The following is a 121371-nucleotide window of genomic DNA, read 5'->3' as shown; positions in this document are numbered from 1 at the left end:
TAAAAACACTGAAACGTGGGACCTAGATTAAACAATCAATTGCTCATTTGACCAAAATTGGACGGCTAGATAAAGAAAAATATAGAAACCTTTCCCCATATAAAATAATGTATATGGTTTTTTTTCTCTCTTTTTTTTGGGCATGCTAGTTGGCAATGGCTACTCCGAAGTATAGAGGTTACTTATTACAAGGTAAAAAAGGCAATAAATAAAGAAAAATATTTATATAAAGTTGATACTTTAAATTATAGAATTAACTTCAAAACTCTATTGAAAAAGGTTATTTTGATATCATCTCATTGATCATCTCGACATTGAGATCTATGGAATAAAAAGTATCTTATGTCCCAAAATTAGTAGAACTTGCAACACATTATATGGACCGTTTATTTTCAAGATTTTTATGCATTTATATATCTATTTGATTTGAACTATTTTTTAAGTTTTAAATTTTATAATTAGAAATAAAAATAGATTTACTACGTATCCTAAAAATTTGGATGCCAAATTTGATCTTATGACAAAGTTTGGTGGTGCATCTCACTTTGATTGTTTGAAGTTGCAACCTTACGCAAACCTCACCCATAAATAAATATAATTAGTCCCAAAAATATCACTTAAAATTTTACTTCAAAAAAATGTTAAAGTGGTCAAATAAATTAAGTTTACCTCCTTAAACTTTTTATTTTCCATTGTTGTACATCTTGATGTTGAGATGATCAATAAAAAGGTTTTTCAACATTAAAACTATCTTTTCTAATGGAATTTTGAGGTGCACCGTAGAGGTGAGGTTGCAACCCTATATAAACTTTTTCCTATTACCATACGTACTCACCAAGAGTTTCCTGCAGCAAGCGTTGGAGGAAACCAAGATCTCCACACACAGAGAGAGAGAGGGAGAGAGAGGTGCCCAAATGCCTAATATGGATGCATAAAGACTAAGCAGAATAAAATTTTAATAGTTCTGCAAATGTTAACCAGAACATTCAACTAAGGAAGAGACTTGTCCTAAACAGGTACAAAATGCTGATTGCCATTACTCTCAGGCCCAAACCAAATCCGGAATAAGGGGCCAAGTGAATCACCTTCAACGCCAACCCCAACCCAAAGCCCATGTTACTGATGAGCCTTTAACTGGGTCCAGGAAACTGGAGTTGTGGAAGTGCTTTTTCCGCTGCACCACTAATATACAACTTTGAGATTCTTAGATAAGAGCTTATTACACCAGCTTTCATGATACATGTACACATTCGAAATTCCAGCAACCTAATCAAATATGACAATAATTTGGCAGGGGTTGCTCCTTCTCTCTACCTCAGAGAGAGAGAGAGAGTGAGTGTGTGTGTGTTAAGAGCTTGGTAGAAGTCTTCCATTGTACATCTTATCCAATAACTTGCGAGCATCAGGCCTCCGGAGAAGCCCCTTGTTGTTGGGCAGTCCAGTCCCAAGACAGACTGGACAAACAAGTTTGCCACGTCCTGGTAACCAACCAAAAAAACAGGAATTAGATGGAAGGAAACTGCCTAAAAGGTGCCATGCTTTATGACATACTTCCCACAGCTCCTTAATCTCATCAATAAAAGCATCAGCCATTTCACATAAATTATATAGAAACTCACATTCATTTGGCATTTATATATCAAATGGGGCATTCAGTGAAACTAGTTATGGGGAAATCAACTGGATTGCAGGTATCCTTCCCTCCTAATTGAGATCCAGGAAATAATAGATACAATAGTATCACTATGTGGTTGAAAAGAGAGAAGGAAAAAACTAGTGGGTTCTAGTAGAAATCAGTTTTGAACCCAACAAGTCAATGCAATATGGAATAGAAGAAAAGGTCCAAATATCCCTCTTCTTACGAATATTCCTCCTTTGTAAGTTTCCTGATTTCTCTTAGTAGCTTTAATTCAAGAGAAGTGTTCATGTACTGCTAACAAATAACCATTATGTGCCATATGATGCCATCCAAACCTCCCATAGAGTTGGCTATAATAGCTATGTAATTCATAGCCCATTCAAATTGGAAAGCCAAGGCCCACTTTAGATGTAGCCAAATATGACATGTTTTGGATAGCAATCAAATAAAAGTTTCTCACAGTTTGAAGGATGATCATGCCAAAACACTTGATATCTATACTGTAGGAGCTTGTCAATGGACCCAGCAGAAAAATTATTTAGATTCTAGTGAGCACGAGTCAGAATTCAATTGGACTATAAGAACTCATCAAGCAAGGCTTACAACAGAACCTATAATAATGCACCTCGGATGGGCCTAGATTTCCCAGGAGATCCTTTGTACCTAAGGGCTCAATTATGAACAAAAACAAAGGTGAGTATGCTAAGCCTAGAACACACACATTACAAAAATAGTGTGAAATGCTATGAAATCCACCAATATAAAACTCTAGAGATGGTCTAATGAGAACTGTGTGCTCATCACCTAGGTGGTTATCTAACTGAGCTTTTCAACCATTATACCAAAACATATTTATGTTTACAACTTTAAAAGAAGTTAAAAGGATTTTGGTCCCCAGATATGGGAATGTTGGGTTAGGGTTAGTTGACATGGCCCTAGGAAGTCTCTCGAAGGCCAGTCCCATGACAATTCCGTACTTGAAGAAAGAATATACATGTAAAAGCAAGAACGAACAAGTAGATGTGCAATTAGTAGAAAACTATGCAAAATGAACTAAACTAATGAGAGTGAAAAAATGCAGGCAAAAGCCTTACCGATTGGGAGAGCTTAGAATGCAACAGCAAATCATAAACTCGTGAACTAATATATATATATATATACATATATATATATATATATATATATATATATATATATATATATGTAGCAACCTTGTATGCAAATAAGGTTTATGCATAAAGTGAATCCAAACTAGAATCTAAATGGATCTATTGTGGAGCCTAAATAGAGCTGAATTGGGTTAGAAGCAGGTTTAGATTGTCTTAAGCTGGACCTAAAATTTGGGGTTTGTATGGGCCTCAAATGGGCCTAATATAGGCTCTAAAAGCACCTAAAGTTTGGTGACTTTGGTCTTATCTCGACCTAAGGATTTTGAGATGCATGGTGAGTATACTGCTGGAAGTCAGGGATAGTCTAAGACTATGATTGTGGAATTAGAGAATAATTCTAAAAAACGATAAAGAGCTTGTGTATTAGTTGAAATCCTAAACGGCTTTGTATGGCTTTTGAGCAGACAGATTGTGTATAGCTTATGCTGCTTAAGGAATCTAAGAGACGGGTTGTGTATGCTGAAAGATTCAAGAGGGGTGGGTAGATAAAGGATTTAGTTAGCATGAGTTGATCACTTTCTCATCCATGTAGTCGCCAAAATAATGGCACACAATCATCCAAAACCATCTCATAATTGTTAATTTCCCAATCTCTATCCTAGAAAATCCTACCTCTCATCCCGCATCCTCCCATTCAAATCCATGTTCATTGAAATCTCACTTAAAGTTCATCCAGTATCTACATCCTGATCTTCAAAAGTCACAAAAATCCTAGATGTAAAGGTAATAATTAAGAAGTAAGGGAAATGGGAGTAAAGAACCTTGAATTAGAAGGCTAATTCACAAATAGCGGTGGTCAGGGGCCGGTTTGGGCTGGGCTGAGCCTAGCAGGGACCATAAAGACCCGGCCTGGACCAAATGGGCCTAGGCCCATCCCCGGCTCACCTCTTGGCTAGGTGGCTAGGCTTGGATTCATTAATAGTTTGGGTTGGAGACATTAATGACATTTTCAAAAAATAAAGCTGGGCCATATCATAAACCCTGGAATAGGTCTGCCTGCCCTGCCAGGATATCAGCCATAAATTTCAGGTCAGGGCCCATTGCCACCCTAATAAAAAAGAGAGAACATACAAGGTTATGAACTAGAGCATAAGACACTACTATTGCCTAAGGTCCAGCCTCTCTCTCTCTCTCTCTCTCTCTCTCTCTCTCTCTCTCTCTCTCTCTCTCTCTGTGCACCCAACACAATTTTTCTCTCACCAGGTTACTTGCATCCAAAAAATAGTCTATGTTACCTGCACCCAGCAATGAGTCTCTCTCTCTAGGTTGCTTGCACACAAACATGGTAACATGCTCTCACTAGGCAACTAGGCAGGACTGGCCCATTAGTTGTTGATTCTCTCACCAGGTACAACAAACAAAACCTATGCAGCTCTTATTATCACATAAAGGAAATATGATAATGTTGCACTTTACACAGAATAATAATGTAAAAAGCAGGAAAAAAAATATAAATAATGAACACTGATGAGAAAATGCAAACATAGAGTACATGAGAATCCAATTTCTGTGAAATAAGTCCTAAAGATTCAGTGGGAAACTAGAAGGAATTGATGCTAGCACATCACAGATACTCAAACAAAGCAGTATGACATCATATTTACCATAACAATTTGGGCATTCAGTGAACTCGTACACATCCTTTGCGCGTTTCCTATTTAGTGCCTTCCACTTCCCTGTCCCACCGCACATATCACCTACACAAAGCAAAGACATCCAACTTTAAGTATAACGCAAATGCTGGACTAAAGAAATGAAAACACTTAAATCAAATGAATCTAAAGTGAGAATGCAATTTGCCAAAACAAAACCTAGCATTAAAAACAACACCATGTCTCATGCATAAGATATAGATGATACACCTCTCGTGTTCTTCATAGCATTTGTCATATATGAAAAATACAGGTGACAGGAAAAGTAAATTGTATCACAGGAAGTTACTAATGGTGACAGGAAAAGTAAATTGTATCACAGGAAGTTACTAATGGTGACAGGAAAAGTAAATTGTATCACAGGAAGTTACTAACTGCATAGTAGCAATTTTATAGAGACTTGCATCATTCTCCCAAAAACATAATGAATTGGGGCCCCCAATGAACTCAAATAACCATGTAGTTGTTTTGGAATGATATGAAAAAAGTGTGTACTTGTACAATAAATTAAAAAGCAAATCTAAAAATTGGACTACAAAATTACATCCATATCTGGGACATGAATGACAAATGGATTTAAAAATATGTTTGATACTTACAAAGGACAACACCACTACCCATGCAATTCCGGCACACAGGTTTTGCAGTTTCGGTGGGACCTCCCATTACTTCCAAAGGCTTCTCTTCAGCTGAACTGGAACTGGTACCAAAACTGTATAAAGCTATAGTTGTACAAGTAGATGTCACAAACAACCGTCGTGGGAGTGATGATGGAGCTCCCTGGAATTTAAAGGTTCCAAATCACTATGCAAATCTAATACAATTTCCTCAAGAAGAATCAATAAGGTTACAGCACATTTAACCATATAAGGAGTAAACCAAAGGCATACACAGTAATATCAAGAATAAATCAACCCGACATGTACAGAAGAATGTGCGCACTATCTAATTCTTTTTTTTAAAAGAGAAGGTTAAGGTACCATCTAATTTTTTTAAACTGCAAGGATCATTGACATGAGCTGTTATTCAGTACTTTTCAATGCATACATTGGCCTTTGTTTTAGACATGCTTTCCTATGGGAGATTCTAGAAAAAGTGAGTATTACTCCCCTGCATTTCCTTGTAGCTCTGGAAAATGTCTTTATTACCATTGTCTAATTTTGCAAATTTTGTAAGTGGGAAACACTTGTACTGTCTTGATATGCATATTAAGGTTTAGGCAAACTCTTCATCCCCTTCTAGAAGAAATAAAGATGATATCACAAGTTGCTCATTGCCATATAAGTTTGACAACAAAAGGTGAGCCAAATGGTTACAAATATTGAAATAAATATTTTGTCGACTAACTCAACGAAATCTATAGGGAAAAGAAAAGTAGGAGTATTCAACCACACAAAACAACCAAACAAAAATTTGATAGGAACTTTGAAACAAGAGATAACTAGGTTAAGAATGAGTGCATCAAGGAAGCACCTCATTCCACTTTCTTTCCTCAAGAAAAGTTGCCGTCTTACAGAGCAACAACACTTCACTATTATAATGAATGGGAATTATTTCGCATTTTCCGTAGTATTAATTTATGAGAACTCAATTATTAAATACTTGGACATGAAAATGCAATGAAATTTAAGTGCTTATTAAGAAATAAAATATACCCATAGAATTATTATTGCTAAGATGAGGATGTTGAGATGAATGAGTGGCAAGATATGAAGGGATAGAATTTAGAATGAATACATTCGCGGGGTTTTAGGTGTGGCACCAATAGGCGATAAGATGAGAAAAAGTAGACTTAGGTAGGGCTCGTCATGTACAGCACAGTCCCAATATAACACTTGTTAAGAGGTACGAGTTCGTTCAGGTGGAAGACTGAAAAAGAGCAAGGGGTAGGCCCAAAAGGACGTAGTTGGAAGTAGTGAAAAAAGATATGGGGACGTGTAGCCTCTAAAATATATGGGGTTAGAGCATTCACATAAATTATGAGAGAGATTGGACAAATTCTTTCAACTTCCACGACTAAAATTATGGATGACGCAATACATAAGAAACTGTTGAAGAGAGAAAACAAAGTTTGAAGAAAGAAAAGCCTTGGATTAAATCAGAGAATACAGTGCATGAACGAATAAAATACATCATAATTTAATATTACAGAAGCCCAAAGTGCAAGATACAAGCAAGAGACCTCGAGACTTTTTATTTCTTACAACCAGGGTTTAAAAACTTGTCGAGTCGAGTTGGACTCGCCCGGTTCGACTAGGGAATCGTCTGCAACAGAGCCGATTCCATAAAAAAATGGGGAATTGCCCGTGTCCAGAGAGAACCGGGCGATTCCCAATAGTGAATCGCGAGTCTTACACGTGGCCGCCTCACGGGAGCAACACGTGACACCTAAAAAACCTCCACACGTGGTGACTCACCTCACATGTCGGCCCCATCGCTTTTCTACACGCACAATGCATCATCTATTACACATGAATATATAGAGAACAAAGCAACGCTCATCCTTCGATGTGGGATAATTCCCACAAAAAATCATTAAAGCAAGACTATTGAATATATATTATTATAGAGGCTAATATATTCACATTAGGCGACGTGGTGGTGTTGGTTGACATCTCCGATTTTTAGGGGGAGGTCTAGAGTTCGAACCCCATAGCGCACGTCCTCTTAAATATTTTTGTTGTCCTCTTTAATATTTTTGTTGTTTTGTTGTCAAAAAAATAAACAAAAACAGAAAATACTGTTGTAAAAAAATAGAAAAAATAAAAAATAAAAGGCTTTTCAAGATAAAGCTAAAAAAGATAATACAACAATTTTTTATTTTTCTTGTAAAAAAAATACAAAGTAATATAACAAGTATTTCTTGCAAAAAAATAAAACAAAAGGCATTAAAAAATAAAATGTACTTTGGCAGCATCATTTTTTTATTTTTCTCGTAAAAAAAAAGTAATACAACAAGCAAAAAAAAATGTAGTACAACATCTTCTTCTTTTGTTAAACAAAAAAAAAAAAAAGATAATCAACAAGTATCATATTTTTCTTGAAAAAAAAAAAAAAAGAAAACATAATAAGTATTTCTTGTCAAAAAAATAAAAAGTATTTCTTAATACAACCTAGGAATAAATGGTCTGATTATGTTTCTTATTTTTATAACATGATGGTCTTTAACATAAATTTAGTAATGTTAATTTAAAGATAGGATTCATACAATGAGGCCATTTGAAATCTCTCTCTTTCTACTAAGTAGTACTAACAATCTTTTCCACTAATTTATTCTAGAAACCCAAAAAATTTAAAGAAAATTGATACGCATTCTAATAATTTCTACATTGATAACCTATTTTGTTTATTAATTTTTGTATTATAAATCATGTAGTGTACTATTTTTATTACGGTTGTCAATAATACATTTTAAATTAGATGATATTATAAAATATTCTGGATTTGTTATCATTTATATAATAAAATAATTATAAAATATTGTTGGTATATAATATTATAGTTAGTTAGGTTGTAATAATTTAGGTTTTTTTAGCAGATTAGGGTTTTCCGCCAATTCGAGATTTTAGTGGCCAATTTTTCATCTATTTAGTCAACTCTTTATTGTAGTCCATATATGATTATATATTTAATCCATGATAATTCTATGATTTCTTTTGTGTAATGTAAATTTAATGGTCAACATAAGTTCATACAGGGAAATAACATCTCAATATTCATAATTGATGAAAACAATGAAAGTTAATAATAATGTAGTATCCCTATTTTTTATTGGATTCCTAAAAAACAACATTTATAATGAATTTTAATAATTTTTTGAATTTTTTTAAGGCTTAATCCGAGTGATTCGACCCGATTCCCGATCCGGATCGCTGATTCACCGATCCGAATCGGTTTTTAGGATGTCCGATCCGAGTCATCGATCCGTTTTTTAAACCACTGCTTACAACGATAAAAATTTACAACTCAACTCCACTGCAGGATAGCTAGAAAAGAACTGGCTTATTGAAAGCACAAGTTCTTATCCTTCAAAGGCAATGGAATTCGTATTATATCCATGAAAATTACCTTTTAGAAGAAACAAATTCATCAATGAAGAGTGAATACTGCACTATTTCTATAATACCTAATTTTGAAACAATTTCAGGCGCCATTACATAAGAGAGAATCATCTACCTTTCCAGTTTGAGCCGGAATGACAGAGGAAGCTATTGTAGCCACCCACGTTTTGGTAACACACCTAATGCATCTTATTCTGCCACCCAAAACATGGGTGCCAAGATTAGTCATCTGGTAATCGGGCCACCAACTATTTCCGACTGAAACAAACGAATCAAACAGAAGCGTGGCAAACTAGCCCCAAAATAACGTACCTGCATACATACCATTGAAATGCGAGCTTCAACCGAGTCATTGCTTGAATCTGCAGTACCATTGGCTTTCGATTCAGATACGGCTTCACAAAAGACACCAGCCCTTCTTTGAAGACTCAGTGATCTCGAGCCTCTAAAGCCATAAATCCATGGATTCCTCATATCAAATGGGTTACGACAAAGATATAAGACTCTTGTACCACTGACACTGTGATTACAATCCCAATTGCCAAAAGAAATGGCGAGCTTGAATGGAGAGATGGCCATCGTATAATGAGAGCTTCTGGTCAAAGATTGTGCCCTGAAAGACTCTAAGACAGAGAATTAGGGTTTAATCAGAAGCATTTTCTGCAATGTTAGAGAAAGGAAGAGAGAGGAGTTTCTTTATCTTCAACTAGAAGCGCCTGTGTGGCCAAAAAACAAACTCGGCAGCTGCGCGCGTTTCCTCGCTGTATTTATACCTTCGCTTCAAACTTTGGGTTGGATCGATGGCCATACACTGCCTATGTATATTGCATTGATAACCATCCTCTTTGGGATTGTATAATTTACCAATGGTTATGGTTTGGACAAGGACGTCTTAAACAATGTAATTAAGGGGCACCTTTAAATTTTATCATAGATATAAATTTGATATAATTTTTTTTTTAAGATGGTTTGAGAATCTATTTTCGTCTCTAACTAAAAAATTTTAAACTTCAAAAATAGTTCTAATCAAGTAGATATATAAGCGCATGAAAAGTTTGAAAATGGATGTCTAGATAATGTGTTACAAGATACACTATTTTACGGATTCGAAATCTTTTTTTCTTTCCTATTCATGCATCTCAATATCGAGATAATCAATTAGAGGGTTTTCCAACATCTAAGCAACCTCTTATGATGGATTTTTTAGGTGCACCTCCAATTCTACATTTTAAGGTTACAACATAATATGAACTTTTTCTTTTACTTATTGTATAAGGAGTTCTCAATGTTGCAACATAATATGAACTTTGTCCTTTACTTATTATATAAAGAGTTCTCAATTACCTATAATCATGTAAAATTTAATAGAATAAGTGCTATCACCCAATTTCACATCTAATAGTTAAGATTGATTATGAAATCCTTGCACAAAAGGTAAGTGGTCTCATTATATACATTTCCATCATTTTTTCTCTCCTATTTTTAAAATGAAAAAGTAATGAGTGTGCACCGAATTTCCTATAGTGTTTTGACATCATATTATATGTCCAATGTCAAGAGTGGATGGCTGAGGTTACTTTAATGGGAGGGATTGCATCCACTCAGCTCCTTAGGATGTACAATGACCATTTTGCAAAGGAAAAATATATAATGAGATTATTTATCTTTAGTATATGGTACTCGCAATTAATCTTGACCATTGGATGTGAAATTAGATTACTAGATTCATTTCATTGACTAAACTCACATACCCAAGCTATCAGATTTCACATCAAATAGTTTTAAGGAATTGTAATCTCTTTGTATCAAAAGTAAATGGTCTTATTGTATATAATTCTTTTTTCTAAATAGGTGAGACTTATATAAAGTGCATGTCTTATACTATACAAATAAGACATACATTTAAATTTTGCCAAAAGATAGAATTTCAGTGTCAGAAGCCTTACAATGGCTTGAAAATTCTAATCTAATGATGAATTCAATATTCTAAACAGTGCAGATCGACCAAATCTACAAATACTAAAAAAACTTGAAAAATGACCACCCATATAACTTGTTACAAGATACACTATTTTTCTGACTTCAAAATAATTTATTTATTTATATATGGTTGAGATTAAAAAGCTTTTAAACTTAAAAATACTATTTTCTACTAGATTATTTAGGTCCTTACTTCTATTGGATATGATTATAACCTTATATAACCGCAATGGTCATTAAGCGATATTTTGTGGTGTTGTGGTGCGGTCAATTTCGGCCGTAACTTTTTGAGAAGAGCGGGTGGATGAATTGGTGGCGCACAATACACAAGATATGTATGATGTATTTTCCCACAAGATCTAACATAAAGAAGCCAAAATTATCAATATACACTCAACCTATCCATTATTGGAAGTTGAATAAAAAATAAAACAAATCTTAAACTATCTTACAATGTCGTAAATATATTGATAGTTGGGTTTTTCTAAAGGGTGCAGTTTGTATAGAGCTGAGGCTCTAAACAATCAAAGTAGAGCCCACATCCAAAAATATGGTTTCAGTATTGGAAATCTTTGCGATAGCCTTAAAATATATTTTCATCTCTAATTATAAAATTTAAAGCTCTAACAATAGTGTAGATCGAGCAGATATATGAACACTTGAAAATTTTGAAAATTGACCGTCAAAAAATGCATTACAAGATGCACTATTTTCAAAACTTGAAATCCATTTTTTTCTCATGTCTATACATTTTGATGTCAAGATGATTAATCTGAAGATATTTAGGCATCGAAACAACCTCTTCTAGTGAAATTTTTGAGATAGACTCTAATTTGATTGTTTAGAGCTTAGGTTATTCTATATAGGCTTTTTCCTTTTCTCAAACTACTTTAAAAGTGTCAATTCGTTTTGCAAAATTATTAAGATGGTGAAATGATCTCATTTAACTCTATGTTTCACTTATACGCTTCCTCAACAAAAAGTATAACAATTCCCTTGTTCAATATTGGTAACTCAAGGAACTTTTTGGTTACTTTCTTTTTAAACTTGAGGAACGTTTTAGTTGCTTGCTCCCACTTACGATGAATTAAGGGTTTAAAGCCAAAAAAATAAGAATATGAAGGAAAAGTCATATAGGACATGAACAACCGTGAGATCGAATGTGTTTTATGAGACGAAATGTTGGGCGGTCAATAAAAAATATACCCATTAAGCAAAATGACACATTATGTTTTGTGTAGCAAACTCTAAATAGTTGAAAAAAAAGTTATAATGATGATTGTACTTTATGAGGCGAAATGTTGGGCGGTTAATAATCAATATACCCATAAAGCAAAATGACACATTATTATTTGTGTAGCCAACTCCAAATAATTAAAAAAAACTTTAATGATGATTGTACTTTATGAGACAAAATGTTAAGCGGTCAATAAATAATATACCCATAAAGCAAAATGACACATTATGATTTATGTAGCAAATTTCAAATAGTTGAAAGAAAGCTTGATGATAACAATATACCCATAAAGCAAAATGACACATTATGATTTATGTAGCAAATTTTAAGTAGTTGAAAAAAAGCTTGATGATTGATGATGATGAGTGAAAAAAATGAATTGCTACTGTCGAACAACTAAGGCTTATCATTTATTATGGACACTTGCTCAATCCTAAACACTAATTATGCAGACCACTTAGGTGAAGCTAAATTACTGAAACACCTTTTATTTATCCAAGTTATTCAAAGTTCAACAAATGCAATTTAGGAAGTTTTAATAGAATGTTTGGAGGTGCCCTTGAAAAATAAATAATTCTCAAAAGTAATTTGATAATTTAAGTGATATTTTCCTTCTTGCTTTTTTTTTTTTTTTTTTGGCGTTTTTCGATTCTCAAAAGTAATTCGATAATTTAAGTGATATTTTCTTTCTTCCATTTTTTGGCGGGAACTAACAGCAACAGTGATCATGACCGTTACATGCGTACTGGCGTCCTCCCGCTTTCATGTGAGGACTGGGTGACATTTGCGGGACACACTCTCTCTAACACGTCTCTCGTATGACGTGGCATAATGAGAATCCATTAATGCACTATGATTCTTCCAGTGGTCCATGTTTCCCATTCCCTTTTCATTTTTTCTCGTAATTTTTCAGACTCCAACGCTACTCGTCGAAAGCTATCACACGCTTCATCATGCAACAAGAACCAATCGCTGCCATTTGAAAATGGCTCACTGAATGCCAGTTTTGAGCACAACCCACATTCAGGAACTGAAAAATGGCTGCCATGGCAGCAAATTTAGGCTTAGGAAGCCTGCTCCCTCTCTCTGTTCCTCGCTACTTTAACCCTATGACCAGGGAAATATCGATTGCGACCGGAAGGCGTATATGCCCTCGTCTCTTCACTGGTAAGCCCCTCAATTATGCCTTCTCTCTCTCATAATCTCTTAAACTTCCCTCTTCCTGTCTCATTGTTACTGATAGTTGTTGATGAGGTAGGCAATGCACAGAATTGTTTAATCTCTTGTTCATATTCAGAATTTTTAATCTCTTTATGGATATTGGATTCAAGGTTGCACATAGTTGATGCTATTCTACCTCTTTTGAATGCTCGCTTTATGTTGAGAGTAACAGATAGGGCTGCGAATGGGTTAAGTTCTGTTGTGATTTGTGACACTTAACATTTATTGTGTTTGGTATCAAATTAGGTTTAGGTTTGGGATCAATTACTGTTGCTGGATTTGGTGGTTTGCATTTGTGTTTTAATTAGGATCGTGGTGACACTCATCAATATGGGGATATTATCTGTGGGGAGTTTTATAGGGATTATATTTGTCGATTTATTTAGAAATTTATCAGATAATTACCGGGACTTTAATTTATTGAATTAATATATTTTTTATATAGACTATTTGTTTTTAGATTAGTAAATATGAGTTCAAATTATACACAATAAAAATCATAAAATATGTCAACATTTTATGGTAGCAAAGTTTTCCATGTAATGTATATCAAAATTAAAATATAAATGGTCATTATCCTACTTAATTGCTTTAACTTTTGAATCCATTAACAACTTCTTTCAAATTACTCCTCATTTGCCTTATTCGACTTATATAGCTTTGTTTAGGTAAATGGGGCATTTTTTAAAAGTCAAATTGCCAATTTCCTTTCAGATTCATTTTTGAAAAATATTTTATCATGACAAATAATTAGAAGACTTAGAATTTCGTCATAAATTCATCAATATATTATTAGCTCAATTATTGGAAATGCAATATTCATGACAAAATAAAGATAATTCAATTTATCGTAGTTGATTGTCACCAAGATTAGGATATTGTTTGTATTTTGGTGATTTGTAGCACAGTGGATTGCCAAATTAATTGTGATTTCACGCAATTCTAGGAGATTTTGCCTCCAAAAAGAGGAGGCAAACTCAGTTTCACCGAGAAATTGCCTCATAATAATGATAGAGAAAAGATTTTGGGTTTTTAGATGGAGTTTTTAGGGTATACAGAAAGAACCTCCATAATCCACAGAGTTTAGATTATCTTTTAGTAATTCAACATGAGGTTCCATCGTCAAATCTGAGAGTTACTAAAAAGAATCATTGGTAAATGCAATAGGAAAATATCAATCTTTTCAAAACTCTCTCTCTCTCTATCTCTCTTTCTTTGTAGTGAAATTTTGCTATGAAAATTATTTGATGGCTATGTAGTTTTATTTTAATATTTTAGATGTCAAAGTTTCTTAAATTCTTCATAGACTTCAAGGAACCAACGTGGATTTTTCATGGAAACGTGTAGAATCGCATGGAGTGATTAGCCAATAATTGACTTGCCAACTAGACAATCTCCCGAGGAGCAGCGGAGGAAGTGTACAGCTACTGTGATCTGTAGTGTTCAAAGCAAGGACTAAGGATGACGATAGAGTCATGAAGGCTTGATGAAGATTATTGGTTTATTGTAAGGGATTGTCCCCCTTGAGTTGGTCGCTCTCGCATTTAGTTATTCAATTTAAAGGACAATTTCCCCTGCTTACAATTATTTGTTGCGGCAATAACAATCATATGCAGTTTGGTTTCTCAGAGCTGTTCTTAGGGACATATCCTGCTTTTCTTTCTGAATTCCAACTGAGGTGACCAAGTTTTATGACTGGTTATCATTGCATTAGGTTATGTTATAGGCAGCTTGTGTTTCCCATGATGGTACGAGTTCCTTTAGATTGCAAAAAGCGTCACCTAGAACTGCGTTTCCTTATAAGGTAGGTTGTTATCTAGATTCCATTTTGGAATGTCTTTGAAATGCAAAGTTGATCTATTGGTGCTCTATGCATGTTTAGATGTCAATTCACAACTTCATGAATCAAAACAACAGGGTATGCCTGGTTTCATTCCCATTTTATTTGTTTTTTGCCCTGCAAAATTCTTTTGTAGCAATTATAAAAACACTATCCTGTATACCATCTGAAGGAACATCATGACTTTGCATAGATGTTTGAGCTGCTCACATCCATTTGCTATATCTTGTTGTAAATCGTCTTGATCACAATTATATTATTCAGAAACCACAATTATATTATTCAGAAACCTACTTGGTTGTAATTTCTGTTTCCAAAACAGAACAATATACAAGTACACATATCTTGTTAGTAATAATGATCTTAAATTGGGAAAGCAATTTCTTACTAATGTTCATTCTGGATCTCCATGGTTTCCATGTATGCCACATAAAATTTTCCATTCCTTCTCACTATCTTTAATTGTCATCTTATTTTGCCATATTTTTCTTTTGAGGGGAAATTGGTGTGCGCATGACACGAATCCTATTTTTATGCCAGTGCACCAATGATAGTGATTAAATACCACGTCATCAGATAGAAACTCTAAGCTGGACTCTATCTTCTTTACCTTTCTCAGGCGTATAGACAATGGACTTGTTTTATTAGTCTGTGACATGTTGGCATGAGCTTAGCATGTATTTCATGCATGGAAACTCTAGGTTAGGGAATTATTGATAGGAAACATTTTGTGTTAAGTTTTGAGATTGACTAGTTATGCCATATGTAAGCCTATGATGGGCAATTAATATTTTCGTATATCTTTATCTCACGTAATGTTAATGAGGATACCCACATTGTACTTCACAGTTTTCAAGTGTCAAGTTGCTGGGATAGATAAGGAAGCTGCAGTAGACAAGGAAAGTCAATCTGCAGAATTTCCTCAGCCATCAAAAAATTGGAAGATTAAGATGCTTTACGATGGGGAATGCCCACTTTGCATGCGTGAGGTCTGCTCTCTATATCAATGTATATCATAGTGCTAGTAGCTATCTTTGCATAACAGTTTAGTAGCGTTGAAACTTGTTAAAATGCTGTACTTTTTACATATTGTATGTGATTACCATTTTGTTATGCTTAAGGAACTGAATGATGGCAAGTTCCTGTGTATACGTTCAGCTGTAACTATCATACTTAGGGCTTTGGACAGACGACTTTGGGTATTTCCATCCCTCTGCCACTCTCACTTGAAGCTGTAAAAGGGGGAGTTTGGTCTATAGTTACCGGGATCACTATATTTGGGAGCGAATCGTTCCGGAAACTCGATCCTAAGATCTCAGAAAGGGATCTATTGATCTCATTTTCTAAAATTTTGGATTTTGATCCCTATAACACATGGATCGAGTTCCTTGGACTTAATATTATATAGACATCAATAGTAAATAAACATAGAGCTGGAGCGGCAACGAGTATCGCAACGTTCCTTCACTTGGGCAGGGCTGCTCAGCCTCTTTCTTTCTCTAAGGGGCGGCGGGCACCTACGAGCCTACCCACGAGAGAGGGGAAAGGCACGAACTACGAGCCTACCCACGAGAGAGGGGAAAGGCACGAACTACAATCTGGATGGGTCCTACACGTCCGGATCAGCTTCTGTTCGCAATTGCGACGGGTCTCTACCCGTACTCGAGCATCCAGGTACAAACCGACATAAGTGGCAGGGAGTCTGGCGGCCACCAGGGGCGGGGAGGCTCATGCTTGATATTCGAAGGTTGGAGCTGACTGGTTCTGCTGCAGCCAGTGTATCTGGAGTTGGAGCGAGTGCCTATAAAGGCGACGCTTGCAACACCCACCCACACTAACCCCAGCCTCACCATGAGTGCAATTGCTAGAGAACTATGCAAGTGGAGTAATAAGAACCCACATAAGGAGCTTGTAGTGACTAGGCTGTGGTGCTATTCCTATCTAAGTGGGGAGCTCGATCCTACCTAATAGGGGAGCTTGACTTCTAGAACACAGGTATCCTGGGTTTAATATTGTATGGATATCTATCTCTATCATATGGAGTTTCAATCCATCGATCCATCCCCCGATCCTGGAACCCTTCCCGATCCTGCTCCTAACAACTCTTGTTTGGTCTTCTCCAGCTTAAAAAGGAATAAATCTCATTTCTCTGTCCTGCACACTAGATATGGGCCGTTACCTCTGCTCTGCTTAAGACGAAAGTAAAATTGGCAGAGTAACTGAGGTGTCTGAATTAAGTGGTTCTTCCAAACTTGCCCAGAATGAGTGAAGAAATCCATTTTGTTTATTCTCCATGAATCACCCAAAAGAGTTCTTGATGATAAATCAAACTCTTCGTACCCTGTGAATTTGTTATCTCCATTATGAGATCCTAATTTGTTGATGAATCAGTGAAGAAAACTACGGTAGTTAATTGTTTATATGGCTTTTTACGTGATGCTTTTGGTGGAAGGCATAGGTCACTGATTTGCAACCTAGCTAGTCTGTCTTTTTGTCTGTCCTTAGCAGCCATCACTTCCCAATTTCCCAATCCAATCTGGGGTGGAAAGTGGCTCCAATTCCTTTGGTGGTTATACCTTTCGAGCTGCTAAATCTCTTTTCTGCTATAGCATTCCCAAATAGGGTTTTCCCTTCTTGGTCTGATCCAAATATAATAAGAAGAGAGCAGTGATTTCATATTTTGGCTTTTCTCTTCCTCGTAGCTGGTGCTGGATTGTTGGATAAAGTGTTGGTTTTAGTGAACCAATATCAAACAAAATTGAATAATATTAATTGCGGTGTTAATTTGAAATATGGTTTCTATTCGTGCCCTAAATTATATATCCTTTTGTTGATTTTTTTCTCATAGTGGTATATACAAAGTGGGCTGTGGCATGTTAAAACATATAATGATGCCTGGTGCAATGGTTTCACTAAACAATACAATTCTTATGGAACAAATCACTGGTTTATATCTTGACAAGGCCAGATTATGATGATATCTTGGCAAGGTGAAAACTTCCCTTGGATCATATTGTTCTTCATAAATTGTTTACATAGTTTTTTCTGTGGTTGAATTGTGTGCTTTTTAAGTCTTTTTTCTCTGTATTAGTTCTGTTTTAAAAAATATAAATCATTTTTTAATTAATTTCACTGAAAACTTAAGCTGACTCAGTTACCACAATGCCTGTGCTGATACTTAGATGCCATTGTTAATAGATTTTCGATGCCTTCAATTTGTTTTTTCAGGTCAACATGCTCAAGGAGAGGAATAAGCTGTATGGAACAATCAAGTTTGTTGATATAAGCTCCAAGGAGTACAGTGCAGAGGAGAATGAAGGCCTTGATTGCAAAACTGTATGTGATTGCCTTGAGTTGGTTGGAAGCGATTAGTTTGTTACAGGTTTTGGCGTATCAAATTTATTAGTCCTGCACCGCTGCTCTAGATGGTCTGGTTTGCTGCTTCATTATCATCAATACTGAGAGTATATTTAGGATAGATGTAATTTATATTGGTGCTTGAATCAGTTTGCCCCCCCAACTAATAGTAATACTATTCCTTGCTAAGCAATAGCTCAGATATAGAAAGACATAACATATTTCATAAACTACAAATTATGTCAATGCAGCTTAGGTTGAAAAATAGTAAAATAATAGTAACGAATGATATGCACCAAATAAATTGCTATGTAAATAACATAGAGGACATATATAACACCATCTCTTAAGCTTAAGATTAGATTTTGATAAAGGGGGGATTTTGCTAAAGGGAGTTGTTGAGCGTATCGTCGATGTAAATAGGTCTTTGGCCTTTTCTTCTTTGCAAATGTATGAAAGGCTGGTATTACTAAAAATTTTTCCTAATAAATTGACAATCCATATATATATATATCATTTGCATTGTGGGATATATGATTGCAACTCTTTGACTAGTGATGCTATCCTGGCATATGAGTTGGAGAAATATACTACCTCTGTGGTAAGTTTGAAGTTTTCAATGCACTAAGAGAATAAATTGCTATGGAGTTGGGCTATAATTCTTGATCGCAAACGAAAATGAAGTTGGGTGGGCAAAGTGGATATGTGCAACCAGAATTTATATGATCGCCGCATACCAATGAAACTGAATGACAAGTTCTATGGGACAACTGTGAGACCAACTTTGCTTTATGGGGTAGAATGTTGGGCCGTTAGAAAACAATAGGCCTATATAATAAGTGTAGTGGACATGAGGATGCTGAAATGGATAAGCGGCAAGACAAGAAGGGATAGAATTTAAAATGAATCCATTTCAAAAAATTTAAGTGTGGTACCAATAGGTGATAAGATGAGAGAGAGTAGACTAAGGTGGGCTGGCCATGTATGACGCAGACCTAGTACAACACTTGTTAGGAAGTTCGAGTTAGTTCAAGTGGAAAGCTCAAAAAGGGCATAGGATAGGCCCAAAAGGACACGGTTGAAAGTAGTTAGAAAAGATATGGGGATTTATGATCTCATTGAGGGTACGACCCTTAATAGAGCAGAATGGTGGACTAGGATTCATGTAGCCGACCCCAATTAATTGGGAAAAGGCTATGATGATGATGATAATGATGAAATGAAAATGGTTTGAAGAGCAATTTCCTTATTCTATCATTTCACCAATTTTAAGTACTTGGTGCAGAAGTGAGTGACCCTAGGTGGCAGAGAGTAGGCCATCAATGATCTCCTTATGTGGTAACAAGTTTTGTTGTTGAAGAGATGTATACTTTATCAAGATCTTAGTTTTTTTTTGCCCCCTTTTATCTCTTGTCATTTTTTTCCTTTCTTGCGTTCCATATCTACATTTTCAGTTATGTATATGGAAATCATGCGTCTTATTCTACTTGAAGGTTACTTCTAGTCATTAGTTTTTCTTTTACTTCTAATCATTATTTTTTCTTTCTATCCATATAGTTTATTTCATTATTCAAATTATTATTATTTGGATTCATTTCACTGGACTTCCACGTACAAAATTCCATTTAGACTTCATATACCTCTCTCCCCTGTCTTAAGAATCAGTGAGTTGATGAGGATTCTATTTCATATAATTGGGAACTCTTTAAGAGTATTAGAGGAGCCCTATTAGGCGTCAACCAACTGAAGAAACTCTTTACATGCTGGCTTCATTATCACTATTAACACTTCATTTCAACATGCAAAGTTAAGGATCCCTACACCTGGCAACGAAGAGCTAAGATGAAAATCCAATTGAATAAATTTTGGGAAATAAATTTAAAATTGTATTTGTCGATGTTATGGTGCAGTGTCCAAATGTCAATGTCTGGAAAAAGTACCTTATGTTTTGCTTTCTCTCTTTGATGTTTTGGTTTTCTCTCATTAGGCTATTCGCTTTGGGGTTTAAGTTTTATTTCTTTGGGTTTCCTGATTTACTAATTTGTAGGAAGTAATGCACTTATACTAAGCACAAAAAGAATTCAGGGAAAAAAAGAAGAAAAATAATTTAGACATCCATCTCATTATAGGTAAAATGAAAATGAGCAATGAAAAGCCATCTGTAAATACCAAGGGCCAATTCCCATATAACACTGAAGGAATGAAGAACTTGGGCTGAAAGACCTTTCTCAGAGCACAATTTCAAAATTTTTAATATTTTAAATTTAGTTAGGGGCATCCCACTTTGTGTGGCATGTGTGACCTTTGTGCGCCCCACTTCCCACCCTATGCGGCCTACCCACATGTGGGCCCTTGGCCCCCCACGTGGATCCCACATAAAAATTAAAGTCCCTACTAAATTGTAAAATGTCAATTTTGTCCTTTCCAGGTTTTTCACAGTAGAATAATGAACCTTTGAAAAGTTTCTGAAAAAAATGTAATCATAATTAAAGTTGAAAAATAGCATTTTTGAGGTTCTTAATTTTTTTTTTTTAAAACGCACAGAAATACTCAAGAAGTTGATTGGTACTAATAGGTCGTAACTAAGTGACTTTCAGGGCACTTCACCCATGCTAGGATCCATGATCGACAATTGTCTTCTCAAACCAACCCGACGGAACCCATAACCCAAAGTCATGTGCAGGGGCTCATGATTGGCCCCTCAAAATTAGTTAATAAATGAAAGAATCATAGTCCCAGTCAAGGTTGGAAATTTGCTCGCCTGAGCTCTCAGGCGGGCTGCCTAAGTAGCTAGAGGCCTTGGGTGCATTGCCCAGGCGTAATCGGGATGAATGCAGGCCATTCACAATGTGGGTGCTTAGACACCCAGGTGCCCGCATAAGTGGCCCTAAAAAATTTAGAGGGGCGAAAGTGCTTCTCAGATAGGGGGATTTTTGGTATTTTTGCACCTCAAACCTTTGTATTAAGACTGTTGGGGGGAGGGGGGTTTGTGGTTTCATTTTAACATCCAAAACCCTTAGAGAACCAATTTCAAGTCGAAATACATGCTCAAAAATCCAAGATCGAACAAAAATCCAAAATTTTCGATCATTTGGGCCTAATCTTTTTAGGGCTTGAAGTGGTTGCAAAAAAAGTTTTACTTGGCAGCCAAAGCTCACCCTTTCGAATCTTGAAGGATTCCATTTTAGAAATTTTCAAGTTTTGCATTAGGGTTTTATGAGCAATTATATATTTCTCATAAGATATTTCAATTTTTTTTTTTTTTTGCTGTAGTTGTGATGTATTTCATCATTAGAATGTGGATTCAAATAGTTTTGATGTGTTCTGACTTGTTTTATGAAATTGGATGAGGATTTGAAACCCAAAATTCATTAAACCCTAACCAATTATACCAAGTGCTCTCACTAAATTTTTCGTTCATTATATTTGTGTTACTTGTGATTTTTTTCGACTTTAGTATATGGATTTGTATATATGAGTTGTGGTGATTTAAATATTGAATTTTCTTTTGTGTTTGACTCTTTGATATAATTTATGATTTACGAATGTATGTGTTTATTGTTCGGTTTCTTCTTTTTTGAAATTAGGTATTTTAACACATACTCAGGGAGGTTTGGTATTTAACCAAACCATTAAATTTTTTTTTGACATTTGGCGCCTGACTAGAAAGCTACCTAGCTGCCTAGGCCTCCTAGGTCCCTTATCGCCTAGGCACTGCTTAGTAAGTTTTCCAACCTTGGTCCTAGTATGTGGATTACATGTTCCCCCCAAGAGCAAGTCAAATGCACATAGCACTATAGTACAAGGGAGGTTGTCTTTATGCACATGTACATGTAACCCTTTATAGGGTTGCTTCCCAAAAAAATGCGGCAGTCATAGGTACATGCCGTCCGGACGTTTTGTTGAGAATTTAACCCTCGCTCTCACAAGCCTACATCCGCACCATGAGACCATGAAGCTCTTCTAGCTTGCATACAACATCCTTGGGCATCTCTTCGACCCAACAAGGGATGACCCTCTTATAAACCGTCAACATAAGTACCTATGCTGAAGGAAAAGGGTTTTGGATGTGACACGGGCCATAAACTGCCTAACCCTAGGATAGTTAACCATATTACACTCCCATTGAAGTGCACAAACAACTATAATTTATTATATTTACATGCTCCCATGGCCTTTAAAGGTCGCAAACCCCAACAAGATTTATTACTATATGAACTAGCTTTTGGTAGATTAAATGAGTTTTGAGATATTTGGATTGTTGGACCTGACATGTTCGGCGTTTTGATGCTTCATATTGTCATTTTTTAATTTTTCCTTTGCACTCATTCAGTAGGAATTGTTATGCAATTGCAACTGTAATGTTTCTGACTTTTGATAGACTATAACTTAAGTCCCTTCCCCAGTTCAATGCTTTAAGGGGTGCCTTAAGTGTTTATTCACCTGATCTGCCACCGCTGCAGCTTTGAAAAAAAGTGAGCTCTATTTGGCGATTCTCCTAGACCCTTCTTGCTATAGAAAACTTTTCAATGTTCTCTATCTTTAGGCCAGATAGTAGTATGATGATAAGATGAGTGCCTTAAGTGTTTATTCACCTGATCTACCACCGCTGCAGCTTCGAGAAAAAGGAAGCTCTGTTTGGGAGATTCTCCTAGACCCTTTTTACTATAGGAAACTTTTCAATGTTCTCTATCATTAGGCCAGATAGTAGTATGATGATAAAACGATTTTTTTATTTATATTATTGGGAAGGTTGGATTTCAAGGTAGAGAATATGAGATTCAAGGTTCTACCATTTAGATTAGGGTTTAAAAATCACTAATTCGGATCGAAACGTGCCAATCTAAATCAGCAATCGATCGGGTCGATTTGGATCCCTTAAAATATTGGCCATTGCCCCCCATGAACCGGCTCTTGCTTTTTCTTTTTCTTTTTTTCTTTTTAATCACTGAACTGGCTGGTTCAGTCTGGTTTTGACCGGTTCTCTGATAGAACTCCCCACTTTTTTTCTTTTTTTTGAATTTTTTTAATTTCTGGTTTGGTAGACCAGATCGCTGATCTGCCGAATCGGATCAGAAATCCGAATGGGGCAATTTGGGTCACTGATCCATTTTTTAAAACCTTAATTTAGACAATAACCTTGATCTACTCTACCTGGCTCTTGGATATGGGCAGTAGGCTTGGAGGTCTTAATCATCGGACTCTACTAGCACAGAATAATGTCAGTTTGGAAGGGCACCACTCTTGAGACTTCAATGACCCTTGATGTAAGACAATTTATGTTCTTTCTCTAATGCAATTCTTCTTCTTCCAGACCTTGGGTTAATTCCTAAGAGATTGGTGAAAAGTTTTAGTCTAGCTACGTTACTGCCATCCTAGAGTGTGGCTTACCACAACATCCTCAAATTCTCCATCAAAAGTAAGATACCCTTATAAAGGACTCATTAGAGAGAGTCCTTTGTTTTAGAAACAAGTTCGAGCAGTTTGAAGAAACAACAAAAGATAATGAGAAACCAACGTGAAAAACAAAACACTCTGGGTTCTTTTCCAAAAAAGAATTGAAGTTATTGAAAAATAAATTGGTTTTTGTCGTCTGGAAAACGAGTGATAGAACACCAGAAGAGGTTTTACTGCCTGTTTTAGACCTTTACATTTGGAACTCTGTTAAATTAGGTGATTTTGGTCAAGTGTTCATTATGTAGTGATTCCCTATTAATCCAGGGAGTAGTTTGGTCAATGTATTATGATTTCCTGTTGATTTAGGGGGATTTTAGTCATTTTCTGGCAGTTCGAAATGTTTTGATGGTTCAAAGGCACAAGCTGCTATAGTGGTTCTTGAAATCTGCTTGTAGCTGCTCTCATAGAAATGAGAGTGGCTGGTGGTAGCTCATGAGAGCTGCTGGTGGCTGCTCTGATCCACAATTTGTGGCACTCACATTTCTAGTGCTGTGGCCACAAGACAAAATTCCTTCTTGTTTATGAATCCTCAAGCCTTCTCGAGAATTATGCCCCAAATTTAGTGTGGAACTGTTGGTGTGGTTGTGGAGCCTGCCCCTTCTCCTTTTCTTCTTATACAAATTACTTTTTAAATTTTCTAGGCCCTTTAGTGAGCCTATTTGATTGTCATAGGTCGCTTTCTTTCGCTTGGATAAGTAAAGCCTCCCCCTTCTCTTTTGTTTTGATTGTTGTGCTTATTCTTGATATGAGCTGGTTTTGCCCATGCAAAATTTCATTACTTGAGCTTCAACACAATTTCGTGCAAGAACTGTTACTCTTGTCCCGCTCTTGGTACTGTGCCATCTAGCTTTCTAGAGCTGTCGGGAGCAGGATATGGCACTCAAAAGCCTCCAACAACTTAAACTCCTGCCCAACTTCTTAATTCCTTTTCCTTTTAAGCTAGGATTGCCCTCTTGATATTTGCAAATTGCTTTACCTGCTCATTTGTCATGTTGCTCTATGGCAATGGATGGTTAAATTCGTTTTGCCCATTATACAGTTTAACTTCCAACAAATTAAATAAATAGAGAAAAACTTGGGAAGTAAAACCAAAACTTTGAAGGAAAAAGCCTAACAAGAGAAAAAAACCTACAGAGAGAAAAAAATAAAAAAGAATTGAGAGAAAAGTGGAGAAGTAAGAAAGAAATTAAATTGAGGTTAAGAAAAAATAGAGCCAAAACCTAGAAGAGAAAAAAATGAACTAGATAAAACGAGAAACACTAGAGAGAAAAAAGCAATAATAGAAAGAAAAGCTAAAACATTAATTCAATAGAGGTTTAGGGGATTCACAACGTTATTTTCTTTGGTCACTTCAATTGATTATTGTTTTGAACCCTTTCAACTCTTTTGGCTTCACTTAATATGCAGAGCAACATATGGTGACAAAGATAGAGAATTGATATTATGAACATAATCAATGCCCTTTCCAAACTTAAATTAGATGTTCACTACAATATGATAAAATGCCCTTTTTCGACTCGGTACTTTCATATGGTGGTTGGTTGTATGTATCTTGACTTCTAACAACTATCAAATGACAGGGAAGTTAATGCTACTAAATAATCCTGTATTGAATACTGTTCATGATATTAGCAATAGAAAAATATACTGTACTTCTGAACATGCTCGATACACTAGGGTGTATTAGGCTATTATAGAATCAGTATAGCTATCCTTCCTTCAACAAGGCAATGCAGTTTCAATCTAAATGGAAATGTATCACCTTTGAAAATTGATACTAACTAGGGACTACCAGTGATATTGGTTGTCACAGGTTTTACTGTATATGCTATTATAGAATCAGTATAGCTATCATTCCTTCAACACGGCAATGCAGTTCAATCTAAATGGAAAATGTATCACCTTTGAAAATTGATACTAACTAGAGACTATCCATGATATTGGTTGTCACAGGTTTTACTGTATATAATTGTAAAACTACATAATTTATTATGAATTTACTTGATTTACATGGGAGCTCATCCCATTCTGCTAAAAGGTTGCATGTAGTGCGAACTTTGTAGGAGTTTTTCTTGTTCATGATTCAGTTATTCTAGCCCTTGTGGCTGTTTCTGTTCAATCCATCGGCAATTGTTTTAAATTGTTTTCTCAAACCAATATTTATACTTGGACTCTTGTGAAGTTGGTTGATGACATAATAGTGGCACCAGTTGGGTTCTACAATGAAAAGTAACTTTGTTTTTTTCATGTTAGGCATGAATAAACTTTTCATGTAATTATATGGAAATTTTTTATGTTGTAATAGTTAATTACAAACTAGAGCCATTCGTAACTAGATTAGTGATGCTCATAGGTGGGGTTCAAACTAGGATTTTCAATTGTGTTTTAATTTCAATTGTGATTTTGCTTGGTAAGGTGGACTACAACAGAAAACATTGCAGATTTATATACATTTGTGTTTCATTGAAATGTCTTCTAGTGACGGAGGTTTGATATGTGTCATTATTTTGGTGTCTTGCTATATATGCTCATTTTAAAATTAAAAGATAATATATATTTATATATTGTTTTCAGGCAATGGGGAGAATCCATGCAATCCTTGATGATGGAACTGTGCTCAGAGATATTGCTGTATGCCCATTTCCCATCTTTAATTTCCACATCTGGCACTAGGACATTTGACTGACGGATATGAGGGTTCCACATGCTGCCTTTTCTAAATGAATGAGAAGTTTCAAATTTTTCACTAGTTTTTTCTACAGCAATGGGACTCTATGCTCTTAATAGAGGAATATACTTTTGTATCCATTTACTTGCTGAGTGATGTCTTTATGTTTTAATAATCTATTTCAATTTCTCAGGATCCATTTTATCATTTAGGCCCAAAAGGTATTCTGGTCATTTTGACAATCTATGCATACTTACAATGATGTTTACTAATCAATTATTCTCATATTCTTAATCAAATCTGTTCTATTGCTGCGCTCTCAGGTTGCCAAGTGATAAAACTTAGTTTTGGCATTTCTCTCACTTTTAAAAATCTGGGCTACTTCTCTAACTCGCCTGGATCCCAAGCCTGAGTCAAAGACAGACTCGACCGATTCTCAGTTATGCAGACTTTTATGTTTCAGGTTAGACTCACCAGCTTTTTAGGGTTAGTCATCTGCAAGCGGCACCCAGCTGGGTCTGAGTGACAGAACCAAGTTGAAGCCCAAGTGGGCAATTTTAACAATTGATTTCTAGTGCCTTTTAGGGATAAATCTTCATACGGATTCACTTATTTGTGTATCTTTTTTTCCGTTAAGCTCTGATCTAGGTATCATAATGTGTACAAAGTCTTTTATACTATGTTATTCATATTTGTGATGTGTCTGAACCTTTTCTCCTCAGAAGCCTCTGTTATGAATGCAACTGAATTCCATCCAACCCGAGAGAAGTTCATTCAATCTCTGCAATCATAAGCATTTTTTAAAATGATCTTTGCCACAAGAGCTTTGTATCTTGAGTGAATTCATTCATGAGCTATAAGTTCTCTTCCAAGATATGTATCGCCATGGCCAAAGCACCTGGGATATCAACTATATCCTATCAGCCCTATAGATTCTAGTACTATCAATGATAGTCCTGAAATTTTTGTGTTCATTGCCCCCCCCCCAATCTTGGGAATGAGAGGGATAAAAGTTGGCATTGAAGAGCTGAATGCAGTTCAGCTTTTTGCAGTCTCACAAAAGTGATTAAAGAATATTTCTTTTAATCTTTGTCTTAGAGTATCCTAATGAAGTAGTAAGAATACTAAAATATTATCATGCTCTGGTATTTCTCTTATTTCAGCATATCCATTCTTGAAGTTCTGGTGGCTAACTTTATTTTCTGTTGAGGTGATTCTTGACTACTTGTCCATAAGGACATGTCTTTATGAGCATGAATATTTTTGTAGGCATTTAGAGGGTTGTATGAAGAAGTTGGTCTGGGGTGGGTGTATGCCATGACAAAATATGAGCCGGTTAGTCTTCCTCTTGAAGTATTTCATTTTAGAGTGATTATTGATGATTGGTTTAATTTCACATAGTTACGCTGTATATTATCACTAATATTTTCATGCATTGCCAGAAACTAATCATCTAATTGTAGATCAAATGACATTATAGATTTGTGCAAGGAAGCATGTCAATTGAGGCAGTGTGAAGTACTTGTTGATTGTTGCCGGTGATTAGACTTTTTGTGCCCTCTGGACCATGAAGTTTCATTTCTCTAAATTCCCTTAACATAGTTAAATTGAACATCACTCAAATCATGAATACAGGATTATGCCCCAATAGATGATGACTGTATCATTGAATGGAGCGCTAGATGTTCTAGGAATTGAAGTGGTACAGGAGTCCTATACCCTGACCTCTACAAGCAGTTCAACAGGGAGGGTGTCAATAACATCAGTTGAATGAGAGACCAGAAAAGCCAACTTGGTTCTTTTCTATTACATTACCAAGCACATTATCAAGGCTAGGGTGTACAGTTATTTAGATAGGAGCTTGGATGTGCTTTTTACTTGGATCTCATAAGCATTTGAACTGACCTAGACTTTGACCAATGTTCCTGAATTAGCTTAGCATATGTAGTATAAGAAGGATCACATATATACAGGGAAATTTACACCAACACTCTCCCATGAATCAAATCATCACAAAAGCACTTCACCTCTACAACATGTACATGAGGCACTAAAACCTTCCCGCTAATTGTACATCCAACTCCCTCCCTACATTTTCAACCAAAATTAACATTTTCTCATAAACTGGCCTTTTTTTTTTATCCTAATTCACTTGATACCCAAATCTACTCTCTCTCTTTCTCTATAACCTCCCCCTCTCCCTTCATCCCTGCTACTCCCTCTCCATCTCTGCCTCTCTCTCTCTCTCTGCTTTCTTTTTCTTCATCTCTCGTCAGAAATTTCAGTTGGACTATCACTGGAGATTGGGGTGAGCTAATATTTGATTAGAATTTTATCGGGTTTTGAATGATTAACCGATGAAAAGAAATCATTTTATTGACTCGCCCCAATCAGAAAATCTATTTTCAGTTGAAATTCCAGCTAAAATTGGCAACTGCTAGCGATACTGGAACTCCATGGAAATAATTGCAAAGCTTATGTTAAATGGGAATTATATCTCTAGTTAAATACTAAAATCAAATAGGATATTGCACAAATTTAGCTAGACATGAGCAGCAATCAGTTCTCTTGTTCAATCCCTTCTGAAATTGGTAATTTACAAGGCCTTGTCACCTCTCTGAATATGAGTAGGAAATATCTCTCTGGTTTGATACCAGCAATCTACTCTATCTAGACTTGTTATCTTAGACCTCTTTCAAAATGCTTTATTGGGGAACTTGACTTTGTTGGGTAGGATTAAAGACCTGTTTTCCTCAGTGTTTATTATAAAAACTTCTCCAGTTATCTCCTTCAGCAGGTTCTTTTCTTCTTGAAGAACTTGGGCTGCAAACGCAACAATGGAAAACATCTCCTTCTCTAGAACCCACTTGGGTTTCATTATAATTGCCACTGTTTGAAGCCATTGAATGGCCATTAATATCTTCACAATCTTAACAACTCAGTTTTTCAGGAGGGGGCTTGAACGTTGTATTCCTGAAGCTGTACCGCCTGAATCTGGGCAATTAGAGCTCTTTCTACCTATTTCGTTTCTCAAGATGTCGGCTTAGAAAATTCTTCACTCTTCCGAATTCTTCGAATGGTTTTTCCTCTGGGGGTCGTGAATTCAAATGCCTAGAATTTTCTCTCCTCTAGATTATTCGCCTCAATAAGCGATTTAGAGATGAAGAATAAAGAGTTTCTCTCACTTTATTCACAAGAACTACAAAAATAGGCATACCAGTTCTCTCTAGCCATTAAACTCACGAATTCAATAGAGAAATGAACAAAAACCTATATTTCACAAAGATTTTAGGAATATAGGTATTTGGGGTGCAAAAGTAGAGAGATGGAGAGCATGAAACCACCAAAAAATGGTACCTTATTTGCCTGAAAGGAATATCTAAGAAAATAGAAATAGAAAGTCCTGGACTTTAACGGATGATGACCATGGAGACAACCCACTCAAATGCCTCTAGAGGAGAAAGGTGGGGCTTGTATCCGAGAGAGAGAGAGAGAGAGAGAGAGAGAGAGAGAGAGAGAAGACGTCAGACTTGACGGTAATTAGGCATAAAAAGTAGGCTAGTTTATGACAAAAAAAATTCATTGCTGTTGAAAGGGTATGAAGAGGGTTCAATTTATATGGGAGGTTTTAGACCCACATGTGAGTGTTGAAGAGGTAAGGTGTTTTTTTGACAACTTGGTTGTGGGGAGGGGTACAACGTAAATTTTCTTTATATCTTTCCTATCCCATAATTGTTGCAGTGCTATGTCCTGTTCAATATCATGTTTAGTGATGGACCACATATCTTGTTCTAGTTGTACCAATTATAGTTCTTGAAAATGCCTATGATTCCGAATCATTTTAGGAATCGAATCAGACTGCTAAGACTAGATCCCCATGAGCGAATGAGCAAACTTTGGCAGACTTGTCAAAGGCTCTCTGCATTCTCCCCTGATTGAGCTCAAGGTTTTATTGAGCTTCTAGCCTCTTTTCATCAAGGGCATCTAACTCCTAGTAACGTAGTTTAACCCTCTCATCTTTACTCAGTCCTTGATGTATAGCGACGTGAAGCGAGGTTAGTTGAACCTCGAGGGACAAAACTGCCTCACCTCCTATACCAGGGAATAAGGAGTAGAGTCTGTAGAATTCCGGGTGGTGGTGCGATGGGCCCATAGAGCTTCAGGTAGCTTCTCATGCTAGTTCTTCTTTGACTTTGAAACTGACTTCCGGAGCACCGCGCACAGGGTTTTATTCAACGGGCCTCAGCTAAACCATCGGCTCGAGGGTGGTACATGGTTGAGTACTTCCACTCAAAACCGAACTGGCTAATTAGGTGATCAATGTGATGGCTTCTGAACTGAGGGCCATTATCAGAGATTATTCAGTCCGTAACCCCGAACCGATATATGATGTGGTGACGCATGAATTCGGCCACAGTGGCCCCTGGAACCTGCTTAAGAGGGACCGCTTCAGCCCATTTGGAAAGTAATCTATCGCTGCTAGGATGAAGGCATGACCCATAGCAGAAGGAGGGTCGATGGGTCCTACAATGTTCATACCCCATTGGGAAAGGGCCATGATGCCACTGTGGGATGGAGAGGCTCTGGGGGTTGATGAATGAAGCTCTAGTGCATTTGGCACACCTGGCATCTTTTAGCATAGTTTTGGGTATCAGCCAACATTGAGGGCCAATAATACCTGAGTCTGGGAAGGAAATTTAATTCAATTTCTGATATTTAAAGATTAATTTAACCTAAAACACCATTGGGTATCTTAGTATCTTTCATATATCAAACAAATATTATATTAGTACCCACAACATTTACAAAAATTATTAAATTTGAAGTATTTTTTTTTTAATAATATTTATGCTTGGTAAGAGTTGTTAAAAAGTACTATGGAATTCAAGTACAAAGATAGAAATTAGAAGAGAAAATAAAATAAAAAAGTCAAATATTTCCAAATTTAAAACTTGATTCGATGTTGATCGAAACATTGTTCAGTGCATTTGTGAATCATGCTTTTTAATAAAGTGGAATTTGCTTCCAAACAACATGGATTTGCAATTCTTAAATAATTGGAATCAATGTCTCGTACACGTAGAATCGTATTGTTGTGTAGCTAAGAATCATGAACTCTACGATATGGAGTCTGGATTCCAGGCTTCCAGGAATTGAGATTCATATACTAAATTGAATTGCATTTTTAGAAACTTGGAAACGTGATTCCTTTCTTCTAAAATCGAGTTTCGTCCTCGGAAACGTGGAATCGAGATTCCGAACCGGAATCATGACCTCAGTGGGCGATTTGGGTAACTATAGTACCAATCCTGCATCACTTGTTTAATGACGTACTGCTTCAATATATTTTAACATGTTTCTTGTTGTTTCAATGCAAGTTAGATTGGCATGGATGTTCTATTCAGTTATATATTTTTTGAGTTACTTCCAGATCATTCTTGTCCTTAAATAAATTATGGAGTTACTTTTTTTAGATTGCATGGTGCCATTGTAGATTCCTTCTGCATATTAGACCAAGTCTATTTTAACTATGTATCTATAAATTTCCCTAGCTGCAAGTTTCATGCGTTCAAAATAGACGTATGAGACTCAGGTTTATGAATCCTTGTTTTTTGTGCAATACATCTATCAAGTTTCACAATCCCACACCTTGGTGTCATGGTTCTCAAGTCGAGTCATTGTCAAAGGCCTAGGGAATTTAGGGATTTTATGTTACGTGTGTGACTCTACTGAGGCATGTGTATTTGTATGATCTCTACCAACCAGACTCCAATTGATAGTCATAGATTGCTATTTCAACATAAAAATCAACTAACAACTGTCACAAATACACACTAAACTCATATAATTATGTTTCACCATCAGGGTTATGAATATTTCTTTGATACCATATTCAAATGAATCAGGATATATTCTTAAAATGAGGGATTGGTTCTTAAAAATAATGTGAGCATGTATTTTATAAGAGTGCCCTTTTTTGGTTGTATACGAATGTAGTTTAGAGATGCATTCAGACAACTACAGTTTTATCTCTGAGGTTTTTAAGACTCTTTGCCTCCATGACAGATTCATTACTTGGCCGTGTAAGTGGTGAAGGGATGGAATATTTTTTGCAATATTTTACATTGTAATTACTAATAGTAATCTTTATTTTTTAATCATTTGTGTTGTTGTCAACGAATATATCATGCATTTGCTTTTTGGGTACGTATATTGGGATGCAAGTGTAAGAGGTTATGTCCATTACACCCTGATCATTAAGCCAAAAAGCTAGATCTAAAGCTGTACAGCTTTATTAGTACCATATGTTTCAAAAATACAATCTATGGGTACCACTACATCAATTTTAGGTGATTTTAACCTATGTTCTGAAAGTTCTGGTTATGGATATGTTATATGTTTCCAAGTATCCATGCATCACTGACTTTGTATGGCTTGTTTGCTGATTTTTAATGTTATTGATGCACCATTCGCTAACATATCATGAGCCTAAGTGTATTAAAATTGGAGTATAAATTGTTATCCATTGAAAAAGGGAATTAAATTCATTTCTTCCCTTTTCTTGCCAAATCTGAGGTAGTTTTATATCAATACAATATGAAGATCAAGAGTATATGGTCTCTACAGGTCTTGTGTTGAACAAACTTTCTTGATTTTACAGTCAAAGAAATCAACCTCTGGAGCTCAATGTTGTTATTGTATTTACGGTTTCAATATTATCTATCACATTTGTCTTAACCTACAAGTTTGAATGTGTTGTCTTTCTGTTTTATTAGTTACAAGTTCTTTACATCCACCGTCACATCCAATGATAATTCCATTGAATTACGCCTTTGTTATATATTTACATGTGGAAAAGTCACTTTGCATCTGTAGCAATTAGTAAATAGTAAGTACTGAAACCTTGAAGTTTATTATGGTAATACATGTACCTGATTAAGCGAAGTTTCCTCCAGGTTGCGACTATTGCTGGTGCCATATATGATGTTTGGGCTAAATACCGCTTGCAAGTTGCCGGTGAGACTGCATATTTTCATACACAATGAGAGTTACTAACTTTATTTTGAGCAAAATTTGTTCTTGATCTTTAATTTTTTGGAAAATTTTATATGCTCGGCATTGACTAAGATTCTAACTTTCCATGAAATTCTCTATTGCCAGTGATTGATCCAAGTGCTGACGCATTTCCATAGCATTTGTCGTAATACTATGTCATAGCTTAGTTCGTAATTATTTAACAAACATTCCAATAAGAATTTTATCTCAGAGGATTGTATCGCTCAATTGATTTAATTCATGGCCATTTTGATGTTCTCTTTAAAATAACTAGGGAACCTTATTTATGTAACTAATTCATAATTAACAATATTTGAAAAGAATTTTGTGGTTCATTACTTGATTATGTTTCTCGTTAATTTTATTCTCCCACATCTCATGTAGAACTAGGAGTTTCATGGAAAGTCGAGCTCGTTCGCCTAGAACTCTCATAAGAGTAATTAATATGCCACTTGCTTGTTATGTAGTTGAATCCTATTCTTTGCAATCTGTGGATAGCCTGATGCACCTTTTGCCTACTTGAGATACCTCTGATGTTAGGTGGGATACATTGTACCAGTAATGTTTGTCTTTGACAACATGTTTATACTAAAGGTATTTGAGTTTTTGATTGAGGTCGTCATTGTCAATTATATTTGGGATGTGACATTGATTATTATATCTTGAAACTAAACTACACTTTTGGAGATGTTGATATTTAGCATATATCTTCATGTTGCAACAATACATGTTATGCTATTTTCTTAAATGAGTATAATGTTTTCATATTTGTCATTGATGCATATCTCATTTTCACATTGTTTCTAGGGATAAATTTAAATGTTTCTTTTTTTCCTTGGAACCTTATATTTCAAATAGGCTATTTAGCGTGTTTCGTTATATGTGTTAAATCTCTGCACTAATCAAGGTTTATGAATATTTCTCTTTTGATTTTAGGGCGGCCTTCACTGGAAACAATATTGGAAGCGAGAAAGGAGAACATGGTAATAACTTCAATTCCCATAATTCTTTTTATTGAAAATATTCGTAGCTAATTACATCAATTAAATCAACTCTTACCAATTTCATACTTAAACGCCGATTAGATTAACTCTTACCAATTTCATACTTAAAACAAAATGCCTTTGGCAATGCATCTATGGAGGGAAGTACTTGACTTTTGCTGGCCTAATTTCTCATTGGAAGCTTACATGCACAATTTATTGGCAATGTTGTGTGGACACTGAGACAGGTGATGGCATTGGACAAGAATGTAGGTTTCTTCCATTACCTAAATATCTTGACTTGTCAATACAAAATTTAGAATATTCAAACAAATCATCTCAATACTTCCCCAAAAGTTTCCAACACTTCTAAGGAAGTGTTGTTCCGCTTGCCAATAGTTCTTACAAAGTGCAACACTTCTAGAGATATCTTTTTTTAATCAATTTTGGAGAATTTTCAGTGGCATCGTCAACACTTCTCATGGGGTGCATCTTTTAACTAAATGTTGGTAGCACCTTTAAATTTTTGTCTCGTGTAACACTTCAAAATTTGAATTGGACACTTAACTTAGCAAGTATTAGCATTTAACGCAATTGTTTTAATTTTCTCTCCATAGGTAATGAGCTATGAATATCATCATAATGAATGACATTATTTTGAACCATTGTGTCCTTGTGTAATATCAAGGTCGTTTGGAGATGGGGGGCTTACATAAATATAAGAGAAAAAAAATGTGATATGGTAAGGAATCGGGCTTGGGTCAAGGCGGTAGAGGCTTGATTTTCGTAGCCGAACGTCTCAAGTTCCATTCCTATGTGACCTTGTCGAAAAAAAAAAAAAACTAATATGGTATCCAATTCTTTGCAACAACTCATATGAATGGTATTACCAAATGTGTGCCTATCAACCCATGAAGCATCAACACTTAGATACTTATTGTTGTCCGCACATGATTCATATTTGGTGTTGTTTAGTGTCAAGGACTCATGTCAAACAAATTATTGTTGGTTTTATCAAATCTCGAGTGGCAGGAATCAAGGCAACTGCGTTAATCCCTCAATCCTTCTGAGTTAAAAAAAGAACATGTTATCTAAAGAAAGCGTGGTCGTAGTGCTTGGAACCGGGGTGTTATTATCAATCACTTAAAGCGGGAAAAGCAGAAGAAAATTGTATATATTAATTAAAAAGCAGGTAGTTTTAAAGGAACATAATGTTTTATTGTAATCACCTTGAGAGGTTGAAGTTAATGCATACTAAATAGATATATTGCTTGTTCAAAGTTCCAAACACAATACATGTTGTTTTGCTAGAGAATATATTGTAGGGATAGCGACGAGTTGGGTCGGGTTTGGGTCCGAGCCTGGACTCTAACTCACCGGACCTGGACCAAAAAATATAGTGTGGGATGTGGACTCAACCCGAATGGACTTGACCCAAAAATTAAAATATCTATGTATTTAATTAGATTTAAATATATTTCATATATTGGGACCCGAACCCAACCCACTGGGTCCAATTTTTGGAACCATACCCAGACCAAATCGGGTCTACCCCTCGGGTCCCAGGTTGGGTATGGGTCCATTGTCACCCCTAATATATTAACTTGTCGAGGCAGTAGACAATGCTACCCATGCTTTTTCTAACTTCCAAACATAAAGTGGGTTATTTTAAGGAAAACATCTTATTATGTGTTTTGCACTCAGAACAATGCAGTATTAGTGCTAAGAGCCTGAAGTGGCAGAATTTAGTTCAAGTTACATGGATACCTAGGAGTAGCTGGGTGATACGATTTCACCCAACCATTTCAAGAATAACCTTAACAGTGTCGGAAAAGCTATTTTTCTTTATAAGATCCGCTATTGGTGGTCATGGTGGATATATGTCTACCCTTTCTTTTTCTAACTTCCAAACATAAAGTGGGTTATTTTTAAGGAAAATATATTATTTTGTGTTTTGCACTCAGGACAATGCAGTATTATTGCTAAGAGCCTGAAGTGGCAGAATTTAGTTCAAGTTACATGGATACCTAGGAGTAGCTGGGTGATGCGATTTCATTTCAAGAATAACCTTAACAGTGTCGGAAAAGCTATTTTTCTTTATAAGATTCGCTATTGAAGGTCATTGTGGATATATGTCTAACAATTCTATGCCTTTATAGCAATCAATGTCTAGATTCACTCACCATAGAAAAAAGGAAGAAGAACGAAAAATGATGCATTTTTTCAAAGAATATATTTTCATTTACTCTTTAAGCTAAAGATAATTTTGAAAGGAGGAATGGCTATTTCATAAAAGTTATATTATTCCAATCCAAAATGTGTTTCCAATGTTACGTTAAAATTTTGCTTTCTGTTGCATAACATCTATAAGCTGCATTCACAAGATCGGTATGGAATCTCTATTTTTGACTCATATCAAAGTGAGAAATGACTACAATTTGCTCGTTTCTTTTGTTCATTCTTTAAGCCATGGACTTTAAAACTTTCATGAATGTATGATCCTACAACTAGAAGGTTGAGAACATCTTGGTGTATAATTTTCTATGAAGTTCCATCTTTATTAAATTAACTACTTTTGTTGATAATTTTCCTGTTTATCCCCATTATTCTTGCAAATTCTTTCATTTTTACTAAATTGACTCTATTGATGAATCTCCCATTTAATTGCAATTCTTAGGAATTCTCACAAATCTTTGTTCGTGAATCTCTTATGTAGATACACAAATCAGTTTAAGTACGGTATTAGTGCTCAGGCTTCTTTGGTATTTGTAGTAGAAGGTAACGGAATACTCTCTGTCATCCTAGGATAGAATGTTGGTGATTTTGTATCCACTTAGTCTTGTGAAATTCTTTAAGTTTCTGCATCACAACATTCGGTTTCTTCCATGGATGTTGGAATCGGGATAGGCTAGATGCCCCATTTGGTCGGGATCACTATCCGTACGCCTTGAGTTTTAGGGATCTCAATCCCAACATGGTAGGGAGCTGGATCCCAACTTTTTGGGATCGCATAATAAATTCTAAAGGTCTGAGATCTATCTAGTAACATCTCTTTTCTCTTTGAAGTTATAGAATTCACGACATCATTACTTTCTTCATTGAATTGATATACATTTGAGTCTTGTTTCCTTATAAAAGATTAATGTAACATGAGTGTGATGTATATCTACTGATCCCTAGGGGATTGGGATCATTTTCCCCCAATATACGGTGAGATCCACCCAAGGTTATTTGGGAAGCCACCAAGTTGGAAGATCCCGCTAATTATGGTTTCTCCTTTAGCTTCTCTTCTTTCTCAGTTGAACTAGTCAGTTGTCTGTAAATAGGCTACCCGCCTTTCAGGGTCTCGGTATGAGTCCAATTTCTGAACCTGGCAGGTTGGGTTTTGATCTAGAAGTGGGAACCTGACAGTCAAGTCGGTTCGGGTTGGGTTCGGATCTGATCGACTTGGATCCGGCCTTGGTCTAGGTCAACCTTGAGCTCTTGTCTAATCAGGGGTCTACATGGAGCCCAGCCTGACCCATTTACACCCTTATTTATAAATTTTGATTGTCCTTGATTTGGATCTATTACATCTTTCAGTTGTCGCTTGGCTTTTGCTTCATAGTTCTATTCAAGAGCAGACTACCTGGTTCCTGGATGAAATGTACCAAAGAAGAATTTAGAGCTGCAAAACAAAACTGTATTTGGAATCCCATGTCTTCTAGATTCCATTTAGGGGCTAGGTTGGAAAGAGAACGCGCAAGTGCACATAATCAATGGCTTTTTGGCCCTTTCTGATTCCCTAAATGATTGAATATCCTGTTAGTTTTTCCAAATTAATAACTGATGGGTGACTTACCTAATGGTACAATAGAAAGTTATGTATCAGCTTAAACTTGACTTGGACAATGCAGCTAAACTTCCTATAATAGAGGTTAATTGATCTCAAGAAATTGCTCTAATTCAAAGAGAATATATTCTTGACATCTAATATTTATTTGATTTACTTCTCACAGGTTCCTTGGGAGAGTCATATCTTGCGTTCAAGATGACTGATGTTTTTTGGCATTGGCAGGTTAAATTATGCAATGAAGACAAGAATTGTGCAAGGTGAATATCTGCTTATTTGCAGATGCCTGTTCATACGCACATCTTAAGAGTGTTGATTATTGTAAAATAGGCATGTTGGTGCATTACGTCATAAGACCATGTAAAGGAAGAAATGTATGAATGTAGTGGAAAAATGTTCTAGATGCCAGGATGCCTCATCCATTAGTTATTAGTAGAGAAGTTATTTAAATGCATTGTGGATTCTATGCTCGCATTTATAATCCTCTTTATATATTCAAGGTTTCCAAATCTATCGGAATTCTTTCATTTGATGGAAATTCATCGTGCTTAGGATTGTGGTAGGGTTATTATTTTATTTTTTTTGACAATGGTATAACTTTTATTGAAAAAGTGCCGAAACAACAACAAATTACAAAGGAGCTATTAAAGCATCAGAAATTGACAGTGTGAGAGGAGATGCCAAGTTTAGCAAGCCCATCGGCTATTCCATTGGCCTCTCGATAGACATGAGAGAATGACAGATGGAGGCCAGGTGTGGAGCAAAGGCCTAGAATCTTCGACCCAAAAATCTGGAGACCAAGGAATTTTTTGTTCCTGCTTGCACCACTTGATAACGTTGAGGGAGTCGCCTTTTACTGACAATAATCTCCAATCCTTGTAATAGGGATGAAATTTCTGCCTGGTTGGCTGTGCTGTTGCTGCAAGGACAACCTAAGAAAAAATGGTATCACCATCATGGTTTCTCAGCCATCCACTAATTCTAACAGGACCAGGGTTGCCTAAGGTGCTGCCATCAAAATTAAGTTTAAGAGACCCATAGGAGGCGGTCTCCAAATTGAATGCGGGCGAGGACATGGAGAATAAGAGAGACAATATTTCTTTTCCTTATATTTATTTTCTGTGTTCATGAGAGATTATTTTTCTCGACATAAAAATAGTTGCATCCAGTTATTAAGCGGAAGCTCCGCTGCACATAACGTTTTCTAAACATGAAAATACTTGCAAAGTATTGAAAAGAACCAGGCAGCATTTTCTAAAGATTTTCCATGTATCTCTGGAGTTCCTCTTTATTTTTAGTGTCAAGATCTCCAGCTTAGGGTAGGGCTTCTCCAGCGGCCAGGACAGGCTGTAGGGACGTTGGCCCCAAGCCTAACCCAGGACCCTTGGATAGGTAAGCCAACCTGGCTCACTCCAGGTTTGGGCGAAGCCTAGCGGAAACAAAGAAAACATATACATAAAGAAAAGCAAAGACGGACCAGCCATGTCTCTCGGCCTAGGATTGGCACTCGGGCTGAGGTGGCTGGGCACTCAAGCTGAATTTTTGGCCCTGGCCCTGGCTCTGATGTTTTAGGGTTTGACCATATGGCCCGTTGCCAGCCTTACTCTTCTCCTCCACCCCGAAAGACTCAATTGGTGATTTGTCCATGGCTAAATTAACAAATGAGCTTGTCGCAAGTGACAGGGTTGATTGGAAAGACTTTTTGCCTCATGGCATTGGTGGATGAAAACCATGCCATTTACCAAGAAAATAGTAAAAATTCTAACTTACCAAGATGGTGATCGTTGTTGACAGAACGTCGCGGCCATGCTCAAGAGCTCGAGACGTTCTCTCCAATTTACCCAGCTTGAGAGGTACTCTCAATTTGTCCCTTTCCTAGTTGTAATAGCCACTCATCTTTCTACGGGACCATTGGAAAATAAGATGTTATTTTGAGAGTGACTACAAAGATACCATTTTATCTTTTGTGCGCGGAGGTCATAATTATTTTCAATCATTAGACACTAATTAGATGTTAAATTAGATCGCGTGAAGTGAATCATGAAATTCGGGGATTTTGTTTTTAGAATTTTGTGTTTATTCAATGAAAATCGTACAATCACTCATTTTTTTGAAATTTAAGGGATCACCCATTTTTTTAAATTTAAGGGGACAAGAATAATCAATCTTACAATCACCCATTTTTTTAAATTTAAGGGATCACTCATTTTTTGAAATTTAAAAGATAAGAATAATTACAAATTTAAAGGATCACCCATTTTTTGAAATTTAAAGGACAAGAATAATTGCGACCTCCTTGTACAAAAGATAAAAGGTGCGGTTTTTATAGAGCCTAAGCTCTAAACAATCAAATTAGAGCCTACTTTCAAATAATGTCAAGAAATGTAGTTACAATAATGAAAATATTTGTGATGGGCTTAAAATATATTGTCATCTTTATTTATAAAGCTTAAAGCATAAAAAATAGTGAAGATCGATAGATTTATAAAAACTTGAAAATCTTTAAAATTGACAATGCAAAAATACATTACAAAATACACTATTTCCAAAACTTGATATCCATTTTTTTCTCATGTCCATACATCTTGATGTCAAGATGATCAATTTGAGGATGTTTGAGTATCAAAACAACTTCTTCTAATGAAATTTTTGAGGTAAGCTCAAATTTGATTGTTTAAAACCTCGCCTCTATATAAACTTTTCCCAAAGATAAATGGTCTCCTCAAGACAAACTCAGTTCGTTTTCCATATTTATTGTCTTGTGGCTACTTTCTTGACTAGGGGCGCAATGGGGTGGGTGGCCGGCCTCAAAGAATTAGGGCCAGGGCCGAGGAACCTCCGCCCAAGGGTAGGACTCGGCATGGGTATGGGCATGGGCCCGGGCTGGCCCTCAGTCCACTGCAGCCCTCTTTTTCTTTATTTTTATCCTTACACTTTCTAAAAATTCTTTTGGCCTGGCCTACCCTGGCCTAATAGGGCTAGGGCCAGGCCTATCTTTGGACCAGTCATGGCCAGGCCGGGCCAGGCCAGGCCAATGGGAAACTAGCTAGGGCCATGGCTGGGCCAGCCCTACTTTCATCTCTCTCTCTCTCTTGTGACCCATGAAACATTCTTAGAAGTACTTTACCTTTTGTCTTTACTAAGTTTTAGAGAAAATAAAGGCAGGCAACCAAGTTAATTCCATTTTAGCATTATGTACGCCCTCAAACCTTTTTTCGTACTAGATTTGAAAGTTGCATAAATAGGTAGTTAACTGCAACGAATCAAAATTTTCCCTATAATACAACTTTATCACAACTTCATGAGAAACAAGTAGGAAAAGGTTTTTACAATCTTGTCATATACACAGGAATTCTTTATCCACTCATCAGCAATAAAACAGTAAATATTGCTCAACACCCAAAAATGAATCTGTGACTGACCACTGTAATGAAACCAACAAAAGAGGGTATTCGCATAAGATCATACAATGATATCTCAGTGAAGATGCTTCCTGTCCATGTAGTATCCACGAATGGAACTGTACATTTTCTCTCTGCAATCGTGGATGACTCTGCATGCAAATGCAGTAACCGAGAACATTTCAGGTATGATCACCTACGGATGCTACAAGTATATTTTAGGTATAATCACCTATGGATGTTAGGTAGCAACAAGTGAAGCTTTCTTTTTAAGCTTATTTCGGAAGCTTCTTTTCCTACTGAAGGCATTCTCCTGCAAGTTTGCCAAGTAATTTGGTAAACAGAGGAAAACATTAAGAAATTAGGCAAACAAGAAGTGCAGTTAATCACTTTAAGGGAAAAAGGCTACCAGCCTAGTTGTCCAGCAGAAGTCAAAACAAAATGAAACACAAAAAAATCACATCTGAGGTAGATATGGAATGTGCTACCTAAGTAGGCCCATGATGGAATCTTCATAAAAATGTGGCTATATGCCAAACATATTGGCAGTCTATTAACCAGTTTTTAACCGTTCTTTCAAGTTCTTAATGGCTGTTTAGATAATTTACTCTTTGGTGAAGTTGAAAGACAACTTGAAAAAGGAATGCTTTAAGAAATTTGAATTGTCAGGTATAAGATTTTGAGACATGTCTAACCCAGATGTTATAGTGAAGTTTAATTATGATGAACCAAAAATTACCAGAGGCTGTCCCGCTTTTTGAGCCTGCCTTACAGTAGCAACAAGATCTCTATTGGATTCAGTGTACAAGCTTGTGACAAGTCCTGAATGACCAGCTCTTGCTGTACGACCAATCCTATGCAAAAAATCTACTGCTGATGTTGCAAACTCTGCCTAGAATCACAGAAAATATAAAGCAGGTCAAAGATGGTTTCCAAAAAACCAGACTCAATCCACGAAGTTGCCAATTGCCAGTAGTCAATAAAATAACAATGTAGTCAAACAGACTTAGTTCAAGCCAAACCATAGGCCAAACCTAATTTCAAGCAACACACACAACAACAACAACAAGGATAAAAGTTTTCAAGACACAAAAAACAACAACAACAGTGACAGCAACAGCAATAAAAGATTTCAATACTATCAAAATGGAAATAATCACTTCATCCATCTAGAGAACACTGTTAGGTGAGGTCAAAGTCATAGAGTTGGATGGCACTGGACTGAAGGCAATTTAAGGTTTCTGTGTCATACATAACCATTAAGGGTTACGAAGATTACATTTGATGGGTACTCAATGGGCAATCTTAGTCGGATTGGGTTCAGGGGTGGCAATTGGGATGGGGGTTGATAACAAATGCTACAATGGTTCGTTTGTGATGGACGATCCAACTTTGGCTGAGGTACAAGAAATGTTTCAGGTTCACCTATTCACAGAGGTTTTCTAAGACTGCACATGATAACAGAGATCTAGTAAATGTGTTTTAGATAGATCAGGAGGAATGTGGAAGCTTAGGGTTTTTTCTAGTTCATTAGTATCCACCACAAAAGTTTTCGCTCAAAGAGGTGGCTTTAACAGCTCCTTCCACCAATCAAACATGCCCCTAAAGTTTTTCAAAAGAAAAACAAAATTTATGGCGATTAACAATAATTCGCTGTTATGAGGAGAGCTATGTGGTGACTTGCTCCTTGATCTTTCATTCTTTCAATGAAATTACTTCTTATAAATAGAAATGGTGGCCAATACCACCCAATTTTTGAATAAGCCTATTCTCCATGGGGAAGCCTATTTTTTGCCTGGCCTATGGGGAAACCTATTTTTTGCCGAGAGGCCCGGCCTGTGGGCCCTCTCAACGGACCACTGTAATCCTTTACTTCTTTTAATACAACAGTTAACAGCATCAAAAAAAAAAAACTAACAGATTCAGCCATATTTCCTCAATTAAATGTAAACAAGTTTGGTAACTTCAGTGATTTAGTGATGTGACCCCAAAGAATATGTACAGATCCATCTATACATATGGACAGATCCATCTAGACGAATTCAAACAAAGAGCTTTGTACTTATACAAATATGCTTGTAGAGAAAGAACCACAAGTATCGTGAGCTGCTCTTTGTACACTAGTCATGAAATGTCTGACATAGCTTTTTCTCCTTTCTGATCAAATTATTAACCATTTGAAATCAATCATGACTTATAATCAATATGCTTGCATGGGAAGAACCACAAGTATTGTGAGCTGCTCTTTTGCACACTAGTCATGAAATGTCTGGCAAACCATATATAATAATGCAAAATTCCATAACCAATCCAAACTGAGCTGCCCTAGAAAACCTTTTGTACACTAGGCATGAAATGTTGGCATACCATATATAATGCAAAATTGCATCACCAATCCAAAACGTCAAAATATAAGTTATTTTGTACAAACTTATTGAAAAGAAAAAAAGAAAAAGAAAAGAAGAAAATTTCAGCTATGGATTAAGTTGTGAACTAGCAGTTTCTCTAGAAGATATTGATAGATATAATTGAAGACCTCCACAGAATCATAGAACTATTTAGAAAAGACAATATTTTCCCTGAAGATTGGCTATAAAAATGTGTTATTTTATTCTTCCTAATATTTTGCTTGCACACTCAAGAAACGAGAGCCTGGATATTGTTAAGTGGTGATAAAAGGTGCAACTGTGCAGTAAGACTAATAAATAATTTACGCAAACAAACGGGAGGGATGCACAATGAAAGGCTTAAATTTTTAACAATTGGACGTACATTACCTGAATAACATGAGAAACATTTGGGATGTCAAGTCCACGTGCAGCAGCATCACTACAAACAAGTACCCCACCCCTTTCTTTGAAATCAGTCAAATTCTTCATACGCTCCTCCAGAGAACTATCACTATGGTAAGAAATGCATTCAATGCCAACTTTCAACAATATTTTAGCCACTGATTCGACAGCATCTACAGTATTTGCAAACACCATGGTCCAACTTACACCATTACTGGAATCGACACCTCCTTTCACTGCATCAATGAGTGCATCAACCTGTGTGTCCGTTGTCACTTCTGTCCACTTTTGATTTAACCTGGTACATGAAAGAACAGAACAGAACAATTTATTCCCATTTAAAACCTTTGAATGACTCCTCCATTGCAAGAATATGGATTAAACAGAAACACAAAAAAAAATGGTTTTCTTAATGATAAAACAGACTTTATAGATTATATATGTATAGATGTATATGATCTAGCAATTTAACAAGACGAAGGCAGGGAGACAAGTGTTAAGACATGGTTCCAAAAAGGATAGGTATGTTCGACTGTACTGCACTTTCTGTGCTGCACAGACAGGTAGCTTCTATATCTCTCACATAAGAGTCTAAGACAAATGCAATGAATGCTAGACATTTGCATCATATATCAAACACTTCCTGACTATATTTTTGTTGTTGTTACTGAATTGCATGGTAAAATTATTTAATATTTTACTCTGATTGTAACTCCTGGATCAAGTGCCAGATTTCTCCCAAGGTTTTGCCATGGATAACACTACATAGTACACATCAATTGTAGAGATGCTTGGTAACTGGAAACAAGTAACTCACTGTGTCAAACAACAACATAAATTTGTTGTTGTTGTTGTTGTTTGTTCTTTTAGCAATTTTGGCACACTTGTTGCAGAAAGATTGCATGTGGTTATTTCAGTATTTAAAAAGTTACATAGATACAATGTATCATGCATTTGAGCATGCCAATATATACACTTCCGGCACCACCTTAGTTGCATAGATACAATGCATCACACATTTGAGCATGTCAATCTTTCAATCCTTTATCGTAAATCTTACACTTCTGCACTTTTATGCACTTCACTCACAGAAAAAGTAATATAATATTGCATAAAGAAACAGTATGAACACAAAGGGGTATAGAAACAAGAATCCTATTCCATGAACGTCATGGATAATTCCGAGTTGTACTCCCAAATAATTACCAAATAGCAATTTGAAGCTTCACATAAATAATGCAAGTAATGTACGTTATCTGATACAGGAGTTGTTACTGTCTTTTTGGTTTTGCCACAGTCAAATTTTTGTGACTCTTTCCCGATTTAATGACCTCTTTGAAATAAGTGCTACAATTCTCATGCGCAATATTCTACTGCAAAATGTCATGAGCCCCAAAGAAAAGTGCCTACATTGCAAGGTCGACCATAATGATAAATACAGGTTTTGACCCAAAGTGGAAAAAACCACTGCAACAAGCCATTTTTCCAGAAGGCCTTTTTTAGGAATATGTCAACTCTAAAAATTAAACATGCTGCTGACATAATGTCTAAACACGGAATGGTTAAGAGTAAACACAAATCATCATTCCAAACAATTCCATCTATTATAGCATGTGGGGTTTGAAATAGCCAAAAGATAAATGTTATGTCGATAGGATATCCAATTCAACTGTCTGCAAAGTTCGATCAAAGATACTGAATTTAGATGGGTTTCTTTTAGAGAAAGCCCATATTTGTTAGTGTTGATATGGAGACATCACCAAGAAAAGGAAAGAACATACGAATACATTTTTTAGGTTCTGATTTCATGGATTGTTTGTTTCTTGTCTACTATTCCTATATTGCAATTATTAACAATGGCATCTTTGCTACGAAAGCCTCCTGAAATATTTGTTCACCATATGCAAATGAAAATAAAAGAGCGCGCTAAGATGCAATACCGGGGGTTGTGACGATGGAGGAAATTTCCACTGCACCAAGTTGCCCCAGGGAACATGCGTTTCAATATTCCACCAGCAGTTCTCTTGCCACTTTCAGGAAGGGTAGCAGCCACAAAAATGTATTGCTTACTACGCATATAGGTTTTTCGAACTCGCTTCCAATCATTCTCTTTATTTCCTTCAGCATTATCCTCCTTGTCAAAATCTTCAAGGGGAAGATCACTCTCATCATCCTCCTCAACAGTTGCAACTGGCTCGAGCTCCATTTCCTCTTCAGGCTTGAAGTCCACCCAAGATTTGACCATCTCCTTAGCTGGGCTATCAAACATAGAATGTCCCAATTTTGACAGTTTTTTCTCCTCAAACCGGAACATATTTATGAGCTGAACAACTTGATTCTGGAAACTCCCACATAACAACAGATCAGCTTCATCAAATACCTGCCATGCGAAATTATAAAGAGTATCACACAAAATGCTGCATCACATGAAGAATTAAAACCTCACATAATAACAAAACTTGTAAAATTTGTCTGAAAGTAAACAGAAGAATAATTGTCAGCAAAAATCATAAAACAAATAAAGACTTGCAGTATGATACATGTCCATTGCGATAGAAAATCAATAATAGAGATGAAGTAACTCTAATAAACATGGTTAACAATCGGTTGAGTTTCCAAATGAGGTAAACTTTTTTTATATTGCTACACATGAAAAGCAAGGAAGCATGTTTAACTCAAATATGGAAATTTACCACAGATTTCACATCCCGTAGAAAAGCAGATCGTCTTCTCTTTCTTGGGTCAAATGCAAAAAGGTTATTCAGAAGGGCAGCTGGTGTTGAAACAAGTATATCAGGTTGTCTCATTGGCCACCCCTGCAATCTCACACCTCTTTAAAAATGAGAATAAAATGAAGAATAGTGCAAGACCAGTTTTATATGTAAAAATTCATATGGTGCCTCTTTGAAAATATTGGGTCATAGCAAGTATTCATGCATAAATAAAATGGAAATTTTACCTGCCGCCCGCACACAGCTGATATGCTCAGAAGTGGTTCACCATCAGAGTTGCAAAGACATTTAGCCATTCTAACAACTTGCTCGCACAACATCACATTTGGGCACAGCACAAGAGAAAATTTGAGAGGCATCGGAAAAGATTGATTGTGATTTTTATCTTCCACTACATCAGCATTTGTGCACAAGTTGTCAATCAATGGAACCAAATAGCCATGTGTTTTGCCGCTTCCAGTCTCAGCTGCGACTATAATATCATTTCCTGAAAGAATCGATGGTATGCATGCGGCCTATCAGGATATACATAACGTTAGAGAGATGAGCCATTATTAAAATGTTATGAGTTACTCTTTTTATGTGATAACTAAAAGACAGATGATAAGGAAGCACTAAAAAATTAAATCCTAAACAGGCTAAACAATCTAACATAAAAAAGAAGATTCCATCATGTACTCACTACCTTTGCACTTCTAAGGAATAATTTACGACAATTTGTTTCAGTTCGGTGTAATCTAAATATCAGTCTACATCTGAAATTGCTGATGCACCGGTGTAATTGGTAGAACTTATTCTCTACCAAATGGAGAGCACTTCTCATTCAAAACTTTTGTGCCACGGAAGACTCAGCACAAGATCATGACAAAATTTGGTATTTTCAAGTAGTTGTTGAACAGGTGCTTTTCAGCTCTGGAGTTGTAGCTGAACTAATGAAGATGGTATCTGCCACCTTCTTTTCCATTGTGTTTATTCGCAGGGTATTTGGAGATTGGTTACCTGGAGATGCGGCAAATGACTGATTCTGGACACATCCATTGCAACCATGCTTAGGAACGGGATTGCCTTTAGATTCAAATCAAAAGGTCTACTAAATGTTTGGCTATCTCTTTACTTCACCACAGTTTGGATGTTATGGGCGGAACGAAACCATTGAGTTTTTCAGGGGAAGATATCCAGACGAGAACACTTTCTCAAGAGAATCACCTCTCATGTCTTATAGATTGCATGGCGCCAGCAGAAAGTCTGACACCCCATTCCGGTGGCATGGCCTTTTCCTTGTCCAAATCACTTTAAGTTAAATGTTGATGGGACTTCATTCCAGAATCCTAGACTTGCAGGTGGTGGAGGCATTATTAGAAGTGATGATAGCTCCTTTATTGCTGCATTTGCCAATCCCTTTGGCATAGCATCAAATAATTTTGCAGAGTTTCATGCCAAGCAGGGGTGGACCTGGCCATCTACTTAATTGTTTCCCTTTACAGATTGAGAGTGATTCATCATTGTTAGTTAATGTAATCCATGATCGTTACAAAAATCCATAGGCGCTCAATATTGTTGCTGTTAATTTGCCGATACAAGCTTTCTGACCGCGTTTGGTCCCTAGTCCACATTTATCGTGAGGCCAATGTGGTGGTTGATACACTTGTTATGAACGCCACAACTTTCTCAAATGTCAATATTTGGCGATCTAGACCACCGAATTTTCTTTCTTTTGTGTTACTTCATGATGTGGCACAAATGCCCTACTCTATGGTTGTAACTTTATGAGCCGTATTTTTTTATTATTATTAATGAAAAACTTTAGGTAGGTAGGAAACAAAGTTTTTAAGAGAAATAAGCTGAAAGATGGGTTTGTTGTTTAAATGTGTTAGGATACGTCAGTGTTGTTTTCTCTTCATATAGCTCAATAAATTGGTATTTGAGGAGGTTTGGTAACCAAAACTGAAGTTAACAACAAGCTTGAAAACAAGTGTTCTACTTTTAACAGCAGTGTTTAACAAGTGCTCGCTTGTTTACGAGTGCTTTAAAGCAATAAGGCTCCCAAGCCCCAAGAGTGTAGCTTGAAGGGGCAATGACAAATGTTAACTGTGTAGCTCGAAGAGGAAATGAAAAATGACAAATCTGAACACCCTTCCTCACTCTATTAAAAGCCTAACCTGAATCAGACATTCCACCTCTATCTACACTGTGGTATTCCTATTTAATCTCTTTTGCACCATTTGGGCCTTCCCCAGCAATATTCAGCAGCTACTCACTGCCTACTGTTCCCCCTCTTCTGAGGACTGTTCTGATTTTATGGTGTGCTTCTAACCCTGCCATACTGGGGATGGTATGGCTAGAGCGAAATAGTAGAAATTTTGAAAGTAAGGAATCACATTTCAAAGCAATGGAGGATTAAATCAACTGTAGTAGAGTGAGAAACAATTCAAAAAGAGTTCAACATGGTTTCTTCCATGGCTTTCCTGGCAAACTAGTCCCATATTGCATGCTCGTCCGTGATGTTGATCACGAGATCCTCGCACCGCCTAACACCTGGGAATGACATTATAAAGCTAAAATTCAAATGGTGCTCCCTCGATAATCTGGAAATTGGGGGCCATCGAGAGAGTAATTTGAAATAGCACAGGTTGCATTGTGCACTTCAAATGAAGCCGATATGCACGCACTGCTTACAGGCCTAAAACTGTTTAATCAGGCTCAGGGTCCATCTCTGGTGGTAGAGGGAGACTCAAGGTATGTTATAAACTGGGCCACCAGAATACTTACCTCTCATTGAGAGTGGAACACGTTTTTAACAAAATCTCTATAAGCTCTGGGAGTACATTCAGGTGTCCATCAGCCATGGAGACGAGTAAACTCTATAGCAGACTTGCCAAATAAGGGGCAACCCAAACCAGTTTTGTAATAATTACTCACCAAGACTAGAGGAACCATGTTTTGGCTGTTTGTCTCTTACCAGTGTTTCCCTTAGGGGGCCTCCAAATTGTAGAGAAGAATAGTACTGTATTTCTACAGTGATTAATACAAAATGTTACCAATTATCAGGAAAAAAATAGAACAGAAGAAATCATAAAGATATTGTTCCAATATTGAAGATTGATCTTGATTGCATAATTGGTTCCCATGTGTTCAAAGGGATAAGAGGCTTCCTTATTTGAGACCCTTGATGGTCATATGCTCCCAGAAAGCAGATCGCAAATATAACCTTGTGCCACACTATTAACAACTATCATATAGAAGAAGAACTCCATAATCAAATAACTTATTCCCATTCTGATTGATGATTTAAAGAAACATCTTGTATTGTGGAATTGTCTAACTCAAGTTGATTGTATGCTAGATATGCATCTCCTACTTTATATGGAAACATCATAGCAATAGACCTACTAAGATTTTGCAGTTGCATTTCTGAAAAAGTTTTCATATTAGCGGAAAAGAAACCATAAAATACAATGTCCCCCCTACAATAGTTGGCATTGAGATTGCTCCGAACATCAGAGCACATCTGTTCCTTGTTCAAAAACTTCATAAAGCAGCCATATTTTAGGGCTTCATTGACATTACTAAAATCTTAAAAGCCCAACTAACCTGTTAACATACATTTTTATATACTTCCATGTATCAACTATTACTCTGTGTTAGTTCCATTGTTGTTGAAGACGAGAGCGGGAACGGGAGCAAGATTGGTTTGGGAATCGCCAAACCGCCCTATTGCGAAAATTCCCTGGGTTTGGGATCGGCGTGTACAATGAACAAGAGAGGGAACGAGATCCTTAGGTTTATGGGAGGGAGATCCCATATCGATGGGTTCGAGGTTTTGACTAGCAAGAATCTAAGCTCCACTACACATTAAACGAGGTTGTTAAGTAGAGCTAGTACGGGTTCCCTTGGTTAAGGGATCGAGGTTTCCGTTTTTGATATAACAGGGTTCCTCTTGTTCTAATATCGAGATTTCTTCATGTATAGGAATCAAGGTCCTCAGTTGGTTGGCCCCAAGGTCTGCAACTACTATTGGTTAAGGGAACGAGTCCAATATGTACGTTATCCTCTAGTTAAATAAATCTATAGTGCCCCATTTCTATACATCACATACTTACATGCTACTTGATAAATGCTAAATACTACTGAACACTTTAATGTATGTCCATAGTCCATATTCCAAAATCCAATATGTACATATGAGTGTATGACAACCTCTAATTAAATAAATCCGTAGTGCCCTATTTCTAAGCATACATGCTACTTGATGCATACATGCTACTTGAAGAAATATTAAATACTTTTAGGCACATTACTATATAGTTTGTGGTCCATAGTCCAAAATGTAATATGTAATGCATCCTATGTTTAAATAAGTGCTATTTAAACCATATTTTTATGCAACACATGCCTCTATGCTTGATAAATCTAAGGAGTATGGATTATTTTGCTACTTAGTCTGTGGTCTTTAGTCCAAAATCTAATGTGTATGACATACCCTATTTAATTAAATGCATATTACTAAAATTTGATACAGCACGTGCCTATATACTACTTGATAAATGCTAAAAGTATAGATCACTCTATTAGATAGTCCATAGTATACTTATGTACTCCATGCTTCTTATCTTTACTCCAAATCCCATTAGAGATATAACTTTAATAACATAGTCCCTCGGACCACCAAGATATTCCTTACACATAAATCCAAAAAATAATCTACAAGTACATACTTAGATCACCAACACGTACCCCACACAACCCCCCCCCCACCTTCCCTCTTCCCCACCCAATTCCCCCCTCTATATTAACCCTTGGACCCAAAACCAAACCCTTGGACCCAAAACCAGCCCATACAGCTCCTTTTAGCTTTTGGTGATCATTCTGGTGAATCTGGTCGCTCCTCCCAACTCTCCCATGCTACAGGTATGTGCGCTTGTGCTCTTTCCTTGTGTATTTCTGTGACTCTTGTGTGTACATAAGAGAGAGAGAGAGAGTTGAGTGTGTGTGTGTGCAGTAGAGAGACGTGTGTGTGTGTGCGTAGTAGAGAGAGTTGTGTGTGTGCAGTAGAGAGAGTTGTGTGTGTGTGCACAGTAGAGAGAGAGAGTTGAGTGTGCATGCACAGTAGAGAGAGTTGTGTGCAGTAGAGAGAGAGGTGTGTGCAGGGAGGAGTAAGAGCGAGGGAGAGATAGTGACGCGATGAATGTTTTTCTTGTTGCTTTTCGTATATATTTTGTGATTTATGCCATAATCAGGTATTTGGATTGAAACACGAATTTTGCAAGGGCGATGCATTGAATTTCTAAGATTTATGTGATAAATCTGGATTTAGGATTAGAATATGAATGTTGTGTTGGTTACTTTGTCTTGATTTGACATTTTATTGGATAATCTGGTATTTGATCAGAGCATGAATACTGAATTTGTTGCTCTGTTAAAAAACTTGCCATTTGCATGAATACTGAATTTGTTGCTCTGTTAAAAAACTTGTCACTTATATAAAAAGGGGAGAGAGAGAGATAGAGGTGTAGGAATTGGGAGAGAGAGGTGCAGGAATACTGTAGAACTGGATTCATCTGTTTTTGAAAGTAGATTTCACATATATGGGACCCAAGATTATAATGTACTAAAACCTTGGACTATGTTTGATGGGAGCGGGACTCTATTTCAAAATAGTACTGGAATCCACTAATGGTTGGAAAGTGATCCCCTTTATTTGGGAGCGAGATCCCAAAATTGAGAAAACCAGAGTCCCTAGGAGATCCCTAGGAGGAACCGTGGGATCGAGGTTCCGGAGCGGGAACGCCACCCTACCAACATTGTTCCCTTACTATGGTCAGTTCACCTAGCCTAATGAAGCATAGTTACCAAGAGTTGGCATAGAATATGGGAAGTAGATCTAGTAAGCTAGTAAATTGAGGGCAACAGTTTTCAGCAATGTTTTAGTTAGTACGTCCCAGAATTATCAAGACTGGACCGCAAAGTCCGGTCCTACAAGTCAGACTGCCTATGGTTGCCTTGGCCGATCTAATCTAAAGCAAAAATCCGGTTTGGTTGAAAATTGATCAACACTAATGTTTGACTGGTTTCGCTTCGGTTGGTCGAATAGGTTTTAACCACTTTGATATTGATCCATAAAGTTAAGCAAACATTTTCAATAAATTTCATACTTTTAAACTATTATTACTACTTATCTTTTATCTTTTAAATCCAGTCCAACTAATTTAACCACCAATCAGATTGGTTTTGACAGGACCAAACCCCTAAGTAGTTCGGTGGTTGGTTATAAAGCCATAGCAGACTGCCAATTTGACCATTAGACAATGAAGTGTGCCTAGAACTGGGCCTAGTATTATCATCAAACTGGAGAGTCGCTCAAAATTCGTTAAGACTAGTTTGAATAGCTAGTCAGTTTTAAACACTTTCTTCAAGAAAGAAAAATTGTTTTATTTAGAACAGTCCAATTAGTTAAGACTAGTTGGAATTGCTTGTCAGTTTTAAACAATTTCTTCAAGAAATAATTTTTTTATTTATTTAGATCAGTCCAACCGATGAATTGGCTAGTCCTATCAGTTTGGATTGAATTGGTTCCCTCACTAGCTCGATTATGTACCATTAGATATTGCATTGATGTAATGATACATGATGGATGGCCTTTCGAAATGGACATTACTGCTAAATGAATACGAGTGACGCATGATATTAGTACGACATTCGTACATTATATATAAATACATATGTGAGTGCACTGATATGTATTTTACAACTAATAGTATGTATATGTTACATAAGGTTATAGGTATGGTTTGCAATATTTTTTGAGAAGCCTACATTGTGCAATATTACCAAATAATAATGATTCGCACCATATAAACAATAAACAAAGCCACACAATGATTAAAGGGGGCTCTCTTTTGAGGGTTGGGAGGGGGATGAGGTGTGAGATTTAAAGTTTGTTCCTATTTTTATTTTTTATTTTTTATTTTTTAATGAGTGTGACAGTTTTACTAAATGAGATCAAATGCAACGAACAGAACAAAGATAAACTAGTCGCTAAAGGAGATGCCGGGGAGGCATCTCTCCCACCGCTCACGAGCACCCAAAGTAAATAGTAAACTGGAGTATCTCACTCCCTCCTTCACGAAAGCATCTGCTACCTAATTCACACTGTTATGAGTAAATATCTTTTTTGTTTCTTTGTTAGATAATATGTGTAGAAAGCTGGTTGGAAATCATATAAGAATTTTAGTAATAGTGTCATATGACTATACTTTTTCACTTACTGTTGAAAATATATTTCTAGGTACTTCAGAATCTCGATTGCATTTCAGGAATACTATGGAAATGTTTCCAAAAAATTCTGTACCTGTATTGGTTTATCTAATCGTATGATGAGGGAAAGAAATGGTTCCTGCATAACTATGTTATCAAGTTCACCCCACAAATTGCTTCAGGACTTGCAAAATGCAAGTGTACCTTTCAAATATAATCAGCGTCTTGTATTAGCAAGAACTTATCATGCAATTGAAAGGAAATTAAATGTCCTCATCATGAGGAAAATAACTTCTGTTCTCCCGTCCAATTTGTGGTGAATATGTACTACTTGAATGTATGACCCCACAATTGATCACTTAAGTATGTCGTGCTAAGTAGGGGGTAATAAACAATTGTACAAATGGTTGGGTTGGAATTACAGGAGATAATGGACACATGATTCTGTTTATAGAAGCAGCAACTCTACTCACATCAATAAAACAAAAACACTCTCCAGCAATAACCCAATACTACCGATCAAACAAATAAAAAATAAGCATCACAAACCTGCATTCCATCAAACAAATACTCCAAGCCATTCTATATTGAACAGAATCACAGATTTTCAAGACGAGTAATAACAGAATAACCCAAACATTTGATTTCAAGGTTTGCATCCAAATGATAATCTCTCTGTGCCTATGTGCATGGAACACAAGCATCTCTCTCTCTTAGGCAGCACATATCCAAGCATTTGAAACTTAATATCCAAATATTTCTGGAAAGAGAGAATTACCTGAATAATTGATAAGCTTAATATCCAAATATTTCTAGAAAGAGAGAATTACCTGAATAATTGATGGGTTTCGAAGACCGGTGGCTGAAAGAGAACGGGAAAGCCGGTCAGAAATACCAAGAGACTTCCAGGAGGCCCCTTCCGCAAAGAAGTCAGATCTTTCCATTTTCTCCCTAGATACTGGTATCTCCGGTCCCTCTCTAGGGGTCTCAAATTGCGGTTCCTCCATGCTCTCTCTTAGTCTAAGGGGAGCAGCGGCCATTAGAGGAGTGAAGCGGTGGCGTGAGAAGGGGATGCCTGAGAAGCCCCTCCAAACGCCAAGGGAAGCAGGTGATGAGAGCCATGGATGAGAGGGGAAACAGAAAGAAGAAGAAGAAGAAGAAGGGCATCTGCACCTGCAAAATCGCAGCGCAGAAGAAGCGTAAGGCAACATTTCGCTCAGAGACTTGAGAGCAGCACGAGTCCAGAAAGGGAATAGACGCAGAGTATTGGCGAGCGTTATATTATACTCCCTCGGGAGTATGCGGTTCATTTACTCTCTCGCAGAAGTAGTGGTTTTAGCATCCTATTTTGTAGTTATAACATCTTTCGGACATAGATTAGCCTCAATAAAAAAAAAAAATTATAATTTCACCTTCTAAGTACTTGCAAAAAATAATGTCTCACAATTGAATAGAAACAGTTTGATTTTTAGATAGTCAGATCTCATAATCATTATCATCATCCAAACATTATCTTAATTATTTGAAGATGGCTACATGAACCTTGTTTTTCCATTCTTCTCTAACAAATACTATACCTTTAGTAAGACCAAAAGTCACGATAATTTTTTTCAGTAAGATAAAAAATCGTCATATCTTTTCTCACTACTTCCAACCATGTCTTTTTGGACCCACATTTTACTCTTTTTTGGTATTTTACTTGAACTAACTCACATCTCCTATCGAGTGTTGTATTAGGTCTGCGCTACATATAATCAACCTACCTAAGTCTACTATCTCTCATCTTATCGCTTAGTGGTGTTATACCTAAATTTTTTAAAATGTATTCATTTTGAATTATATCCCTTCTTGCTCAGCTACTCATGCAACTCAATATCCTCATCTTCACTACACTCATTCTATGGGTATCTTGTTTTTTGATCGCCCAACATTCTACCCCATAGTGCAAAGCTGGCATCACAGGTGTCCCATAGAACTTGCCTTTCAGTTTCATTGGTATGTGGCGATCACATAGAATTCCGGTTGCACATCTCCACTTTGTCTATCCAGCTTTAATTCTATGTGCGACACCTTCCTCAATATCTTAATTTCTTAGATTATCAACCCAAGATATCGAAAGTGCATTCTTTTTTGTATTTTTTGGCCATCGAGCTTAACTACTTCCTCGTCTCTATTCCTATCACTATTAATCTTGCATTTTATATATTCTTAATCTGGCTAATTTTTAAATATTTAGATTCTAGAGTATCCCTCCCAAGTTCTAACTTTGTGTTGGCTTCATTCTAGTCTGACTGATCAAAACTATGTCATCTACGAATAACATGCAGTACAATAGCTCATCTAGTAGGTTCCTAATTAAGTCGTTGATAACTAAGACAAAGAAGTATGGGCTCAATGTTGAACCCTGATGTAGATCAATTGTCATTGAAAACTCTCTCGTCTCCCCATCAGGTGTTCGTATATTAGTTACTCCATCGTACAAATCTTTCACCAAGTCAATGTAGTGTCTAGGGACTCTTTTCTTTTCCAACACCAACCAAATCAAATATCGAGGTACTCTATCATAAACTTTCTCTAGATAAAAAAAGACTATGTGGAAGTCTTTCCCTTCGCTCTAAATTTTTCAATCAGTTGTCTAGGTAGGAAAATAGCCTCAATTATTGATCTTCTTGGCATAAAACCAAATTGATTTTCAGATACACTCATTTCATGCCTTAGTCATTGCTTAATCACTCTCTCTTAGAGCTTCATTGTGTGGCTCATAAGTTTGATCCTTTGATAGTTCGTACAATTCTACATATCTCTTTTGTTCTTGTAAATAAGTACCATAATAGTTTTCCTCCATTAGTCTGGCATTTTCTTTGTTCTCAACACCTTGTTAAACAACTTGACCAGCTAATCTCTTAATGCACTTCCAAACCTCCATTGGGATACTATCTAGTCCTAAAGCTTTTCTTACCTTCATCCATTTCAAAGCTTGTTTCACTTCCGATGTTCTAATCCTATGAATATATATATAATCTCCACCCTCATTTATGCTAACCATTCCTTCTACTGCTATGTTCCCATTGTGTTCGTTATTTACTAATTTTGAAAATAAACTCTCTACCTTTCATTGACTTATTCATCATTAATCAAGACTATTTGATTCTCACTCTTAATGCATTTAACATGGTTTAGTTCCCTACACTTTTTTCTCTTATTTTTACTAGTTTGAAGGCATCTTTTTCACATTTTTTTTGTTTCAGTTTATTGTATAGATTATCATATCCCTTAAGTTTAGTTTTACTAACTATTTGTTTAGCAATTTTCTTAGTATGTTTATATTCTTTTAAGGGATTGTATACAATGAGACCATTTACCTTTGATACAAGGTGGTTACAATTCTTACAACCATTTGATGTGAAATTTGTTAGCTTGGATGTGTCACAAAGTTTGAAAAAATTTCTTTTGAAGTTTGAGCTTGGTCAATGGAATAATTACAGCCACTCAATTTCATGTCCAATGGTCATGATTATTGTGACCACCTTTCTAATGGCTTTCTGAATCTCATCACTCCACCACCAAGTTTCCTTATCAAAATTTCTTCTCCTTTAGATTCTCCTAAAACGTTTTTTGCCACTTTCTTAATAGAATGAGTTTGAAGTTCAGGATCCATGATAAGTTTTGACAAAGTTTTATGTTGACTGCCTACTTAACACAACTCCTTTACCTTAGACGAGATAAGAGAAAGTTTAAAGTCCGCACCCTTCTTAGACCAAACATATATTGATGAACACAAATAAAAAGTGTAATAATAAGAGGGAGAAGCTATGGCTAGGAGAGTTCTTGGTTACCTCAATGCTACCATGAACCTCTCTGAATAATTTCTCTCCTCTGTACAATTTTCACAATGTTTTTCATTACAAAATACATCTATTTAAAGGGGATTCCATCAATTTTCAAGACCCCATTAATTCACTTCTCTTTGCCCAAGAACGACCCTTGGTATCCTACATGTTTAGAACAATCCCAAAAGTTCCACAATTAACTAGAGAAACTTAGAAATAACAAATGATTAAAAGTCTTTAATTTTTGAATTACATATTTCCAACAGGATTCGTGCAATTGCAGGTGTGGATTAGTATTTATTTGTTTTTGGAGAGAGAATCAACGAGCAAATAGGATTTTAGGGGTCACAATGAACATAATTTTGTGATTATATTGAACTATTGGAGTAGATTTTCTGTTGCATATTTTGACAGCAGAAAACCAGTAACGAATTTAATGGTTTTCAATCTATTTCTTGTAATGTAAACATGCATTAAATGTGTGTGTGGTGGTCAAGCATATGCAAATTACATTGATAAATTTTAGATCGAAATTAACAATAAAAGAGCACACCATTATCGTGGTTTTTTGCTGATTTTGTATCAGAAAATTTCAGCAGCATTATTATGAATATTGTGCCTCAAAATCACGCTAATATTTGATTAATTGATCTGCTTTTGATGCATCCATTCCAAGGTTAATTGATCAATGTCTCTCTTGATGTAATTGAATCATATCTTGATCGAATTCATCATCTCTCGTGTATGTGTTAGCCAAGCATCTCCAAATTGCACTGGATCAACCTACTTGGGATGTAATCTAGATGGGAGTATGTTCCTGATATGAGTTCTGTGTTTTATGACTTAGTTGATTTCCCTTGTGACTACCAGTGAGTTGTGCATGTTATTCTATGGTTGGTTTTTTTAATAGAGTGCAGTTTGCATAGGATGCATCCCTAGGTGTAGAGGTAGGTTCACCTTCAAATTTTATCATGGTATATAATTTTGATGTAAAATATTCTTAATATTATCTCAAAATCTATTTTTATAATCTAATGATAAAATTGTAAATTTAAAAAATAGTTAAAATCAAGTAGAGCTATAAACATATGAAAATCTTGAAAATGGACAGTGTAGATAATATGTTGTAAAATGCACTATTTCTGAGACTTAAAATCTTTTTATTTTTCATAGTCATACATCTCGATATCGAGATGACCAATCAAAGGGTTTTTTAACATTAAAACTACCTTTTTCCGATGGATTTTTGAGGGGCATCTCTAGTTCTACATTATAAGGTAGCATCCTTATATAAACTTTTCCCTTTTTAATAATCGTTAACAACATAAAGAGAGAATGCGTGTTGTAAAATTCGTCACTAAAATGATCTAAAAATTAAGATCTGAACTGTCAAATTTATTTATCATACTTTTCCAAGAAATCGTTTTTTTGGTTATAGAGTAATGATACTATGAGACCCTCTCACACCCATGTGAGTAGGACCCCAAAGGATCACCATTAAATTTTGACACAAATTTCTAGAAAAGTTATCAATAAACTTATTCACCCAAGTCCCACACTTATGTGAAAAATTTTCTAGAGATCTGTATTAAAATTTAATGGTGATCCTTTGGGGTCCTATTCACATGGGTGTAAGAGGGTCTCATAGTATCATTACTCTTAGTTAACAGCAAAACTGATTTAACAGTAAGCTGTCAAAACCTGGTTTTTAACTTAGTGGAGCCAAAGAGAAGATTTGTCGTATATTGGGTTCTTTCAGAAGCTACCCAAATAGTGTTGTTGCCAAAACCAGGTTTTATATATACTAGAATTTGCATATTCAAATTTTGAGGCATATTCATGATTTGGGGTTTTTTACGATGAAAAGCTGAGAGATCTTCAAAAAAAAATCCCTTAGATATGTACCACAAATTGATTTAAAAAGTGATAGTGAGTAGAGCAAATCAAATTTTGATATGAGGTCAAATCTATTAAAAAAGGAATAGATCTGCTATCAGATCAGTGGCAGAGTCAGCATTAATCCAAAAGCACAAAAGATTGAATAAAAAAAAAAAGAGTAAATCATAAATCTAACCAAAATAAACGAAAAATAAGATAAAAATAGATGATGAAGAAAATATCTGGCTGGGCCAGTTGGCCCGGGACACCTAAGCTTAGGTGTCTTTTTTATTTATCTTCAGGTTTTGATCAAGCTGTGGCTTGATTGGACGGCTTGCTTGGATCTGATCTAAGCTTTGGCTAGGGTTTGATAGATCTAGTGTTTCTCACAATTTTCTCTCTTAGTATCTGGAGTCTCTCTCTCTCTCTCTCTCTCTAGCTAACCACATCTAAAGAGTCTCCCGTAAAACACGTGAAATGATAACCACATCTAAAGAGTCTCCCCTAAAACACGAGAATATGTTTTTAAATGCCCAAAAACACGTGAAATGATAACCTTATAAAAACAATCAAATCTGCCAACCGAAATTCATTTTTGGGGGTCAAATGGACTAAGCGTCCAACTTAAATCTAGCCAAAATTAGCAGTTTCTTATTCTGAGGTGATTCACGCGTTTTTTGTGATATTGCCTGCCAAAAATCAGATAAAAATAAGTTGTTTTGCTATTTTTTATTTGATTTATTACTAAAACAGTGGTTTTGTAAGATTTTGAATCACAGGATAGGGATCACGGACTATGGTGGTCTATAATTCGGTAGTTTCTAGAATAGTGTGGTCCTAAGGGTTCAAAAATATCACAGAATTTATCATTTTTTTTTAAAAAAGGATGTCTACAGGTATCACTACGGATGGAATTGAGGTGGGACAACCTTTTGACTAAAGGTGGTTTTTAATAAAATATTAAATTTGAACACAAAAATTAAAAGAGGAGGTGGAGTTACTCTAAAAATAAAAAATAAAAAAATAAAAAAATTTAAAAGTGTGTAGGATATGACCAGTTCACAATATTTTATGGGATCCTAGATTGACCCAATCAATCCAAATTCGGATCAGCTGGTTCCAATCTAGATCACCAATTTTTTAAATGTTGAAGAAAAATAAGACAATCACAATCATATTTTTTTAGGGATTGTCTACAAAGAGACCACTTATCTTTTATGCATAGAGATTACAATAATTTCCACTCATTAGATGTCAAATTGGATGGCTTGGCGGGAGTCATGAAGTTCGAGAATTTTTTTTTTGGAACTTCGTGTTATTTCAACCACCCATTTTGAAATTTAAGAGACGAGAACGATTGTGACATTCATATACAAAAGATAAATGATATCTTTGTAGACAATCTTTTTTTTTTATCATGGGAGAACCCCAATTTGGAGAAACATCCATGGCCAAATTACCATAAAATTTTCAATATCAAAAGGAGAAAGAAGTACAATTTTGGGATAAGAATATGCCATTTATCTCTTGGTATTAGCCTCTCCAATATACCCTTAGGTTATATACTTCTTCCTCTCAATGTTTTTCCCACTCCTCTCTCTCTCTCTCTTTCTCTCTCTCTTCTATCTCTAAATTGTAGAGAACTCCCAACAATAATTGCCTTAGGTAGTTAAGAAATTACTCTTAGTAGGTAACATGTGTCACGTATGATGGGGAAGTTGAGTTTAACTCCTCTACCATAAGAATATGTACACTGAAATTACTCTACAATTTATTGTTATTAGTTTTAATTTATTTTTATTAAATTCGGATCACAAACTTTGAGGAGAACAGTGAGATTCAAGGAGAAAATTGAGAGCTTTGAGGAAAGATTAATAAATAAGTGGATGCAATGATTAAAAAAATATGGGCAGCCAATAAGAGGTTGATCATAGTCCACTATATCTGGCACCAAATCTCAACCAAAATATAAGTAGGACTCCCAACTTTGACGGCCAATTTAGTATATAATAAATAAACTATTTGGCAATCATAAGGACTTGTGGAGAGTCTATAAGACATCGACATTAAAGTCAATCTCCTAAAGTTTCATAGTAACTAGTAAGAAGCACGTGTTTTGCACTTGATTAATGTAAAGAAATATAGATGCCACAACACCGGAACAATTTACTTCTCAATTAGTGTAACAACATCATACTAGCTCAAGACTCACGAACAAATAGAAAAAAGAAGAAGAACCAGGATGAAAGGGAAGAAAAACTAATTTTTCATTCAAAGATGAAAAATGAGATATATAAAGATATTACAATCTTGACACCCAAAATAACCGTAACATATGTGACCCAATTTCCCACCACACACCTTTCTTTAAATAGAGGCTCTTATAACTATATTTAGTACAATTAACTATCCACTTACCATAATAATTATTAACTTACAATAACTACTAACTACCTTGTAGTTTCATAACTTCTTATTACACAGACTTACAAGTACAACCTCACTATATCACTCATAATAAAATAAAATAAAAACTAATATGATTTCTAAAAAATATACTTTAACAATTTTAACATTCCCTCTTAACGTAATTTTCTAGAAAGGAGATCATGCATACGCGATTATCTCTATCATTTATCGAAATTGAAAATCTAGTCATTTGGCGGGCCAAAGATTCTTGTGAAGTAAGAAGATTCTCAAACTCTACCAAGAATGGCTGCCTAGCCTACCCTTGAATAGAAATAACATAGGGAATGTACCCCCTCTTTAAGCCATGATTGATGTGCTGCTCCATTCATACCTCCGAAATGGGCTCTTCCAGATCATGAAGAGAAATATCCGAACAAAGATTCTTGGTCTTTAAAAAGAATTGGGAAATAGAAAGATTACCTTGAGTTGAGTTAACTAACACATCAACAATTACAATCGAGCCACATCTTTTTTATTGAATAACCCATCAAGAGTAGTTCAAATATCACAAGCCGATTTGTAGTGCACAATATGATCAAATAGATTATGAGAAATAGATTTCTTCAAGATGGACTCTGCCTTAGCATTTGTTACCATCCATTTTTTGAATGCATTAGTATTTTCTGTTATAGGAGCATCCTCATCATTTCCACCGACAACTTCCGGTAAGTCTTCACCAACAAGGTAAGACTCTAAACATGACCTCCATGTCTTGTAGTTTGATTGGTTGAGCAACTCAATATTAAAACCATTCAACCATCCACCTGAATCCATCTTAAAAAAAAATCGAACTTCTTTACCAAGGAAGTCAAGACAACATCACCACCACCCTTGCGGCTCTGATATTATGTAGAGAAAGACGGATGCCACAACACCGTAACAATCCGCTTCTCAATTAGTGTCACAATGTAACACTCGTTTAAGACTCACAAGCAAATAGAAAGAAGAAGAAGAATCAAGATGAGGTCGAAAAAAAACTAATTTTTCATTCAAAAATGAAAAATGGGGTATATAAAGGCATTACAATCTTGATACCCAAGATAACATTAACAGACCCAATTTTCCCACTACATCTCTCTTTAAATAGAGGCTCTGACAACCATATTTACTATAATAACTACCCACTCACAACAATTACTACTAACTTATAACAATAACTACTAACCACCTAGTAGTTTCATAATTTCTTATTACACAAACTTACAAGTACAACCTCTCATAATAAAATAAAATAAAATAAAAACTAACATGGTTTCTAAAAAATATACTTTAACAATTTTAACAAAAGCATTGACTACCAAATGAAAAACCAAAAACTTCTTTTAGGTAAAAATGGAAAAAATAAAAATAAAAATAAAAATAGTAGCTTCATATCAAAGGTTTTATCATTTGGTGGATCTTGGTAACATTTATTTGAATAGAGTGAATTTTTAGATGAGTATAATGTTAAACCTATTGCAACCAAACTCCATGGTGTATAGCAACCTGATGGGAAATGGGAATAAGTTCAACAATCTCTACTGCACAATTAAAAGGCCGAATTTTATTTAAAAAGGATGAAACAAAAGGTGAAAGAAAATTGTTTTCTTGTGGATCTTGAGCAACTTTTCATTCAAAGCCTCAAAAGTTTTAAATATAATAACATAATAAGAAGCGAGTAAATGGTTATAAAAGGAATTTTATGGACTTGTGGCTTAAAATGACCTCCAAGAGAGCAAAAGACAAAAGGTTGCTCGTCATGTTAATTAGTTCCAACCGGTTATTAGGAATGATGTTTTTCTACATCAGATGTGGACCCTAAACAAGCCCTTTTCAAATTGCTCTAGGAGTGGAGATAAAATTACAATGTAGCACTGGAAGCATTTTCTTATCTAAAAGGAGGTTTATGGTCGCCCAAAATTTCATGAAGAAAAAAAGGAACAAAATAGGTGACTTTCGGTGCCATGCTTATGCTAAGGAACAAAATAGGTGACTGCATCCAAAGACCAATATAACTAAGTCCATGTATTGATATTGCTTAAAGCAGGTTAGCACCTGGAATAGCCAAATTATATAGCTTGATAGAGGATAATCCAAAGTAATACTTCATAACAAAAGGTCACTGATCTAAGTCTGAATTTAATGAACCCAATCAAAAAAGGAAAAAAAGAAAAGAAAAGAAGTTCATAATAAAAAGCGCATGAAAAAGGGAAAAATGCAAGCTCCAAAATTTGAAACCAAAACCCCTAACAAGAAAAACTTACCTTAGTGTGAAAATTGCCTGATCAGATCCCTTGAAAATTGTCTAATCAGATCCCTGATAAGAGAGAGAGAGAGAGAGAGAGAGAGAGAGAGAGAGAGAGAGATACAGTGGGGCTGTGAATGGGCCCAAGCCTGGAACATATTGAACCCCACAGGGTAGGGCCGATGCAAGGCTTGGTGGGCTACAAGTATTTTTTGGGCCAGGGCTTGGTTAGCTGGGTCAAATTTTTTTTTTGCATTTTGAATTAGGTGTTTCTCAAAAGAAGCCGTTATTATTTGGAATGACGGATTTTTAAATTTTTTTTTTTTTTTTCAAGTTTGCCCCCAATATAAACATAACGCTTCTATTTATTTCTTTTAGGTGAACCAAGAAGTCAATGCTAGAACTATCGGATTTCTTTTAGGTGAACCAAGAGGTCTATACTAGAACTATCGGACCGCACTCTGTTGAGTTTTTTTAGTGCAAGCAGTCTGATGTTAGAACCAAATTTCATTCTATTGATTTTTTTTAAGTGAATTAAGTGGTTCAATGTTAGATCTATCGAATTGCATTCTGTTAATTTTTTAAGTGAAACATGCTGTCCGTTTTCTGTTGATTTTTATGTGAAACTTGTGGTTTGATGTTATAACCATAAGACCGCTTTCTGTTGATTTTTTTATGTGAATCATATGATTCGATGTTAGCATCATTGGGCCGCAGACTGTTGAATTTTTTTTCCGAAAATCAAAGGGACAGAAATTTTATTTACAAAAAAGTTGAATGTTACAAAGGAAGAGAGAGAGGGTCTCTCTATGCAAGAGGTGACTTAAAACTTGTACACGCTTAGACAGAGAGGATGAGTGCATGCAAAGAGGCAAGAATAATTGCCAGTTTCATCCCACTGAACATTTTCTAAATATCCAATCTACTTCTTGAGCCTCAAGAGAAGACAAGCTCTTAAAATTCTGGTACAAGTAAAGTAACCATTTCAGATATGCAAAAACAGGCTATAATTAATGGGAGCCATCAATGGAACGATGGAGAAGGAAAGGCAGAGACTAACACCAAAACAGTAAGCCCATAGTTTAATAGAACAAAATGCGAGAGGGAAGATTGGGGCAAGAAATTTAGAGAGAGAGAGAGAGAGTGAGAGCGAGAGGGACGAGAGCCAAAGGGAAAGGGAATTTACAGAGCGAAAGCGAAGATTGGGGCAAACTTGGGCGTTTTAGGGCTTAAGAGCGGTCTTATGTTACAACCATCGGTGGTTTCACTATAACCTTGTCTAAAAAAAGGTGTGGTTTCTATAAGGCTTATGCCCTAAAACAACACATTTAAATAGTGCTGGAAGATGTTATTTCAGTACTGCAAATTTTTGTGGTAGCATAAAAATTTATTTTTATATTTAATTATAAAATTTAAAGCTTAAAAAATAGTGTTGATCGAACAATTCTATGAACAGTTGAAAATCTTGAAGAGTGACTGTCTAAAAAATGCATTACAAAATGAACTATTTCCAAGACTTCAAATCTATTTTTTCTCATTTTCATACATCTTGAGGTCAAAATGATCTAATTTGAGAATTTTTGGGCATTGAAAGAACCTCTTCGCACGTGTGCCAAGATACATCGGTCACGTATGGTTGTGTGTCCTCATATAATATAAAGAAAAGTATAAAATGAGACCATTTACATTTAGTACAAGGTAGTTACAATTAATCTTGGCCATTGGGTGTGCAGTTGGGTGGGTGCATTTATTTCTTTGACCAAACTCAAAGTTCAAAAGAAAGTTTTTCGAACTTTGTGACAAACCCAAACTATCAGATTTCACGTCGAATGTTTATAAGTAATTGTGACCTCTTTGAACCAAAGGTAAATTGTCTCATTGTATACAATCTCATAATATAATAAATGGCTGGTATTTGAATATTAGGAAGATTAAATGGTATGGGGACAGCCTAAGTTAAGAATATAATACATGCACGTATCACTTAAAAGGGGAAAGATTTTCTACTACTGCGGGAGACCAGCTTTACTTTATGGGGCAGATTGTTGGCGGTCAAGAAACAACATTACTCATACAATAAATATAGCTGAGATGAAAATGTTAAGATGGATGAGAGGCAAGACAAAAAAAGATAGAATTTGAAACGCTTATATTTGAGAGAACTTAGGTGTGGTTCTAATATACCATAAGATGGGAAAAAGTAGACTTAGGTAGGCTGGTCATGTCCAACACAAACCCAGTCCATTACTGGTTAAGAGGTGTGAGTTTGTTCAAATGGAAAGTTCAAAAGGGCAAGGAATAGGCCCAAAAGGACATGATTAAAAGTAGTGAGAAAAGAAACGGAGACGTATGACCTCACTGAGGGTATGACCCCTGATAGAGCAGAATGGCGGACTAGACATCGTGTAGCCGAACCTAAATAGTTAGAAAAAGCTTTGATGATGACGATGATTAATCTCTACATCCTAAAAACTAATCTCAATAAATTTTTTGAAATGAACTCTTTATGTACTAGAAAGAAAGAAAAATGCCATAAGAATGAATAGAGGCCATCCAATTTTTCAAGAGCTAGATCTAAGAGTCACAAAACTCAAAATTCAAAATTTTATTTTGAAATAATCACCTAGTAGTTTTTATGTGGTTCCCAAAATTTTAGACTAAATTAATCTTTCTAAATAGGTATTTTGTGTGAGGGAGTAGACGCAAGTATGCTCCCACGGGAGCATAGTATAAGTGCTCCACTTAGAATATCCTACTCTAACATTTTAAGATACTACATAAATTACTAACAGGCTCCTAGATGGCTTTAATAGCCTCATTTTCCACTACTCCCGCATATTATTCTCTAGTTAGGGCCTTTGAGCGTAACATGGTTGCATTGTTAGGAAATAACCAAAAAAATCTTAAAAAGAGGACAATAAGTTTCTCAAATTTGTGGTCAACAATAAAAAAGATCCACCAACTTCAATAATAAACTCAAAAGGCGAATGAAATTTGTAAAGCAATACATGAGTGAAGAGTGCGGCCGCACGAGGCTGGCTTTCTTTGTCTACATGTAGTCCTTCTAGGAGAGAGAGAGAGAGTTGATAATTGTTTAGAACAGTTGTTTCATGAGGGCTGCACTGCATTTAATATGAGGTCCAGGCATAAAACACCCATCTTAAACATGGATGTAAACGTGTGGTTTATCTAAAAACAAATATAATTAATAGTTTAAATATTTTTTAATATAATTATTATTTTTAGTTTTCAATTTTTATTTTTTTTATTTTTTTTCATATTCATGATCTCCATGTCAAAAATTATATATTCTATAAAATTGGGATCAAATTATTTTAAAAATTAGTAAAAGTATAGAATGAGACCATTTACCTTTAATACAAGGTGGTCACAATAATGTTGACCATTGGATGTGAAGTTGAGTGGTTACAATTATTCTATTGACCAAGCTCAAATTTCAAAAGAAATTTTCTTGAATTTCATGACACATCCAAGCTATCAAAATTTCACATCAAATGGTTGTAAAGAACTGGGACCACCTTGTATCAAAGATAAATGATCTCATTGTATACAATCCCATATATTTAATGTCAAGCTCACATTTCTACAATATGTGGGCTGGTCGCATGCTAACCGCATCCGATTGTTTAAACTTTAAACAAAAGGTAATTCGTGAATGAGCCAGTGCAAGAGCCCGCTGACTCACTAACGTCCATCTCTAACATGGACGTCATAAAAAACCCATGGGGACAATATGAATTTAGACGGCATAGAATTTTTAAAATCACATTCTAAATATTGAATTTTTTTATAAATTATTCATGATCATCATAACCTAGATTAGGAATCCCTAAAATTTTAGATTAAAAATCTATTTTTAAGATTGGTTTAGTGGGGACCCGCATATGCACAGTGCGAGTCAGTTGACTCATAGAAACCCCATCCTTGTTTAAAAGTATAGATAAGTGATCCGGATTTCTTATCCAAAAAACCGATATGGATTGGAAGATTGGTGTTCTAGATCAAAGATTTGGCCAAGGGAATCGGCTCATAAAAAAATAAAAAATACAGAAAAAATCAAAAATCAAAAATTAAAAATAAAAACTAAAAGCTAAAATAAAAGGTGGCCGGATTGTTAGTTATGTTAAAGAATCAGCTGATTCCCAGCAGGAATTGGCCAATTCCCGATATATAGTGGGGACTAGACCAGTCCCACCAATTTTTTTATAACGATCCAAACCATCCTTTTTTGAAACTCTGGCTTAAGGCTCAAATTTTTAGAGTTAAGGTCTACTGGTTGAGTTAGGAGAATATGCCTCTACTTTGAGAGAAACTATGAGGGAATTTTAATTAGCTAGAGAGGCCATTCAAATGTAAGGGAGGGACGTCCCTCTCAAACTGGATGCAGAAAATCATTGGAACCTTGGGCATGAACAATTAACCAAAAAAAAAAAAAATTCCCTTAATGACAACGAGCCTTGGACATGTCCCAGGTTTGTAACAACTATAGTAAGAGAATTATTATTTAAAGGGTGCAGTATGTATAGAGCCTAGGCTCTAAACAATCAAATTAGAGCCTATCTTCAAATAGTGTCGAGAAATGTGGTTTCGATACTGGAAGCTTTGTGATAGCCTTAAAATATATTTCCATCTTTATTTATAAAGTTTAAAGCTTAAAAAATAGTGTAGATCGACAGAACTATGAAAACTTGAAAATCTTGAAAATTGACGGTCCCAAAATGCGTTACAAAATACACTATTCTGAAAACTTGAAAGCCATTTTTTTCTCATGTTCACGGATCTTGATGTCGAGATGATCAATTTGAGGATATTTGGGCATCAAAACAACATCTCCTAGGGAAATTTTGAGGTAGGATCAAAATTGATTGTTTAGAGCCTCGGCTCTATATAAACTTTTCCCTTATTTAAAAACAGTAAAATACAATTATAGTAGGACAATTTTTTATTCCTTTGTTTGGTGAAGAAAGAAAAGTTCAGAAAAAGATCGGATATTTGATATTTTTCTATGGAAGGGAAAGCAAGGCCAATCTTTTAATGAGAAGAGTTCTTCTTACCGATTGGGAAGACTTCCAAGTATTATTGTTCTATGTCCAAAGAGATATTATTTCCCAAATTAGATCAAGTGGAGACATAGATGTTATCTTTTGCTTTAAGGGTGTGGTTTGGAAAAGGCCTAACCTTAAGCATTTGGTCTGGGTTTTCATTCCCACTGACACATTTGAAAACCGTTAATTATTTTTTACAAAAACGGGTAAGGGTGCGTATTCCCCACTGATCTACCCAAAAAATAACTTTTAACAATTGAAGTAAATCACTCGCCTAAATCATATGGGAGATGTTGTTTTGTTGCCAAAGACCTCTAAATGGCCTGAAAATCTATTTTAATCCGAAATTATGAAGTTTAAAGCTAAAAAAATAATAGTGTTATTGAACAAATCTATAAACACTTGAAAATTTTAAAAATAGATAGTGTAGATAATGTGTTACAAAATAAAACCATTTTTAAGACTAGACATTCGTTTTTTGTTTTTTTTTTTTCCATACACATAATCTCAAGTACAAGATGATCAATAAATGGTTTTCCAGCATAAAAAAAACCTTTTTCGAGAAATTTAAATGCATTTTACTTTTATAGTATAAGGTTAATTCCTTGCATAAATTTTTTTTCCTAATTTATCCGTATCATTTTATTTGTCCACGCTATACATTATACAGGTTACAAGCATAGTGTGGGATCTATTTTATAAGAACACGGATTCATGTGTCTGCATCTGATACATATATTACTGTAAACGTTCGGCTTTGCATTACGTCTTTAGGCAGGCGTATTACTGCTTTAGATATTTAATGTTCAAAATGGGATAATAGGTGGAATGAAGTATTTTCATAGTGACATTTCAACAAGAAATGTTAACAAGAAGGTGAGATTTCAACTAAAAGGTTAACAAAGAGGGTCTAAATTCCAATTGACATAGAAAAATATCATGTTTTTGTTGTGTCATAAAGCACCGAAAAAAGAAAAAAAATTTCATGCAGACTGGACCGCATGACTACATATGCGGTCCAAAAAGTGTAAAGCATCCATCTTAAAGATGGATGCAAGTAGGTGTTCCATCTAAAAACAATGGAAATTAACAGTCCAAATGTTTTCTTACTAGAATTATTATTTCTAGTTTTTAAAATTTAATTATTTTTTCATATTCATGATCTCCGTGTTCGAGATTATATGTCATTCAAAATGAAATCCAAAAATCCATCTAAAAAATAGATTTATTAATAAGTCTGCATTTCTACATACGCGGCTTGGCCGCATAAAAATCGGGTCCCTGATAAAAATCAAACAAGTGTGTCCATGCTACATAATGTGGAACATACAAATGGCCTACCCACCATCTATTCCATCAACCATAGGTGGAAATAATCTACCATCCCACTTCTAATTCATGGGGTGATATGACTGCACCGGTTTTTGTGCAAGATGATGCTGCTTGCAACGTTTATGGCGGGCAATCTCTTTATTTATATCTTATTAGCTATTTAAATGCTGTCCCTTTACAATGTGTAGATGGGAATTGTTTCTAGTCATCTTCATCGTCATCAGAGTTTTTTTTTTTAATTATTTGAAGTCCGTTATATGAATTCTGATATATCATTTTGTTTTATTAAAAATCATATTTTCAATGAAACGTCCTTTCTTACTATTTTCAATCGTATCATTTCTCGTCTTGATCCCAATTTTTTTTAATAATTATTCTTTCATTTACTTCTCTTCATATTTTAACTATATTTTTATCTTTTGGTTTCCCTATTTTTTTATGGGAGAGGGGTTGGTAATGGAATGGTAATCAAAGGTGGGCAAGGTCGTTGTTGGGAATGGGTAGGTGTTACATTGGCTATGGAAAAGACAAACACAATGCATTCCACATTTTGCCGTGCACATTTAACCCAAAGTGCGACAGAACCCCCCTTCTCCACACACTCCGAAACTAGGAGAATATCTCTCTCACACAAGGTTAACCTTTACTCTCTCTCTCTCTCTCTCTCTCTCTATTGTCGGTGTCTTGCTCAATCATGGAAGGTCAAGGAACCGTTTGGTCCAACGACTGTTTGAGACCACTACTCGGGCCGAATACTCGGCCCATGTCCGATTCAAGTACTTGATTCGAGTCTGAGTAACTCGGCCCGTGTCGTGTCGTGTTGTATATTGTAGCAGCAAACAAATGTTAAAAAAATAAAAAATGCAAAAAAGTAGAAAATACATGTGTAAAGTAAGATTAAACAAAAAACATATAAATTAGGTTAAAAAACTAGTAAAAACAAAGATTTTGAAAACATAATTTGTGATCAAGGGTATTTTTGAAATAATTCAAAACAAAAAATGGAAAAATGTAAAAATTAGTATGCATGACCAAAATACTATTCAATCTTTATCAAAATGATAGAAAACATCAAAAAAGATAACTTTGCAACTTTAAACCATCAAAGTGTTTGTCATGACATGTAATTATGTTGTGAAATTTTTTTAAGATGGTACGAGAATATATGTTTATATCTAATTATGAAATTTTAAACTAAAAAAAAGGTGTCAAATCAAGAAGATCTACATACGCATGAAAATTTTGAAAGTCGTCAGTTCAAATAATTTATTCCAAAATGTACTATTTTGGAATTTGAAGTCTCTTTTTTTCTTCATATCTATACATCTCGATATAGATAATTAATTAGATGTTCCTCCAACATCAAAACGACCTTTTTTGAAGGTTTTTAGACATTCACCTTAATTTTACATTTTAAAGTGTCAACTTTATATAAACTTTTTTTTTTATTATTATAAATATTCCTTACTTTATTTATAAAATCTATTCAAAAGAAATTACATCATAGGAAATAGCTAGAGTGTACAAAGAGGCCTCTCATTTAGCAAGAAAGTCAACCATGGAATTCGCCTCGCAATAGACATGACAAAATGAAATTGAAAGTGGAGCCATCAGATCTATAATCTACAGCCAGCTAGACCTCAGTTCCTATGGAGTACGCTGCTCTTTCTTGCACCATTTAATTGCATCCAAAGAGTCTCCTTCAATAATGTAGCTACTCCCAAGTTTTCTAGAGATAAAAATTAAACAATGCTATTAACTCCGAATGGTTAAACGTGGCTAGACCAATAGGGCCAACATATGAAAAGATGACATCTCCAAAACAGTCACGCACCACACCCCCGTCAAACCTGGATTACCAAAAGAACTCCCATCAAAATTTAACTTAAATCCCTCACTCTCTGGTGCCACCCAAATATTCTTTGGTCTCATCTTTACCCTATCCATCAAAAACAAATTTGGCAAATTCAATAGAACATCTGGTTGTGAAATCCCCCAGCCCTCCTTAGTAACCGAGAACCAAGACCAAATGGATAGTTTGACTTTACTTTGTAGACTCTCTCTTCAAAAGTGTGCCTATTTCTTTCTTTCTATAATTCCCGTAGAGCAGCCCTTCTCGCTATTTGCTATCTTAGAATACCCGCGGAAGGTAAATGATTAAAGGTTAACTGTGACACTAAACCCATCACAGATTGGAGCAGTGAAACATGAGCCCCAAGTAGCTCAAATAACAAATAACAAATTTTAGAGGCAACGTGGCAGTGGATGAGAAGATGATCACCAGATTCCTCATCCGCTTTACATATCAAACATATGTTGGTAAAACTATGCCCCTCTTAATCAAATTATCCACCGTCAGAATCTTATTTTGGATAACTAACCATAAAAACACCTGCACCTTATGGGAACAGGTCATTTCCATATTTTGGCTGCAACAGATAAAGACCATCTCCGTCTATCGTGAAAAAAGAGCCTATAACAAGACTTAACTGAGAATACCCTATTGCATTCAACTTCCCAAATAACTTCTTACATTGTCTCCTGGGAAATATAAACCGAATCCAAGATACCCATCAAATCATTCCATTGAAGATAAATATCTTCACTCAACCTATTGTATGGGAAATTAATACTCCAAGCAACACAATTACCTCTCACTTCAACTATTTAAAAAACCTTAGCATTAGGTTACGAAACCTTAGTAAAAACATTCCGGATAAGTAAGCTTCAGAAGGATATCACCTATCTACTTATGATGCCAGAAAGAGATGGTGCCACCACAACCAACATTTCAACGAAAATAACTCACAATCATTGGTGTGCACTTATAAATGGACTTCCACATAGAAGACATCTCTCTATTTCTACCCCCTCCTGACCACATTCCCTGTCGATCCAAGCCATATTTCGAAGACAAGACTTGAAACCAAAGCTGATCTATAAGAAAAACTTTTTCCTATAAAAAACCTTATCACAAATAAATACCTTATTACTTTAAAGTGATCACTAAGAAACCAAAAAATTCAGATAAAAGTGATAAAGAGAGCGTAAGGGATAGGAAAAAAAAAAAAAAATCAAAAAGAAAAGAAAAGAAAAGAAGAGCAATAGAGAGGAAGGGAGATCCAATGAGAGGGAATATTTATGGGTTCAGCTTTTGAAAATTTGAATCGAATGACATTTGGGAAAAATATAAGGGTTCGAGAAAGAGATTCACGGTAGTAAATTATGACATATGGTGGACATATTTTTTATTCTAAAAAAATAGGGTATATTAGCATAAACTTCCCTAAAATATACTATAACAATAAATGTAGAAATAACTTGGACCTATATTTAGTCAATTTAATTAAATTTTATTTTTTAAGTTTCTCCTGAACATGAATTTCCAAAATTTCAAGTGAATTCAATTTATAAGGGTTTTGTTAGGTACGATTTTTCATGGAGCATTTATTTAATCTACCCAACATTTTTGAACATATACTAATTTTACTCCTCAACGTAGTATTATTTTTACTAAGGATATTTTAAAATAGAGATAATTAATCAAAGGTAAAGTAAAAATTTTTATAGAAGAAATATATTTATTAATATCATTGAAAATAGCATCTTCCCCATTAATTGCTTTCTAAGAACTAATACAATGTCATATGTTTTTTTATAAAAATATCTATTTTATACCTCCTAATGATAAAAAGTGTCCTTGCTCAAAAAAAAATTACAGTACAAAGTCAGGGTAGTATATACCAAATGATATTGAATACGTCAAGTGAATACTCCATAAAAAATAATCGATTAACAAAATCTGTTACATAAAGGAAAAGTTTATATAAGGTTGATACCTTAAAATATAGAATTAAAGTGCACCTCTAAAATCTTATGAAAAAGGTTTTTTTGATGTTGAAAAAAATATCTAATTGATCATCTTAATGTCAATATGTATAAATATGCCAAAAAAAAAAAAGATTTCAAAACCTAAAAATATTACATCTAGCAACACATTATCTAGACTATCTATTTTTAAGATTTTCATATATATTTATATGCCTGGTTTGAACTACTTTTGGAGTTTAAAATTTTCATGTTTAGAAATAAATGTAGATTCTCACACCATCTTAAGAACTTTTTGGCACCAAAACCGTATTTCATGACAATGTTTAGAGATGCACCTTACTGCGAATGTTTAAGGTTGCAAACTTATGGAAATTACATCCTTACATAAAAGGACAATAAATGTTTCAAAGTGTTTGTTAATGCAAATGCTACACAGACCAAGCAAAATGCAAGGTGTATAGCCTTCACGGATCTAGCCAAGGTTTTAAAAATCGCTAGGTCGCGTTGGAATTGCTTGATCTAAGTCAAGAATTTTTGAGATTGTCAAAACCAGTCAATTCTCTGACAAAAACTGTGACAAAAGTGGTTAGTTGCATCAAGGAACCAAGCGATCCTGCCTGCCAAATCGCCCTATTCCCATAACTTTTTTTAAAAAAATTGTTTCATGATTTATGGGCACATTTCTACATATACGTTCCTTGAGGTATAAAGCATTTATTTTAAATATTGATGCAAATGGGTGATCCATCTAAAAACTATAAAAAATCTATTTTAAATATGGATGCAAATAGGCGGTTCATCTAAAATAGTTGAAACTAACAGTCCAGATGTTTCCTTCAAAAACTAACTATTATTTTAAATTTTTTAAATTTGTTTATTTTTCCATATTCATGATCTCCATGTTAGAGATTATATATCCTTAAAAATTAGGTCAAAAAATCCATCTCAAAATTAGATTTCTAAGAGGGTATTCAGTTCTACATAGACTCATAGCAACTGTATCCTCTTTTCTCTTTTTGTTTTTTTCTCTCTCTCATCAATATTTTTGTAAATTGAAATTTGCTAAGTTGGTTGAGAAATATCTCAAAATCACTATCAAACTTTTTGTTTGTTTGGTAACTATAAATCTAACTTTTTGTTTGTTGGTTTTAACACCAAAATATTCCATGTTCTCTTAATTTAATGCTCTTTTAAAATTAAATTGTATATTTTCCATTCCATTCTTAATAGAAGTAATCCAGAATAGCTTAGGCATCAGAACTGCATAGGCTAAAATGACTGTTTTAGTCATTTTAGGGTATCATAGGATGATGGGTATTTTTGTAATGCTTATTTTTTATGCTTCTGTTTATGGCATGCTTTCATGTGTATTTGTGCGCTCTTTTACTATTTTTAGCATTTTAGGGTATCATAGGATCATGGTTATTATTTTATTTCAGTATACTTGAGTCACGGTTTTAAAGGTCTAAGCTAATGTAATATCTGTAAGAAGATCAACTCTTTGTAAGATAGGCCTTGTTGCTTTATACTTCAGTTTAACTAGTTTTGATGGATTTCGTTGACTCCTAATGCTATTGTATTCGGGCTGCCTTCTAACTCTCCCCTAGGTGATGTTGTTTTGTGAAGTTGGTAAAGAGGTGTTCTTTTTGTTCAAGCATCGAAAATTGCTATCTGATGTTGTTTTGTGAAGTTGCGATTGCGTGTGGAGGAATAAGGTTTCATTAGCATATTAATTGCATTGTTGTGTTTTGGCCTCTGCAGTTCTGATGCCTAAGCTATTGTGGATTACTGCTAATCAAAATTTTGTATCATGTTGGTGTTCTTTTGTTCAAGCATAAAAAATTTCTCTTTGATTCTTCTTGGTTATAGATTAGAGAGCTATCATTGTAACCATTGTAACTTGACTTTATAGTTAGCTATTGTGTGCAGAGGAATATGGTTTCATCGCCGTAATAAGGTTTCATCACCATACTTCTGTTTCTGGCATGCTTCAATGTGCATTTATGTACTCTTTACTATTTTAGACCTTTTTGTAATGCTCATTTTTTTTGCTTAAGTTTCTGACATGCTTCTATGTGTATTTATGCACTCTTAACTATTTTAGTCATTTTAGGGATGGTTATTATTTTATTTCAATATACTTGAGTCACATTTCAAAGGTCTAAGCTAATGTAATCTCTGTATGATGATCAACTCTCTGTAACATAGGCCTTGTTGACTTCTATTAGAGCCTTCTTTTAGTTTATCAATTTTCCAGTATACGCATACCAGAAACTGAAGCATAAAAAAGGAGCATTAGAAAAATGAGTAAGACAAATCAAAACTAGTTAAACTGCAATCATCAAAAAACATACTAGAGGATAATTTGAGGGAGAAAACTGGAGAATTGATAGACTAAAAGAAGACCTTAACAGAAGGCAACAAGGCCTATTTATAGAGAGTTGATCATCTTACAGAGAATACATTGGCTGACTTTTGAAGCCGTGACTCAAGTATACTGAAATAAAATAATAACCACCATCTTATGCTACCCTAAAATAACTAAAATAGTAAAAAGTGCATAAATACACATAGAAACATGCCAAAAACTGAAGGAAAAAAAAAAGCATTACAAAAATAATAATCATCACATCCTATGATACTGTAAAATAACTAAAATAGTAAAGAGCGCATAAATACACATAGAAGCATGTTAAAAACAAAAGTATGGTGATGAAACCCCTATTAATTATGGTGATGAAACCTTATTCCTCCGTACATAATAGAAAACTATAAAGTAAGTTTACAATGGTTACAATGATAGCTCTCTAATCGATAACCAAGAAGCAACAGAGAGCAATTTTCGCTGCATAAACAAAAGAACACCAACATGATACAGTAATCTGAATAAAAGTAATCCACAATAGCTTAGGCATCAGAATTGCATAGGCTAAAATGCTTATTTTAGTAATTTAGGGTATCATCGGATGGTGGTTATTATTTTTGTAATGCTCCTTTTTTATGATTCTGTTTCTGGCATGCTTCCATACATATTTATGCTCTCTTTACTATTTTTGTCATTTTATGGTATCATCGGATGATGGTTATTATTTTATTTCAGTATACTTGAATCACGGCTTCAAAGGTTTTAGCTAATGTAATCTCTGTAAGATAATCAACTCTCTATAAGATAGGCTTTGTTACCCTATGTTAGAATTAGTCTATCAATTGTCTTGTTTTCTCCCTCCAATTATTCTCTGATATGTTTCTTGATGATTGCTTGCAGTTTAACTAGTTTTGATTGATCTTACTCAGATTTGTAATACTTAGTTTTTGGCATGCTTCTATGTGTATTTATGCGCTCTTTTTACTATTTTAGTCATTTTAGGGTATCACCTTTGAAGCCGTGATGCAAGTATACTGACATAAAATAATAACCATCATCTTATGGTAGTTGATCAACTCTCTGTAATCTTTGTACTGCCATCAAGTTATGCTAATGTATTATCTGTAAGATGATCAACTCTCTGTAAGATAGTCTTTGTTGTTTTTTGTTAGGGCATTCTTTTAGTCAATTCTCCAGTTTTTTCCCTCGAATTATTCTCTGGTACATTTCTTGATGATTGCTTGCAGTTTAACTAATTTTGATGGATTTCGTTCACTCATAATGCTATTCTTGCACTCAGGTCCTCTAGGTGATGTTGTTTTATGAAGTTGGTAAAGAGGTGTTCTTTTTGTTCAAGCATCGTAAATTGCTCTCTGATGTTGTTTTGTGTAGTTGCTATTAATAAGGTTTCATCACCAAAATTATTTGCATTGTTGTTGTTTAGCCTCTGCAGTTCTGATGCCTAAGCTATTGTGGAATACTTCTATTCAGATGGTTGTATCATGTTGGTGTTCTTTTGTCCAAGCATCAAAAATTGCACTTGGTTTCTTCTTGGTTATCGTTGTAACCATTGTAACCTGACTTTATAGTTTGCTATTGTTTCCGGAGGAATAAGGTTTCATCACCATAATAAGGTTTCATCACCATACTTTTGTTTTTGGCATGCTTCTATGTGTATTTATGCACTCTTTACTATTTTAGTCATTTTTGCAATGCGCCTTTTTTTGCTGCAATTTCTGGCATGCTTTCTATGTGTATTATGCGCTCATAACTATTTTAGTCATTTTAGTGCATCATAAGATGATGGTTATTATTTTATTTTAGTATACTTGAGTCACGGCTTCGAAGGTCTAAGCTAATATAATCTCCGTAAGATGATCAACTCTCAGTAAGATAGGCCTTGTTGCCTTCTTTTAGGGCCTTCTTTTAGGTTATTCTCTGGTATGTTTCTTGATGATTGCTTGCAGTTTAACTAGTTTTGATGGATTTAATTAACTCCTATTGCTATTGTACTCAGGCGATCATTTGACTCTCTTCTAGGTGATGTTGTTTTGTGAAGTTAGTAAAGATGTGTTCTTTTTGTTCAAGTATCGAAAATTGCTCTCTGATTCTTCTTGGTTATCGATTATACAGCTATCATCGTAACCACTGTAACCTGACTTTATAGTTTGTTATTGTGTGCGGAGGAATAAGGTTTCATCACCATACTTAATTGCATTGTTGCTAATGCCTAAGATATTGTGGATTAATTCTATTCCGATTATCATGTTGGTGTTCTTTTGTTCAAGCATAAAAAATTGCTCTCAGTTTCTTCTTGGTTATCGATTATAAAGTTATCATTGTAACTATTATGTAACCATTGTAACCTGACTTTATAGTTTGCTATTGTGTGCGGAGGAATAAGGTTCCATCACCATACTTCAGTTTCTGGCATGCTTCTATGTGTATTTATATGCTCTTTACTATTTTAATCAGTTTAGGGTATTATAGGATGATAGTTATTATTTTTGTAATGCACTTTTTTTATGTTTTAGTTTCTAGCATGTTTCTATGTGTATTTCTGTGCTCTTTTCTATTTTAGTCATTTTAGGGTATCATAGGATGGCCATTATTTTATTTCAGTATACTTGTGTCACACTTCAAAGGTCTAAGCTAATGTAATCTCTGTAAGATGATCAACTCTCTGTAAGATAAGCCTTGTTGCCTTCTGTTAGGGTCTTCTTTTACGATTTAATTAATTCTATCAAATTATGTATTTTTCTCTCTCCAATTATCTTCTAGTTTTCTTAATGATAATCGCTTGCAATATAACTAGTTTCGATTGGTCTTCCTCGGATTTGTAATGCTCATTTTTTATGCTTCAATTTCTGGCATGCTTTTATGTGTATGTATGCACTCTTTATATTTTAGTCATTTTAGGGAATAAGATGATGGTTATTATTTTATTTCAGTATATGAGTCACGGCTTCAATGATCTTTGCTAATGTAATCTCTGTTAGATGATCAACTATCTGTAAGATATGCCTTGTTGCTTTTTGTTAGGGCCTTCTTTTAGTCCATCAATTCTCCATTTTTTTTTTTTTTTGCTTCAGTTTCTGGCATGCTTCTTTGTGTATTTATGCGCTCTTCACTACCTTAGTTATTTTTGGGTATCATAGGATGATGCTTATTATTTTTGTAATTCTCCTTTTTTATGCTTTAATTTATTGTATGCGTCTTTGTTTATTTATGCGCTCTTTACTATTTTAGTCATTTTAAGGTATTTGTGAATGGGGTAATGTCTCCGCTAGAGGTTTGGAAGATGTGATTGTAGCAGTCTTTTGAAGTTCAGCTCCATATTTAGGGTTTTGCATCGCTTACATCTGGTATTTATTTGCTTCTTGCCAGATCTCGTTCTAATTATACTCTTATTCATGGCAGTATCTGTCAATCCATTTGTTTGCATCGGTTGCTTCCTCTTAATACGTGCTGTTCTTGGGGTGGGAAGTTATTCTACTTTCTCAGGATTTATTTGCACGAGAGTTGTTTTAATTTTATGTGAACACACTAGAAGTTGCTGGCTTAATGCAATGTTTGATTTGAATGAATAGATTTTATAGATTTCTTCTGTTATGTGTTGAATTACTGCATCAGTAATACCCTTTTTATTGTAACATTGCCAAACATGACGAGTACATAAACTAGCTATTTTGATTGGATTGGTTCTAGAGTTATGCAAGTTCCGAGTTTGTGGTGTGGCCATAGGTATTTTTATTTCTTGAAACGCAGTAGATTTCGCAGTTTAATTATTCACCCAAAGAACAAAAAAAAAAAAAAATCTAAATTTAATTTGGTTGTTGTCTTTTTAGGTGGTGTTATGATGTGGATATACATACATCTTTAGTTCGTGCAATGATGCAAAATGGCTCGTGAAAGTTGTGTAATAACAATCATCCATGTCCTCTTTGTTTTATGCTTTCGTTATTTGTGTTTCAAAATTGAAAAGTAAAATGATCTCCTAATGCAAAGAAAAAAAATCACAATATTTATGTATATTTGATAAAATAATAAAAATCCATAATACAAAATTATTTTTTGGGTGCGGTTTGCATAGAGCCGAGGCTCTAAACAATCAAATTAGAGTCTTACCTTCAATAGTGTCGAGAAATATGATTTCAATATTGAAAATCTTTTTGATAGCCTTAAAATATGTTTTCATCTTTATTTAGAAAGTTTAAAGCATAAAAAAATAATGTAGATCCAGGGATTTATAAAAAGTTGCAAATTTTGAAAATTGATGGTCCAAAAATACGTTACAAAATACATTATTTCCAGAACTTGAAATCCATATTTTTCCCATGTCGATGTATCTTGATGTCGAGATGATCAATTTGAAGATATTTGGGAATCAAAACAACCTCTTTTAGTGAAAATTTTGAGTAGGCTCTAATTTGATTGAGTAAAGCCTCGGCTCTCTATAAATTTCTCCCTTGTTTTTTTTTTAGCCTTAAAAAATAGATTTTTTAAAAAACTATTTTTATTTTTTAAAAGGCGTGATTGAGACATTCAACTGATCTGCCCGATTAATTAATCTGGATGGCCAATTTGCTGACCTAGACCACTTTTCTATATGGGCAAGCTACGTCACTAAGGCTCTTTTTCAGAGCATTGGGTCATGCATACTCCCGTTCCAGTCAAATATGGTGACAGTTGAATGGTCTTGCACGTCTCCCAGAGATACATAGCTCACGTGTCGGTTTGTGTCCCTATATGATAATGGTTGGTGTTTGAATACTAAGAAGCTAGAATGGTATTGGGAAGGACCCAATTAAAAATATAATGCATGTATATAGCACTTAAAATATCATACTCTTAACATTTTTAAGGTACTACATGACATGCTTCTCGATCTAATAACCTCATTTTCCGCTAGTCCCCAGATATTATTCTTTAGTTAGGGGCTTTGAGGGTTGTATTGTTAGGAAATAAGTAAAAAATCTTGAAAGAGGGACCTTAGGTTTCTCAAATTTGTGGTCAACAATAAAAAAAAGATCCACCCAAATGGATATAAAATATTGATGATGAGCTCAAAAAGTAAATAAAAAAGTTTATATAGAGTCGAGGCTCTAAACAATCAAATTAGAGCCCACCTCAAAACTTTCACTAGAAGAGGTTGTTTTGATGCTCAAATATCCTCAAATTGATCATCTTGATATCAAGATGTATGGACATGAGAAAAAAAATAAATTTCAAGTTTTGGAAATAGTTCATATTGTAACACATTTTTGGACCCGTCGATTTTCAAGATTTTTAAATTTTCAGAAATCTGCTCAATCTGCATTATTTTTTAAACTTCAAATTTTACAAGAGAAATTATAATTAAAGATAAAAATATATTTTAACACTATCACAAAGATTTTCAATATTAAAACCACATTTCTCAATAGTATTTGAAAGTGCGCTTTACTTTGATTGTTTAGAGTCTCGGCTCTATACAAACCGCACCCAAAAGTACATTAAATCTGGAAACCAATAGATGAGTGAGGTGGGGCAGCTCGAGGCTGGCCTTCGTTGTCTTCGATCTTAGCTGTTTGATTGTCGACCATGACCTAAGTACCAACACGAGGTCATTCTAGGTAGGAGAGAGAGAGAGAGAATTTTCAGACTTAAATTTCTGAAAAGCTAAAGTCGAGTTTAGGTGTGGCAACTGGTCGTGTCGGGTCGGGTCAACCATGACCGAGACCCGGCCTGATTAGGTTCCACATGAACCCAGACTTAGGTCAGGTCCATGTGACTCGAAGCCGAATTCAACCCGGGTCAATTGGACTTGAACCCGGTTATAAAAATTAAAAAAATTTACAGAATATTTTTTATATTATATAGTATATGTTTAAAATAATTTATAATAGGTCGGGTCGTGTTGACCCCGACTTGGAACCAATGGGATAGGGTCCAAATAGGGTCCGGTCCAAGTCATTTGGACCTAGACTCGACCCGCCAAGTGCAAAAACTAGACCCAAACCCAAACCCAAACCCCCCTTCCTGCAGGTTGGCTCAACGTGATTGCCCGCCATAGTCAAGTTAGGACATATCACTATTTCAAGAGAGACTATTGAGGGACTTTTGGGATTGTATACAAAGAGACTATTTACTTTTTGTACAAGGAGGTCGCAACTATTCCCACTTATTAGATGTCAAATTAGATGACATGGTATGAATCACAAAGTTTGAAATTTTGTTTTTTTTTAACTTTGTGTCTAATCAATAACACTTTTACAACCACCCATTTTGAAATCTAAGAGACAAAAATAATTGTGATCTCTTTTTACAAAAGATAAATAGTCTCTTTGTAGACAATCCCGAATTTTAATTAGTTGGAGAGGACATTCAAATGTAAAGGAGGAACATGTCCTTCTCACACTAGATGTAGCTAGTGCCGGTCAGTCCAGCCTTGCCCAGCCCTAAAAAAGTAGGGTGTGGGCCAAAACTGTGGCCTGAAGGCTAGGTCAACACATGGGGAGGGTCGGGCTAAGGTTGGGCTAGGTCTATGAGAGGATCGGCTTAGCCTCACTCAACTCTATCCACGATTATATTTTTCTGTATTTTTTTTAACTTCTTTTTATTTGTTAGCCCTGGCTAGTTTGGCCCAGCCAGACAGGGTTAGAGCATGGGCTAAGGCCCTTTCGGGCTAGTCAGGGCTGGGCTAAGCTAAAGCCGGCTCTCTAGGGCCCCAAGCCGGGCTCATGTTGGGGCCGGCCTAGCCTCGACCCGGCTCGTTGCCGGCCCTAGATGTAGCAAATAAATAAAACCATGGGCATGAACAGCGAAAAAGTAAAACGATTCCTTGAAAAGAAAGAGCCTTGGGAATGTCACAGGTTGGTAACAATTATAGTAGGACAATTAAAAATACATTGATAGTAGAAGAACTGTTTTTTTCCTTTATTCGGTGAAGAAATAAAAGTGCAGAAAAGGGCCTCACATTTGGTCTTTTTCTATGTAAAGGCAAGCAACGCAAATCTTTCAATAAAAGGAGCTCCTTTTACCAATGACCATGTTTGAGAAGAATTCAAAATATTGTTGTTCCATGTCCGAAGAATGTTATTGCCCAAATTAGGTCAAGTGGCGATACAGCTGTTATCTTTTGTTTTAAGAATGCGGTTTGTATAAGGCATAACCTTAAATAATTGAAGTAAAGCACACCTTTACTTCATGTGGAAGATGATGTTTTGTTGCTAAGGACCTCTAAATGGCCTAAACATCTATTCTCATCCCAAATTATGAAATTTAAAGTTTAAAAATGGTAAATATTGAGCAAATCTATAATAAAAATTTGGAAAATGGATAATTTAGAGAAGGACATGGTTTTTATGAGTCCATGTAGAAATGAGTCACCTCTTAGAAAACTATTTTTGAGATGGAATATTTGGACTAAATTTTTAAAGACAGTGTAATCTCTAACATGAAGATTTTCTAGCATCAAAACTCGCGAGTCCAAGATGATCGATAAAGGTTTTTAGCATCAAAACAACCTTATTGGGGGAGTTTTAAATGCATCTTGCTTTTGTAGTATGAGTCAATCCCTTACACAAAAATTGTTTCCTAATTTTAATCCATGTCATTTTATTTTTCCAAGCTATATATTATACGAGTATAGTGTGGGATCTTTGTTACAAAATACCGATACGTGTTTCTACATCTGATACAGATACTAGTGTAAACCTTAACATTTGTCTTCAAACAAGCGCATTCATACTTCTTTAGATCAAGAGGGAGATAACATGTGGCATTAAATTATTTCATAGTGAACATTCAAAAAAAAAAAAAAAAGTATTTTGATAGTGATATTTCAGCAAAAAAAAAAAAAAGGTATTTTGATAGTGACATTTCAGAAAAAAAATAAAATAAAAGTATTTTTAAAGGTGACATTTTAGCAAGAAATGTTAATAAGACGGTGCGATTTCAATGAGAAGCTCAACAAAAAAGGTCTAAATTTCCAATTTTGTAGTTGTCATACACAAATATCGTGTTTTCTTGTGTCATAAGCACTAAAAATACCTAGACAGTGTGTCCATGTCGATTATGTAAAAGATGGGACTTACATAAGGTTGCAATCCTAAACCATCAAAAGATGTCGAGAGATGTAATTTTGGTACAGAAACCAGCCTAAAAATCTATTTTCACCTCAACCCATAAAATTTTAAACTATAAAAGTAGTTCAAATCAAGCAAATCAATAAACAGCTAAAAATCGTAAAAATTGACGGCCAAGATAATGTGTTACATAATATACTAGTTTTGGAATTTGAAATCCTTTTATTTCCATTTCAATACTTTCGATGATCAGTTTGAGAGTTTTTCAACATCAAAACAACCTTTTGGTAGATTTTTTAAATACATCTACATAAAGTTGACACCTTATATAAACTTTTTTACACCTACCATTCCACTTCTAATCCATTAGGAACAGAGGTCGGTCCACTGAGATTCTGAATGGCCAGTTTTTGCATAAGCTACTGCATGCAACGTGCGTATGGTGCAATGACTTTTGCCATATTTTATTTGCTATTCATGTTCTCTCTCTTATTTTTCATTCTATTGTTGTAGCTTGTACGTGGGACCTTGTCTCAATTACGAGCCACTTGTTTATTTGGTTGTTTCTGTTTTGCCTTTCTAGTGTTGGTCTAATTTTTTTTTGGAATTATTCGTCTTTATATTTTAATTATATTTTCTGTATTTTTTCTTAGAGCACTTTTTATGTGATCCTACCTGCAGATAGATTTGTGACCCCAGATCTGAACCATCACATATGAGTAGATGGCTTGAGTCACCATGTCATAAGCTGGTTTTTGAGCATGAGATCTTGATCTAATAAGGTAAGTGTTTTATTTTTACTTTTTATTTTATAAATTATTTTGCAACGAAATTTGACATGCATGAGCAGACACAATAAAAAATATTTCTTATGATAAAATATTATCAAAATAACCCTGAAACTTTTATGGACATTTCATCATTTTATTTTCACAAGAATAGTTTCTTTTTATTTTCCTAGGTGCACCCCAGTAAGAAAACGGGATGCCAAAAATTTCAGCAAAAAAGATTAAAAAAAAACCTTAAAAATCAAACAGTATTTTGGCAAATGACATTTGACATGAACAATCCTAGCTGTCGATTCAAACCGAATGTAGACGGTTAAGGTGGGAAAGGTTGAGTGGAGATGGGTTAGTTAATTGAGAAGGGCCCATTAATTGAGATTAAAGGTCGGCCATGTTGTTGGGACAAACACAATGCAATCCACATTTTGCCATGCACGCTTGACTAATTTTTAGAGAGAGAGAGAGAGAGATATATATAGATAGGACTTTGTGCCATAAATTTAGATGAAAGAGAGGGATGGAGAGAGGACTTCTTTTGGTGCAATAAAATTTAAATGATGAGAGAAAAAGAACACACTTCTTGATATCAATAAATTTGAATGATGAGTTTAGACTTCAGAGGGAGAAGAGTAAAGCCTACTTCTTTGTGGGGAATAAAAAATTTAATGATGAGAGAGAAAGAGGAAATAAAAAATTTTAATGATGAGAGAGAGAGAGAATCGTTTCATTTGGGGGCAAATAATTTGAGTGTGAATGTGAATGAGAGAGTGTCCTTTTGGGCACTGAATTTGATTGATGTTGGGTTTGAGGATTAAAAAGAAGCGCAAATAAAGACGATATTGCTGGTGCTGGTGCTGGTGCTGGTGTTGGTTTTTGTGGTCGAATAATTTTGAGTGGTGATAGAATCTTTGCCCTTTTTATGGACACTCACTCTCTTGCCTGCCTCTCTTATCTTTGTCTGCATCATGAACCGAAACTACGAGAATACCCCCTTTCATCTCTCTCTCTCTCTTTGAAACTACGGGAAATGCCACCTCTCTCTCTCTCTCTCTTTGTTGTCAGGTGCTCCTATTTTGCTCAATCATGGAGGCTCAAGCAACCCTTTGGTCCCATGAAAAGTATTTACATAGGGGTGACAATGGGTCGGGTCATGCTTGGGTTGACCTAATTCTCGACCCGCACTTGACCCCACTTGAGTCCAGGGTTTGGATCCAGACCCGGTCTAGATTGGGTCACCCAATTTCCAGACGTCGAGTCCACATGACCCAATTTCCAGCCCGCCCTGTCTCCTTCTCTCATGCTACTTTACGCATCTGTCTCTCCGTACATCAAAATTAGGGACGTCCACCGATCAGCATTATAAAGAGCAAATCTCAACCCTGATCTTGAATGCAAAAGTGCATAGAAAATGACTTGGATATAATATTCAAAATAAAATCATAGAAAAAGATTTCAATATAGGATGAAGTTTCTTTAGCGCCTACGGGTTTTGGCAAAATTTTAAGTTGATTACCTACTTAACACAACCATGCTTTTTTTACCCCGGCATGGTATGGGTTAAGGAAAAGTTTAAGGTCATCAATCTTTTTAAACCAAGGGCCTAGGCTTTATGAAAACAAAATAAAGCCTCATCTCAAATCCTCATCCGGAAAGCATTTTCGGCATTATAAATATTTATGATGGCTTTAAAATTAATTTCCAACATCGACAACAAATTTTGAAACTCAAAAAATGGTACAAATCTTATGGACATGCGAACACTTATTTTTAGGGCGAAATGACTGATGTAGATGATTTGTTGTAATATACACTTACCAGGAAACTCAACAACTAAGGCTATTTTCCTACATACATAATTAATTGAGAAGTTTAGGAAAAAGAGAAAAGGCTTCTACATGGTCTTTATTGATTTGGAGAAAGCTTATAATAAAGTACCTCGAGAGTTAATTTGGCGGGTGTTAGAAAACAAAGGAGTCGCCAAATACTACATCGACTTAGTGAGAGAATAAGCGATAAGATGCGAGAGAATAGACTTAGGTGGGCTAGCCATGTATGCTGCCGACTAAGCGCAACACCGGTTAGGAGGTGAAAGTTAGTTCAAGTGGAATGACTGAAAAGGGCAAGGGAATGACTGAAAAGGGCAAGTGGAATGACTGAAAAGTTCAAGTGGAATGACTGAAAAGGGCAAGTGGAATGACTGAAAATGACTGAATGACCCAAAAGGATGTGGTTGAAAATAATCCGAAAAGATATGGGGACTTATACCCTCACTGAGAGTATGGCTTTTAATAAGGCAGAATGGTGGAGCAGGATTCGTCTAACCGACCTTAATTAATTGGAAAGAGTCTATAATGATGATGATGATAATACATTATTTTTAGAATTTAAAATCCTAATTTTTTTGCACAACCATAATGTTCAAGGTGAGATGATCGATTTAGAAGTTTTTCAACACTTAAATTACAATTTTTGATGAGTTATGGGGGTGATGATTTACATATTTTTAATAGGTTGCAGCACTACGAAACCATTTTCCTTCAATATAATATCCCAAATAAATACTGGTAGATTTCATTTGAAGGTTTTCTCTCTGTTATGTAAAACAAGAAAAAGAGCTCATAATCTGCAACCAAAATAAAAGATGCAAATGCACAATTGTAAAATATGCAATTACTGTCCAACTTTGAGATATGAGATCTAATCGACAGTTTCCTTTCGCTTTCATGTGGGACATTCTGGCAACAAATATCACCATCGAAAATATTCCAAGGCATTGTTTGTCACTTATTATGAAGTATTCGGGATGTCCCCATAGTCATAGAAAAGCTATGGTCATAGTTTATTTTATTAATGTCCATTAATAATTTTATTAATATAATTTTTATACTTTTCCTTAATAAAATGTTATTGTCAAAAAGCTTTTAAGGAAATTATAAATAGTATCTCATTTGTTTTTTTAAGTTATTAAAAACAAACTCCAAATTTTTCAAAACCTCATCCATACCCCTTTTCACTTTTTTTTTTTATGAAAATACCATTTACGGTAGTCTTAAGTTTGTGAAGGCATCATGGTTAACCCAGAATTGTGATAGTTAAAGAGGGTTCAAATGCTATTAGTGTTGGGCTTAAGTTATCACAATTCTATTAGGACAGTGACAATGGGGCAACATTAGAACCGTCATATACTTACATAACCGTGATGATCACCTTGACTATCGCGCATCGCGAACCACCATGACACCATTCACGAAAATCTCTCACTCGTCTATCACAGTTTAATTAAAACCATGATAGTTGAATAACCCATCACGGTGCTTCAAATATTGTGATGCTTCAAAAACTATTACGCTCTAACCATGATGACTTAAACCCAATACACAGTCACTTAGAACCCAATGTCACTATCATGGTTTTAGGTTAATCGTGATGCTTTCATAGACCTTAGTCTACTATGAAAGGTATTTTTGTAAAAAGATACAAATAGTGGTGAAAATAGGTATGAATGAGGTTTAAAATTTTTGAGGTTTATTTCTATTAATCTAAAAAAAGAGATATTTTTGATAATTTTTCAAAATTTTATTAATGTCTATCTCAATCCATGATGTGAGAGAGAATGGATGCAAACATTACAAGACCCCAAATTTAAGACCCAATTTCCCCCATCGCCGTAAATCTGTCAATTAGATGGTGATCTATCAATTTTCCATAATCAAAGTTAAATGGTCACATTGTATAAAATCTTTTAATATTTTACTTATGATTTTTTATTTAAACTTTAAAACTCATCAAAATGTACGTGATGAGTTAGAATAGTTTAAAAAACAAACAAAATTACAAATAGTTATAAATTTTAATATATCTTTTATAAGTGTCCCTGTATTAATATGCATAGGGGTGGCAATGGGCTGGTTGGCCTGGCCTTGGCCCAGTCACGTTGGCTCTAAATAACTAGGGCCTTGGGCTACAAATTATGTTTCAAGGGCTGAGAAAAACAAAAAAATAGGCCATAAAATGTAGCATGCTACGGCTTGAGCCATGGCTGACTGGCCCGGCCCTCTTTTTCTCAGATTTTCATTTATATTCTTTAAATTTGTTGGGACCGGCCCGGCCTGGCCATGATAGAGCTAGGCCTGAGCCGGCCGGCTCTATGGAGACTGGGGCCGGGCTAGGTCCTGGGTCGTTGCCAGCAGTAAATATGTCAAAATGCTCCCACACAAAGGGGACACAGAGAGGTTATAAATGAACCGCTCAGATTTGACGATGGAACATTCAACGCGTAATCATTCGAGAGATTCCCACGTGGACATCCCAACCGTCCGACACCCTCGATCACATCATTGGTACTGCTTTTGAGATTACTTCAGATATTTCCTGAAACACACTCGGGCATTTTAGTCTGTTGTAAAAGTCGCGGACCATCGCCACCCATGGCCTTCCTTTCCTTTCCTTTCCTTCAAAGCAATCGCCTCTCTCTCTACTCTCTAGTAATAGCCTTCTCTCTCTAATGGTTGCTCCTCTCTCTCTCTAGAAATCGCCTCTCTCTCTCTCCCTCTATTAATCCCCCCCCCCCTCTCTCGTTATCGTTCTCTCTCTCTCTCTAGACCGGCGAGCGTCACTCTTTCTCTCTCTTCCCTCACTACGGCGTTTAACAGGTCCAAAACTAACTGAATGACACTGAATTTTCTGGCTTATCAGTGATCACTTTCGAGCTTCGAATTTTCAACTCTAAAAGTGTGAGAATTCTGGGTTCTAAGCAGCAAGTGGCTGCTTATTTTCTTTTTCCGGTGACTGGAAATATTCCGGCGTAAATTGAAACAGATAAAAAGCTTCTAATTCGCATGCGAGATCGTCGGAATGGAGTGCGACTGCATCCAAAGTTTGAGGCCCCGTATTCAGTTTCTCTGCAAATGTATTACAGGGTTTTGAATCTGCAGCTTTCTTGCTCTCATGTCGTAAAAAGAGACCCTCAAGCTCATCAAAGCGAATTGAGGTTTTAAGAATCCTCAAGCTCCTCAAATCTCTGTAAGAAAAAAACGAGCTGGTTTTTCTTGGTTTTGAGAATCCTCAAGATCCTCAATTCTTTGTGAAAGAAAACAAGCTGGTTTTTCTTTTCCTCTGTCGTCTAGATTGACCTGAATATTTGGGTTTTCAAGAATCGCTGATCAAATATCTTAAAAGGAAGTTCACGTTTTAATTTCTTTCTAGCTTTCAAAGAAACTTTCAAGAACCTTGCATTTAGGAAAAGAAACCTTCAACAGCCTTCCTTTTTAGGAATGCATCAGTTTTCCTTTCTTTTTTGGGTGGACGAGAAGAAAACCACCAGGTGGGACATCAAATCTCTGTGAATTTGCTCTTCGGTTTCCTTCTTTGCATTTGAAGTGACCAGGGTTGGGTTCTTGAGATTCTTGAAGCTCATCAAATCTCTGTAGTGAATTTGGTCGGGTTTTCTTTTACTCTATGGCATTAGTTTCTCTGTGAGGAGTACCCTGCATTTCTTGGCTGTAACTGAGAAATCCGGCTTGGGTTTGATTGTTGGAGAAGTTGGTTTTTAGGGTTTTGAGGATTGAAGTCGAAATGGGTAGCAGGAAAGCAAGGTGGACGATCTCTCTGAGGTTTCGGCCATTGAAGTTTGGGCGACAATGGCCATCGGAGTTCCTGTGCCCTATCTCCATGGCTCCAATGGCTGACCCAGTCATTGTTTCTTCTGGCCAGACCTTTGAGAGGAGATGCATCGAGGCCTACAAGGAAATGGGAGCCATGGCCATGACCTCCACTCAATTAGACGTTTCAGCCCTTATCCCTAATCTTGCCCTCAAAACTGCCATTTCCAACTGGTGTGATGAATGGGGCTTGAAGAAGCCTAGTACCCCTGATCCCAAAACTTCGAAGGAGCTTGTGCAGGCGTTCGTTGCTCTGCAACGAAGCCCCAAGAATGGAACCAAAGTCTTTGAGGGAAAGCCGGAAGAAATCAACGATGAAACCCAAGTTGCAGAGGAAAATCTAAACCCCAAGGATGAAACTAAAGTTGCAGAGGACGAAAAACCTAGCCCCAATTTTGGAACCAGATATGCAACAGAGAAAAAACCAGGATTCGATCAGGAAACCAGAGTTGGAATACAGGAAAAGCCTAGCTTGACGGATGAAATTCGAGCTAAAACAGATGGAACACTGTGCCCCGAGTACAAAAACGATGTCGGAGAGGAGGTAAAAAGAGGAGAACATAAGGATCAAACCAGAGTTGCAGTGGAAAAACCAGAGGAAGAGCGAGATGAAACCCGAACCTCAGAGAAGAAACCAGTAGAAGAAAAAATGGAAGACGAGAAGAGAGTTGCTGAGGAGAAACCATTAGAAGAAGAAATGGAGGATGAGAAGATCTTGAAAGGGGTACAAGAGAAACCACCCATTAAATTCTCTTATGCCGCCACAGAAGTAGGCAGGCGAAACCGACACCTCCATAGCTCCAGCTCCGAATCCATGGCCATGGCCACCCCTCTACAACTCTCCACCAAACCAACCTGCTACTCCTCTTCCTCATCTTCTATCTCCTCCGAAGCCATGGACGAAGTCGGAGGCTTACCGGAGGTCCTGGACACCCTCATAAGAGGACTCCGCCACCCGCGGGTCATCGACCAAGAAGCAGCTGTTGCCGAGCTCCGCCAAATCTCTCGCAACGGCAGCCATGACTGTCGTCTTTCCCTCTGCACTTCGTCTATGTTAGTAGCCCTCCGTACTTTGTTAACAAGTCGCAATACAAGAGTTCAAGTCGATGCCATAGCCACCCTTGTGAACCTTTCACTCGAACGTGAAAACAAGGTGCGTATTGTACGGTCGGGCGTGGTACCCCCACTTGTGGATGTGCTCAAGGCCGGTTGCCCTGAGGCTCAAGACCATGCTGCTGGTGCCCTCTTTAGTCTTTCACTGGTCGACGACAATAAGACCGCAATTGGCGTTCTTGGCGCTGTTCCACCACTCGTCCACCTGCTTTTGAGTGATGGAAATGCCCGTCGTGGCCGACTTGATGCTGCAATGGCTTTGTACCATTTGATGCTCGTGCGAAGCAATGTTGGGCGGTTGGTGCGGTCAGGTGCAATGTCCCGCATGCTCACGCTCACATGTACCTGTTCCGACCCTGAGCTTACAGAGCGAGCATTACTGATTCTATGCAATGTGGCTGCAACTTCAGATGGCAGGACTGCGATGCTGGATGCCGACGCTGTCTCCGCACTGGCAGGGTTAATGGGCAGGAGCAGTGTGCAGGTGGTTCAGGAGCACTGTGTGGGGGTATTGTATTTGCTATCGAGGAATGAGTTGCGGTTTAAGGGGGCAGCAGTGGCAAACGGGGTGGCGGAGAGGCTGGCGGAGGCCATCGAGAAGGGGGGAGAAAGGGCTAGGGAAAAGGCGGGGAGGTTGTTGAATATGATGAAGGGGTGGTCGGAGGATGATGATGATGATGCATGTTCAGAGTCTGTGATCCCAGGGCGGAGGCGCCGGCTCAAGATGGTGTTGCTCTCTGGGCCGAATTCCACTGAATTCTGATATTTTTTAATGTTTTTGGGTCTCTTTAGGTGAGCAAGGATTTTATAGATGAATGGGTGGAGTGCATTTGGGAGAAAGGATGTGGATTAGGGTATTGGGTTGTATATGATCTGTGAATGTACCTATTTTTGTTTTTGCAGAGAATGATGGTTCTGCTTGCTTCAGGACCTGTTTGTAAGTAGGGACAGACTTGTTTGGTGAAGGAAATTCTACTTTTGCTTTGAATGAGTTTGGGTTACTTCGGATGAGCTTGACATCAATCAGGACTAAATTTAAGTGAACTTATTGGACATCTTGGTTTTAGTTTGGAAAACTATGAACATCCCTGGGTCCAAACAACCTTTTACAAACTCTTTAGAGAGACTCGAAACACATTAATCAATGGAAGGATCATCCCCTTCTCATTCTTCTTTGCTCCTGTCTAAGGTTTCGTCCACTCTCACTGAAGCAGTGAAAAAAAGGATCATATAATGCTCTGTCATGCTCCATGTAGAATTCATCGATCTAGGTCGGGTGCATCTCTTTCTCTCTCTCTCTGGAGGCTGTCGGGTTCCTTCTGTACCGATGCAATGCTCTTAATCAAAGGGCCCTCCCTAAAATTAACAAAGAGAAGTAGAGAGGGAGACACCGCACTACATTAAATTGATCATCAGCACGGCCCGGCTAATGTCAACAAACACAAACTAATAACCAGGGCAAGGCTGACGACAAGACAAGTCCAAAATAATGAATGCATCCATTCAACCAGCTTAAATCCATACAAAATTGCTTGGAATCTGTTTCTATTTACTGCAGCTTCTGAAATTCTCACATAATTTACGACAAAAAATATAATGTTTTTACTTTTTACTTTTTCCACATACTGCAAAAACTCTGCAAATGAAACAACAGATGATATACAAAAAGTAGAAAGGAATAAAAATGGCATGGCTTTTCTCAGCAGGCCTTCCTCTTATCCACTTTGAGGTGTAGATTAAACCATTTCTTCTTCTTTGGTCTATCCTTGAACGAGGGCTTCGATTCTTTGGCCGGATCTCCCTCTTCTCCTTCACTCTCCTTGAGAGAGGGAGCCCTGATCCTACTACTACTTGAACTCCTTTTCAATGATGGCGCAGCTGTGTATGAGGAGTGGATAGAATCCCGCTCCTTAAGAAGCTCATCAATCTGCATGAGAAGAAACAAGCACCAAGGAAATAAATGTAAAATTTGCTAATCCACTAAAGCCGTCAAGACTGATTTACACAATGTACAGTTTGGAATCTAAAATCAGCAATTCACACTCACTTCTTGCATTTCACGAGCATATCTAGCGGTCATTTCGGTAAATTGGGCCAAGACCTGCATCAATAATCACAAATAACAACTTGAATACAATAACTAGAATTCCACAAGCAAACTCTCTCTCTCTCTCTCTCTCTCTCTCTCTCTCTCTGCCTGAGTGTGTCTGCAAAGTACATGGCTACGATGATAGACCTCTCGGTATTCTACTTCGAACTTGGAGAGCTCAGCCCTCTTGGACAAGATCTGGGTTTCCACTTCCCGGAGTTTCTCTTTCTCCTCAGGAAAGGGCTCTGCACATACTACTTCAATAATGTAGCTAGCGCTCTTAAAGAAGTTGTCACCTGTAAAAGAATGCGTGGATCATGAACAAGCGGACTTGATATATCTTAGCCATAAGCATAGCATCAATTGGAGATGAAATTTCTAACCCTACGACAATTGGGTTGTGGCATCTTGGCTAAGTGGTTAGGGAACATGGTTGCAAGCTCGCCTACCCACACAAAATAACAAATCGAAGGTGTTGAAGCAAGTGAAGAGTGACTAACCATAAACAGCAAACACATGCTTGCCGGCTTTGAGCTCTGTTATCTCACATGGCTGAAACCCATCCAATTTCTTGAAGAAAGCAGCATCAGGATCCTTGGCAGCCAGTATCTGTTGATAATAAAAATTACACAAGTGGAATGTGCATGGAGATGAAGAAGATTTTTCTTTTTCCTTTTTCCTCTGTTCTTTTTTTTTCTTTTGAGAGTTGAAGACAATATTCTTCAAGGGTATTTACCAACTCTTTTCAAAACAACACTTAACTGCATTTGCTGTTTGATCCAATCTGTAAACTGGGAAGCGGAGGAAATACATTCCGGCTGAAGTAACCTTTCCCGTTTTTGCACCGTCTTCCTGCAAATAAAAGAAACTGAGTGCACTCTCTAACAAAGGCACAAACAAACACAGACTAGCATATGTGAACCAGAACAAAGACTAGCATATGTGAACCAGAACACTGAGCCATTGCGGCGACAGCTAAAACATTGGATTGACTTATACAACCTGATTCAACCAGGCCAGCGTATTTTTGTTTTCTTTCAAATAGTCCAGCTGATCGGACAGGCTAGTCCAACACACTCCCCACAAATGCACTGGTTTTGTCAAGCTCAACAGGTCAAACTTTTGGGATGTGGTGGTTTGTGTAAGGTTGCAATCTTAAACACAATCCAATTAAGGCACACCTCCAAATTTTATCATAATATGCAATGTTTCAAAAAGCGCTAGGCGGCACCTAGGCAGTTGGGGGGTCCAGGCCGCCCAGCTCCTAGGCCGGCACCCAGGACACGAGCGGCCTAATAGAAATTTTTTTTTGGAAAAAGTTTATATGGACCCGAGGCTCTAAACAATCAAATTTAAGCCTACCTCAAAAATTTCACTAGAAGAGTTTGTTTTGATGCCCAAATATTTTCAAATTGATCATCTCGACATCAAGATATATGGACACGAGAAAAAAATGGATTGCAAGTTTTGAAAGTAGTGTATTTTGTAACACATTTTTGGACCATCAACTTTCAAGATTTTCAAGTTCTCATAGATATGTCGATCTACACTATTTTTGAACCTTGAAACTTTATAAGTAAATATGAAAATATATTTTAAGGCTATCACAAAGATTTTCAATATTGAAACCACATTTCTCGATACTATTTGAAGGTAGGCTCTAATTTGATTGTTTAGAGCCTGGGCTCTATACAAACTACACCCATTTTTTTTGGAGGTTTTCTCTATCTAAAATCGCCTCTAATGGGTTATAGATTTCAAATGAACCTAAAACCCACAATTTCGCCGTTTTAGGCCCTGGGCGGCCAGCCTAGGCAGGTTCAGGGGTTCCCGGGCGCCTAAGCAGGCACCCAGGGATATCTACCTAATTTGGCTGCCTAGGCTTGGGCACACCGCCTAGACGCTGGGCGGTCCGCTTTTTAAAACTATGATACTATGTAATTTTGATGTAAAAAATTCTTAGGATTATCTGAAAAATTTATTTTTACCTCTAAATATAAAATATTAAACTCCAAATATGGTTAAAATCAAGTAGATCTATAAATAGATAAAAATCTTTAAAATGAACGGTCTAGATAATGTGTTGCAAGATGCACTATTTATGAGACTCAAAATCCTTTTTGGTTTTCATATTCATACATCTCGATGTCGAGATGATCAATTAGTGGGTTTTCTAACATTAAAACAACCTTTCCGATGGATTTTTGAGGTGCATCTTTAATTCTACATTTTAAGATTACAACCTTATATCAAGGTTTTCCAACTTTTTAATGTTATTTCCATTTTCTAAAAGTTTTTGCAGGGTTAATATTTGGAATTTGAGCAGGGTTGGTCAAGAAGCTGACTATTGTGACAATATATCTCAAGTTTGAATCCCAAACGTAGGACGACTCGAGGAAAAAGTTTTGGGTGGATTCCTTTTCATTTTGTAGCTGCCTCATCCTTATGTAGCCCAGACAACGTGTAGGTAATTTCAATCCTTTGATAGAGAGACTCTTAACAGAAGTGAGAAATTAAGATTCGTAAAATTGAATACACAAATTCGTGAAATATTAAAAGAAGCCATTGCAACTATATCAGTGTTAAAAAAAACGGACCTGTGACCTAGGTCGCCCATCCAGAGAACCGGTCCAGATCGACGGATTGGCAGTCCGGATCGGCAATCTTGCCAAGTGAATAGGCAAATAAAAAAATAAAAAACAATAGAGAACCAAAACTAAAACTTGAATAAAATAGTAAAAGTAATAGCTAGCACCAAATCGATTGGTTCCTTATATATGGTGGGAACGTGACCAGTCCCACCAATTCCCAATCCAAATCAGGCGATTCCAATCTGGATCGGCGTTTTTAAAAACCTAAACTATACAATTTAGCTTCCTTAAACCAAAGAAAAATGACACGAGGAAATTTCTAGTGGGCTTTTCCCATGTGCAAATTAGAACTGAAATAGTAGAGGCTAGAGGAATCCTAAGGAATTTTGGCAAGGGAATCATGATAATAGGGAAATTCAAATGTGTATGCACACACATGCCTTCACACATGTGGTCTACACATGTGCCACAGGATTATAGCCATCATAGTTATGTGTAAAACCAAACAAGACATATACACCCACACCCTAGGACAGTCCACATCATCCTGCAATGCAATGACGTGGAGGTCTGGAGGGTCGACGTGTGGCGCACATTGGCCACTTGTGTGCCACACGCCGCACATGCGAATGTCCTTATTTGGAATTTCACACCAACAATTTAAATAAGCCACTTTTGCTCAAAATAATTTTTTTAAATAAGCCACTTTTCCTCAAAATAATTTTTTTAAAAATTCTCTAAAATCACAGTAAATCATTTTTAATCATTTTCTATCAAAATAACACAGTTTGGCACTTCAGATAAATCTAGTTGGGAAATTAGGATCCTTCGAGAGGTTGGCCTACAAGGTGTACTCCACTGGGCTAGATTCGGAAACCCAGACCGCTTTATCAGATCAACTCGACAAGCCCTTATGTGCCACAGACTTAAGTCTAGATACACGATTGGACCTATCAAAGCTTAAAAATAGGCCATTGGATCTCTGAGTGTTCAATGGATTTCAGGTGTTCCCTGAGGACATGAACTCTTACAAACGCGGGGGTAAAATGAGGGGGTCCTCTCTCATCACATGTGCACAATTCTGATAGGTGGGGGGGTCCTCTCTCAACACATGTGTACAATTCTGATAGGTGGATCTTCCCTCATCAGAACGGCTTCCCAAATGCAACTGTCTCGTGCACACGCCATGAGCAAGCTAAACACATCAAGGATTTGGGCTGATGTCCTCTCAGAGCTCAGCTTAGCTCATACATGGCTTCACACAAAATATCTCAAACAAATTGGGATCTGCTGATCCCTAAGCCTTGGCTCACACCACATGAGGCGCACACACAGACAGACCCTGACTAGAGGACACCCTCAAACCTCTCAATTCATAACATGGCCCAAGAACCTTGCTTCATGTAATCAAGGTTATTTAGGCTTATCCGGATCCCAGTCCGCAAAGATTCCGGTAGCCTCAATGTTCTTGGTCACTCCCATAGTGACTTAGAACTGTGCTGGCAAAACCGCACCTTGAAAGGCCATAATTCCAATAGCTCAACGTTGACGCTTGATGTAGGCCCATTGTCATTGACAACTCACTTACCTCTGCACTCGTTGTCTGCAGGCTAGTTAGCGCTCTCTTATACATATCTCTCACCATGTCAATATAACCTTTGGTGACTCCTTTCTTTTCCAACACCCACCAAATTAAATCTCTAGATATCCTATTGTATGCTTTCTCTAAATCAATAGAAACTATGTGGCGGTCTTTTCCCTTCGCCCTAAACTTCTCAGTTGTCTAAGTAGGAAAATCACTTCAATATTTAAGGCCGAATTGATTTTCGGATACACTAGTTTTATACCTTAGTCGTTGCTCAAGCACTCTCTACTACAACTTCATAGTGTGGCTTATAGGTTTAATCCCTTAATAACTTGTACAATTTTGTATGTCTCCTTTGTTCTTATAAATAGGTACTACAATAAGTTTGCTCCATTTGTCTAGCAATTTCCTTGTTCTCAACACCTTGTTAAACAGCTTGGTAAGCTAGCATATGCCAATCTCTCCCATGAACTTTTAAACCTCTATCGAGATACCATTTGGTCCTAAAGCCTGTCCTACTTCATCTTTCTCAAGGCTTCTTTCACTTCAGATATCCTAATCCTGCAAAAGTAACTATGACCTCCACCCTCATTTATGTCTAATGTTAATTACTTAACCTCGTCATCTTTTACCATGATCCTATGATCCTCACTTTTAGCTCGTCTAATATGATCTAAATCCCTATACTTTTCCTCTCTTATTTTTGTTAGTTTGAAAACATCATTTTCACCTTCTTTTGTCCCCTATTTATTGCATAGATTACAATATGCTTTATGTTTAGCCTTACTATTTGTTTAGCTTTTTTCTAAGCCTTTTTATATTCTTCTAAGTTTTGGTCATTTCGATTACATTGCAAAACTTTATAACATGAACATCTTTCACTAGTAGCTTTCTGAACCTCCTCACTCCACCACCAGGTTTCTTTGTTGAAATTTCATTTCCCTCTAGTTTCTCTTAAAACTTCCTTTTGCCACTTTCTTAATAAAGTCGACCATCTCATTCCACATAACATTAACTTCGTGCTTAGAATACCACTTTCCTTCTTTTACCAATTTGTCCCTAAATAAGTCTATGTTCTCCTTTTTGAGATTCCACCACCTAGTTCTTGGATGCTTATTAGTTTCAATCTCTCTCTCTCTCTTTAAGCAGACATCCATAACCACAAGCCTATATTGCATAGTCAAACTCTCTCCTAGGATAACCTTGCGGTCTTTACATTATGGTTGAGTTACCTTCTTGACTAGAAGGATGTGGTGCTTATATAAGTCACTTTTGCAAGTTATTTAACGCTCATTTCACTTTTTAAAGTGGGTGTTTGCTATTGCTAGGTCGTAGGCTTTAAGACAATCCAAGATAGCCTCACTCATATCATTTCTTTCCCCAAAACCATATCCCCAAGTACCCTTTCATATCCTATACTATCTTTTCCTACATGACCATTTAAATCCCCTCCTAAAAAGGTCCTCGCTTTATTTGGTAGTTCTTGGACTAGTCCATCTATGTCCTCCTAGAATTGTCTCTTAATTATATCCTCTAGTCCTACTTGTGGCGCATAAGCATTAATTATATTAATTACCTACCCTAACACGAGTTTGATTAATAGGAGCTTATCACCTACTCTCTTGACATTAAGTACTTTATCTTTTAAATCTTTATCTTCTATTAGGTCTATGTTATTTCTATTATTATATTTTTTTCTATATATCAAAGTTTACATACATCAATTTCATTAGTTTTTTCCCCTTCCCACTTAGTTTCCTACAAGCAAGCTAAGTCGACTCTTCTCCATTTCATTGAATCCACTAACTCCATGCTCTTACCTATTAACGCTCATATATTCCATGTGGCTAGACGGATCCTACTCTCTTGGAGCTTCTTTACCTGCACTTGTCTAGAATAGCATGAAAACCCTTGCCTAATTATCACTGTAACATGGCATTCTTGCTGCAGGTTGCATCGGGGAAATACCTTAGCTAACCCTTGCTCATTTCTCATCCTTTAGGAGACCCCTCACATAAGAAGAAACCATGGACTTCATGTCCCTCTCGGCTTCCCTCCACTCTACTTTTCTCACCTTTTCAGGGACAGACACCTTGGTCTGGACTCCCTCGCCTACCGGCTCTTTCACGGCGGCATCCTTCTAAAAGAAATCGTTGCAGCCTTCATTCCACCTCAACCCGAACCCTGTCTTCTCCAAAGTGTCGTCCTCCATAGCCCCTCCAAAAGTGCAAGCTTTTCATTGGATTGCTTGTTCCGAACGTGCACTCACCGTAGACTTACTCCAAAGAAGAGGTTTTCCCAATAGGTGCATCATGTGCCTATGCGAGGAAGAAATGAACCCTCACCTGTTTATTCATTGTCAGCTTGCCCTTCAACTTTGGAGTCGAATTATCCAATTTTTTGGAGTGTCTTGGGTTACACCTTCAATTCCAGCACTGACATCCTACTCTTTTGACTCTCACTGGCCGAAGTCGGGCAAAATTCTCTGGAAAGCCTCATTAGCTGCAACCTTGTGGACCATTTGGCTAGAAAGAAATTCAACAATTTTCCGTGGTACCAAAAGCGAGCTCCCAGCTCTACTCCACAAGGTCACTACGCTGGTAATCTTTTGGGCATCCAACCACAGGCTTTTCACCGGGACTTCGGCAGCAAGTTTTCTTTGCAACTGGATGAATCTTATTCAACTCACCCCCTACTGCAACCCAAGAGCATCGAACTGGACACCCCCCTAGTGGGAGCTATTAAGGTTAATTTTGATGGATGCTCCTTAGGAAATCCAGGCCCAACAGGCACTGGAGGGGTTTTCCGTGACCATAATGGCGATGTCATCTCATCCTTCTCAGAACATCTTGGCCACGCAGATTCTCAGTTTGCAGAGGCTATGGCCCTAGTGATGGGTATCAAGAAATATAACCCCTCCTGGGGTTCACGGTTGTACATCAAGGGTGATGCCCAAAACATTATATCCTGGGCCGCTAGAAAGGCCTCTCCTCCTTGGTACCTAGCACACATTTTTTACGAAATTGAGCATCCTTACAATGTTATAGATGCCTCATGGACGCATATCTAGAGGACGTCCAATGACTTCGTACATCGCCTCGCTAAGGAAGCCGCTAGGAACCAGCCTTCAGCCCCTGCTTAGCTGTGTCTCAAAGGCAGTTCAAACATTGTTCGTACGACTCTCTCCTCCTTTTGCTCTAGGCCTTGGTAGGAGGCTTTCTTCTTCCTCTCTAGTAGTCCTCTCTCGTGTAACGGGTGTATTCTATAAGCCCCTATCTTTTGTACAGGTCACTTCTTAGTAAACGTTTTTTGGTTGAGAGACCCGGTCTATGGGTCACCTCGACCCATACTCTTGTAATACTTTTATTATAATATTAACCATTAACATTCTCAAAAAAAAAAAAACCTTGCTCATTTCTCACTGCACTCAGTACCAATACAGTGTGTTGCTTTGGCGAAACACCCTAGCTAATCTTAGCTTATTTCTCACTGCACCCAAGTGGTACAGCGCATCGCTTAAGGGGAACGGCCTAACATGAGCATATAACAAAGGTTCAGAATTCATGATAAGATGTGACAAAGTTTTACGCCAGTTGCCTACTTAACGCAAATCACCTCCTTTACCTAGGCTTGGAAAGCATTAAGGGAAAGTTTAATGTCCTCACCTTTATTAGACTAAGTAAATAAATTAAAAATCTTAAATACCCCAACTATTTTAAATAACAAAACCCCCCAATCAGTCATGAAATTCATCACGATTTTTATACCAATATTTTATAACTAAGATTTTAGGCTTAAAACAACAATTATTAAAAACCCTAGAATGGCTCCTCAGATGATAGAGGCATCATTCACAACTTCTCAAAAAAAAACTCGACCTCGAGTTCACTGTGAAAGCCCTTCTTATTAAGACTAACGTTCTAGTTGTTTCGCATACTTTCTGCACTTTTGACTTCACTTTTGGTAGTTGCCGGTGCAGCCCCATCATCACGATTCTCCTTCTATGGATCTCCATAAAATAATGTGTTGTGTATCTTTATGTGATTAAAAATTATCCTCTAGGAACAATAGTTGCAATCCATTCCAAAATTGTCCTAGAAAAGGGTTTTATACTTGCTGTGGAACTTTCATCATCATCATTACGAATCCTATCTTGTCATTTTCCTATATCATGGGCCACATCTTCAATAAGACCATAAGTCCCTTTTTCTTGCTACTTCATCCTTGTCCTTTTAGGCCTCCCTCTTGCCCTTTAAGAGCTTTCCACTTGAACCAAATCGCACGTTCTAACTGGTGTTGTATTGGGTTTGTGCTGCACATGGCCACCCACCCAAGTCTACTTTCCCTCATCTTGTTACCTATTGGAGCCACGCTTAAATTCCCTCAAATATACTCATTCCGAATTTTATCATTTCTTGTATTACCACTCATCCATCTCAACATTCTCACGTCTCTGCTACACTTATCCTATGGGTATGTTGTTTCTTTACCACCGACATTCCATCCCATAAAGCAAAACGGGTCCCACAGTTGTCTTATAAAACTTCCCTTTCAACTTCATTTGTATGCGGCCATCACATAAAACTCCGCTTGAACATCTCGACTTCGCACACCCGGCTTTAATTCTATGTACGACATCTTCCTCAATCTCCCCATTTTTCTGGATTATTAGCCCAAGATATCGAAAATATTCTCCTATGTTGTTGAACTTTAAAAGTTTAAAATCATTACCACTCACAATAAAAAAATTAGATTTCCATCATATACTTCTTTGTTCATCCCTTTATCATCACTCACCTCATTTTGGATCACCATATATATGGTTAACCAATTATGTCATTAATTGGCAATTCAATCTTGCAATCCGAAAAGATGCCATCAAATCAATTTTCCTCTTAAACTTTTGTAAAATATTCCTGAGGTGGTGTGAGGTAGTTGGCACAAATCTCATGCAGTTCACTCACCCAGCATGCCTCCGGGAATTGCAACTTAATGAATCACCAAATCCATTAGTTGATTCAATCTTTGAGTCAAGCCCGATATCGACTGCACAACTAGGGTCTCAAAGAACTCATATACCTATCGGATCTCTAACCCAACATTATCAAGGCCGCTCTAATACCACTTTAATGGAGCAAAAATCAGAGAGGTCAAAAAAAATTAAAAAGAGGGAGTGCACAACAACCATGATCGAGCATAATAGCTTTAGAATTCGAAAGTTGAGAAGTCCATTATAATATCAATATTATTTTTCTCATCCTTCCTCACAATGGACGCTTAATAATCTTTTAAACCCAAAACCTAACATAAGATATAAATAAAAAAATTCAAAACTCTTAAATACCTCCAATAATTAATAAAATACCCAAAAAAAAAAGAAAACTGATCAATTCTAAAATTCGTCACCGTTTTTAGGCCGATAATTCAAACTAAGATTTATGGCCTAAAACGAAATAGCATTCTTAGATAACTAAAAGATCTTTGAAATGCAACTTGAAGCATGAATATTGGATGCATAAGTGAAAAGTTATGCCCCTCATATGATGGCGACATCATCATAAATCTAGTGGGGAGTTCACAGAAAGAAATTAAATACCTGAAATTTTGATAAAAAATAACAATCGAATCATATAAGCCAAGCTATTCTCTCTTTGATAAAAAACAATATCCATCTCTCCATCTAAAATCCTCTATTGACCTCTATTTTTATACTAAGGCATAACTTGACCATCAAGAAAACTTAAATCTAATGTAAAATGGACTCCTAATTTAAACTAAACATGAAATGACACTTTTAACCCTTTCCATAACAACCTCACTACTTTCAGATACTCAACCGCAAAATCCCTGCAAAACTTTAGAAAATCTAAAAATAAACAACATACTATAAATAGCCATGGCATTAAATAAAGAAAAATAAAAAATATGAAACAACTACTCTCGCATCAGACCATCCTAGTTGGAGAAAACTCATCCTTGGGTTTTGAAATGGGCTAGGACAAATTCTATATCACATGCACCATCTTCTTCAACACTTTTCTTTGCTTTCTTTAAAACTATGAATGGTAGCGAAAATACCTCAAGGAATGGATCTTATGCAGATGGAGGAATTGATAAAAATGTATCCACTTCAACTATCTATGAACTTGCACTAAAAATGATATTGAAAGCTTTGAACTCGAATTTCAGGCCTTTAGAAGATTTTCTTTGTGAAAGCAATAGTCAAAACCAGCAAAGCTATTTTAGGCATTGTAGAGCTCTAAAATAGCTTTTGACAAGTATGAATAATAGCGATTATGAGTTATGAGCAAAATGTTATGGCCATCCAAAGGAACAACGCTCAAAATTACCTCATCTAGCACATGAAACCTTGTATCAAGGGAAATATTGTCAACTAAATGTGTAAGCACGCTGTATCACAAACTCATTAGCAGAGTATCTAGAGAATTTGAGATTCCACATAGCCCCATCATCATCCTTCTTTTTCTCCAATGGATAGAATCCTAATTTGAGTTGTATTCTTATCCGGAAGATGGTGCCTAGTTATGTATCTAAAAGAAGGTTGTGCAACAACTGAGGCCCTAATCTAGAACACGAACTCCATGGTGGCACTCATATCTCTCCTTAAGGCATCTTATAGTGTCTGCAATGCTTGGTTCATCCACATAAACGATTTAAAAGGCCTTATTTAGCCACAGAAACCTGCCGAAATTACATCGCTTCACCCTAGAATAAAAAAAGAAAGCTTCTTGGGTATGACACTTCCAAATCTTAACTTGCTACTCAAACCAGCACTTTCTCTTCCAAAACCTATTCATCTTATCTTGAACCTCATCATAGATGGGATTGCCCACAAAATATTGCATTTCACCACAAATCAAATCTACCCATGAAATCTTGTCCTTCATCTAAGCGAGTGTCAAAGATTGGTGGCAATCCCAATCTACAACTTGTTGATTTTGAAAACAATTTGAGGAAAAGTTTCTCTACAGTCTGTTTCTTTCAAGATCAAAACCCAAAATATCCCCATACGAATCCCCACATGCAGTTAGATCACCTCTCTCCTGGCTGTGCAGTGGAATAAAAACCGCTGAACATCATCCATCATTAAGATTGGATTCAGATACTCATTGTCATGAATGACTAGATGTTGATCAGAGAGGGTTCAGAACTTATTGTTGACCAGTTCCTCGGACCTCCTTCAATTTGAAAGTACTTTACATACCTTGTATGCCCATTCCTCAATTCTTCTTCTTAGATCATTTGAGTTAGTCCATTGTAACTTCCACACCAATACCACCACCACAAACAACACGGGCTCCTCTAGCAGCTATCACTCACACTTGCAGCGTCTCAGGTGCTTTTGGTAAGGAACCTGCTCTGGTGCCTATTAATGTAGCGGGGTATTTACAACAAGAAATTAAAGAATTGAAAATTTCATTGAAAATAACAATGGAAACTTCCAGCCAAGCTACGTTAACTACCTTTGATTTAACTAAAATTCTCAAAACAATTAATATCCAACTCTCCATCTAAAATCCCTTATTGATCTCTATTGTACACTAAAGAAGAACATAACTTGATCCTCGAGAAACCCTAATTCTATGTAAAATTGAACATAAAAATCACTTTTACCCCTTTAAAAATAAATAATTCCATAACACAACTAATTTCCCAAACTAGCCGTAAAATCCATATAAACATAAAAAGCCCTAAACAAACCCTAAAAAAAGTCCTATAAATTCATCCCTCGAATTAAATAAAGAAAAATAAAACATATGAATCAATCTGTCCGGCATCACTTACGTATATGATCATTTCCATCAAACATTCTCAAAGAATTGTGTGACATGTATCATCCTAGCAAGTAATGTTATCTTAAAACAATGTCATAAGATTTCCCTTAGTGTGCATATACAAGGCACTTTAAAATCATTCTGGGCATCCAACTAGAATGTGGGTACACTTACGTATATGATCATTTCCATCAAACATTCCCAAAGAATTCGGTGTGACCTATGTCATCCTAGTTTTCAAGTAATGTTATCTTAAAACAATGTCATAAGATTTCCCTTTGTGTGCAAATACAAGGTATTTTAAAATCGTTCTCAGCATCCAACTAGATTGTGGGTAAGAGAGAGATACCAAATGTCTAAATCAACATCTTATGCAAAGTAATGAAAAAGCAGGGTATTTAAAGGTCCGCCTCTGATGCCTCGGTGGCACCCTAAGAAGCCAAAGAGCCTCCGTGCCCCACCTGGGCCAAACAAAGCCACCCTTTGTGAGCACTGACTAGGTGGGCGTCTAGCGCTTTGCTAAAGGTACCCGCTTGGGTTGCTTTATGTGCATGTGTGCACGCGCATGTGCATGTGAGAGAGAGAGAGTATGTTATGCATGTGTGTTGTGGTGTGCTAGAGAGAGAGATTATGTTGTGCATGTGTGTGCATTGTGGTTGTGTGAGTGTGTGTTGTCCTCTCTCTAATTCCAACCATTCTCTCCTTACTGAACCATTGCCCTCTGAAGAATGGTGGGATTTATGGTTGTAACATTATTCTCTCTCTCTTCAACCAATCCTCCTGAGATAACGATATTTCATAGATAGTAATTAGATTTTTCTTTTGAAAGTAATACGGTAATTAGGCTAAAATGATCACCACAAAACTATAAGATGGTTCAACCATGACAAACATGTCGACCTTACAGATGGTAAAAAATGTAGGGCAATCTTCTTTTGAAATGAAAAAAAAAATCTAAGATATGCATGAATTATGTCCATGAAACAACATTCAATCAGAAAAGATAACTATATAGTTAGTAGTATTTGTCGTGACATGAAATAAAGCAGGAATCAAAAGAATTTAACACCCGTTAAATTGCAGCATACCTGTAGAGCAAGGCTCAACCCTCCGGTTTCTTCTGGCTCAAAATACAATAGCTGCAAATGTAACTACTTCATCGTCACTAAACAGAACATGTACAACATAAATAAGATTCTGAACGGAAAACTCCTTAGATAATTAATATAAGTCTCAATAATAACTTAGAATTGGAGATTAATACCTACTTCTTGTGATTCAAACATTTCTTTTCCTTATCTAATAAGGAAAGTTCAAGTAAATAGAGGCAATGTAATAGTGAATCAGCTTCTAAATAGAAAACTCTTTAAATGATTAATATAACACTCAATGGCAAAAAAGACCACATAAAACTGATGAAGAAAATAAAAGAAAGTTGTCAAATTTTGTGGACTGCATTTTCTCTCTCTTTGTTTTTTTTTTTTTTGGGGAGGGGGGGGTAAGAAAAGGTATTTTGGGAATTTTTCTCTATAATGGACTTTTCTGGAATGTACAGAAAAGCTAGGGGGTTCCATTTAAAATTGGAGCGTGGAAAAAATTAGGAGAAAGGTTAGATTTTGAATTTAAAATTTTCTTGAGAAAAGGCGTTGTGCATGAGGATCGTCTTTATTAATACTTTCACTGCGCATGGATTAAGAAAAGGTATTGTGCATGACTTGGAAAGGGGTAGAGTCCATTAATGCTCCCAAGAAAGTTATGAGAGCTTTGGTTTAGGAGCCAAGCCAAGTCTACAGTCTATTAAAAGAGGTAGACTTTTACCCTGCCGGAATCAATGTTTTTGCCATAAAATTTCAGAAATCAGGAACCAAGTTCCTATTTTGGGGTGGTTTTGGACCCTCATACAAGCCAATGTAACTAGAATTTGTTAGCTTCAGCCCATTGTCTTTGAATCACAATTGAAATTCCTTAATTTCTACCCAATTGTGGGCTATTTCTCTTTGATCTACATCAAATACTCTCATTGGAAACTAAGACCTGCTTCATGTGATTTAATCAACAAGACAAGTTATCCTCCCTGCCCGCCCCCTCCCCCTTCTCTTTTTTCTGAATAAGACAACTCGAGTAGATCAAGGCAATCCAAAAGTCTCTTCAGCACAATTCCTTAGAGATTTATATTATTACAAATATATATGAGCCAGAAAAGAAGAATATGAATTGATTTATGACACTGGTATTATCCCCTACCACCACTTATGAATTGATGTATGATACTGGTATTATCCCCTATCACCACTTATTGCTTTCAAGATGCATACATGATTTGACAAGGTTTCTTCATCCATCTTCAAAGACTTTCAATCGAGAACTCAATTACAGAATGCTAGTCTTTCAAGGATTTTAATTCACGTGACTGGATTTGTCATGCACTGATTTCAAGGATTTTAATTCATGAAGATTTCAATGGAGTGATGGACAATACCATTTTACTCATTTGTGTTTGAAGAAATTTGAGGGTAAAATGCGAAGTTAAGAAATTAAGCTTTCGGTTTCTTAGGATTCAAGTTAGTTAACAGGGTTTCTTTTCTATGTATTGTGCCTTGTAAAGGAGTAGAAGTTGAATTGAGTTTTTTGGGTCCTTTGAAAAGATCCTTTTCGGGGTAGATTACCTTGTAGGAATAGAGTGGGGGTCAAATTTCTTCACCTTTAGGGGGCCCCCAGGGGTATTTTCTCTCATCTTTCTCTATTTTTTGGTCTTTCTGTTCTCTATCTATTTCCTACATCATATATGCTTTGTGACTAGTGGGTATGGGACATGCACTAAGAAGATTCTAGGATCAAGAGTCCATGTGATGGGACTGTACAAGAATCTTGAATCACAATTTTAAATCTAGAAACAACTAGTCTAGCGATATGATAACTCCAATGGAAGTACGGTCCAGAGGGACCAAGGATTATGGTCCAGAGGGACCAAAGATGCCAATATTGATTCCGAAACTCAAACTAAGCTTAACAAGCTAGGCCGGGTTGAGTTTAAAACCCTTTATCTCTGGGCATGAAGCACAAACATGGAGGGTTTAGGGTTACCCCTTGGTGAGGTCGAAGAGATGCTCAAAGTGGTTGGCCAACGGACTGTGTGACCCTTGTGTACGATTGAAGGGCCTGAAGGGACAAAGGTCAAATCCTCATCATAACCATCGGACAATATGTACGTATGATAGCCATATTAGGAAGTAGGCACCATTGAGGGTGTGACATGTACCTGTACGAGAGATAGCCCCCAATGCACCAATTGCGATAAAAAAACACAGGTCTGTGTGACCTAGGCTTGTCCTTAGTGGGGGCCCGTAGTCCGTAGACTAGGATTGTGTTCTCATCACCTATTGGCTGACTTTGGTAGTCCAATTATGAACCTCTGTGATGGACTGTGGGTCATGGGAAGTATTGGGTTAGTTTGAGAAAATGAGTGTGGGACATGGTCACTAGTAGAGATGGAGTGCCTCAGTTTTTTTCGCATTTTCCTTAATGAAGTTGGATCTGATTCCCATCAAATTACTTTTAAATGAATTAATTTTACTTTAAAAGATTTTTAGATTATTAAAATAAATTTTTAGAAGTCTCAAGATATTTTTATTTTATCAAAATTGATTTTTCAATTAGCTAAAACTGAATTTTCAGGTATTTAAATATTTAGAGAGAAAAATAAAATATTTGAGTATTTCAAAACATCATTTTATTTCTTTTAAAATTTATTTAAGTTTGTGGATGCCCAAAATTCATTAGCGCCCACCACAATATGCCCACTTTGATGGGGGCGTGGGGCCCACTATGCTCAACATAAGTGGGACGCGCCACTTTCTCCTAGTTCCCATAAAGTGTCGCTTGTTGCAGAAGCCACTTAATTGATTTGAAAATAAAATGGAAAGTTTTATAGGTTAATTGATTTCAAAAGGGGAAGGCATAGAGATTGATTAAAATAAAAAAAAGGAAATAGTATATTTTCTCTACACAATATATTTAATGAATTAGCTAAAGGAAGCTGAGAAATAAAGTTCTATCACCTTCTTTTAAATCATAGTGGTTGATCTAAGGATTGTATGGCTAAAATCTCTCACCCCACAGGTCACCTATGATATATGCTCAAGATTGAATCTCTACAATGATGGCTAACCCTAATTCCCAAAACCCTAGCCTCTGAGTTATAAATATATCATATTGGGGGGACTATTCTCTACGCATCTAACTTGATCTCAACACCTTGTTGAACACCTTGGTTAACCAGCATATGCCAATCTCCTCCATACACTTTCAAACCTCTATCGAGATACCATTTGGTCCTAAGGCCTTTCCTATCTTCATCTTTCTCAAAGTTTCTTTCACTTCAGATATCCTAATCCTACGAGTTTAATTCATAGGAGTCTATCACATACTCTCTTGACATTAACCACTTTATCTTTAAATCATTGTTTACTATTATGCTTATGCCATTTCTATTATTATCTTTCTCAAAATACCAAAGTTTATATCCATCGATTTCTTAGTTTTTTCTCCTTTCCACTTAGTTTCATGTAGGGATCTCTTTATTTATAACCAACAGACATTACAACTATCTTAAAAGTATAATTGTATCACTAGATGGCTACAAATTAAGAAAATCATCAATTTGGTTGTTATCTTGATCGATCCCTTGCTGTAAGAATCGTGATCCGTAACATTGGGGATCATGATCCCAAAATTGAAAAATCAAGATCCCTTGAGAAGGATCTTTCATTCACATAAAATGAAATAAATAACATGATTTCTCCTAGCAAGGTACTTATCGAACAGAAAAACCGTATTTCAGGTGTTAGGGCTCGAGGCATTACATCTTGAGTGAACCCAGATAGAAAGGGATCCAGAGAATTACAAACTTGCAAATGCTCACAAAATTGGCACCTTTTAATGCATTACACACACCTTGAATTTGCTTTTGTCAGATGATGTCACTCGACATACAAGCCCTGCAAGTGCCTCCCGTTCTGTTATTGTCACAGAATAAAAGTGTGCGCATTGTTTCTCTACCTGCAAAAATCATAACTCCAATATAAGAGTTAAGACAGTGCTCACCAATTGATAGTAAGGCACGCCAACACAGCCAAGATAATCTCACCTTCTTTATTACTGGTTGCCCCAATTCAAGTTGCCGAATGTTTACAGTTCCATTTAAGGCCTCCTCCAACAGAGTTGCTGATACAGTTGTCTTTATTGGCACACCAAGTTTGCTTTACAGGATACCAAATTATTAGACATATATGTGATTCCATAACTCCACATGCTGATAATATTCACTTAAAAGACTAGGATTACCTGAAAATGGCAGCAAACATGGTATTGACAGCTCCTAGACTTGAAAGATCCAGCTCCAGTTCTTGGCTCTCTGATTCAATTGCCTAATCAAAAAGGAAAGTAAATAAAGATGACTTCCATTTCTTAAGTATATGTGAAAGAAACTTCTAAGAAAACCAAAAGGAAAATATCAGACAAAGAACCCAGATCATTCATGCAATGATAACAGGAAGACCTGGACCAACACAGGCTTTAAAAGATATAACCCTTCATAAAGAACAAAATTTCAACCACCAAATTATGTTCATGACAGATAAGTCTCCACATAAATTCCTCTAGAACCAATTTCTCTTCATAAAAGATAAGTCAGTGCAAAAATTCCTCTAGAAGTAACGGAATATATTCATTCATCACTCATCTTTATGTAGTACCTCAAAACCTGCTGTGTCGTATTGACGTCGTTTATCTGGGTCTGACAAAATATTGTATGAAAAAGTGACTTCTTTAAATGTATCAGCAGCTTCAGGGTTGTTTGCATTTTTGTCAGGATGGTATCTGCAAAATGTTGAAATATGAACCACATGGAAGTAGAGAAGTTGTTGCTTGGTATTAAAACCCCAGAAACAAATATGATCTTCCACCATGAAATCTTAAAACAGAAAGAAATTCATGAAATACCTATTTTTCTTAAAGAAATCAGAAGCACGGTTATAAGGTTAAGAGAAATAATCATTTTAATTAACAAATTAATGTACATGCAAGCTGTAGCATTATCATCCAAAGTGGCACACAAGAATTTTCTATGACAATTATTCATCTACTGAACACAAATTATTTTCAGAAAATGTACTGTGGTGCCTATTTACAAAAACAAATGAGACATTCAGAATTGTATGAACTATCGATGAATCAAACTTATGAGTCACACTATGAAGCTATGGGAAAGAGTGATCGAGACTAAGGCATGAAACAAGTGTATCAGAAAATCAGTTCGGTTTTATGCTAGGGAGGTCAACAATTAAGGCTATTTTTCTACTTAAGCAACTAATTGAGAAGTTCAGAGAAAAGGAAAAGGACCTCGACATGGTCTTTATTGAGTTAGAGAAAGCATATGATAGGGTACCTAACGATTTTATTTGGTGGGTGTTGGAAAAGAAAAGAGTCACCAGAAGCTATAATGACATGGTAAGAGATATGTACGAGGTAGCGCTAACTAGTGAGATGAGAACTAGTGGCCTACATCAAGGGTTAGCCCATATCTCTTTGTTTTGGTTATGGATGAGTTAACGAGGCACCTACAAGATGAGGTACCATTGTGCATGTTGTTTGTGGATGACATAGTTTTGATTAATGAAACTAGAGGCAGAGTCAGCGCAAAGTTAAAACTTTGGAAGGATGCTCTAGAATCAAAAGGTTTTAAAATAAATCAGACGAAGGCAGAATATATGGAAGGCAAGTTCAATAATAGTAGGAGTGAAAATGAGGAAATAGTTATTGATGGCCAAGAAATACCTAAGAGGTTATTTTAGATATTTTGGGTCAATAATACAAGAGAATGGTGAGATTGAGGAAGATGTCACGCATAGAATTAGAGTTGGGTAAGCAAATTGGCGATGTACATCCGAAGTTTTATGTGATTGCCGCATATCAATGAAACTAAATAGGAAGTTCTATATGGCATCTGTAAGACCAAGCATGCTTTATGAGACAGCTGGGCAGTCAAGAAACAACATATTCATAGGATGAGTGTAGCTAAGATGACGATGTTGGGATGGATGAATAACAAGACAATAAATGATAGAATCTGTAATTAATACATTCGAGGGAATTTAGGCTTGGCTTCAATAGGTGATAAGATTATGGAAGGTAGACTTAGGTGGGCTGGCCATGTGCAACGCAGACATAATACAACATCGTTTAGGAGGTGCGATTTGGTTCAAGTGGAAGGCTCTAGAAGGACAAAGGGAGGACCAAAAGGATAAGAATGGAAGTAGTAAGAAAAGATATGGTGACATATGGTCTTACTAAGGATAAGGCCCTTGATAGAGGAGAATGGCGGAATAAAATTCATGTAGCGACCCCAAAGAGTTGGGATATGGCTCGGATGATGATGATGAAATTAAAATGAGAGGTGCATGGGGGTGATATAATCAAGAGACTAGACCTCCAGCCACCTCTTTCCATTCTCTCTCCCATGTGCACTTTCTTTCTCTCTCCTCCCTCTCACTTTTCTCTCACCCCTCCCTCTCATCTCTCTCTTCCTTCTCCTCATAGTAATACGTTTAAAAAGTTTCATAAAGTTCATTTTAAGAGATTCCAATTGAAGAGCATCTTTAATCAGAATATGATCTCATAATCATTATAGACAAGTCTAGAGCACATGGTGCACTTATTAGAGCATTCACATTTGCGATTTAAACAAGACTTCCCACATTGAAGCTCACCATTTATGAGTTCAACTGGGCAACCATGAACCTACTCTAAGAGGAGCAAACCACTAGGGTTCTTCCTAGAAAGCAAGACAAGAGATCATGTTGGTAAGATATCTAGTGTGTTCTTTTTCTACTATGTGACATTATAAGTGTAACAAAAGAAACAGATTCTCAATCCATAGAAGGCTCATATTCTTTTGAGTTAAACTTCTGATGGGGAACTTTCCTTAACGATCATATTATTAAGATTTCAAAGGTGTTTCTTTTCTACCATAATAGAAGTAACAAAGGAAACACATTCTCGATCTGCAAAAGTCCAAGCTAAACCCCTCTTACAGAAATTTTTCTAAAGTAGTTTTGTTATAATGGGGGATGCAAACAATATTGGATGCATTACAAGTATCACGGATTTCAACAGACAAAATATTGAGGATTCCACTCTGTCATTAGGGTTTTAAAAGATGACAATACGCTTAAGAAGTTCTACCTCAGACCTAATTCACCTCAATATTCCTTAAGGATCATATTATTAGGATATCAAAGATGTTTCGTTTCTACCATAATAGAAGTAACAAAGGAAACACATTCTCGATCTGCAAAAGTCCATGCTAAACCCCTCTTAGAGAACTTTTCCTAAAGTAGTTTTGTTTTTATGGGGGATGCAAACAATATTGGATACATTACAAGTATCACGGATTTCAACAGACAAAATATTGAGGATTCCACTTTATCGGTAGGTTTTTAAAAGATGACAATACGCTTAAGACGTTCTACATCAGACCTAATTCACCTCAATAAAAATAAAAGCATGTGTTTGATTGGAAGTACAAAATTTTCAAGATAGGACTTAGATTTCCTGAGAAACCACCCATATAACAGCTTAAGAGTATTTCAAGTCCCCTAATCCCTATTTCATTGGGTTCATGATGTCCAATCCATTAAATTATAAAAGTTTCATATTATTTTATTTAAGCAACTCAAACATAATTATATACTTTCAAATTTCAACATTAAATTACAGCATCTCTAAACTAAACAGAGGCAACCCCTTAAGTCTCAAGTTGTGTGGATTATCCTTACCTAAATATATAAGCTCCACATCAATAAAAAAGGGGGAAAAAAAGAAAATCAATGATTATTACCCAGCTTATTATTGAAAGTTAGAGCAATGATTTCTTAAGTTTTAATGGATGCATAATTGTGACAATGTATCATGAACTCATTCCTCCAGCCCTATTTAGATAAAAGGATGTAGGAGCACATGCATTATGACTGGACTTACACCTGCTGAACTGAGGTTTCTAGATTAAGAAAGTCACATCCAAAGCTTCCAGTATGCATAGAAATTGTTAAGCTGGCACTTTGTATCAGCCAAATCCAACTTCTAAATCGTAGCAACTACATATTGAAAGATTTTATAACAATGAAATTTCAATAGTGACTACATATTGAAAGATTTTATAACAATGAAATTTCAATAGTTTTGAGACTCGAAACATGAAAAACATGACAGAATCTTCAGGATTGGAAATCACTGCAAAATCCTGTCAAAACATAGGCATCCGATAAGGCAATTCAACTGGAAACATGGTACTTCTAAGTGGTCCATGCAAATCAACTAATATGAATAAGATTGCCCACAAAATTTGGGAGTGAGATATATAGGTGATAAGATTAAGCATGTGCATATGCACTGGGATGGCAAAGATTACCAGAAGACAAACCCAATCTTAAGCCTTTTCCTCTCAAAAAAATAGAATTGATTTGCAGTGATGAATTCGGTACTCCATATCATAGCAAATTAGTATGGAATAATCGTTCTCCGTATAGAACCCAAATTCCCACGACAGAGAAGTATAAATAACAGCTAAACTACAGCAAGGAACCATCCCTTCAAACACATAATCCGACATAATAACAGATGTGAAAACGCAATTTCTCCCAAAAACTAGAGAGAGAGATGGTTCAACTCGTCCAACATGTGTTAGAATAGATTTGGGTACCTTAGCGCCATTTTCCTGTAAGCTGACTTGATTTCTTGATCTGATGAGTTTCGAGAAACACCCAGAACCTCATATGGATCCCTCCTCTGATGTTTTGGAGCATTCTCCGACTTGAAAGAAGCCGAATGCCCCGGCATCTTCTCTCTTCCCACCCTAAAATCAAACCCTTCTCCCTCTGAAAAATCTCTGAACCTCAAATTCTTAGGTCTAAGTTACACATTTTGAGAAAGCACTCAACGCAATAGATATCTTCAAGAACCAAGGAATGAGCTCTCTCTTTCTCTCATTAGGTTCCTAAATCAGGGACATGTTTGCATAATAAAGTGAAGAACTCCTGAGATCTCCGCATCTAGGTTTTTGTCTATTTCTGTAATTCGCTTCAAACAAAGGAAAATAGAGAAGCCTGCAATTGAATTTAGAGAGAGAAAGACTATGGAAGCGACAACCAGAATGCACCAGCTCAACCTTCAAACCCTACCAAATCCACAACCACAACACCCACGATACCTGCTTCACAATTCTTCGAAAAAAAATTCCTTGAAACCGCGCATTAAGATAGAGCTAACCACCATTATCGGACTCTCTCTCTCTCCACCATTATCCGTGCCTTTCTCTCTCATTAACATAGAACTAACCACCATTATCGGACTTTCTCTCTCTAGTTTCTCTCTCTAACACTGGGGGAAGTGGAAGGGATGTTTTCACATCAGACAAAGAATCCCCTCTTCCCTCTCTCTCTCTCTTTTTTTTCAGAAAAACACTGTCCCTCTCTCTTGTCCCTTCTCTGAATCTCAGCTCAAAAATAGACCAGCTGTTACTTTTACAGGCCCGGACAGGAATTGTGCAAGCCTTTAAGACAAATGACATTAAAGTCCTAATCTTTTACCATTAAATGATTGAGTGCGGTTGCCCTAATAAACGATCGTGCCATTTCATACTGTTTTTGTGGCCTCACAATTGTCTAAGGTTTAAATGTTAGGACCTAGGCGCCGAAATAAAGGATACGAATACGACGATGAAAAAGTTAAAGGGTGCGGTTTCTGTAAGGCCCTAACTTTAAACAATCCAATTAGGGCGCACCTCCAAATTCTATCATAGCATGTAATTTTGGTAAAAACAATTTTAAGGATTACCTCAAAATCTATTTTCATATCTAATTATAAAATTTTAAATTTTAAAAATAGTTAAAATCAAGTAGATTTATAAATATCTCAAAAACTTGAAAAATGGACGGTCTAGATAATGTAGTGCAAGATGTACTATTTATGGGACTCAAAATATTTTTTTTGTATATTTATACATCTCGATGTCGAGATGATCAATTGAAGGTTTTTTCAACATTAAAACAACCTTTTCCGATGGATTTTTGATATGCATATGTAATTCTACGTTTTAAAGTTGCAATGTTATATAAACTTTTTCTAAAGTTAAAACGCCCTTTTTTCCTTAAATGGGAAAAACGTATTGAACATTGTCTCTATTAGTCCATGTAGAAATGAGTCACCTCTTAAAATTTATTTTTGAGATGGATTTTTTTATTTAATTTTTAATGACATGTAATCTCTAACATGGAGATCATGAATATGAATAAATACATAAATTTTAAAAATTAGAAATAATAATTCTATTAAGAAAAAATTTGGACGGTTAGTTTCACTTGTTTTTAGATGGACCACCTATTTGAGATGGATGCTTAATACCTTGGGATTGCATATCGTAGAAATGCGGTCGAACCTGCATGAAACAATTTTCCTTCAATTAATGGCATGCTATAAACCCAACCTACACCCTCAAGCCCATATTCTTGACAGTTTTAAAAATTGCCAAGTTGAACCAAAATCGTCATGTTCTACTGCTATTGGAACATTTCTAAATTTGCTTGGTTGGATCGAAATTTTTGAGGACAGAGTGGGGATGATTCAGTTCTAAGGAACTCAAGAATCACTTGGTTCCTTTTATTTATGAATTTTTTGTTATCTAATATCGCCGAATTGATTGAGCTAGATTGAAATCACTGATCTGACTTGATATAGTGGGGGAGTTGGAGGGAGATTCATGCTTTTAAAATGCTACTAACTTTGGCCAAAGAAACTTTCTGGTACATTGAAACAAAAGGTACTTATTAAGTTCTATTCCTGCATTCATGGCTGCCCAATACATCAATGTGGTTGGAATAGTTGATTTGGTTAACGTTGACACAACATTTTGGGTGATTGAATTTCTAGGTGTCCTGAACCACATCCTTTACACCTAGACCTAGTAGTTACCTTGCTCAAGTTACTCAGTCTCATTGATCCCAAATCAGAAACTTGGAAGCCTTATGGTAACCCTGAGACACACCTTTTTTGTCAAAACCCTATGTAAAACCCCTTCAACTTGAATCTAACCTCAAGAACCTTCACTTGGGTGCATAATTGAACCATGGTTCGAATTTGGGCCTAGTTTGACGAAGGACCAAATGGCAACACGGACGGCATTTGGCCCTGGAATTTTCTGAAAGCTTCTAGAGGTATTTAAAAGGTTTTTGGAATCAATAATTGATCAATTTCAATCCGAATTATCTTTTAATTCTAGGTCAATCTGTATTGGAACTAGTTGTTGGATAGAACTTGATGGAATCCAGTTTGAGCTATAGGTTATCTAAGGTTGTTTGATTCTAGTAAGTCCTGATGAATATAGATGGATAGGAGTCTCAAGATTCAGATTATAGGAGTCTCAAGACTGAGATTGCCATCAGGATTTAGGATAAAGAAAGAAAGGGTAAATTGTCAAAAAGATTATATTCAAATAAATGAAAAATTATATTCATGACGAACCACATCGATGGTGCCGATGCGCTGTGGTGGCAAACGTGTCATTGATCCATTGATCCCAAAATATGTTCAATTCAAGATAATCTTTAAATTTGTGAGGACTCAATACGAATTCAATGAAATCTTGATCTAGACCCCAACTTCCAATGTCGAGCCTGTGGGTCTGGTCTGGTAATATTTCTTCTATTTATTAATTGTTTTATTTTTATGTTAAAATCTAAATATAATATTGATTTGTTATTTTAAAGTTTAATAAAGCTTTCATTATTTTGGGGGAGGTGGTAGTTAGTTCTTTAAGTTTTTTATGTTTCTATTGTTTGATCCGCTTGGTGTCTTGCTTGCTGAAAACACCCTTACACCACCTCATATGTGCTGCTTTCCACATCATGGGGTTCTGCGCGCACATACACATCACCATTAAAAAATTTCTCAAGTTTTTTTTGGAAAGGAAAATTGTTTCATGCGGGCTGGACCCTATTACTACATATGCGGTCCAAAAAGTGTAAAGCATATATTTTAAAAAATGGATGCAAGTAGGTGTTCCATTTAAAAATAATAGAAACTAATAGTCCAAATGTTTCTTATTAGAATTATTATTTCTAGTTTTTGAAATTTACTTATTTTTTTATATTCATGATCTCCATGTTAGAGATTATATGTCCTTAAAAATTAAACCAAAAAATCGATCTCAAAAAATAGATTTATTAATACGCCCACATTTCTATATATCCGGGCTGGGCCGCATAGCTTTCCACAAACACCTCGTATTTCGTTAAAGACACAAGGGGCACCTAGCTCTTGACGGATGAACAGCTGGGAGTTGTGTTCAATTCAAAATTGCAGACACTTTAGTCCATAAACCAATGGTTTAAAAACCGGATCGGTGACCCTGATCGGGCTTTTCAAAAACCGATCCGGATCGGCGAATCGGCGATCCGGATCGGAATCGGGTGAATCGGTCAGAATAAAGCTTCAAAAAAATCCGAAAAAATTATTAAAATTCATTATAAATATTGGTTTTTAGGAATTCAATAAAAAATGAGGGTACTCCATTAAGAATTTTCATGTTTTTGAATGAATATGCGAATATTGATATGTTCTTTCCCTGCATGAACCGCCATTCAGCATTTAATTTACAGTATTTCGTGCTCATCCCTACACTGTTGCTGTTGGGACTCGATATGTGAATAATATGGCTGGGATAGGGTGGCCTCAGAATCATCATCTCTCTCGTTTTCTCTTTGAATAATATGGATTAAAAAAAAAAAAAAACAAATTTTCAAAAAAATCTATCATGGATTACAAAAAAATCACAAATTTTCAAAAAATTCTATCATGGATTACAAAAAAAAATTCGATCATGGATTAAACAAAAAAAATCACAAATTTTCAAAAAATTCAATCATGGATTACATAAAATTCGATCATGGATTACATAAAATTCGATCATGGATTACAAAAAAAAACAAACAAAAAAAACAAAAAATTCAATCGTGGATTACAAAAAAAGAAAAAAATAGTTCGATCATGGATTACAAAAAATTCAATCATGGATTACAAAAAACTCTATCATGGGTTACAAAAAAAGCAAAAAACAAAAAATTCAATCATGGATTAAAAAAAAACAAACAAACATTTCAATCATGGATTACAAAAAAAAAACAAATATTTCGATCATATATTACAAAACATTCGATCATGGATTACAAAAAATTCTATCATGGGTTACGAAAAAAAAAAAAAAAACAAAAAAATCGATCATGGATTACAAGAAAAGAAAACAAACA

The 121371-nt window shown here is 36.1% G+C and overlaps 5 protein-coding genes and 1 long non-coding RNA gene across 26 annotated transcripts; 2 read left to right on the top strand and 4 right to left on the bottom strand.

Annotated features, from left to right (window-relative positions):
- Window positions 1-926: 926 nt before the first annotated feature.
- Window positions 927-9349, bottom strand: LOC18427624 (protein PHOTOSYSTEM I ASSEMBLY 2, chloroplastic). 4 transcript variants are annotated; one of them, XM_088849897.1, is made up of 5 exons: window positions 8846-9349; window positions 8637-8715; window positions 5060-5240; window positions 4413-4505; window positions 927-1478 (listed from the first exon to the last, which is right to left on the bottom strand). In XM_088849897.1, the coding sequence occupies exons 3-5, from the start codon at window positions 5124-5126 to the stop codon at window positions 1348-1350; spliced, it is 291 nt and encodes a 96-aa protein (XP_088706023.1). In that variant the 5' UTR covers window positions 5127-5240; window positions 8637-8715; window positions 8846-9349; the 3' UTR covers window positions 927-1347. The 4 variants fall into 4 exon arrangements, with proteins under 4 accessions (XP_088706023.1, XP_020518851.1, XP_006836736.2 ...); XM_020663192.2 differs by having other exon boundaries at window positions 8834-9341; XM_006836673.4 differs by lacking the exon at window positions 8637-8715 and having other exon boundaries at window positions 8834-9347.
- Window positions 9350-12715: 3366 nt separating this feature from the next.
- Window positions 12716-38690, top strand: LOC18427626 (Putative thiol-disulfide oxidoreductase DCC). 10 transcript variants are annotated; one of them, XR_016042918.1, is made up of 9 exons: window positions 12716-12905; window positions 15649-15788; window positions 18028-18135; window positions 26188-26502; window positions 26605-26744; window positions 27551-27616; window positions 33238-33298; window positions 34274-34320; window positions 38378-38690. XR_016042918.1 is itself a non-coding variant. In XM_088849894.1 (9 exons), exons 3-9 carry the CDS (start codon window positions 15750-15752, stop codon window positions 38414-38416), a joined length of 417 nt encoding a protein of 138 aa, XP_088706020.1. In that variant the 5' UTR covers window positions 12716-12905; window positions 14307-14465; window positions 15649-15749; the 3' UTR covers window positions 38417-38690. The 10 variants fall into 10 exon arrangements, 7 of the variants coding, with proteins under 7 accessions (XP_088706020.1, XP_088706021.1, XP_011620915.2 ...); XM_088849894.1 differs by lacking the exon at window positions 26605-26744 and adding an exon at window positions 14307-14465 and having other exon boundaries at window positions 26188-26244; XM_088849895.1 differs by lacking the exon at window positions 26605-26744 and adding an exon at window positions 14307-14465 and having other exon boundaries at window positions 26188-26244; window positions 38319-38690.
- A 33-nt stretch (window positions 38691-38723) lies between these two features.
- LOC148780191 (uncharacterized) lies at window positions 38724-40047 on the bottom strand. Its single transcript, XR_016042921.1, has 2 exons — window positions 39630-40047; window positions 38724-39084 (listed from the first exon to the last, which is right to left on the bottom strand). It is a non-coding gene; the product is annotated as an uncharacterized LOC148780191 (long non-coding RNA).
- A 1374-nt stretch (window positions 40048-41421) lies between these two features.
- On the bottom strand, window positions 41422-55657 carry EMB3108 (DEA(D/H)-box RNA helicase family protein). 8 transcript variants are annotated; one of them, XR_016042912.1, is made up of 9 exons: window positions 55162-55657; window positions 47305-47592; window positions 47039-47161; window positions 46286-46725; window positions 44553-44643; window positions 44331-44454; window positions 42293-42445; window positions 41786-41866; window positions 41422-41705 (listed from the first exon to the last, which is right to left on the bottom strand). XR_016042912.1 is itself a non-coding variant. In XM_011622616.3 (8 exons), the coding sequence occupies exons 1-7, from the start codon at window positions 55639-55641 to the stop codon at window positions 41795-41797; spliced, it is 1869 nt and encodes a 622-aa protein (XP_011620918.2). In that variant the 5' UTR covers window positions 55642-55657; the 3' UTR covers window positions 41422-41705; window positions 41786-41794. The 8 variants fall into 8 exon arrangements, 4 of the variants coding, with proteins under 4 accessions (XP_011620918.2, XP_088706018.1, XP_006836739.3 ...); XR_016042915.1 differs by having other exon boundaries at window positions 47305-47564; window positions 55162-55549; XR_016042911.1 differs by having other exon boundaries at window positions 41422-41866.
- A 34905-nt stretch (window positions 55658-90562) lies between these two features.
- On the top strand, window positions 90563-93941 carry LOC18427628 (U-box domain-containing protein 41). Its single transcript, XM_006836677.4, has one exon. The coding sequence runs from the start codon at window positions 91755-91757 to the stop codon at window positions 93714-93716; it is 1962 nt and encodes a 653-aa protein (XP_006836740.1). The 5' UTR covers window positions 90563-91754; the 3' UTR covers window positions 93717-93941.
- Window positions 93942-94481: 540 nt separating this feature from the next.
- Window positions 94482-117536, bottom strand: ARL1 (ARG1-like 1). Of its 2 annotated transcripts, none has more exons than XM_011622618.3 (11): window positions 116772-117536; window positions 112768-112891; window positions 112358-112440; window positions 112161-112272; window positions 111968-112072; window positions 108103-108153; window positions 95805-95894; window positions 95543-95651; window positions 95172-95338; window positions 95001-95054; window positions 94482-94880 (listed from the first exon to the last, which is right to left on the bottom strand). In XM_011622618.3, exons 1-11 carry the CDS (start codon window positions 116906-116908, stop codon window positions 94653-94655), a joined length of 1260 nt encoding a protein of 419 aa, XP_011620920.1. In that variant the 5' UTR covers window positions 116909-117536; the 3' UTR covers window positions 94482-94652. The 2 variants fall into 2 exon arrangements, with proteins under 2 accessions (XP_011620920.1, XP_006836741.1); XM_006836678.4 differs by having other exon boundaries at window positions 95190-95338.
- Between the last annotated feature and the right edge of the window lie 3835 nt (window positions 117537-121371).

Source organism: Amborella trichopoda, chromosome 10 (assembly GCF_054954075.1).
Source record: "Amborella trichopoda isolate Santa Cruz 75 chromosome 10, AtrichopodaSantaCruz75HAP2 v2.0, whole genome shotgun sequence".
Lineage (NCBI taxonomy): Eukaryota > Viridiplantae > Streptophyta > Magnoliopsida > Amborellales > Amborellaceae > Amborella > Amborella trichopoda.
Note: the sequence above shows the minus strand (reverse complement) of the source record. Positions and strands in the feature narration are given on the sequence as shown.

What these genes read in the sequence shown, in the direction of transcription:
- ARL1 (XM_011622618.3), bottom strand. Translation starts at nt 116,908, where the DNA reads ATGCCGGGGCATTCGGCTTCTTTCAAGTCGGAGAATGCTCCAAAACAT. An exon ending in ATGTTTGCTGCCATTTTCAG is followed by an intron (nt 112,273 to 112,357) that starts GTAATCCTAGTC and finishes TATCCTGTAAAG; the next exon opens with CAAACTTGGTGTGCCAATAA. An exon ending in AGGTCTATCATCGTAGCCAT is followed by an intron (nt 95,055 to 95,171) that starts GTACTTTGCAGA and finishes TTATTGATGCAG; the next exon opens with GTCTTGGCCCAATTTACCGA.
- LOC18427626 (XM_011622613.3), top strand. Translation starts at nt 12,776, where the DNA reads ATGGCTGCCATGGCAGCAAATTTAGGCTTAGGAAGCCTGCTCCCTCTC. An exon ending in ATGCCCTCGTCTCTTCACTG is followed by an intron (nt 12,906 to 15,648) that starts GTAAGCCCCTCA and finishes TGTACTTCACAG; the next exon opens with TTTTCAAGTGTCAAGTTGCT. An exon ending in ATACCGCTTGCAAGTTGCCG is followed by an intron (nt 33,299 to 34,273) that starts GTGAGACTGCAT and finishes TTTTGATTTTAG; the next exon opens with GGCGGCCTTCACTGGAAACA.
- EMB3108 (XM_006836676.4), bottom strand. Translation starts at nt 55,641, where the DNA reads ATGAACCGCATACTCCCGAGGGAGTATAATATAACGCTCGCCAATACT. An exon ending in CTCCATCGTCACAACCCCCG is followed by an intron (nt 44,644 to 46,285) that starts GTATTGCATCTT and finishes TTCATGTACCAG; the next exon opens with GTTAAATCAAAAGTGGACAG. An exon ending in AAAAAGCGGGACAGCCTCTG is followed by an intron (nt 41,867 to 42,292) that starts GTAATTTTTGGT and finishes GCAAACTTGCAG; the next exon opens with GAGAATGCCTTCAGTAGGAA.
- LOC18427624 (XM_006836673.4), bottom strand. Translation starts at nt 9,100, where the DNA reads ATGGCCATCTCTCCATTCAAGCTCGCCATTTCTTTTGGCAATTGGGAT. An exon ending in GGGTAGTGGTGTTGTCCTTT is followed by an intron (nt 4,506 to 5,059) that starts GTAAGTATCAAA and finishes TGCTTTGTGTAG; the next exon opens with GTGATATGTGCGGTGGGACA. An exon ending in TGAATGCCCAAATTGTTATG is followed by an intron (nt 1,479 to 4,412) that starts GTAAATATGATG and finishes GTTGGTTACCAG; the next exon opens with GACGTGGCAAACTTGTTTGT.
- LOC18427628 (XM_006836677.4), top strand. Translation starts at nt 91,755, where the DNA reads ATGGGTAGCAGGAAAGCAAGGTGGACGATCTCTCTGAGGTTTCGGCCA.